Source organism: Carettochelys insculpta, chromosome 3 (genome assembly GCF_033958435.1).
Source record: "Carettochelys insculpta isolate YL-2023 chromosome 3, ASM3395843v1, whole genome shotgun sequence".
NCBI lineage: Eukaryota > Metazoa > Chordata > Testudines > Carettochelyidae > Carettochelys > Carettochelys insculpta.
Window position 1 is genome coordinate 5,975,686 of NC_134139.1, and position 144,179 is coordinate 6,119,864.

The 144,179-nt window shown below is 44.1% G+C and overlaps 1 protein-coding gene across 6 annotated transcripts; it reads right to left on the reverse strand.

Annotated features, from left to right (window-relative positions):
* Positions 1 to 45,699: 45,699 nt before the first annotated feature.
* Positions 45,700 to 107,873, reverse strand: LOC142010170 (bifunctional protein GlmU-like). Of its 6 annotated transcripts, XR_012644707.1 has the most exons (4): positions 82,639 to 82,759; positions 78,390 to 78,593; positions 48,555 to 48,737; positions 45,700 to 46,119 (listed from the first exon to the last, which is right to left on the reverse strand). XR_012644707.1 is itself a non-coding variant. In XM_074988437.1 (3 exons), the coding sequence occupies exons 1-3, from the start codon at positions 59,192 to 59,194 to the stop codon at positions 45,868 to 45,870; spliced, it is 504 nt and encodes a 167-aa protein (XP_074844538.1). In that variant the 5' UTR covers positions 59,195 to 59,201; the 3' UTR covers positions 45,700 to 45,867. The 6 variants fall into 6 exon arrangements, 2 of the variants coding, with proteins under 2 accessions (XP_074844538.1, XP_074844539.1); XR_012644708.1 differs by lacking the exon at positions 78,390 to 78,593 and having other exon boundaries at positions 82,639 to 82,770; XR_012644709.1 differs by lacking the exons at positions 78,390 to 78,593; positions 82,639 to 82,759 and adding an exon at positions 69,810 to 69,918.
* Positions 107,874 to 144,179: the final 36,306 nt, after the last annotated feature.

Genomic DNA, 144,179 nt, shown 5'->3' on the forward strand with positions numbered 1-144,179 from the left:
TCGGTCCCCAGCCTGTAACAGTGCTTAGGATTCTTCCGTCCCAAGTGCAGGACTCTGCACTTGTCCTTGTTGAACCTCATCAAATTTCTCTTGGCCCAATCCTCCAACTTGTCTAGGTCGCTCTGGACCCTACCCCCTACCCTTCAATGTATCTACCTGACCCCCCTACCTTAGTGTCCTCTGCAAATTTGCTGAGGGTGTGATCTATCCCCTCATCCAGGTCATTAAATAAAGATGTTGAACAGTACTGGCCCTAGAATTGATCCCGGGGGCTCTCCACTTGAAACCGACCACCAACCAGACACTGATCCATTGACCACTACCCATTGGACCCCGCTGGCAAGTCAGTTTCCTATCCATCTTACAGTCCATGTATTCAGTCCATACTTCCTTATCTTATGGGCAAGAATATTGTGGGAGATGGTATCAAAAGCTTTACTGAAGTCAAGGTATATCACAGCCACTGACTTCCCCATGTCCACAGAGCCAGTTACCTCATCACAGAAGCTAATTGGATTGATCAGGCATGACTTGCTCTTGCTGAATCCATGTTGACTACTCTTAATCACTTTCCCCTCTTCCAAGTGCTCCAAAATGGATTCCTTGAGGATTCTCTCCATGTTTTTTTCGGGGACTGAGGTGAGGCTGACCACTCTATAGTTCCCTGGATTGTCCTTCTTTCCTTTTTTAAAGATGGGCACTACATTTGCCTTTTTCCTATCATCCAGGGACTCTCCCAATCTTCATGAGTTTTCAAAGATAACAGCCCAAAGGCTCTGCAATGATATCTGCCAATTCCCTCAGTACCCGTGGATGCATTAAATCCAGACCCATGGATTTATGTGCATCTAGCTTTTCTAAATAGCTCTTAATCATTTTTTCCCAGCCGAGGGAAATCCATTGTCTCTAGTTCGCCGTTCTCCCTTCTACCATGCCTTAGAAACGTGAACTCTATGCTTTCATGGTCACTGTCTCCCAAGCTGCCCTCCACTTTCAATTTCTCAGCCAGTTCCTCCCTATTTGTTAAAATCAGATCTAGAATGGGCTCCCCCCAGTAGCTTTTTCAACTTTTAGAAATTAAAAAAAAACTGTCTTCAGTGCAGCCCAAGAACTTTTTTGGACAGTCTGTGCCTTGCTGTGTTAGTTTCCCAACATATGCTTGGATAGCTGAAGTCCCCCATCACCACCAAATCCTGCCCTTCACCTCTCTGTATATGTGAAAACAGTCAACTCATTAGGCGCGTTTACACCTGAATTCCTCTTTTGAAAGAGGCATGCAAATGAGGTAAATTGAAAATGCAAACAAAGTATAAATTTGCACACTTGGCACCTCATTTGCATATTCTAATTTCGAAAGAGTTTCTCTTGAAAGAAGAAAGCCAGTGTAGATGCTGCTCTTTCAAAAGTAAACCCATCTTTGAAAGAATCCTTCTTCCTTTTATTTAATGGGAAGAAGGATTCTTTCGAAGATGGGGTTTACTTTTGAAAGAGCAGTGTCTACTCTAGCTTCCTTCTTTCGAAAGAAATGCTTTCAAAATTCGAATATGCAAATGAGGTGCCAAGTATGCAAATTTATACTTCATTTGCATTTTCAATTTACCTCATTTGCATGCCTCTTTCAAAAGAGGAATGCAAGTGTAGACACACCCAGGCTACATCTACACTAGCACACTACGTCAAAGCAGCATATTTCTAAGTAAGGACATCGAAACAGGCTACTTCGACGCATATTGTCTACACGTCCTCCAGGGCTGGTGCCATCAATGTTTGGCGTCGAAGTAGAGATGGGGAACATCGAAAGGGAGCTGCCCCAGAAGGAAATGCGGAGCGTCCACACACACAAGTGCTCCCCGTCAAAATAAGGGGCCAGCAAAGCCCCAAGATGCTCCCTCAAAGGGCCCCTCCCAGACACGCTAGCCCTGCACAGCACAAGATCCACAGAGCCAACAACCGGTTGCAGATCCCGTGCATGCAGCATGGACCCCCAGCTGCATCAGCAGCAGCAGCCAGAACCCCTGGGCTAAGGGCTGCTGCATGCGGTGACCATAGAGCCCTGCAGGGGCTGGACAGAGCGTCTCTCAACCCCTCAGCTGATGGCCGCCATGGAGGACCCCGCTATTTCGAAGTAGCGGGACACGGATAGTCTACACACGCCCTGCTTCGACATTGAATGTCGAAGTAGGGCGCTATTCCTATCTTCGGATGGGAATAGTGATTTCGACGTCTCACCACCTAACGTTGATTTCAACATCAAAATAGCACACGGCGCATGTAGACACAACACGTACTATTTCGACGTTGTGCCAGCTACTTTGAAGTAACTGGCTAGTGTAGACGCACCCCCATTGTGGTTTAAGATAGAAAAACAGCAAATGCTCTTCAGCTGACTGATTTTTGGCACAATATGATGGAAAAAATGTCTTTTCCAAAGCCAAAGCAGCAAGGACGGTCTGCACCTCCATCGTCTGGCAATGGGTGCACTGGAATTAGGTAGACGGGAGGCAGTTAGAGTGTGGCTGACCAAAGCACACACAAGCCGTGTCTACACGTGCACGCTACTTCGAAGTAGCGGCACTAACTTCGAAATAGCGCCCGTCACGGCTACACGCGCCGGGCGCTATTTCGAAGTTAACTTCGACATTAGGCGGCGAGACGTCGAAGTCGCTAACCCCACGAGGGGATAGGAATAGCTCCCTACTTCGATGTTCAACGTCGAAGTAGGGACCGTGTAGTCGTTGTGCGTCCCGCAACTTCGAAATAGCGGGGTCCGCCATGGCGGCCATCAGCTGAGGGGTTGAGAGATGCTCTCTCTCCAGCCCCTGTGGGGATCTATGGTCACCGTGGGCAGCAGCCCTTAGCCCAGAGCTTCTGGCTGCTGCTGCGGCAGCTGGGGATCCATGCTGCAGGCACAGGGTCTGCAACCAGTTGTCGGCTCTGTGTATCTTGTGTTGTTTAGTGCAACTGTGTCTGGGAGGGGCCCTTTAAGGGAGCGGCTTGCTGTTGAGTCCGCCCTGTGACCCTGTCTGCAGCTGTGCCTGGCACCCTTATTTCGATGTGTGCTACTTTGGCGTGTAGACGTTCCCTCGCAGCGCCTATTTCGATGTGGTGCTGCGCAAAGTCGAAGTTGAACATCGACGTTGCCAGCCCTGGAGGACGTGTAGACGTTATTCATTGAAATAGCCTATTTTGATGTTGCTACATCGAAATAAGCTATTTCGATGTTGGCTTCACGTGTAGACGTAGCCACAGAGGAACTGAGCTGGTAATTCCAGCTCACATGGTAATGCAAATACATGGGAATTCTGCAGCATCGCAATTTACAAAGGGCGTTAAAAAGAGCTGTTCTAGTGTTGCCCACGTTGTAACCGTCAGTGGTTCCCCAGAAGAGCCATTACTGAACTGGAAGCAATTTTGTCAGACTGAAGTGACTACTTAGTTTGGAAACATTAGTGTGGTCAGAGTTGCCTAGGACAGTGACTGTTGGGTGAGAGTGGGGGCGGGAGGAGGCTGGAGGTGCCTGGTTATGGGGAAGGGGCAAGGGGAGATTGGGTTACAGCAGGGGGCTGGGGGGTACCTGGCTGTGGGGGAGGGGATTGGGTTACAGCAGGGGAGGGAGGGAGGGAGGACCTGTGTCTGTGGGTGGGGAATGGTATTGTTCCTCATAAGCATTCTGAAAATCAGGCAACCCTACTTGGGCCCCATGTGGGGGGGCGGGGGGGGCACAGCTCAGGCCCCACGGGGGGGCAGTTAAGCCACCTAGGGGCGGTTTGGGCACCCACATGGGGGAGGGTGGGGCATTGGGGCTGGGGGTGGGGCAGATTGGGGCTTGAATTCCACCACTTTTTTTTCTAGAAAATAAGCACTGACTACTGGAATTGACCAGAGAGCGATTGCTGGTCCATTTAGTGGCGCTTCCCTGGTGGATTGATCACTGCACACATCCTGGTTTAAAAACGCACCTGCTCAGAGAGGAAGTGAAGGCTGACCCCAAAAATAACAAATGGAAGATAGGAGAAGCTGGTAATCATAAGCTAATAAATTATATTGTTGGGTTTTAAAATGCTACAGGGCTGCTTTCTTGTTTTATCAGAAGATAGGAACTGTACAAAAATTGATAAGAGATGCAAAGACATGAGAAGAAATCTATGGCCAGAGGAGTTAAGAACAATACGGAGTTTTTAAACTTATATTAGAAACTAAAAGAAGCTTAACAGTGGCATATCTCCATGTTTCTGCTATCTCTGGATTGTTGAAAAGCAGCTATTAATGTTAGACATTTCAAAATCAGCAGACCCAGATAACCTGCATCCAAGAGTTTTAAAAGAACTGTCTAATGATTTCACTGGCTCATCAATTTTTTTCAAGAAGTCTTGGAGCAATGTGGAAATTTCAGAAGACTGAAATAAATCTAATGTTATATCAGTATTTTAAAAGGGTAAACAGGAGGACATGGATAATTATAGGCCTGTCAGTTTGATATTGATTACCAGCAACATAATAGAGCAGCTGATGAGGGATTCAATTAATAAGCACTTAAAGGAGCATAATATAATTAATGCCAATCAACTCAGGTTTATGGACAATAGGTTCTGTCACACTAACTTGATTTTTTAAAAATGAGATAAGTTTAGTTAATTAAAGTAAGAGTGTTGATACAATATGCTTCAGTAAGACATTCAATTTGGTACCACATGACATTTTTAACTTAAAAACTAGAAAAATATCACAAACAGAGGTTGGTCCAATAAAAGATACTACATCACCCACCTTGTCTCTCTAATAATCTGGGTTCCCCACAGTCACAACACAACTGCGTACATAGAATTAACATGGCACATATTAGACAGCAGTCTAAACAATCAGTTTTTAAATATAATTTTAAACAAGGAATCATTGGTAAATTGCTGAGTTTCTAATGGGGTTCCTCGGATCAGTTCTTGGCCCTACACTATTTACCATAGTTATTAATAATCTGGACAAACTCAAAAAAGCAACACTGACATGACACAAAAATTGGAGGAGTGGTATATAATGAGGACAGGTCACTGACTAAGTGCTTGTCTTCACTACATGTTAGCTTGACACTGCAGCAATCGATCCACCAGTAGTCGATTTATCATGTCTGCTTAGATGCAATAAATCAATCTCCGAGTGCTCTCCTGTCGACCCTGATACACCACCAGGATGGGAAGAGTAGCTGAAGCTGATGAGAGGGTAGCCCCTGTTGACCTTACCCATGGAAAACACCTCAGTGAGCAAGCCAGTGTCAGTTATGCTATTCACATAGCTGAAGTTGTGTATCTTAGATTGATGGGGGGGTCATAGTGTAAAAAAGGCCTCAGAGCAAGTTTGATTGCTTGATAAGCTGGATGCAAGCAAACAGTGCGTATTTAATAGGGCTACCTGTAAATGCATACCTCTAGGAAAAAAGCAGGCCAGCCACACTTACACGACGGGGGGACTCTATCAGAGAAGCAGTGACTCTGAAAGGATTTGGAGGGTGTGGTGGACAATCAGCTGCACACGTGCTCCGGTTGCAACCCTGTAATCAAAGCAGCTAATGGGACCCTTGGTGGCATAAACTGGAGGCTCTGAAGTAGGAAGCAATGGGTTATCTTACCCTATATTCAGCACTGCTGAGACCACTGCAGAAATACTGTGTCCAGTTCTGTTGTCCATAAGTCAGGAAGAGTGTTGATAAATTGGAAAAGGGTCAGAGAAGAGCCGGGAGAATGATTAAAGGATTAGAGAACCTGCCTTCGAGTGATCGACTCAAGTAGCTCAGTCTATTTCTGTTAACAAAGAGGAGGTCAAGGGCTGACTTGATGACAGTCTAGAAGTACCTACGCAGGAAACAAATATATTTAATAATGGGCTCTTCAGTCTAGAGGGGAAAGATGTAGCACAATCCAACAGCTGGAAGTTGAAACTAGACAATTTGAAACTGAAAATAAAGTGTGAATTTTTAACAGGGAGAGTAATTAACCATTGAAACTACATGGCCTTGAAATCTATGAATCTCTCTTACAAATGGGGCAAGAAGAGGGTGATCTTTGGTGAGGTTTTCTTCTGTGAAGTGGAAACCAAAAGCTTTTATTTTGATAGAAAAAAAATAGTGTATTAAAATTCTCCTGGCTCTGGGCTCACTGGAAGCCCCATCATCTCACATCTAGTCTCAGCTGGGCAGCAGAAGCTCTCAAAGCTGCCTTATCAAATGGTTCATACTGCTTGCCCTGTGGTGCAGTAATATTAATGAGAGTTGAGCCTCATCCAAAATACACCAAAGTCAATTAAAAGACTCCAGTTGCCCCCAGCAGCTTACAAATTGGGCTGCTGTCTCTTTAACCCCACAGGCAATCCCTACTGATCTCATCTGGAGTTTCACCAGAGACCGAGGCCAGCACAGGGCCCACTGGGAGAAGGATGGACAGAGCATCACATTCTGCCTTCAGTGAGGCATAGATTTGTCTCTGAAAAAAATCCCCTCACTCCCAAGAAAGTACAGTTCCCAAAATTCACATTTTAGATACAGTTGTGCAAATCTTCCAAAGGAAGGACAGGCTTTGCTCTCACATGAATTCTTTTAACCCGTGCCAAAAGTTATTTGTGTATGACCATCTACAAAATACAGCTCCCGGGTGAAAGTGATGTGGTTTACATTAGCTGGAATAACATTTGCCTATGGGCCTGAATGAATGCAAGGCTAATCGTGGTTTCCATCAGGTTATACCTATCTGTCAGGTAAAGCAGAGAGACAAATGCCAAACAGCATACTCAGTGCATCATGTGGAATTGTCACTTTCCCTGGAGGGCTCAGGGGGCATAAACAAATGAGTGAATTATACTGATCCACATATGTGGGTGTTTTCATCAGTAATGCACATACTGATAATGATCTCCCTTAGAATTCCATAGGGCGGGTGAGAAGAATTACTTAGCGGAGAGGCAACTAGAAGATAATACAGGTATACAAAATGGTCCATCAGACATTCTTTTTCACCCTTTTTTGTAATACAGAGGGATATCCAGTGCTAAAAACAACGTATTTTAAGCAGATGAAAGGACTCTTTTACAAAACGTCTGATTAAACGGTGGAATTCCCTGCTGTTGTATCTCACAACGCTGAAGAACTGCGTGGGATTCAGAAAAAGATTAAACCACAAAAACACAAACATGGGAGTCGTGTGTGTAGACAGACATAGATAAAATACACACGAGCTACCCGTTGATATGCATTTTGCGATTCTCTTAGCCATAAATAGAGACGAGGATAATTACAATGCATGTAAATATTGCATTACTGAGCCACGCATAATGGCTGTGGCTACACTAGTCACAAGTTCTTTCAAAATATTTTTTGAAAGAAGGGGCTCTTTCGAAATATCCAGGGGAGCATCTACACAGAAAGCGTTCTTTCAAAATTAAATCCTTTTGAAAGTGCTCTTCCATTCCCATTTCAGGAACAGCACCTGATGCTCCACAGGCCTTATTTTTGGAAAGAGCAGTCCTCATAGCACCTGATTTTTTGATCGCTGGGCTTTGAAAAGAGCAGGGGCTGTGTGGATGCTTAATTTTGAAAGAGCAGATCACTCTTTTGAGCCACTTTTTTGTGTGTGGACACACTCTTTCGAAAGAAGTTCTTCTGGAAGAGTTCACCTGGAAGGGCTTCTTTCATACGATCACTGTTGTGTAGACGTCGATGTCCTGCTAAGCTATTTAGACTCTACAATTAATGATCGCTCATAGACTGTGCGGTGTTACGATGCTATATTACGCCTGGTAAGGAAATGCTGGCGGCAGCCAATAGGAGGCATATGGTAGACACAAAAATGGGTATGGAGGGATGCATACAAAGCCATATGTATAGGTTAAACACAGGTCAAAGGTCTGATCCAAACCTCAGAGGAGTTAATTTAAAGATAGTTATTGGCTTCCAACTACTTTGGCCCTAAGCATACAGCCCTGTACATTTTCACACAGCACCTACCCCAAATCTACAAGTAAAGATCCATTAAAATTCAAGGGGTAGGGAATTTGTGCGGTTTTTGTAGAACACAGAAATGCACCACCAGTTTCACTGTCTGTCCCCTTCTGCATGCAAAGGGAAGAATATGGGACTCTGCAATATTTCCGGAAGAGCACAACATAAAATGGTTATAGCGGCTTGTTACCTTACTAGTATTAGCATGGATTCTCTCTGTGTTCAAACAGTTGTAGCTTAAATGTCACTGCTGTGTAACTAGACATGTAGCAGGGAGTTACCCTGGTAAACTTCCATGAAGCCTCACCTACTCTACACAAGGGGCCTGATTTTGTTCTGATTTCTAGTAGTTGTTGCGTCATTGACTTCAATATAGTTACGCTTGGGTCAGCAAAAGCAGGATCAGGCTCAATGTTCATCAAAAACATAATAAAAAGTAGCTCTTCTGCAAATGCAAAGCCATGTTTCAAACCTAAATGGCCCTGTCATTTCCAAATGGCACAGACTGTCTGACACGGTGACATCATTTGCACTCACTATGAACACACGTGTTCAAAACAGCCAGCTGGTTTCTTTAAAGGGAGGAGGGGGTGAACAGTTCCCAAGAAAAATATGCAAAGGAGGGGATAACCCAAGAGGTTGATCGACATGCGGGAAATTTACCATGTGACAGGGAAGCAGACAAAGCAGGTGCCTGAAACAGGCAATGGCACTTTCCCCACAGATCATCAGCCTTCTGGATTAACCCCACTGTATTCAATGTAACATTTTTGAGAGAACTTGGGAGCCGTTATTTATTGTCAACAGTATATCTCATGTGCAAAGAACTGAAGCCATTACACATCCCCTTGTTTCTGGAGTGGTAGAGAGAGAGAATAAAATTACTTAGTTCTCATACGTCACGTTTCATCCATAGCTCTCAGAGTGTTTTTCAAAGGAATGCATGAGCATCAGCCACATTTTACTGATGGGAAAATTGAGCTATAGGTAGGGAAAGTGACTTGCCCAAGGTCACCCAGGAAATCAGTGATACAGCCAGGAATTATGCACAGGTCTACATTCCAGGGCTTAACTCAGTAGGCCACAAGAAACAGCTCATTGCAAAAGCTTCATTTATGACTGATGTTTTATGAACATCTTTGGCTATCTTAATAGAGGTGGGTGGATGAGGCTTGGTAAACATAGCAAATAGATGGGAGATGACCAATTTTTTTATTAAACAGTTCCCCATGAAGTGGGATACATGCTAACAGAGCGGGAGGGGGACTATGAACTGACAAAAAAATAGTATTTTTTCAACAAAACAAATTTGTTTGACAAATGTCAGTTTCTACTTTTGGCATTGTGATTTCATTAAACAAATGAAAAAATAAAATCAAATTTTATTTTCTTCTAAAGTCAATTCCCTACCAGCTGTATTATTGCTCTCTGAAATGTACACTCCTTGCTTCCATTCATGTTAAAGTTAAATAGACATGTTTTTAAAAATAGACTGGGTGTGGGAGACCTGCAGTGTGTCCCGGATAATTAACGGCCAGACTTGGGCCCAGCTAGCCTGGTTGAACAAGGAAGTAAAGGGACATAAGCTACCCCTTAGTGATGGTTACCCAGAACATGAGAGGCAGCATTTGTGGCGTACCAGTGGACAAGATGGGGTTCAATGGGGTTTAGAATAGGCAGAGCCAATTGCCAAGGCTGCTGACCAACCTAGCAGGTAGTGTTTCTACCAGGGGAAATCTCACCTTGATGGGTACAAGCATGGAACAGGTTACTCACCCTGCAGAACAAGGAAACTCTATGAGGCAGACTAAACTGAGCAGTGTTCCCCATAAGCTGAGTGCTTAGGCAAGCTATGCAGGTGAGACTAAATGCCCCCCGCCAGTTGCTTAGCAGAGCATCTACAGAACTCACAGCCGGCAGCATGATTTTCTGCTGTTGGTACACATCTGCACATGCCTTGGTGCACACAACAAAATTTATTCCACACATGGGTGGGAAAAAATTAGGACCATTGTTACTGACTGTCAAGATCTTCTTCCAGGCAGCTCCTAGGGCAGCATTAAAAGCTACCTCTTGCTCAGAGCTCCAGCAAAGCCAAAACTGAACCCTGAGCAGGGACAACAATACGCTTTTTAAAACAAAATTAACCACAATATCTCTTCTTCCTTTACTTACCTGCCAAGACCTGAGTTTCAGGTTCCATCTCCCCTGCAAGGATGGGTGGCGTTTAACTCCTAAAGAAATTCAGAGACTAGAGCTCTGTGCATTGACAGCTGCTGGTTGCAGGAGGGATCTAGAAGATACAGCTTAGGTCTTGGCAGCAAAATAAACTTCGAGGTGTTTACCCCTCTTCCTTGCAGGTTCTGTCTATCATCAACAGGTGTTTTCACGTCGATTGTGGCCTCGGACATACATTATGTACAACTTTGTAATTTTAAGCCACACTTTAGGCAGGGGCAGAGGGAATCACCTGAGTTTGTGGAACTGTGTACAAGAGGAAATCACAAGCAAGGTGACTGAGGCAGATCAATACCCTGCCAGAGAAAGCAACAGAGGTGTATTCAAAACTGTTTGGGGAGCCTTCACATTTTTATTCAGAACTAACAAAGTCCCATCCCTGGGCACTGCCAGGCCCAGCACTTCTGGAGAGGGCTTTGAACCTTCATTGCATCCTCCTGTGCGTAGCCATCTCAAACAGTTTTGCAATAAAATTAAATAAAATGTATTTTTGTTTCTTGTCAGCTCACTTTTCATGGAAATGCAATAGATTGTGCATTGGGCACTTGACTCCAAACCCACTGATGTCAGTTGAAAGCTCCTCCCCACCCCCAGTTTGTTCCAAACGGAAGGAATTTAAGTTTCCTTGCTACCAAAGTGTAATTAGCTCAATATACAGCCTCACCTTACAGGCCTGCTCTGAAGGAACTGGGGAAGGGAGTGGCTTTTCCTTCCCTCACCATCTAAAACTATTTGGCGCACACATCTCTGGGACAGGCATAATCCCACTCTGGAATAAACCTGATAGATTAGCAAAGAGAAGGAAATGGCTGTGTGTTTACATGGTCCCCTGCCCCCTTCCAGGCCGCACACTCCCAAAGTCCACCCCCGCCTCCCCCGGGCTGTGAGTAGAGCGTTGCTCTCAGCCAGGGCAGGGACAGTGGCTGGGGTTTATTTGGCCATTTTAAACTGTTGCATTCCACGTGGATACGTGTCACAAACCCCCAGAGGAAATCAGCATGGAGAGACATTAGGCTCTGGCCTGGACCATAGAATAACTAAAACTGGCAGCGACCTCAAAAGGCCATCAAGTCCAGTCATCTGCAGCTCTCATAACAGGACCAAGCATCTAGACCAGCCATTCCTGACCTTTTCAAGACGGCAACCCATTTTGACAAGTCAGTAAGAGTTTGCGACCCCCGTCCCCCGGCTTAAACTCCTCACAGCCCTGAAACACCCCCACCTACCTCACGAGGGCTGCTGCTGCTGCTCCTTCACTGGGCCACTGCCTCATCCATGCGGCTCCCCCCAGCCCTCCTACTCCCTTCCCCACTTGCAGCGCACGCTGAAATGGGACTCAGTTTAATTAGTTTAACAGCTGGATCCCTCCTCTGGCTGTGAACTCCGTTAAACTGAGTTCCATTTCCGCATGGCAGGGCAGGGACTGGGAGCTGGAGAAGTGAGCAGCGGCAGTGCCAGGAGCTGCAAATGGCTCCTTAAAGGGCCACAGGTGGCTCAAAGTCACCCAGCTGGTGAAAATCTAATGGTGATCCATGTTTGGGTCCCGACCCATAGGTTGAGAATCCCTGAGCTAGACCATCCCTGACAGGTGCTTGTCTGACCTGCTCTTAAAAATCTCCAGTGATGGAGATTCAGTACCCTCCCCAACAATTTATTCCCGTGTTTAGCCACTCTGACAGTTAGGAAGCTTTCCCGAGTGTCCAACCGACACCTCCCTTGCTGCAATTTAGGCTCATTGCTCCTTGTCCTATCATGAAACATTGAGGAGAAGATTTTTCTCCCTTCACCTTAAAGCAACCTTTTAGGTACTTGAAAGCTGCTGTCATGTGTCCTCTCAGTCTTCTCTTTTCCTGGTTCCCAGGTTGGGCGATTTGCCACTGCCCCTGCCCTGGGGACTTTGCAGGAGGAATTCTGCCAGCAACCCCCATTCAGACAGGGCCACATGCTGACTAGGGCATGGCAAGGCAGGGCTGGGTGTGGGAGCGGGATGCACACACATTCTCCCTTTGCAGGGAAGGGGGAGGGAAATCCAGTTTAAGACGCAAAAGCTACCACTAGTTTTTCCACTAACATTCAGCAATTTATTCCAAATCCCTGTGCTCCCGAGGGGGTGGGAGATATCCCTGGTAGTGGCTGGGGCTCAGGGCCCATTCTGGAGAGAAGGAGAAGGATTTTGCAAGAGCTGCTTCAAACCTTCTTCCCCCAGACACACGTCTGAAGGGAGCTCATGTCAGTCAGGGCAATTACACAAATATTGGGCAGGAAAGATTGCTAGATTACATCACTACTGACATCTGGCCAGCAAACTGAGGCCTGCTGCAGTATTACATCCAAATGTGCATCTACTCACATCTCACCTTAGGGCGGACGCACTTGCTGGCAGGTGTGAAGTCTTCAGTTAATGCAAGGCCAAACCTTTCTCTTCCCTTGAAATATTTTGGGGGTGAAATGTTCTCCTTTGCCTCCCTAGGTTGCCACTAGCTGTTCAGCACTCAGCAGCTGCCATAAGGCCAGCAGGTTTGTTTGGTTGTTTTATCGTCCCCACCACACAATTTTCTCTGGCAGCATTCAAGGGTCTTCAATAGAGGCCCTTTCCTTGGAGCATTAGAAAGGCGGGTGTATACGGCCACTCCCAGGGCTGTGACTATCCAAGAGGACCACACAGCCACTCAAAACCAACGAGGAGTCCTGTGGCACCTTAAAGCCAAGCAGATTTATTTGGGCCTACGCTCCTGTGGGCAAAACCCCACTTCATCAGATGCACCCGCTGCGCTTTATGGGTCCGATATTGGTCTCTCCAGCAAGTGGTCTGAATAGGGAACCTTTCCCCTTGAGAGACGGGTGTGGGGTGAAAGGAGATGGAATCTCCCCTGTCGGCCATGGAAGGGTGAGAACACTGGCCGCACAACCACTTGTGAGTCGCCCAGAAAATTGGGGCTGTCTTAGAGGGGGCAGGTAAGTGAGGGGCTGGAGCCCAGAGACAAATTTTCCCTTTCGCTAGGGACACTGCCTTTTCCAGTGCTTTTTTTCCCCCAGAAAAAATGGTGTGGAACTAAAGTCTGTTGCTTCCTCATAGGAGTTAGGGAGTTCAGTTTTGATGCCCTGGTCCCCTTGCTGCTGTGGGGTGGCAAAGATTCCTGCCCAGTCCCCACACTGCTGCAGGACTGGCAGGGGCTCCTGCTCCAGTTCCCACACTGCTGCATAAGTGGCAGTGAAAATATTTCTGGTGTTCTATTGGAAAAAAGGTGCCGGAACTCTTTTCTGCCAGAAAAATAGCCCTGGCCTTTTAGCTCCAAGAAGGGGAAGAAGAGTAATCCTGGAGCACAGTAATGGACAGGCTTAGGTTTGTGGCCTCCTGTTTGAGACCAGGAAGCAGGGAAGATGCTAACCCACCTCATGGAGGCAGCCCAATATGAAATAAAACATGCCAGTTGGGAAGGATTCAGGCCACCAGATCTGGACTATGTGGCTCTGTTACTGCCTCATCCACCAGTTGCCAGTGTGAAATCAAGTCAGCCCATTTAACTGCTGGGTGCCTCAGTTTCCCATCTGCAAAGCTGGATGCTGTCTTGGTGAGGGTACCCTCCACTACTCCTTGTGAGAGCCCACGTTTCACACTGCCCCAAGACTTCCAAACTGGCTGGTACCCAAATCTCACCCACACTACACGGAGTGGCAGCATCTCAGTGCGGGGCTATGGCTGTTGTCACTGAAAGAAGGGAGTCAAACCCATATATGTGGTTTCCAGCTGCATGGGGAGCAAGTACTACACCCTTAACTGGCCCGAAGAATGGTGTCCCTAGCACCTGTTTGCCAGAAGCTGGGAATGTGCCACAAAGGGGATGGATCACTGAATGATCACCTGTTCTGTTCAGTCCCTCTGGGACAGCTGGCATTGGCTTCTGTGGGAGGACAAGCCACTGGGCTGGCTGGACCTTTGGTCTGACCCGGTGTGGCCGTTCTTATGTGGGCACTTTCCCAGCAGATTGTGTTATAGTGAGAACAGACAATGCCAGCCCATGGGAAACTTCCCAAGGGCGGAAGCCCTTATGCTGCTGTGTGTAACCCAGCTGAACTGTTAGCCACCAGCACAGCATCAGCCTAAAAGCTAATGGGAACAACCACTTTGTACCTTTCATACTTGCAGCTGGAGGAACAGATCTCTATTGATCAGGAATTGTGGACCTTTATAACAAACACGCTGGTTCTGCCTCAGTGCCCGCTGCCTGCTGTGTATTCGCTTGGGGCTGTTGTAGAGTGACAGGGAAGCAAAAGAAGCAGGTGTGGCAACTAAATAGGTACAGTGAGGGCAGAGGCCGCTCTGCGAGACGTGTGTGTGTGTGTGAGAGAGAGAGAGAGAGAAAGCGAAGTATTTGGGACTCGGTGCATACAAATGCACGTGAAAGACGTGTGACAGGCTTGTCCAGGTGTAGGAGATACCCGTGGGTGACGTGTGCACTGTTGGTGGGTGGCTGTGGATGAACGTGAGTGTGTGTAGCAGGGGAGGAGGACGTGAGATGTGTCTATTGATTCAAGTGTGTGTCTAGACATATGTGTGCAGGGTTGGGGTCTCTGGGTCTATAAAACACCTGCTGGGCAGGCACTTCCTACCCCCAAGGATTAATCAGCCTCCAAGGCTCACTTTGCCAACAACTTGCTGTGCTTATGTGCATCCGTCCCTCCTCCTCCCACCCTGGTCAGGGCTGCAGCCATCCAGCGAGCGCTGCCTTGGGTTGCCGGCCACGCCAGAGCAAAGAGGCACCTTCCCATAATCAGTTCCAAACATGAAAATGGCTCCATTGTCATTACAGCAGAGAGATTGAATTCGCCTCATCAAAGCCGAGGCTGACAGGTGACTCAATAGGCTGGTGCCAAGCGCAGAGGCAAGGAGATTAGCAGGGTGCTGATATCATTATTTCCGCCTATCACAGATTCGGCAGGGAGGCAATTGTAATTTCTGGGCTTATTAGTCTGTCCTGGGCGGGGGAGTGGGGGGGACCCTGCGCGATAAAGCTCCCTGTGACAGCCAGGCATTTGAGCAGTAAGTGCTGTCGCCGTGACACTTACCAAATGCCAATGTGGTGCCTAATCCTCCCTAATAGAGGTTAAAGCCTGGCACCAGGCGCTCTTATCAATGATCGGGCCACTAATAACATTTGCATTTTTAAGTTAAATATAGGAAAAGTAAAGAGCCAGGCTCTCCTGTGCGGCTTTGGGCAATTAACTTTCCCCGGGAAGGAGCAAAGCTGAGGAGAAATTTCAAGACCGCGTCTCTCCCATGCGCGAGGCTCCTCCCCGCAGTGTATGAACGTTCGAGGAGAACAATGGGCCACTGAGGAGGAAGTCACTGCTGCAGTTTACATTTGGGAGCTGAGAGACAAGGGCTTGGAAAACAGCACCGGCGCTGGCGAGCACCTGGCGCTGCTCCAGGCACCACAGAAGAGCTGGGTCCCTGAAATCTAGGCTGGCCGCCAGTCCTGTTTTTACCAGGGCAGCCCCTTATTTAAGCTGTCTCACAGGCCTCCCAATTTTTTTTAAGAAAATGGGCAAATTGTCCCATGTTTTGTGGGGCGCCTGTTCCCCAGCAACCGGTGTCTTGGGACAGCAGCCACCACTGCTGGGGAGCTCCTCTGTAGGGTGGCTGCTGTCTCCCCCAGTTCCCTGAGCCTGGGGACAGCCACTCCTGCTTCAGGGGAGCTCCTCCGTGGGGCAGCTGCTCCATTGCCCAGGACCCCATAGCGGTATCCCCTGCTGCAGGTGAGCTCCACCATGGGGTGGCTGCCTCATTCCCTGGTGCCCCACGCCAAGGGATGGCAGCTCCTGCTGCCAGGGAGCCCCTCCATGGGTGGCTGCCTCATTCCCTTGCATCCTGTGCCTCAGAGGGAGGCAGCTCCTGCTGCAGAAAAGCTCCTCCATGGGACAGCTGCCCTGTTCCTTTCCCTCTCCTACCAGGAAGCTGTGGAGCCCCTCTTCTTGACCCCCTCTGCCAGAAGGTTGCAGCACTCCCACCCCCCCCCGGCCCCCTCATTGGAAGGCTGTGGAGCCTCCATCTCCAGTACTTCACCATGGGGCAGCCGCCCCCATCGCCGAGAAGCCCTGACATGGGACAGCAGCCACCCATCCTCAGAGGCTGGTGTCCCATATTTGCCATAAGGCAGTGCGGTCACCCTATTAAAAATTCTCTGCTAAGAGAGCTAGCAGCGCGTCACATGCTCTGAGGGAGGCTTCCCAACCAGCCCAGTGACCCCCAGGTTTTAGTCGTATCTTACACCGCCCTGCCTGAAATCATAGAAATAATAGAACACTAGCCTGGAAGGGACCTCGAAAGGTCATGGAGTCCAATCCCCTGCTCTCATGACAGGCCCAAGCACTGTCTAGAAATGAAAACAAAGGAGTGGGACAATATTTTGGTACATTCACTATCATCGGGGGAAGCATAACAATGTTTTCCTATTTTATTTTAAGAAATCCTGATTGTACTTTTCCAGTGGTGATCACAAATTCTAACTTGCTGGGATCAATCTGAAGTAACTAACTCTTCAAGGAATTTCTTAAGGGAAAAAATACAGGTGGTAAACTGTTACTTTTTCCACATTTAAATCGGAGACCAATTAAGAAGACTATGTAATTCAATTCTTGAGTGAGTGCCACTGAATTCAATTAGTTTCAGGTCAATGAATATAATGTGAAGTTATTAACAAAAAGGTCAGGGACTGCATATAAAATATACACACATGACACAAGTAGTCGTAATTAGTACACATTTCACATGTCCTGTTGCTCAGACATATGGCGTAGCAAGTCTTAACACGATTAGATGTTAATAAATGTTCATCTCTCTCTCACTCAAACTGATTTTAAAGCTATCCCACTGGTGCCTTCATGACTCACTGAAGGTTCACAAAACACACCCCTTTAGTTAAAGATGTTACCCGATGTCTGAGCCCAACAGGAAAGCAGCATGTTCCACCATCTAGGATGCCACATAATTCAATGCTGTCTCGTTTCCAGTCTGAATAAAATTTCCTAGAAACCAATTAACAGTTTCTGTCAGGTCAGTGGGCGAGAGAAGCTGCCTGGGCAGAGATATCAGGTTTCAGAGCTTTGCAGTTTGCCATTTAGCTTGCTTAATTTCAGAGTAACAAACCAGAGTACAGAGAACCAATAACGTACATATTTATTCTGAATCGGAATGTTTTGAATGCATTTTTTGATGTTTCCTCTTAATAACTATTTTTCATATTAAAGATTAAAAATTGTGAGCAGAAAGTTGGCAGAGGTGGACAGTAACTAAGTAGAACTACTTCAGTACAGTACTCAAGTACGGCTTTCTGGAATTTGACCTTTACTCAAGTAATTTTTTGATACTTTGGCTTTTATGCAAGTCGGTTTATGAGACAATATTGTACTTTTTACTCCACTACCATGTCCAGAACCACGTAGTTACTCGCTGCTTTCATCACCCCCCCTGCCACTTGCACAAGCCAGCAATCTGATTGGCTAAAGCACAGCCACATGTGTGAAGCATTCACTTGTCAGGCAGTGACGATTTCTTTTTTTAAATAACCAGTCTGCCAGCACAATGGCCCTGCCAGCGAAGAAGCCTTTTACAAGCGACATCAACACCTTGTCATTCAAAGCCAGTATCTACGCAGGGGTGGGGAGTCCTGAGCCTAGCTGGCCGGATCCGGCATGTGAGAGAGAAGTGTGGTGCTGCAGTCTGCCGCTAACTCCCTGTCTGGCTGTAGGAACGTGGTGCTGGAAACTGCTCCTGGGAGGGTTTCCCCACTGTTATTATTGGGCAGATTTTGGCCAATAGGAGCAGCGGAGGGCGGTACGTGGGAGTGGCGGGGAGCATGAAGCCAGGTAAGTGCCCCGCCCATAGACAGCCCCTCACACTCCTAGCCCTCTCCTGTGTCTCCCAGCTCTCCCAGCCCTGGTCAGTTGCTGTACCCCACCCCTGCCCAGCCCTCCCACTCCAAGTCCACTGTGGCCCCCTCCTTTGCTCTAGCACCCTCTCCCCAGCCAGACACCCCACCCCAGCTCACGCCTGCACCCTCCCACTCTTCCAGATGCTCCAACTTCAGCCTGTTCCTGCACCTCCCTCCCATCCATACCTCCATTTCCAGCCTGCTCCAGCACCCTACCTCCCACCCAGATTAGGGGTGTAAAATCCCATTTAATTGGTTAACCAGTTAAACGATCAGTGTGTGTGTGGGGGATGCCCCTGTTTGTGGTCTAGCTGGAGTGTCGTTGCCGGTGGCACTGCTGCAGGTGGAGGGCACTCCAGTGCGGGCAGAGCAACCCACATCCACAGCAGCCTGGCCTCCAAGTGCCCCTGGCCTGGCCAGAGCAGACCCCTGGCCACAGCGCCTATGGGCATGCTGCGGGAAGGGGCACTCCAGCGGGGCCAGAGCAGTCCCCATCCTCGGTGGTTCTGGGTGCACTGTGGGTGGAGGAGCTCCAGCCAGGCTGAAGCCACAACAGAACCGACGCACCTCTTGGTAATTTATAATTTCTGCCGTTTGGCTCCTGTATTTAAGCTGTACCAGCAACGAATGGTCCTGTGGCACCTTATAGACTAACAGAAAAGTTTTGAGCGTGAGCTTTCGTGAGCACAGACTCACTTCATCAGATGCTGATCATGGAAATCAGCTGGTATTTAAGCTGGTCACTCTTTAGCTTTATAAATGAAGGCTATGACTATATTTAAATTCCAGATTGAAATATAAAGGTATAGTATGTGTGTGTGTGTGTGTGTGTGTGTGTGTTAGTATATAACACACACACACACACAAATATATACAGAGAAGGAGCCATGCTAGTCCGTACACTATCAAAACAAAAAGCAGTCAAGTAGCACTTTAAAGACTAGCAAAATAATTCAAGTGGGTCTGTCCCACGAAAGCTCACCTAATAAATTATTTTGCTAGTCTTTAAAGTGCTACTTGACTGCTTTTTGTTTTGACAAATATATGCATGGATGCATAACAGGTTGGATCACTGTTCACAGAGAGTAGTTATTAATGGTTCACAGTCATGCTGGAAGGGGTTCCACGGGGGTCAGTTTTGGGGTTAGTTCTGTTTAGTATCTTCCTAAATAATTTCGATGATAGCATAGAGAGTGCACCAGTCAGCTTTGCAGATGATACCAAGCTGGGAGGGGTTGCAAGTGCTTTGGAGGATATGGTCAGAAATCAAAGTGATCTGGACAAGCTGCAGAAATGGTCTGAGGCAAATAGGATGAAGTTCAATAAGGACAAATGCAAAGTACTGCACTTAGGGAGGAAAAATCTGTTTCACACATACTAAATGGGAAGTGACCCCCTAGGATGGAGTACTGCAGAAAGGGATCCAGAAGTCATAGTGGCCCACAAGCTGAGTATATGAGTCAGCAGCGTGACACTGTTGAAAAAAAAGCAAATGTGATTCTGGGATGTATTAACAGGAGTGTTGTGAGCAAGACATGAGGAGTAATTCTTCTGCTCTACCCTGCACTGATTAGGCCTCCGTTGGAGTACTGTGTCCAGTTCTGAGCACCACATTGTAGGAAAGATGTGGAGAAATTGGAGAAGGTCCAGAAAAGAGCAACAAGAATGATTAAAGGTCTAGAAAATATGGACTTTGAGAGAAGATTAAAAAAAATTGGGTTTGTTTAGTTTATAAAAGAGAAGCTGGGAGGGGACATTATAGCAGCTTTCAAGTATCGAAAAGGGTGTTACAAGGAGGAAGGTGAACAATTATTCTCCTTAGCATCTGATGATAGGGCAAGGCACAATGGGCTTAAATTGCAGCAAGGGAGCTTTAGCTTGGATTTTAGGAAGAATTTCCTAGCTGTCAAGGGCCGCGTCTACACATGCATGCTACTTTGAAGTAGCGGTGCCAACTTCGAAATAGCGCCTGTCATGGCTACACATGTTGGGCGCTATTTCGAAGTTGAAATCGACGTTAGGCAGCGAGACATCGAAGTCGCCAACCCCATGAGGGGATGGGAATAACGCCCTACTTCGAAGTTGAACGTTGAAGTAGGGCACGTGTAGCCGATCCACGTCCCGCAACATCGAAATAGCGGGGTCCGCCATGGCGGCCATCAGCTGAGGGGTTGAGAGACACTCTCTCTCCAGCCCCTGAGGGGCTCTATGGTCACCATGTGCAGCAGCCCTTAGCCCAGGGCTTCTGGCTGCTGCTGCTGCAGCTGGGGATCTGTGCTGCATCCACAGGGTCTGCAACCAGTTGTCGGCCCTGTGGATCTTGTGTTGTTTAGTGCAACTGTGTCTGGGAGGGGCCCTTTAAGGGAGCGGCTTGCTGTTGAGTCCGCCCTGTGACCCTGTCTGCAGCTGTTCCTGGCACCCTTATTTCGATGTGTGCTACTTTGGTGTGTAGACGTTCCCTCGCAGCGCCTATTTCGATGTGGTGCTGCCCAACGTCGAAGTTGAACGTCGACGTTGCCAGCCCTGGAGGACGTGGAGACGTTATTCATCGAAATAGACTATTTCGATGTCGCTACATCGAAATAAGCTATTTCGATGTAGCGTGCACGTGTAGACGTAGCCAAGGTGATTTAAGTACTAGAATAAATTGCTTAGGGTGGTTGTGGCATGTCTATCACTGAAGATATTTAAGAACAGGTTGGATACATATTTAATAGGGATGATAGAGATGGCACTTGGTCCTGCTATAAGGGCAAGGGATTGGACTTGATGACCTCTTGAGGTCCGTTCCTGTTTCAGTAATCTATGACACACCCACCCACCCTATATATGTATATGCACATTTTATATATGTATGTGAAAAAGTGTTTCCCTATGATAATGTGGGTGGTTATCCATAGTAGGATGGCTACTTTTTACTTCTGGATACTTGAGTACAATTAAGATGGAATACCATTGTACTTTCACTCAAGTGGTTTTCCAGAAGAATAGTTTGACTTTTACTTAATTACACTTTTCCAAAATAGCAGTACTTTTATTCAAGTAACTTTTTTGGGTACTTTTTCCACCTCTGAAGGTTGGGCACGTGCTAAGGGCATAGAACTGGGGGACTCAGAAAAGCTGGGTTTAATTTTATGCTCTGGCACAGGTTCAGGGCTTAATTTGTAATGAAAGAGGAGCCAGGGCTCACACAACTGTTTTACATTCATAACTGGTGCAGCCAGTTGGTAGGTGCCAAAGCTATGTATTGCTGGGCCGAAAGGAGACAGAGCTCAGATGTGGCAAAGCTTGGCACAAATAAAGCACTGCACAGGCTCCTGCAATAGCTTTGGGCAAATCAATCTCCTCTGAGCCTCTACCATGCACCTGCAAAAACAGGATTCATAAGGCTCCTTTTGTCTGTCTTAGCTATTTAGACTGTAAAATCTTTGGAGCAAGACTACATGCGCCTACAGAATCTAGCACAGTGGTCAGATTTCCATCGGCACGCAAGGTGGGAACTCAGCCCGATCCATCCTCCCCATGCAGCCATGAGCTTGTTCAAAGCCAGGCGTCCTGTGGATTAAAAAAGACCAGCTAATGCTACCAACCTTCACCTAAACAGTAAAGCTCCACATATTAATTTATTTACTAATGAAGCTGTTGTAAGTGGGACTATTAGTGACTTGAAAAAGTATCACTGACTCTGGGACCGTACATAGAGGTCAAAAGGTCAAATTTCAGCTCTCCGCCTCAGAAAGGTTGCTGACCAATGATCTAGCATAATGGATCCCACTCTCTGCTGAGGTCTTTAGATGCTGCTGTGCTCAAAATAGAGAATAATACAACCATACCCCTGTGTTTGTGTTTCTCTAGCTTGGGACAGACACACTGCAGTTGCAGAGAAGAGTGGAGACAGGACTACCCTGGTGCATGCTACACAGGGAAGATCAGAAGACCCATTCCCCAATGCTTTTCATCACTTATGTCCAGTGATCGTCTCACCAAATGGATGATTCTTCAGCTCCAGGTCATTATGGTATGTGTAGGACTTGAGCTGTGTGGCTGTAAAATGACAGTGCAGACATTCAGAGACCTACACAGATCCAATCAACAGAAATGGTCTCTGGATATAAAGCTGATATCTGTGGATTTGCAGGGCTGTAGACATTCAGCCACAGGCTGGAGTCTTGGCTCTGTGACTGTTTCCAGGATCTTTTATAGCTTTTTCCACATGGAGGGAATCCCATTGTTCTTATTGTGGAAAATCACAGGTGAGAAGATGGGGCTTGGGGGGTCACATGGGCAAACCTCATGCTCATGCATGATATGCTTAGCTATAAGCATGCGGGGAGGCATAGCTCAGTGGTTTGAGCATTGGCCTGATAAACCAGAGATTGCTGAGCTCAATCCTTGAGGAGGGCTGGGGGCAAATAGAGATGTATAGCTGAAGCCCATACACACCCTCAAGTTCAAACATTTATAGGAAAGTTCATTAGGCATATATGGGTGTCTTCCATGGTCCATTGTGAGCTCAAGTGTTCCTTGAAGGGCATTCAGCTTGAATAGTCCCTTCACAGTATGCTGTCTAAGTACTTCATGAGCCTTACTACACAGATCAATCATTTGAAACCCAGTTAGATAGCTAATATTTATGTCTTCAGATACAAAAACGATCCATGCACACAAATCACATACTGTAATTATATTCAGCAAATCCTAGCCTTTCCACAGACACTTTACACAACAACCTTTGTGCAAGATTTGTTGCAAATACACAACAGTGGTTGCAAATACATAACAGTGGTTGCAACAATGATTTATTCTATACAGTCATTTTTTAGTCTGATAATGTCATATTCCCAAAACACACCATCTGCTTGTCCCTCCCACCCAAGTTTTTCTCCTCATGACACACTATACATGGCTTGGGATTTTCTGCTGTGCTCATATGGACATTCACGTGCATTTTTTACAAGATTTTCTTTTTTCAGTTAAGGGTCTAAGAAATATGACCTATGAGGCAAGATTGAAAGAACTGGGATTGTTTAGTGAGAAGAAGAGAGGACTGAGAGGAGGCATGACTGTTTTCAAGTACATGAAAGGTTGTTACAAGAAGGAGAGAGAAAAATTGTTCTTCTTAACTTCTAAGCATAGGACAAACAATGGGTTTTAATTTTAGAAAAGGTGATTTAAGTTGGGCATTCGGAAAAATTTCCTAACCGTCAGGGTGGTTAAACACTGGAGCAAATTGTCTAGGGAGGCTGTGAAATCTTCATCACCGGAGATTTTTGAAGAGCGGGCTAGACACACACTTGCCAGGGATGGCCTGATTCAGAACCAGAACCTCAGCTGGTAAAAAAAAACACACCTCCAGTCAGTGGATGTGTTTAAACACACTGCAGATTTTGGCCTTTTATCTTCCCTGTCATTTTAACCAGTCCCCTTAAACCCGTTCTCCCATTATTTCCAATCTCTGTTTTTGCTTCATGTTTCTAAATGGTTCAACATCTTACTCAACACGCCAGCATGTGGTGTTTTTGGACGACATTCAAATATTTCCTTTGGAATCTTAATCGAACTATCATTTGTTTCTTAAATTCACTCTGATTGTTTAATTAACGTCTTCAATGACTCCATCCTTGACCTTAGTCAGAATGACAATGCTTGCCTGAAGAGCAGTGAAGGTCCACAATGATTAATAAGTTATTGTTCTTGTTTATTACGTTGAAAATGGACCGACGTTTCTAATATTCTCTGTTTACAAGAGCATTTAGTGCTTGTGAAAGGAAAGGAGAAAGAACGTATCAGCTTTATACAAAACTGATATGAGGATGCACTTTTTCAACTTCCCAGAACATCTCATCCCTGCCCATAGCCTTTCGTAGAGCCTGAAAAATATTGTGTGGAGATGGGGATTTGGCTGGGATTAATCTTTTATCTTTAAAGTTCATGAAATTCTGAACACTAGTCATTGACAAGTATTGCCAGATTTATTCTAATGGAAGAGATGTGGTTGAAAATAATCCCAATTACTGTAATGAGAAATTTAAAAAAAAATCTAACTGTCCCACAATTTTTAGTTGTTTGTTCTTTGTTGAAAAAACAGAGACTAAGATTTTATACGTTTATTTTACTAGGGGGGAAAAAACCCTCAACATTTTATGTGGCTTAGTTTCTACTTTTCCATTGAAAAATTGGAACATTTCTACCAAATGAAAATTTCACAAAAACGTTTTGTTTAAAAAAACATTTCTCACATATAAAAAATTGTTTCAATGGAAACACTGTGACCAGCTAAACAATACAGCTTATGGGGGGGTTTTCAAAAGTACTCAATGAGTGAATGTTTTTGAAAAACACATGCTTAGGAGCTGTTTACTATTTGGTCCTTGGGAACTGCTCAGTATATCTTGAAAATCAGGCGGAAATCTATAAAACTACATTTTAAAGTAATTTTTATAGGAGAAAAGAGCAAATCACAGCACACATTTCATACTCAGAGACACAAGTGGTAAAATTTGTTTAATTGGTGTAAGAAAGAGAAGTGCTCAGAGTATTCATGAAAATCAGTGGCATTTTTGGCTCCTAAGTCTCTTAGGTTCTTTTGAAAATGTTACCCCTTGTGATTAAAGAAAGATTCTAAAGCCTTATAAAGTTTAGTTTCCACTAGTCTGTTGGGGTCAACTTTCCATGACACGGCAACATCTTACATTTCCCTTTCCACTGCATTCTCATTAACTGGAAATTGAGGATGGGTTAGCAGATCTATACATGTCTTGTTTTCCCTCAGCCTAATTTTTAATAGGATGTTGGATGACTAATCTTTTCTCCATTGGATAGAGTTAAAAACTAGGATCCATCATACAAACATAGGATACCCTGACCTTGCTGAACCTGTCTGAAATTAGTTCCCCAATCTTAGCTTTCAAAACCAGAGACTGAAAAGACCTATTCGATCAGCCTATCCATCCCATTACTAGCAAATAGAGACCCCAGCTAAGGGCTTGCCTACATACATACCAGAGTTTTTCTGAATGAAGTTGACTGTGAATTTAAAGCACATTAGCTATTCCAGATTATCCCCCCATGCAGACACTCTCATTACAAAATATGAGCATCCTGGCAGGAATGATTCTATTGTGGAATATCTTATTCCAGTCAATTTTAGCAAATGGACAAGCCATAAGATCAGTACTCTCCTTGTGATACAGCCTGTATTTGTTCATGGTAAGAAACACTCCTTGTCCTGAAAAGCTTACAGTCCAAGTGGACTATACAGAAGGGGCTGTGCCCATTTTACAGATGGGGAATTAAGACACAGGGGAATTAACTGACTTGCCCAACTTTAATAAAGGGAGTGTGTGATAGAGCCAGCCTTTGATCCCAACCCCTCTGAATTGCAGCTGAGTGCCATAATTACAAAACTGTACTTCCTCCCAAAGGATCACTATCCTCTCATCTTCTTGCTGATGCAAGATTGCTCCATACCAGACATCTTCTTTGGCTTTTAAACCTCTAATTAATGGGATTTCCAAAACTTCCTTTGGGATCCTGTAAACAATTGAAAACAGCTTTCTTCTGCTTAAATTTCCCCCTTCCTACATTCATCCCAATTTCCTATAGTCACCAGGAAATAATTCTGCTCCTTTTTATGTTTTCATTCTTTGTGGCTGTGGCCACACTAGCCCCCTCCTTTTGGAAGGGGTATGTTAATGAGGGATTTTGGAAGATGCTAATGAGGCGCTGGCATGAATATGCAGTGCCTCATTAGCATAATGGTGTCCACGCACGATTTGAAAGTGCTGCTTTTGGAATGCATGCTGCCCATGTAGCCAGAGGCCTTTTGAAAGGACCCCCCCTGACTTCGAAAACCCCTGCCTCCTATTAGTTTTAGGAAGAAGGGGCTTTCAAAATCAGGAGGTCCTTTTGAAAGGCCCCCGCTATACAGGCGGCATGCATTTCAAAAGTAGCACTTTCGAATCGCGCATGGCTGCCATTATGCTAACGAGGCACTGCATATTCATATCAGCACCTCATTAGCATCTTCTGAAATCCTTCATTAGCATGCCCCTTCTGAAAGGAGCGGCTAGTGTGGCCAGTGCCTGTATGTTTTTTCTAGACTATCAGGTAATGGACAATAGTTGCTGCTTAGATAACCTATTCACATTTGCCAGTTTAGTTTTACTTAATAATTCAATCCCTCTGGTTATTTTGCTGACAATTTCTTCAGCTTCTTCTGATTTGCCAGTATCTTGCTAGCACCAGGAACTTAATTCAATATGCCCTTTAGACCAGGGTCATAGACTCATAGAATCATAGAACACTAAAACTGGATGGGACCTCAAGAGGCCAGCAAGTCCCAGTCTCCTGACTTCATGGCAGGACTAAGCACCCTCTAGAGCATCCCAATTCTTAAATATCTCCAATGATGGAGATTCCGCAACCACCCTCAGTAATTTATTCCAGGGTTCATATAGGGCTTGATCCACAGCTCAGTGAAGTCAATGAAAAATCTCTTCCTGCCTACAGTGAACTTTGGAAGGGAACTCTTTCCTCCTTACTCTAATGCTCCTAGATCTCACTCAGCATTTTGCTATGTTATGCCCATACTTCTAATACATCTTATTCTGTGTACTTTTTCTCTGTCCCCACCTATTGTTTATAAAAGTTCTAGTGTTCCAACACCATCATCTAGAATTCTGTTCCTTAGTAAGGCTGCTAGTGTTCGGCTAACCTCAAATGCTAGCACAGTTAACCTCTGAAATAATGTTTCTAAGGGGACTTGTGGAATCTCTATCATTGGAGGTTTTAAGAACAGGATGGACAGCAGCTTTCATGAACAGTCAAGGTTTTTTTTTGATCCTGCCTCAACACAGAGGCTGGGTCTACACTACAGACTTTTGTTGACAGAAGTTACTGTTGGGATATGTTTCCCAATAGAACCTCTGTTGCTAGAATATGTCCACAGCTAGACTCTCCCCGTTGATGCCCCCTGTCAACAGAGAGCAACCAGACTGCCCAGCCCTCTGTCGACAGAGCAGCCAACTGGAAGCTCTTCAAACAGGGCTGCCCACTGAACTGGAAACCTTCTCTATATTTTGTTGACAGAATCTGTCGACAGTCGCATTATAACTCATATGGGAGTGACTTAGTTGTCCTGAGATAACTGCTGCAGTTTCTCGACAGAACGCATTTGTACTGTGGACGCTCCATGAGTTTTGTCAACAAAACTCCAGTTTTAATAAGAAATGTAGAAAATTGATAAGAGAAGCAAAAGGCATCAGGGAAAAGTCCATGACTGACATGGCTGGCAGTTTTTAAGGAGATAAAGTAGTTTAGGAACAAAAGAAATCCTAGCACTGGTATAGGCCCACAATTACATTGAGATAGTAAATTCATTAACAATGGTGCTCAAAAGGTAGGTGTGCTCAATTAATATTTGTTCTGTATTTAAAAAGAAGCAAGAGCAATATACTCATAAGAACATAATGTCCATTACTGAGTCAGACCAAAGGTCCATGTAGCCCAGCATCCTGTCTCCTGATAGTGGCCTGTGCCAGGTGCCCTAGAGGGGTTGGACCAAAGACAATGATCAAGCGACTTGTCTCCTGCCATCCATCTCCAGCCCCTGACAAACAGAGGCCAGGGACACCATTCCTACCCCCTGCCTAATACCCTTTCATGGACCTAACCTCCATGAATTTATCTAGCTCTTCTTTGAACTCTCTTAAGCCGTGTCTACACGTGCACGCTACTTCGAAGTAGCAGCACTAACTTCGAAATAGCGCCCGTCACGGCTACACGTGTTGGTCGCTGTTTCGATGTTAACATCGACGTTAAGCGGCGAGACGTCGAAGCCGCTAACCCCATGAGGGGATAGGAATAGCGCCCTACTTCGACGTTCAACGTCGAAGTAGGGACCGTGTAGTCGTTGCGCGTCCCGCAACATCGAAATTGTGGGGTCCTCCATGGCGGCCATCAGCTGAGGGGTTGAGAGACGCTCTCTCTCCAGCTCTGGCGGGGCTCTATGTTCACCGTGTGCAGCAGCCCTTAGCCCAGGGCTTCTGGCTGCTGCTGCTGCAGCTGGGGATCCATGCTGCATGCACAGGGTCTGCAACCAGTTGTTGGCTCTGTGGATCTTGTGTTGTCTAGTGCAACTGTGTCTGGGAGGGGCCCTTTAAGGGAGCGGCTTGCTGTTGAGTCCGCCCTGTGACCCTGTCTGCAGCTGTGCCTGGCACCCTTATTTCGATGTGTGCTACTGTGGCGTGTAGACGTTCCCTCGCAGCGCCTATTTTGATGTGGTGCTGCGCAACGTCGATGTTCAACATTGACGTTGCCAGCCCTGGAGGACGTGTAGATGTTATTCATCGAAATAGCCTATTTCGATGTCACTACATCGAAATAAGCTACTTCGATGTAGCGTTCACGTGTAGACGTAGCCTTACAGTTCTAGCCTTCACAGCCTCCTCTGGCAAGGAGTTCCACAGGTTGACTGTGTGTTGTGCTTTGATCACAAAAGGGTAATGAAGTATGCTCTAGTCCTAGCAACTAAGGAGGATGTTAAATGAGAAGAGCTATGATTTTAACTCTGTATTCGCTGGCACCAGCACTGGAGTACTGCAACCCATTCTCATGTTCCCATTTTAAAGAGAATGTTGAAAAACTGGAAAGGGGACAGCAAGAGCCCCCAAAATTAGTTCCAGGGTGGAAATAACACCTTACAGTGAGAAATTTACAGAGCCCTGTCTGATTAGTTTATCAAAAAGAAGAGTAAGTGAAGTGACATATATGTACCTTCACAGCAGAAAATATCACGTATGAAAGTACTCCTTAATATACCAAAGAAAAGCAGAAGAAGAACTGAAGCCAGACAAATTCAAATGAGAAAGAAGGTGCACATTTTTAACATTGCAGGTTATTAACTACTGGAACAAATCATAGAATCATAAAATCCTAGGAGTGGAAGGTACCTCAAGCCGTCACCCAGTCCAGTCCCCTTCCCTCACACCACCACCAAGCATTGTCTATTCCATCCCCAATAGACATCAATCTAACTTGCTCTTAAATATCTCCAGTGATGATTACAGAGATTACACAACCTCCCTAGACAATTTATTTCAGTGTTTAACCACTCCAACGTTAGGAAGTTTTTCCTAATGTACAACCTAAACCTCCCTTGCTGCAGTTTAAACTCCTTGCTCCTTGCCCTGTCTTCAAGGGCCAAGGAAAACAACTTTTCTCCCTCCTCCTTGTAATCCCTTTTACGTACTTGAAAATGGCAATAATATTCCCTCTAAGTCTTCTCTTTTCTAAACTAAGCAAGCCCAGTTCTTTCAGTCTTCCCTCACAGCTCATGTTCTCGAGACCTTTATTCATTCTTGTTGCTCTTCTCTGGACCTTCTCTAATTTCTCCATATCTTTCTTAAAATGTGGTGCCCAGAACTGGACACAATACTCCTGTTGAGGCCTAACTGAGTAGAATGGAATAATGACTTCTCATGTCTTGATCTCAACATTCCTGTTACTGCATCCCAGAAGCATGTTTGCTTTTTTTGCAACAGCATCACACTGTTCACATATTTAGCTTGCAGTCCACTATGACCCCTAAATCCCTTTCCGCAGTACTTCTTCCTAGACAGTCACTTCCCATTCTGTATATATAAAGCTAATTGTTCCTTCTTAAGTGGAGTACTTTGCATTTGTCTTTATTAAACTTCATCCTGTTTGCCTCAATGAGATCTGAAGAATGGGGTCTGTCCCACGAAAGTTTGTCACTGAATAAATTATTTTGTTGGTCTTTAAAGGGCTACATGACTGTTGTTTTGTTCTCTTTACCTCAGACTGTTTGTCCAGATGTAGTCTGAGCATTGGCCTGCTAAACCCAGGTTTGTGAGTTCAATCCTTGTGGGGGCTATTTAGGGATCTGGGCCAAACATATTAAAAAAAAAAGTGATGGTGCTTGGTTCTGCCTAGAGGGGAGGGGACTGGACTCAATGGACCTCCCGAGGTCCCTTCCAGTTCTGTGAAATGTGTGTATGACCCTATCCTCCAAAGCAGTTGCAACTCCTCCCAGATTGGTATAACCTGCAAACTTAATAAGCGTACTCTCTATGTCAATATCTAACTTGTTGATGAAGATGTAAAATCGAACCAATCACAAAACAGCAACTACTCTCTGATAATGGTTATCCATCCAGTTATGCACCCACCTTATAATAGCCCCCTGTACATTTATATTTGCCTAGTTTATTGATATGAAGATCATGTGAGACTGTACCAAATGCCTTACTAAAATCTAGGTATACCACATCCACCGCTTCTCCCTTATCCACAAGGCTTGTTATCCTGTCAAGGAAAGCTATCAGATTCATCTGGCATTATTTGCTCTTTACAAATCCATGCTGGCTGTTAGCTATCACCTTATTTTCTTCCAGATATTTGCAGATGAATTCCTTAATTACTTGCTCCATTATCTTTCCTGGCGCAGAAGTTAAACTGACTGGTCTGTAGTTTCCTGGGTTGTTCTTTTTTTCCCTTTATACAGATGGGCACTATATTTGTACCATATAAGTACCAAGGGAAGTGGTGGAGTCTCCATCTCTTGATGTTTTCAAATCAAGATTGGACACCTTTCTTGGGAATACGCTTTAGCCAAATGCAAGTAATTGGGCTCAGTACAGGGGTAACTGGGTGAAATGTAATAGCCAGGAATATAAAACTGGGCAAGTTAGATCAGGAGTGGGCAATAAGCAGCCTACAGGCCAGATGCGGTTCACCAGAGTCATCCCCCAGAGGGATCTGAGAGTGGCCATACTTGTGGATGCACAGGTAAACAAAGTGGCAGCAGCCTGCCAGGGACTGACCTTAAGTGAACCACATCACATCTGTAGGCTGCTTATGGCCCACCCCTGGGTCACATCATCTAATTGTCTCTTCTGGCTTTAAACTCTAAGCATTGATGAATTCCAGCTGCCATTGTGTTGTCTATTCACCTACCTTTATTAGGTCCTCTGAAAGTTCCTTGGAGTCTTCTTTGGTCTTGAATCTCTGAAATAAATTGTCATCTGCAAACCTATACCACCTCACTGGTCAGGCTTTTTCCGGTGAATCAATTAAATACCTCAAACATCCCAATTCCTGCTCTACAATCTTGCTGCAAACTCCTGTGAATCTTTTGCCATGTTGAAGACTAATCACTTAACTCTTTGCTGTCTGGCTTTTAGCTAGTTGCTAATCCACGGCAGCATTTTACTTCTCACCCCAGGTGTGTTTTACTTTCCTTTATCCTTAATTGTTATTATTTACCTGCATTGAAGCCATGCCGAGAGCAGCTGAATCATGGACCAGGCTCCCACTGTGCTGGGCCTTGTACTAACAGAACAAAGGAGGGGAGATGTGCAAATGGCTAAAGTTGGGCCTCCAGGTGCTGAGCTATTTAGTGGGGGGTGATGCGGCAGTGGAATTAAGGGACAGCCCCGGAGGCATTGCCTTGAAAACAGAAACGAAAAGTTCCACTCTCAGATTTAATTTATATTCATTTTGAAAAGTTGCAGCCAGAGGATGTATTTATCTCTTCATCCCAGGATGTATTTCGTTTCATCTGCCACCCGCCATTGCTTTTCTACTCTGCTATTTCACTGCATGTATTTGCTTTAGCAGAGAATACTGGGCTAAAATCTTTTCTCATTTACACCAGTGCAACCTGGACTAATTTCACCATAGGTACTCCAGATTTATATGGGTGTAACTGTAATCACAAGCCGCCCTGCTAACTTTATATTGGATGACAAATTATAGTCAGCTTTGAATAATAATGTGCCTTCCTGTGTCATGCATCTAACACCATGCATACATCTGTAAATGACGGTAACAAGATTACTTTATTTCTCCACTTCGATTGAAAACTGCACCTGATCACCACAAACGCATCTGAAAATTTTTCTTTGGTTTAACTTTAGACTCAGAGAAAGGTCACTTTACACAGTAATCTTCCGCTGTGTAGATAGGTCGCCTACTTCTAAAAATAACGCCGCAAACATAAAATATGTTGAGGCAAGCCACTAGTGATATTAATTTCTGCTGCCATAATAACCGATATAAATGTCTTTACGAGTCTTAGACCCAAAATAAAAAAAAGGAAACGAGGATCAGAAGGAATAGTAAAACTGTATCAATCACTCAGAAGTACTTAAAAACGAGTTTCTCAGTATCAGATTCTACTGGGGTATGCCTATGTCCTGAACCTGTACTAAGTGTATTCATAAATGACTTGTAAATTATATATTTATGTATGTTTCAGGTTTTGTTTTTTTTTAAATCTATCTAGTACTAGAGTTTGGTCTACAAATCCACATCTTTTTTCCCATTAAAATGCCTCCATTGTGCAGCTGTAGTTACTGCCCTTCTTAAATATCACCGCATTGTGAGTTGCTGCCACTATATCCATACAATAGGAAGAATCAAGAGCACATAGATAAACCAATCCTGTAAACTTTATACACTCAACAAGTCCTCTTTGCAGACAATTAGGGCCAAAAGATAAATATTGACACATTAGACTATTTTCTCAATTTGTTTTTGTTGATTGTCTGAGCAATCTGATGAGGCAAAATTCCACTTTTCTGATATCTTAGCTTCTTGGCTAATAGAAACAAATAAAGTAAAGGCTTCTGTCCACAATGGGTTAGGAACATCTATTGTTGGGAAGCACTAATCGGATTAAATTGGCCCCCAGTTCTATTGTAGGCGGGGTGGGCAGGGGGAGCTAACTCATTCCAAAATTTTTCACATCTCAAGGGGATGTGTCATTGTTGCTTTTGCACTATTTAAATCTGATGGGTAGACAGAAATAAGGAAAGTCTTGCGTTTTGAGCAATGCCAGCTACAACATGAACAAAGAACGAGGATCATTACAACTGCACAAATATAGAACACTGCTGTGAAGCTCACTTCTGGGACAGAAGGTGGTTTTGGACAGTGCAGCTGAATCCCATTTGCATGGCTGGAATTTGGTAGTCACAACTGGGCATTAAAGAAAAAAACTCGGCAAATATGTAAATAATATTGAAGCTCCTTTTTAAAAAGCAACATAGAAACTGCTGTTTAGCATGAATTATGATACGCTTCCCTCTGGGTCTATTTGTAGCAATCTCAGTTAAACATTGCTAATGAAGAAGAAAAGGTAAAATGCTGTTTTCTATTTCAGGTTGTTTTCTATTAGCATTTTTATATGTATCCATTGCATTAGCTCCTTAAAAGAAACAAACACATTCACGCAAGTGACAATTTTAGTTAGCCTAAATAGACAGCTTTAAATAATGTCACTCAACACTGCATTTGGACTGGAGCCTATGAGTCATGGGGTACATTTTTGCCTACAGTCTGATAATTTTCAAAGCTATTGGCAACCTGGGAATTTTCCTTCCTTATCACTAGGGCTCAGCTAACTTCACTAACACTAATCAGAGCTGGAATCATTCATTCAAGGATTGCATGATCATGTTTTTCTTTAGCAGTGACAGCTGCCTGAGCCACATTAGCAATGCAGATGAGTCAGCCTAATAGGTTAATGCAGAACACGCGAAAATTAGGTTTAATCCCCAGTGAAATAATCTAACATTTTCACATTTCTTGATGTTGGGATAGAGACATTGGTAGCGACTCAATTAGATGTAATGTAGATCAAAGCAAATTTACCTTCTGGCGGAACCTTCCCAATAGTTTAGATAGACGAATATAAGGGTTCTTTACTAATTGGTGAATGGCTATGGGGAAAATTATTTTAAAAGCATGTATAATGCAAGAATTGCTTTCCAGCTATAGACCAAATAATTGCTGTGTTTTCCAGACTCCAGTGTACACAATTTAGCTGGATATCCATGTTTTTGAACAGCACACCTACAAATTTATCTCTCTTTTCAGTGAAATGCTTTTGTGTGAAAACACTTGGAATTTTAAAATATGTTCATTTTTAATGTCTTCCGTCTTTACCCCCGGCCCCAAAATATCACCACTGGGGTTTGAAAGAGCTAGAATTTTAAGGGACGCATAAAGGAAAAAAGCCAGTGTGTTTCTAGCTAATGTTTTCATTCTTGGGGAATAACATATCAAACAGCAATCTCTTTCAGCCATAAAGGAAAGGAAACAAAAAATTACATGCCCTCAGTTGCCAAATTATTTTTTGCCTTGACATCTTAATTCTTAATCCTTGTGTGTGGTCAAATCAGTCTACTATAGACAACCAATCAAGCAATTATTCCTAAATTATATTTGCCCAACTCACATTGATTGGTTATTCTTTTCTTATTGGGTAAGCTCATTAATTCTGAGCAGCTTGCTTATTATGCTTCCCACATCATTTTCTTTCTGAGCCTATCTACTCACACCAGCCTGCTGATGTTTCAAGATGCCATACAGAAAAAAGGCCGAGTGATCTATTGCATTGTCTCTTCCAGCAATTACAATTCACATTGCTGATTAACTTTGATGTGAAAACTAATGAGATAAGGCAAGTTATCAAGGCGGACCTGATCGTCATCTCATTTATACAGCATTTGCCACCGGTGAATGACAAAAACTAATGAAGATGTATCTGACAGCAGGCTGAGCTGAGACAGAATTTCGTTTCTCATCAGCAAGTGCTTTGCTTCTAATTCATCAGTCTATCTGAAACATGTTGAAATTAGCTTAATAATGAAAACACTTCATCTAAATAGACAAATGTTTACATTAAAATAACTACATGATAAATAGAAGTTAAAGATTCTATGCCATCTTGAGTCTAAACAATGGAATAAAAATATGTTCTAATATTCATTAAATCATTCCTATGAAAATTCAGTATATGCTATTATACTTATAACTGAATGTTCCCCTATTTATGGTTTAACAAATGGTGTCTGATTGTTGTTGTTTCTAAATTTATGGTTAGGAGAGCCACGATTTACTTCCATGAGATGGTAGTACAGAGAGAAACAGAGATGTGTGCTGGTTGAAGTTTACGAAAATTGTTCAGATGGTTTTTCTCAATAAACTATCAAAAACAGAAAGAAAAAATACCTTAGAACCATAACATTTCCAGATGTACATTTTTGCCACCAGAGCAAATTAAAAAAGTCTATGCTAATGTACACATTGCCCTGAGAACAAATTTAAAAAATGTATAAAAAGTAGCTATATTTCTCCAGACACTAAAACACAAAGAATACACTGCAATTCCCATAAATTCAACAACATTTCTTCACCAACGTACTGTGTCCAAAAAGTTTGATATTACGACAAAGTCTTGTTTAGAATTATTCCTGATAAAACAGAGACAGAAGTAGTCCATTTTTTTCAATATTATGCTTTCAGTATTTATGAGAGAATATTTAGGATTTGTGGTGAACTTTTCCAAACGTTTATACTATGCCTAAGTATGATTCCAATATGCTTTTGTATCTGGCACGAAATTATCCTAATCTAAGGGGTTTTCAACCTTTTTTCATTTGTGGACCACTAAAAAATTTCACATGAAGGTGAAACCTGGAAATCAAAGACAGTCTGCAGACCCCCAGAGGCCCCTGGACCACAGATTGAAACCCACTGCTCTAGTTATGAGTTTGAGAGTACTTTTTATTATAATAGAAAAACAAATCTTTCTTTAAAGCACAATTTGCCAGAACTGTGAAAGTTATCTTTTTACCAAGTTTTTTAAAATAGATCATTGATGCCTGAATAACAAATACAGCTGTTAAAAGATCCTTCTCCATTACTGTGATTTGTTTTCTTCCTCGGTAAGACACACACTGGTAATCTGTACTGCTGTCTCCTCAAGCAAAGTAAAATTTTAATACCAGAGTAACATCAATTTCAGAAGGCGAGAGAAAGAAGCAATTCTAAAATGATTAACTGTTAACATACACTGGAATCAAAAATCACAGCAATTTCCCAGAAAAGATTTAAAAAAATAAAAATGAAAAAATGAGGCTAAAACCAGATCAGTCAATTACTTTTAGTTCAGTACTTTCTGAAGTTGACACAAAGTTAAGAATGCCGACTTTTTGTAATAAATATTGCTCCAAAACCTGGAGGATTCTTAGTGGTTTAGAAGTATCACTTGTAGCCAATTTTTGCTTTATCCATCTGATCAAGACATACTTTACCAGCTTTCACTCCTCGTATTTTAAAGACATCTGCAATCCAAAACTGAAACACAAGGAAGACGTGTTGACATAGTTTTCAGAGATTAGCTCAGCTAAAGTGCCCACATCCTAAGAAAGTTTAGATTAAAAAAAAAATCTTGTTTTAAAGCTGTGGCAACAAATACCTATTCCAGTGGTGGATTACACGTAAAAGCTCTTCACTGAATTGAAGATGAATCCTATATATTACAAGCAGAACCAGAAAAGTACTTGTTCAGGAGCTAAAGACACAAGTGGAAAGTTGTCTCCGAAGATTTTTTTAATAGTCTATTAAGTTTATAAACTCTGCCAAGATGTAGAGAGAAGATTGCTTTACTTTATTGCCACTATCGAAGCACAGTGCGAACACAAGGACTATTTAGGTTAAGTAACAGAATTAAACAAGTCTGCAACAATGAATACCATCCATTAAATGAAATGACTGCAACTACTTTTCCTCCCCCCCCGCAGAAAACAAAGAAGTGTGTTTTCCATTTCACCATCTTCTCACATTTTTGTCCCACCTTGATTTCGCTCTTATTTCCTATTTTAACTCTTTGTGCAAATATTCAAACACATTCATCCCACCTTGATCACAAGTCTTTTCATAGAAGTATCCAAATGCTAAATACAATGGTTAGGATGTTAGCATTTTTTCTTAAATCTATATCTAACAGACCTTGTGTTCGGATGGTCCTAATCTTTTCTGTCTGGGGAGGGACAGACAGACAAACGGATAAGATAATTCCCCTGCTGGTTCTTTATCCCTACAGTCTATTTTAGTAAATAACTATAGGCAGCTGAAAGATGTGTTTATTCCAAAAAGCCCCTGCTCCCTGCCACACAGTACAATTTCACAGAGGTTTGGCTCAAGGTTACACTATGATAATAAGTGACTTGGGATCCCTACCTTACAATGTCATTCTATGCTAGTTTTAAAATTAAAAAAAAAAAAAAGTACATTATACCTGAAAGCACTACAAGGTTACATTTTCCCCTCCAAGCATCCTTAATGTCAGTGGAAAGGCAGCTATGACATACTAAAGACAGTATATTTTCTGAAATACAAATTTTATTTTCCTACGTGATTATGATGTTCAGTTCATTTACGATTAGCCCTACTCTTCAGCTATCACAATTATTTTTTCCTGTGGTTTTTCCTAATTAACTTCTCATGTGCCTGGTAGTTCTTTTTTTTTCTTTAATACCAAGCACTTTATCATCTGACTTTAAGAACAGACAATCAGTCCTTAATGACCAATGCTATGTTGCTTCCAAAAATGCATTAAAACAAATGCACATCAAGGGTACCTTATTCACTGTCCAAAAGCCTGATCCTTAGGATCTACCAAGCCAGTATTTTTAGACTTGTGACTGAACTTGGATTTCCTGTTACATGCTGAAAACTATTACGGGTTGTGCTATTGTCTAGAATAAAAAAAAATCAGTATAGATTAATAAACAGCACGCTGGTTTCATTGAAGAACTGAACCTTATCATTATATTTAGACCTTTCTAAAAACTATGGAAGATTAATCTTTAAAGACCTATTCAAAATGGCACTTAACTGAGACATGAAACTGTAGCTGTATCTTAATTTTAACATATGTCCTCTATTTTTGAGGGGCTCACAGCAAATTACATTATTAAATGCCTGTTTGAGACTAACTGCTAAACTTCTATTCCAGTGTTATCCTTGAATTTGTTAATAGCGGCTGTTTCAAATAAATTATTAACCGATAATGCGGAAAAAAGTCTGCTTTGAATTTATATATATTTCAGCAGAGAATAATGTTTTATTTAAAATAGTTACTGTGAGCCTTTTGATTTGGAGTTTAAAGTAAATAATATTTGTACATCTAAAACATACTCAAGACAAATGAAAAGCCTCTAGATGCTTTTGTATGAGATGCTGAAGAGCTCTACAAACTTAAAAGCACAACCTCAATTAAGCCCATCTTCATCTGGAAAAAAAATTAGCAACTGAAAGCTGAATATATTAGATAATGCACACTTGCAGAAGAGCATTCTCTTAGCAAAAAATTCTTGATAACCAACCTAAAGCTGGCCTGAGAGTTACTCAATGCTAATTTTGTTTGAAACTGTTTAACTAACTATGAATAGATATCCATATTCAACAAAGACATAATTAATGGCAACCTTTTCTTCTGCTTAGAAGACATCATAACAAGCAGAAAAGTACAAAAAGATTTCTATAGTAACTAATTTAAGGACAAAGGGTTGACCTCTAGCATTTCATTAAATAAACTGAGTGAATAAAAGAAGACTGACAGTATTCATCCTTGTTCAATTCAAGCAGCCAATTTCAAAATGCAAATCATAATCTGCAGATGTTGGAGCCTGATATATTTTTAAAAAATATAATTTGTTCAATTTAAGGACATCAGACGTTTGAATTTTAAAGAAAAATCCAAGCCTATTTCAGACTTCAGTTTTAGGCAGAAAGCAAATTTATTCATGGTACAGAAAAAGGTTTCCCTCTCACCCTTCAAGTATTTAAAATCATTCTTGTAAACCATTAATTTTATATATTGTTTCCAAAGCCTTTTCATGGAGAAGTTATATTAAGAATCAGTTTATTCCTGATTATCTCACCGAGTAAGTGTCATTGTACTTATATGCTGGTGTTTGCCTGATGATAAAAGCAACAATTGAATCCAGAGACATCTACTTTAGAGATGCCATAATAAACTTTGCATTATGTTCACAGCGCTACTTTCTACACACCTAAAATTAAAGCCAAGGCTACACCGTCAGTAAGAAACACCCGTTAGCCAAGCCGAAGAGAATCCCACATGTCCCCTATCTAAAATTAGATAGATTATTTTAAATATACTCTTGCCGGATAAAGTGGAGGCACAGAGTACTTGATCTCAAGGGGAGGTAAAAGCCGGCTGTGTCGCTCACTGTTAGGCTGCGCGCAGAGCAGAAGGGTGGGGAAAAGCTACTCTCCATGGCTCTGCACTCTAAGTACCACTGGAGAAGATGTGGGGGAGGGGAGACTGTGAAAGAAAATATAAGTGTCATCCAACCAGGATGCAAGACGGCAAGTTTTCAGGGTGTCGGGGGGGTACTGCTTTTATTCAGGGGCAGATCCCTCTGTAGACCGCCACAGCTACTCATGGCGGAAGGGGGCTCTTCCCAGGAGGGAAGGGAGCAGAATCTGACCCTTGATTAACAACTCCATAGTGTTCTGAATGCTGGGGTGTCTGCTTAGTTTCATCACACAACCCAGGGAGGCAAGGAAGGCTGTTGGCGTCAGCCTGAAGATTGCTTTGCAGACATCCACAGGAGCAATGAGGGGATTGCTGGTGTCTTCTTCCAGGCATTGAGGGTCTGGGCCTTAGTTCCTCCCAGGAAGGACCCAATGCCCACCCAACTCAAGGGGAGTTGAAGTTGCTTAATACCAGTGTGGGCCCCAGGCCTACAGAGGGGACCAACCTGATGGGTGAATGTGTCTCTTCCGTCTCTTCCAGGAGGATGGCAATAAGGCATCACCAAGAAAAGGAGGTTTAACAATGAACTCAGAATTCAAAACCACCCAGGCCCTGAGCCTGAGATTAGTGGGGCTTTGTGCAGGTTGCAGGGATCTCTCCACATACATCAGTTCACAGGATCAAGGCCCAGGACAGCAGAAGCAAAGAATTTGAGTTCCAGGGGGCTCCATCCATCACAAAGCACCTTTTAGGCATGTAGGCCCCGCTCCTGAAATGTATTGTGGCTCCTAAATTACATGGATATCAGTGAAATGTTGGCACCTATGTACCTTGAAGAATGTGGTCCCTAAACACCTGGGTGAGCTCACAAGCAGGACAGAATAGGATGTGGATGCACAAAAAACATCTGTACTGTTGATCCCAAAGTACAAGGTCACGCTCTAGACAATGACACCTAAGCTCCAAAGCAAGTTATTGTCTCTTTGGAGAATTTACAAATCTAGTGACATGGTCAACAGTGCATCCTGGAAAGAGACAAAAATGCCAGACCAAAAATAATGCATACTATTTTCCTGGGATCGCGGGCACAGGGAATGGCATGAGGAGGACATTTTTGGTGGATTTTGAATGGTTTGCAATCTTCTTACCAGGGATGACTAAGGTCCAAATTCATCAAAACACTTCAGCGTATGTTTAGTTTTAACACTGAGTGCAATTTAAGCATCTACTGCAATGCATTGCTACATAGGGATGAGTGTATGTATGTACTTAAAGTAAAGCACATGCTGAAATATTTTGCTGAATATGGTCCTAGTTTAAAAGAAGGCAAGTCCAGCATATGTAAGATGTCTTCTGACATTTATACTTTTTTAATAAGAGCAAGTTAAAGTTATGGGGTAGGTGCTTTCTGCAGATATTAGGTGGGAGGAAGGCTTTTATTTTGTCCAGATGTCTTAGGACAAAATAAATGACTTCTGGATGTTAAGAAAAATAAAACAAATAGAAAAAAATCCTCTGTTAAATATAATAAGCTAGAAATTGTTATGAGATGAAATACTAACATTATAAAAAGTGTGTGCATACCAAACCATAAGGAATACAATGTACAATAATGCACACATTATAAGGAAAGTAAAATCCTTTTAAAAACTGATTTTCTGCTTATGAGTATCTTCATTATTAATATTTAGACACTCTGATGGTAAACCTGGGCTCCAGGAAAATCAGTGGAAGCTTTGCCCTTTTCTATTACAGGCCAGAATTTTGTCCTCAGCAGCTGGTAATTTCAGTCTGTCTTAAATAAAGAGATGTCCTTTCATTAATGCTAAACCATGACAGAAAACATCACAGGACGCTGACAAGAACGTTCAATTAATTGTGATTGCCATTTACGAAAACTTCTTGGGGATTTATGATATTAAATGGACAATTAGAATAGTAGAAAATATTATTGGGAGAATAAGGACCAAAATAATTTATGGATGTCTGTAAATACTAGAGCAAGTGAATTGCAAATTTCCCTGAGCTATGTCAGCTCTGTTTTGCATAAATTAAACATTTTAAATATTTCTTAAATTCATTTAAGCTTCCTAATTGATCAGCATATACTTGTTATACCACTATTTTAAGCCCAGGCTACCACAATAGTAGGCTTAACCAAGAACAATTACAGCCCATGGTTTCTCCATCCTTGCCAAGTACCCTGCAACCGTCATACATAAACAGAGCCTGCAGATGTCTCAGGGCAAAATAAATGACTTCCGGATGTTAAGAAAAATAAATGAATTCATTCATTCATTCAAAAGTGAGGGGCGCTTTGTTTTCAGCCTTAAAGAAAAAAAACACACAACACCCTATGTATCTTAAAGTATCAATGAACAACTGATTAATTCTATTATGACACAAGAAACCTAAAACAGACTAGACTGCAAAGCAAATTCATTTTCTTTTCTCCATACTCAGATAAATGTTCTAATTTCTTATTAACTCCCCTGACAATGCAGTTTTTGAATTTGTCTTTACAGTCAAGTAAAATCCAAACCATCCACAAACAATTTTTGCTGGTGCTTTAGCAGTTTACTCGAACTTCTCAGAGTAAGATGGTTTCCTTAGCTTTAGCCTCTTCTCTAACAATGTGTCTACAATGTGTCTTTAGAATGTATTTTAAGTCAGACAGCAGACAGGCATAATCTTTGTAGTCTTGCCTTAGAACAGAAAATGTGATGCTCTTTGTAAAGGGAGCAGGAATAACTAATTAAACAAAATCCAAGCCTGTCATTTCCACTTTTCCATATTTAAAAAAAAATCAGACAAGAATATAAGCTTGGAAAGGCTGAAAACTGGACCATGGAATCTACAATTCAAAATCAGACAACAAACAAGGATTAATGGAATCTAGGGTCTGGCTCACTCCCCTTCTTGTTTTAAAACTCACCCAATGAACCGAAGGGGGAAGACATTGCTACATGATTTCTTCACATTGGTCTGTTTAGTGAAAGGGTTTGCCCTTCTGTAGAAGAGCCCCAGGGACCAACTCCCCCAAACCTGCATATTGCTTGAGATCCATGGTGACCCCCAAGGAATCAATAACGATGCATAGCCATTGCCTCAGGTGTACATAAGAACATAAGAATGGCCATACTGGGTCAGACCAAAGGTCCATCTAGCCCAGTATCCTGTCTGCCAACAGTAGCCAGTGCCAGGTGCTCCAGAGGAGGTGAACCAAAGACAATGGTCAAGCGATTTGTCTCCTGCCATCCATCTCCTGCCTTCGACAAAAGGCTAGTCACCAAACCTTACCCCTTGCTAATAGCCATCTATGGATCTAACCTCCAAATATTTATCGAGCTCTTTTTTAAACTCTGTTAGAGTCCTGGTGTATATCTAAGGTGCTCCCAATTTGCTCCAAAGTCCCTGGCAAAGGGACTCATGCTACCTAGGGTTATTCCTGATGCTGCCTAGAGTATCCCTAATGCCTATAATGCAGGAACCTTGTAAGGCATAGGGTTATGGTGGAGGGAAATGTGTGCTCCCCTCAGCCCTGGGAGAGCAGCCAATTGACTTCAATGGGGACTCATTGTGCACACAGGCAAGCAGGATTTGTGCTCCACTTCCACAAACCATCCTTGTTTACCAAAGCACTGACACACTTACTTCAAAGGGAACATTTGGCTGAATTGGTTCCTGGGTCCTGAGAGCTTGGTTCTGAGATGTGCTGAGGACCTGCAACTCTCACTGGAGTCAGGCCTGTCATTTTTACACCCCCAGAAATGGACACGTGGACAGACAAAAGTCAAGTTACTCCTGTGTGCAATTCTGTCACCCTTGCTCACATTCCTGTCTCCAAGAGGAACTCTACTGAAAACCAAGCAGGCCCGTATGTGGGGTGTATGTATGAAGGGTGCAAAGGCACTTCCATCTGTCCAATTGTTCTCCCTTCCTCCCTCCTGCACTGTGCAGGGGAAGCCTGCAGGGCATGATGGGGGAACCCAAGGCACCCTGGGAGCTGTAGTTCCTTGGCCAGCTCCCTGCATAGACAGCTGACCTTGGAGCAGGAAAGGGACTATATTTCCCAGCACGTCCCTGGCCACTAGCAACAGGGAAGAGAGAGAGACAAGGAGGACCCCTGCACAGTACTTGCTGTGCATGGAGAGGGATGCTGCAAGGGGGTGTCACTGTGAGTGGAGAAAATGGATGTACAGAGAGTAGGCAGCTTTGGCTCAGATCTCACCCTCAGAAGCTTTCCCCAGACTGGACTGGGGAAGCTAGTGGCCTTGATTTGCTGTCCCCTAAGATCCCAGAAGGTAAAAACCTTAATTACTGTTTACATTTTTAATATGCTATAACAAAATCATTTTACCAATCACTGTTACCACTCAAATTTTTCATTAACTTCCCTTATGCACACTCACTGCATGACTATTTTGAATTCCTTTGGCCTCCACCCCCAGTTCTTGCATATGGGCCTTCGAGGGAGCTGTTTTCAGAGGCAAGGCACCACTCACCCTGGGTGTCAAAACTGGGCCTAGCATCAACAGATTCCGCTACTGTCCAGTTTTATACCGGTCAATTCTTTGAAAGAATTAATAAAACAAGAATTCAAAACTCAATTCAACAGCTTTGTCACCAAGCACTTACTTTATCATGTAGTCCACCAGAAGGCCCAATTGTACAAACACTTGTGGTCAGATTCTCATTCACACAAAGTGCCTTCACGCTGCATTAGCAATGTAAATAGCCCTTAAAGGGGATGATTTTACACCATGCAGCATAGTCTAGCCCCAGCCCAAACTGGGGACTTTGGACACAATCTTACTGTAGGTTGAACCTGTCTAGTCCAACACTCCCAGGACCTGATCGATGTCAAACAAGAGAATTCGCCGAACCATGAGAGGTCAATATTGTCTAGCAGCATTGCCAACTCTTCCACTGCTTACTGGGCTCTTAGAAGACACTTGGGGTAAATTAGAGCTAAATAACAGGGCAGAACACGGAAACAAAGCAAGCAGTCCTGTAGCACCTTGAAGAGGACACTGGTGTCTGCCAAAAATGTTTATGTGCCCATGGGAAACTTGGCCACACTCATGATAAGTGGTCATCCAGCTAACTAGAATCATGCTGGCTCACGGATGTTGCTGAACCAGAGAGAGCCGGACCAGACAGGTTCAACCTGTATCATGATTGATAGTAATTATATATTAATTGCCAGAGATGGGGCCTACATGTAAATCAAAATCTGGCCCTTCCTTCAGTCCCACTGGACTACACTCAGCAGGGCTGTCAGATTTAAAGCCAAATATAACGTCTTCATTATATATTCCTCTTTCAAAAAGTAATTTTTCCCTCACACAGCCTACAACATCACACACCATCAAACTCATTGTCATTCCCTCAATGGGCAACCTATTGTGAATCAAAAATGTGGCAGGTAAATAAAAGTGTGTTAATATTTTCAAAGCATATTTACCCCGGTTACGGATTTCAGTAAAATTTCCCTCCCCACAAATACCAGCAAAACATTGATGCTGAAGCTAAATTTATAGGCGAAAGACACAATCCGTTTATATCAGAATAATTCAAATGGTTTTAATCTGGGAATGTGACAGTGAATAAAAAAGTATTTACCTGGAAGGACAGTGCTTTAAAGCAAAAATAACATGGACCCATTAGCTATGTTTGGAGGGGGTTGTCATTCCAGCTGACCAGAGTCAAAAATTAACATTTCTGCATTCGGCTAAGGGAAACAGACAACAAACAATCCACAGCTACCGCCAGGCAGTTGTGAAACAATGTGCAAAGTGTGTCCTGTATTAATATGAGACTCCCACTAACACCAAGTATTCCAAAATCAAAGGGACTCTTCAAGAAAACAAACCCAAACTATGTGCCACAAATTAATTCAGATCACATCTTTAAATCCATCTCGAGCCAAGCCAGAAGCCCACCCCTTCCGTCAGCTGTTGACTTTCTAAGTGTCCCAGACAGCTGCATGTCTGTCTATAGCTCCCTGAAATGACTTGGCTTGCCCAGATTTCTTAAGACTGCAGACTTCTAATAGCACTCCCTGACAAAGGCTCCACTCTAAGGAGGCGATGTGCTAGGCCTCCAGCCAGCATTCTAGGAGTTCAGGGGCCAGGACCAGGCAGCGCAGTCATCCCTGACTGCCTCTTTAAAACCATGTCACGCTCATGTGACAACTGCTCCTCTGTGCTTGTTTGAACTGTCCCTCCCAATTAGTGGTAATAAGTGACTCTGTAAAGATGAGCAAACATAGTGCATTCATTAGCCCTCGCCAGCCCCCACCGTCCCCCTCCTTCCTGGCCAATCAGTCTTAGAAAATCCCCAGGGCACAACTCAGTTAATACTTGGAGGAAGCTAAACACATCTTGTTTGGAGTGAACAAGTGCTGGCAAAAGGCAAATTAATGACAAGTCATTTGAAGAGTTTGCTTGAAATTATTTTATTCTGTCCATCCTCTGAAGAATTGATTGTTCTCTGCGTGAAAATATGTCGGAATCAATAAGCTAATAGCTAAGAGCAAGGAAAGCATGCTCCAACCCCATTTATTTAATCCACTTTTTTGGAGGCATGGCAGATAATTTACAGGGTAGAAATTATCAGGCCTTTTCAGAGCAAGAACTAATGACAAGTTCTGGGAAACCTGTGCGATCATCCATCTCCCGGGTGAACTGCAGGCCTGTGCATTCGCCGATCACTATCTCGGCTGTAGTGAAGACCTGCAAGTCACTGATGACATGCCCTCCGACAGTCTTCCCACCCTTATCAGACAGGCAGATGTGGAGATGAGGCGCTTTGTTCAGGGTTCCAACCAGGGAGACGATTTCAAACCTCTCGTTTAGATGAATAATCTAAAGCAATTAAAACAGGAGAACGAGATGTCAGTTGCAAGTGTGACAAGCACGGCTTTATTCACACTCTGGTATCAAGGACATCACAATAGGCTGGCACACATTCATTCTCGAATCTTAAGGAATAAAGGATTCATTTTTTTGCAAATGCGCTTAAATGACATGGGCCCCTAACTCCTATTTGCCATAATGATTTAGGTACTTAGGGCCAGATTTTTTAAGATATTTAGACACCTAAAATGCAAATAAGTACCTAGTGGGATTTCTGAACACGCGTAGGCACCAAACTCCCATTGAAATCAAAAGGAAATCAAGGAGACTAGGGTGCCTCGAGTCCAGATTCTCAAAAGAGTTAAGTGCCTGAATACTTTTGAGGCTCTGGACCCTCGGGGTGCGTCTACACTTGCATTCTTCTTTCGAAAGAGGTATGCAAATGAGGTAAATCGAGAATGCAAATGAGGTATAAATTTGCATACGTGGTGCCTCATTTGCATATTCTAATTTCAAAAGAGCTTCCTTCAAAAGAAGAAAGCCAGTGTAGACGCTGCTGTTTCGAAAGTAAACCCCATCTTTGACAGAATCCTTCTTCCCTTTATTTAATGGGACGAAGGATTCTTTCAAAGATGGGTTTACTTTCGAAAGAGCAGTGTCTACACTGGCTTTCTTCTTTCGAAAGAAGCTCTTTTGAAATTAGAATATGCAAATGAAGCACAGAATATGCAAATTTATACATTATTTGCATTTTTTATTTACCTCATTTGCATACCTCTTTTGAACGAGGAATGCAAGTGTAGACGCACCCTAGATGTCTTCTGAAACTTTCAATAAGTGCCTCTTTGCATCTTTATCCATCTAAATCCCTTAAAAAGTCTGGCCTCTGTGATCTCAAGTCTCACAGAATCATAGAATTCTAGAACTGAACGGGATCTCAGGACATCATCAAGTCCAGTCCCCTACCCTTATGGCAGGTCCAAGCACCCCACTGACTTTCAATCACCAATGTCACTTAGGCTATATATACACTAGCCCAGAAGATCGACCAACTTAGAGTTGATCTTCTGGAGTTCAATTTTGTGTGTCTGGTAGGCATGCACGAAATTGACCTCTCAGAGGTCGCATTTGACCCCAGTGCTCCTCGCGAGACACGAGGAGTAAGAGACGTCATCGAGAGAAATGCTCCCATTGACTTTCTTCAGTGAGGATGGCTAAGTAAACCGAGTGCAGATATATCGATTCTAGCTACAAAATTGCCGCAGCTAGAATTGCATATCTGCAGTTGACTTACTTTGACTAGTATAGACAGAGCCTTAGTCATTTCCGAAAATTTTACTAAAACGGCCTACATTTTCAAAACTGATATGGGGCACCCCAGATTGTGTATGCTTCACTTGAGACTCTTTAAAGGAGCCTGCTTTCCAGAAAAGGCTGAGCATCCAATCTCTAAAACAAAGCCTCTTTATGGGACCCCCAAGCAGGCATTCAAAAACAGGAGAACTTCAGTTTACTAGTCACTTTTGAAAAACTGGGCCTGCACACCCGTCAGAGGCTCTACTGGTATGTATTCAAACCATGTGAAACAATGGCACCTGAAAAAGTACTAAGCATTACTTTGGGCCAGATTATCATATCAGGTATACAAAAGGAGATGCAAATGGATAGGTTTATAGGCTTGGGTGCAACTACAGATACATAAGCAATTTAGCAAGCACAGCTGTCGGCTTTGCTTAGAAAATACAGGTCTTCATATTTCAGTTGCGCTACAACAGTCAGGTAAGCCACCAGCAGGAAGGTGAACATATAGCTATGATAGGTTTCAAAAAACAAGGGGAAAACCTCATGGGTGGTAGGTCCATCAATGGATATCAGCCACGATAGGCAGGGATGGTTGGTGTCCCTATTCTCTGTTTGGCAGAGGCTGGGAATGGATGACAGGGGATGCATCACTTGATGATTACCTGTTCTGTTCATTCCCCATTTGACACATGGCATTGGCCACCATTGGAAGACAAGATACTGGGCTGGATGCATCTTTGGTCTGACCCAATATGACCATTTTTATGTTTTTATAGTCTTAACCCTAGACCTGGCAATATTCCATATACACATTGCAATTTGCAATCACCAGAATGCCTTTGATACAAAGAAATCACCTACCGTAAAGATTATAAAAAACTTACTGAGAAAATATGGTTTCTGCCCTATGCTTAGACATAGAATGGAACAGATTTAGAGTTCTGCTTGGCTTTTTGCACCGAAGGCCAGACCGTCAGCAGCATTGACTGGAGCAGAGCTCCACCAGTTGACACCTGCTGAACAGCTGACCCTTAAACTTTGCAGAGGAATAACCAGAAACTGACCACATCTCCAGGTCTTCTCTGTGAACACACCATTTTATGCATACGCATTGCTAAGACATCACAACGTGTGTCCAATACCTTATTCGCATTTGATGTGGTGTCATTGGCCAGTCTCAGTGTTGCTTTGGTGATGCTGCCCACACAAGTCATGACAAATGGAGCTTTTAGCTTCTTGTCTTCTACAATGTTTAACAAAGAGGTGACAATGTCCTCTCCTGGACCCAAACGGATGGCATAAACAGAAAGGGCACTCGGTCCAGCCTGTGCGGAAGAGAAGTTTACCATGGTAATAGCTCACACTCGTCTTCCTTAATAAATCCTTCCTTTATAGCAGAGCTTCAGTGGGTCAACAGAGTACACGAGAACATGGTGGAAAATCCATTTTTATTGTACGGCCTTAGAACATCCCTCTTCCTGTGATAGTCTCTCATTTTGAAGCAAGTGTTAATTGGGTCTCCGAGAGGCTCATTGTGCTAGGCACTGTCCAGACACAGTGCATAAGAATTTACACTCTAAAGAAACAAGCTAGACAAAGGGTGGGAGAAGAAATACTGACATCCACACTTCGCAAATGGGAAACCGGTACAGAGGAAGGAAGTGATTTGCTTGAGCAACAGAGAGACTTTATGGGAAAAAACAGAACTTGAACCAGATCTCCTGAGTGCCAGCCTAGTGCCTCAACCCCACAACCAAGCATTTCAGAGAGCCATATGGTCATGCCCTGTGCTTCTGGAGCTGCTAGGTGCTGCCCAGAGCTCCTCAGGCTAGGCAGTGACATCACACTGGTCTCAGGGGATGCTGGTAAATGTGAGGTGTCTCCCAATGTTGTCCCGGCACCTCAGCAAAGTCTGACCCGGCATGACTTCTCTCTCCTCTTCCCCAGCCGACTCGCCTCTCTCAGTCTAGAAACAAGGTGGGTGATTTTTGTGGCTGCATGTTGGACAGATGGAAAAGGGCTGTGGAGAAAGTCCAGCAGGCTAGAGAGAGGAAGCTGCCGTAGGAGATGATAATCAGAGCACAGTAGAAATGGAATCGACTGCCTACATAAAACACAGCTTGACAGGCAAATAGGTACAGGGCCTGAGGAGGTGGCCTCACAGTCAGCTTGTGTCTTGCTGGAGGAACAGGCTGCGTTTTCCAACGCTGGCCTATGGGACTGAGCCACCAACCTGTCACTGAAACAAATGAGCACTGCATCCCTAAATCTGCCAGTGGGCTTTGAAAGTCTTAATAATGGCCCTAAATGCTGGTTATTTAGCCCAGTGTCCTTTTGTCTTAGGCTGAGACTGTGACGTTCCAGATGCCTGCACAAAGCGGTGATTCTCCCTATATAATACCCCCCCGCCCCACCAGGAGCTACCTGAATCTGGCAAGCAGATCACACAGGAACAAAGGAGATTGTGTGACTGCCTTACTTCCACCCCGGTGCAGATGGTCAGGGAGAAAGAGAGCCTTGGCTCCACCCCCTAAACTAGCTGGCCAGCACAGGTGAGGAGGCCCATCGACAGGGACGGGGGGACAGGGGCCGTCAACCCTGGGCCTGGCATTTTGCTGGCAGCCAGAGCTCTGGGCCCTTTGCACTGGGAGCATGCAGTTGTGAGGGGGTGACCCAGCAGCATGGTCTTGGCCAGGGATTCCCAACCTATGGGTCCGGAGACAAACACAGGTCACAATTAGATTTGTTAAGGGTCGCCAGCAGCTCCTTAACACTGCCACATCCAGCAGCTATTGCCATCAATAGAGAAGCCATTACACATTACAAAATCCACTTCTCCACCTTTGTTATTCGTAGCCATCCCAGGCAGGCCACTTAACAGACTCCTGCAGTAAATAATTTTCACCTCCCCTCCACCCTTGGGCCACCAAGTCTTCCTGAATTGTCAATATGCGTCCTCACCTGGAAAAGGTTGGGAACCACTAGTCTGGGCAGCGTTGAGAGCTGACTGCTCTTGGCCCTGCCCCTTTCACTATTGGCCCTGCCTCTTTTGGGCACAAGCCAGGCCACCCTCCCACCTTGCCCTGTGTCCCATGGCCGTAGAGTATAAGTTGTTGCAGGTACAGATATACTGCAAACTGTTTCTCTCCCAGAGCAAGGAGGAGCCGGGGAGAGAACTGCACCTCAGAAGGGCGTCACTAGCACAGCTGACCATTTTCATCTGAAACAGGTTTTTTTACTGCAAAAAATGTGATTTTTTTTTGCCAAAATGGAAGATTCCAGGAGAACTTTCCTTTTTTTTTTTAAAGTAAATTGAGGGGTTTGGGTTTTTTTTTTTCAAAAATCATCCAAACCCGTAATATGTGTCACATTTTGGCCACTGAAGCACTGACATCCAAAAGAATTTTCAGGATCTGGCGTGTGTTTGTTGTTTTTTATGAAAAAAAAATGATAGAAACAAAACTGTTTTTCATTTCGTTGAAGCTTTTCACAAGAACAAAACACGTTTGCCAACCCCCTCTGGTGCCAACTCACTGCACCGCCCCCAGCTGCTTCTGAGATAGGGCAGTGTGTGTACTGGGATGTATCAAACAGCACAATCTAGTCTTCTCCTCTGTTGTATTTTGCATAGTATAAATGAACAAGGGGCACTGGGGCCAGAGCCATAAAGAAAAGAACGGTGGGACTAAGGCACAGATTTCATTATTTATCTCCCTTCCAGAGCAACAGGCACACATCTCCATAGGAGGCAATGATATAAGCTAGTTTTACTACTCAGTAACATATTTGAAACAAAATAAATGCTTTTAGCCTACATGTAGCTCATCAAATAATAATGCACCCGCTTAAAAAGAAAACCAACCAACATTCATATTCTCTCCCTGAGTTTTATTTTCAGTCCCAGAGGATACTAAAACAGGCATTTCAATTCTGCATTTGAATACAGTAACTGGAGTTCTCTGAGAGGTTGAACAAATACCAGCAAAACAAACCCCAAATCAAATTTATTAGCTGGTGGAGATCTCTAACAATTTTACACAGTGACTTGATGAAGCCATGGGAGGATTCCTTTCAACATTAAGTAATCTAGAGCTCCTACAGAAACTTCATTGTCTGTTATGAGATATGAAGAGTTTCTCAATATCAAGTTCTATTAAAACTGCAGCAATTTGGTTGTTTATTATTTGCAGTGTATATGTTTTGCTTTAATCTGGAAAGCTTATTGGGTCCCCCTGTTATCTAGAGTCCTGCAGAGAAGTATAAAGGGACAATGTGCAAATTAACTGAGACTTGCAGCCTGTATTTTTAAAGAAACATCTAACGTTTGTTCAGTTGTGAGCTTGAAACAATCATTTGTACTCTGTGCACATTTGCAGAAACGGAAGCCTATCTGCCTGCCCATTCTCATGCGTTTTTAAATGCCAAAAATCAGCAGGGCTGACAGCCACCGGGGCCCCAGGGAAGGTGGGAGGAGGGGCCCCAAATTCATGCCCAGAAGAGGCGGGGCCCTGGGCGGAAGGGGTGGGATCAAGTGCTGTCCCTCTCTGGTGCTGCTGGGACCACAGCACTAGCCTCCCTGACTCCCCAGAGCCACACAGAGCAGCACTGCCATGGCATTTCTAACAGTACCGGAGCTCTGTCTCCACCATTGTCAAAGGAGCAGCTCCTGAATTCCAGACCCTTTCAAAATGCTGGGCTCCAGGGCAACTGCCCTCTTTGCTCCCCTCTCCAGCCAGCCACACACTTAGAGCACAAAAGCACAAAACTAAGGAGAGTCCCTACCCTTTCCATGGATGTAGGTCAATGCCCCATAAGTCCATAGGAGTCCTTCTGTTGCCCTTTGTCAGGTGTTGGATCAAACCCTATTTGGGTCACCATGGTTCATGTCACCCGTAACTGAAAAACCCAATGTTAATTTACACTCAGTGCATTTTTATCTCCACGTATTCAAGAACAAAGTGATGTGGGATTTTTTCCTAAACTTGTCTCCTTTATTAGACGGAGCAGTTAAAGGATTAACATTTGAAATCTCACCCACTTGAGAAGACGGATGTTCCTGGGGGTAAAATGCAACCAGGGCCCCATCTCCTTCTCTGTCACTGATGTCCTATATGACCTTTGATGTGGTCTCTTCCTACCTCAACGCTCCATCTGCAAAAAGGGAGGCATACAACACCTCTCATGCACAGGGGTGTCATATGGCTACAAAGGTTAAAGACCATGAAATGATCAGACGCTGTGCTGATGGGGGCCTGAAAACATTATTACTGAAATTCTCTAATCCCTGACCATTTGTTTGTCCTAGGACTGCAGAAGTGTTAACGGGCCACTTCCAGGGGACCTCGAATGGCCACTTAGAATGTGTTATCTCCTTAGGCTAAACCAGGGGTAGCCAACCTTTTTCCATCAGGGGCCACACAGCAATTTTTCTACATGTTCTCGGGGGCCAAACACGAAATAGCATAGTCTTTCAAACAGAAAAATGCTGCACAAATTGATATTTTATTAGCCTAAAGCAGCGGGTCTGCAACCAAAATAGTGAGAAGAACCATTTTTTCAAATTCAGTTAAAAATTCAGTACCTCAAAAGCCACAAAACATGTGAATACGCGAGAGTCCTTAAAAATTAACGTCCAACCATGCTTTTTGTCACCCCTATTTTAAGAACAGTGCACACGCAATGACTTGTACCAGTTAGAAAGTTAAGTTAACCCCATCTTCAGGCTTTACCTGCCTCAGCCACCAAATCCACCCCTGTATCCTCAAACTTTGCCCCCCATCCCACAAACCTGCCCCCACCCCTAGGTTTGACCCCCTCTTAGCCCCAATCCCCCCCATCTCTATGCTTTACCCACCTCAGCTCTCAGACCCCAAATCTGCTTCCCCACCCCCAGGATTAACCTACCTCAGACAACAAGCTCCTCCAGCTATATACACCACCTCCCTCCCTCTGCTCCTCCCCCACTGTCTCCTCAGTGGGGCTGCATGGCTTTAACAGGGGCAGACTCAGTTGCCCCTACCCCCAGCTCTCCTGCTCGCTTCCCCCACCTGCAGCATGGGCAGCTCCCTGCCCTGCCACATTGAAACAATGAAACTAAATTTAATTGGTTGAATGGCTGGATCCCTCCCACCACCCTGCCAGTCATTCAACCAATTAAATTTACTTCCATTATTTCAGTGGCAGCAGGGCAGGCAGCTGCAAGTGGAGTCAGTGGTGGCAACACCCAAAGCCACCAGTGACTCCTTAAAGAGCCACATGGGGATCTGGAGCCACAGGTTGCCAACCCCTGGCCCAGCTTGACTACACGCCATGCCCTACACTCACTTTGGCCAGCTTGGCCAACGGCAAAAAGCTGCTGCAGTGAGGTGACCTTACGGGCTGGATAAAAATGCTTGGTAGGCCGGATTCCAGCCTGCAGACCATGTGTTGGCCACTCCTGGGCTAAACAATCTGTCCTACCCTGTACTTAGCTCTGACACTCTGAGTACCTTTCCCAGAGAAGGATTCTCTGCAGCATAAAATTGTGTTCCTTTCACCAAAAGACATTGGTCCCATAAAAGATACTATCTCACATACCTTGTCTAAGAACATAAACATGAGCCAACTGGTTCATACCAATGGTTGAGCTAGCCCTTTATCTTGTCTCCAACAGTGGCCAACCCCAGAGCGTTATCGGGGAGATACAGAACAAGGCAATTGGAGACACCTACCCGCTTTTTTCCTCCCAACTTTTAGCTGTCAGAGGTTTATGTTGCCCGAAGCTTATAGCTGCATCACCAATCATCTTGGCTTATAGCCATTTATGGATTTACCCCCCATGAACTTAAAGAGTTCTCTCTTTAAAATCCTCATGCTATTTTGGCCATCACTACAGCCTATATGAAAAAGTACTTCCTCTTGTTTGTATTCAAGCTGCTACTTATTAATTTCATCAAGTGGCTCCTGGTTTTCATTTTGTGGGAAATGCTACCTGAGACATTTAGGGATTTTCTAAATATGTGCTAAGAACATGGCAAATAATCTATGATCCCTATACTGATATCTACTATGTGTTCATATTCCTTTGACTTTAGAAATGAGGAATAGCAAATATTTAAAATGGCAACCAGCACAGGGCAGTAATGTCCCCTCTATTTTTATCCATCCATGTGAGGAATAAATTTTGCTACATGCACCAAGGTGTGGATGTGCACCACCAGTAGAAATACAGGCAGCCGGCTGTGGGCATTCTGTTAATCGACTGAGCAGTACCAGAATCTCTCCAAGATGGCCACCCAAGAGCGCATCTTACAGATAACACTGTAGGGAGCTGGCCATTTTCCTATTCAAACTCTGATCCAAGTTTTCATGGTATTTATGTTTAGCAATGAACAATTCTCCTGAACCTTCTGAGCATAGTGCCCTGGGACACTGAAATTTGAATGATACTGCAAACCCCTCTCCTGTTCCTGACCAGCTACTTCTCCAGCCAATGCAACTTAGAACAGCCGTGGCACAGCTTTGGGGCATGCATTTGGACTGAAGATTAAAGGAGGAATAAAGGTGGCATAGGGCCAAGTTTGCCTCCTTTTTCCTGAGCTGCAACAAAGCACGAACTTAATACACAGCTCCCAGCTGAGCCTGGGTTTTCAGGATGACCAGGGTCAGAAACATCAAGTTTAAATTCCATTCCCATATTGTAGCTTTCCTAGTTTCTACTTTACATGGGCTCAAAGGAGTTGTAAGTATAAGTGAAACACTGGAACAGAAGAGATGAACTTCATTTTCTTTCTGTTTGCCAGATTTGTGTCGCACACTTTTAAAGTTATGTTATTTGCATTTGATTCAATAAAATATCTTTTTTTAAAAATCAGCTGTTGTGTTTTCCTAAGCTCCAAAGGATAGCATGTCTTTTGTGTGTTCTCTTTCATATCTACAACATTTCACAAACTGGCATGATAGCATTCTTCATTTCAATTTCTGCATATAGATGATTATTAGCTAACCAATAATGCAAGTTTGCTATCACAACTATTTCCTAATTAAATTCAAAATGGAGATTGCTAATCCAGATGGTCAGTAATGCCACAGATTTGTTTAAATTTGCTATCACAGTAACAAACTACTAATTAGGGTTTGTAAATACATTAATTCCCCCATGCACACAACCAGTTTATTAAACCATCAATTGTGGTTAGCTTATGTGGGACTAAAACATAATCCATTGATCGCACCCTGGTACCAACCCATTGTGAAGGGATTCTGAACAAAATCAAAAAATGATACCATCAGTTTAACTCATGCACATTGTTAATACCTGGTTGATGTCATATTTCTGCCTGTTTTATGCTGCTATCCAGCAATTGGAGACATTATTCTACAGGGAATATTTAAGCAAATTTATGTAGGCAAAATCTGACAATGCACTGACTGATCTAGTCATGGTAAAGTTCAAATAAACAGATGAGGAGGCAGTAGGTTTCAGTGGTTAGGGTGGTGGACAAGGAATCAGGAGACCGCCATTCTGTTGCTAGCACTGCCATGTGTTGTTCTATGAGTTAAGCAAAATCACATCTTTTCATGCTACTTAGATTGTCAGCTCTAGGGAGAGAAGGGTCTTTACTTTATGTCTGTACGGCACCTGGCACAATAGGACCCAGATCTCAGTTGGGGATTATGAGTGCTACCATAATACATGGGTAACACACAGGAGCCTAAGAAGACAGAACTTGAACCCACTCCCTAATGGACTGTGATAGCCTACAGAGCGGCTACCTGGGAGATTTGAGTAGTGGGTCCACTGGCTGAGCCCTTGCACAATTCTGCACCTGGTCCCACGAAGGTTTTTGATGTGGCTACTGCCGTTGATTCTTTGGTGGTGCTGTAGCAAACAGGAGAGTTTGCACCCTGCCTTAAGGCACGCCCATAATGCAACTGGAGATGTAATTTCCATCTTGGGTAGATATGCACGTTAGCTCTGCCTGACCTAGGACATTAAAAATAGGCGCAGCGGTGCAGGTGATGGCACGGGCTAACCACTCACGTACAATCCCATGCACAGCCTTGGCTAAGTGCATCTACTGCCTGGCTTGTAATGAGCATGCTTACATGGACTGAGCATGCTCAGTAACACTGATGAAACCAGCTGCCCTCTCCTCCCCTGCCTGAGCCAATCCAGCAAGTACCAAGACAAAAAAAACCCACTGCCAATCCCTGTTTGTGAGTGCTCCTGTGAAGAGGCAACAAGGAGTCCTGTGGCATCTTACAGACTAACAGATTTATCTAGGCTTAAGCGTCCATGGGTGAAAACCACTTCAGCAGCTTCATGGAGTTGCAATCCCACCGTGATTTCCATGCTGTGCATTCAGCAAAGGGCTTTTTATCCACCACTCAGATAAGGGCTTGTCTCTACTTCCTGCTGGGTCAGTGTGCTGGTGGTTGCTCTTCTGGGGTTCGATTTAGCCTGCCTAGTAGGGTTGAGCTAAATCAGGTGGTCAGTGTCACCATCGATCATGGTTCTCTCCACAATCAGCAGGAGTAAGGAAAGTTTATGGGAGAGTTTCTCTCGCTGACCTGCTGCCGTGGGGACAGTGCAGAAAATCAATGACAGGTACGTTGACTCCAGCTATGCAATTCATGTAGTTAGAGTTGCGTATCTTGTGTCGATTTTGTCCCCCAGTGTAGATCTGGCCTAAATCTGTCAGTCTTTAAGATGCCACAGGATTCCTGGTTGTTTTCTGCAAGTACAGACTAACATGCCTACACCTCCTTGAGAGTTGTCCCTATGAAATAGGAAAACCCTTTCCTCTCTTGTCAAAACAGCGTACACAAGAAGCAGCAGCTCCAGTAGGATTTGAACCCATAACATGCACACAATATGGATCGTGGTGCATCTTTATAAAGCTGTTACACTATTGTTGCCCGGTGCTCTCAGACGCTTTAAACCTGTAAATCAGTACAGCTCCATCACCAACAATGGAGATATGCCAATTGACATCAGCTGAGGAGCTGACCCTTCCAGTTTTTAAAACCAAGGAAAAAGAAGAGAACTTTACTTCCTTGCAGAATCCAGGTTGGTTACGTATGCCTTCCCAAATGCTCCTCATATCATAATCTGGCTTGGGACTCACATACTATAGACAGCAGCTCCCATTCGCTGAGCTGTATGTGTATTTCCAAAGGCTCACCAAATTTGATTTCATTGAAACACTCATTATAAGAATGCGACAATATTAATCTGCAGTATGCTACTGTTAAAATGGTCCAGGCTGAAGGAACCTTAACTGTAACAGCTCTATTGAGTGCCTATAAAGTAGAGAATAAATGATAGATAACTGTGAATTGCAAGGTTATGTAAACACTGAGGGGTTTTAGAAAAATCCTATTAAACCATAAGAGAAAAGCACGGATGATTTGTCACATCACCAGGACCCAAGAACGCATTAATAAATAGAATAACAGATAATGAACCATGAAGTACAAGGCTACACTGCCATTCTGTGATGGGGAGCTGGCGACAGCATAAACAATGAGGGGAAAAGCTTTGTTGGGTTGTCACCAGAACCTTGTACTGCATCTTTGTATAACTATTTTTAATAACAACTTTGTCACCTCCCAGAGTTTGTCTTCTCCCAGATTCCCTTCATTGTTGGCCTTCTTCATCTGAGAAGCCCAAGCTGGTGCTTCTCTTCTTCCTATATTAAACTTGGGACTTCGAGAGCTTTTCCCTGGGGCATGTGCTGAAGTCAACGTTTCCTTTCATACTTCCAAAATGTCTCTGGGATGTTGGTTGGGGGCAGGGGAGAAGTGGGGGTAGAGTTTTTGGTATGACAGAAGCACCTATAGGTCCTGCTGCACCTCTTGCTCTTAAAACAACAGCAACAGGAAGAAACCACCCACAAGCTGGGTCCCAAATAACCAGAATTTGCGAAGCCTACTTGCACCAGCACCGACCTTGATCCTTCTGGCTGAGTGCACTCCCAACCCCCACCCCTGCTCCAGCCCTTTCTCTAAGGCCTCATGCTCACCTTACCGCATTCCGCTCCTCCACCTATCACCTCCTGCCTGCTGCTGGACAGCTGATTGTTGGATGCTGAGCACCCACTATTTTTTTTCTGGTACTCCCACTCCAGAGCACATACAAAGTTGGTGTCTATCTATATTTATATACCTAGACTGGTGCTCTGAATGGCTTCTGGAGGCTTCAAAAATACAAACCAGGTGGAGGGCTCTCAAAAATGCAAGTGAGCCAAGCAGATAGTCATGCTAACCACCCAGTGGGAATGCAGAGTGCAGCGTTAATCTCTAAACTGAGGTAAAAGTTGTCCAGGCCTTGCCTTAGCTTTGTTCATTCAGGTGGCTAGCTTGGATACTACATTTAGCAGAGAAAATAGCCAGGGATCAGGCCTTCGTTGCACTGTGTGAAGACACAGTGCGAGGTGGCCGGCTGCACCGAACATCCAATCTGACTATGCCACACCAACAAAGAAAGCATTATTAGCTCAGTTTTACAGATGGGGAACTGAGGCACAGAGCTATCAAAGCTCAGCTCTTCAAAGGTAGTCAAGCTGCTAACACCCATTGATTTCAATGCTGCTTAGGAGCCTAAATACCCCTGAGGACCTTGACCTAAGTGACTTGCCCAGGCTAAGACAGGAAGTCCATAGCAGAGGCCGGAATCCCAATTTCCTGAGTCCCAGAGAACCACACTGACTGCAAGACCATCCTGCCTTACCAGAAGTTTGATGATTGCGATCCCTGTTCTTATGAAAGTGATGAGTTGTAAGTCATCTTGGAAAACCATGAATGGCTGTTCCTTTATTCTTACCTAAGCCAGGAAGGAAAGTCAATAAAGAAACATTGCTGAAGCAGTACTCTGTACATTGTAATGCTTTCTCCTCTGCCCAGCCTAGGCCAGGAGAGCCAACCACCTGGATTCAGGTGCAAAACCTTCTAGCACACATCTCCCCAGTGTTCTGCCCGCTGTTCCTGGCCTCTAGCAGCATTAACAGCCAAATAGGCCCCTCTGGTGGGTCTCTCTCTGAGGCTTTAAACATTGCAAAATTTAACACAGATGATGTCACTGTTAGTTAACTCTTGCACCTACCCTATTGCTGTATGTCAGGGATAAGTATCCAAGGAGGGCCTGGGTAATTCCCTTCTCTGATTTTTCAGGCTAGCTAGCCATAGCTTTACTTTAAATAGCAGATCAGAGTTTCACACAGCCCCTGTGTCTACAAGCTGATGACCAGTCATTATGTTGGCAAAGGACAACACTCCTCTGTCCCAGCTGTCACCGGAGAGTTGTGCTGAACAGCCCCTGAGGGGAAGTGGAAATCAGTGAACCTGGGGACTCTTTGTCCTCCTTTCCACATCTCACTTTGATTGAAATCCTTGGATACTCAAGTGGTTGTTGACTTACAGGAGTAATGAGATATGCCCTTCAGTGAGGCTATTTCAGGCTCCATTCATCTTCTCCTAGAGCAGGAGATACAAGGGGAAGGTATTTCTCTTCCATTTCTTGTTGGGTGTAATGGCTCAGCAGAACACAGGGTTGGGTCAGATCGGTACCCCTCAGGGCACATAACATGTAGTATTATCTCCACTCAGAACTAATTACAAAATGGTCCAAGGTAAACCTCATCATCGTCATCATCATCAACAACCATGGGCTCAGTGCCTGTTGGTGTCTGACGCCTCTCTCACTATTTCCTTCCATCTTTCCCTGTCCAGAGCAGAGCTGCTTAGTTTCTATAGACTAAGGGTAAACCTATAGTAGACTAATAAAAATTCTGTTCTGTTCAGGTTCTCTTACTCCACTCATCACCACACTATCTAAGCTCAAAAAGGCCTTGTCCTTTCTTGCTATGGGAGTCAGCCAGTGGTCTGACGTATCCAGCAAGTCATTTTTTTTTCTTGGTTGGTAAATGTCTTGGTGTCACACAGCAAGGAGCTAGAAGAATTGTTCTGGGATGCTCCTGCGAGGGCAGTGGCACACGGTGATCACCCTGGATGCAGAGAACACGTCACGTCACCACTCTTCACTTTGCATCTTCTACCTTCTGGGGAAAGAAGCTCAATGAGATTGCCAGGCAACTAAATATCTCAGAAGAATGTACTTCACCGTGAGCCACAACAGTTCTTCCCCCCAGTATTACTATCCATATGAAAAGGCCCTTTGACGGAATGTATTTCCTCAGAATCCAAATAGGTAACTCCCAATCCCTCTGGATAAAGAAGACTTTAAGAGGGAATATTGCACAGGGCTTACTGTGGGGTTCTTGTACTCAGGACACCTGAGTCCTGTTCTCCAGACAACTTTGTCACTGACTATGTATGACCTGAGGCAATTAACCAAGCAGCAATTTGGCTCAGATTACCTCTCAATGAAATGGGTATAGAAATAACACTACTTACTGATTTCATAGGAGCATGGAGAGGTTTTACTTAATGCAAGCATGTGTGTCAGTGGATGCCACACAAGTATAGAAGAGTGAGTGCAGAGGCAGCGTGTGCTTGGGGGTGTATCACAGCCCAAAGAGGGCAGAGGGAAGTGATGCCATAGGTCTGTTCCCCACACACCACACCAGCTGGCAGATTGCACTGGCCACAATGGTGTAAAGCATAGAGCAGCATGTGCATACTAGTCATACAGTGGGATGCTCAGAGAGAGACTGCACCTCTGGCAGACACAATCTTTCCCTGAGCTCCCCTTGGAGTGATGTGGCTCCGCGCTGCCCCCTGCTGGGGATGTTTTGACACCCAACTTTTTTTTTCTTTCTCACCCTGAATTCTCTCACTTTATGCACATAGCTGCCAAAAGGCAGCAGCAGATATAAAGGCATAGGTGAGGATTCCTCCGGGAAGGAATTTAATGAAACCGCTTTATCAGGAGGAAAGATATGTCATTGCCTTAGGCAGATATGCTCTGTTTTTCTGGTTCTCTATGAAGAGCTGACTTGATGTTTAAATCACGTTTTTCTCTTGCTTCTAGAGTCAGCTCCGCTGTTTTTTAACATGGCAGAAAAGCCATTTTTTTCTTTTTTTTTTTTTTTTTGAAAATGTTGTCTCTGAGGTTAGGAAACCCAGAAAAGTGGTGCCAAAAGGAGACAACACACTCTGGAGTCTGACCCACATGTTCAATCAGAAATTTATTAATAGGAATAAATACCACAGGAAAGTATACACCTGCCCTGAAAACTGACTTGTAAAAATAGCCTCCTGGGATTCCATGCTTATTGTCTCTCATGTGCTTCCACAACTGATTAGGTCAACTGACAAAAATATTTTTCTAATTGCCGGGGCTGCAAATTCAACCTGGGACCTGAGAGTCAAGCTTGATCATCAGCAATAATATTCTCCAGGTCAGTTTCTATCCTCAGCCATATTTGTTTAGACCCACTGTGTTGAGATACTACCCTTATATTAGTCTTGGCGCTTCTTTCCTTATATAACTCTTGTCCCTTCTTTCCATACACCTTCCTTTATCTGTTTCATTCTGAGGCTTTTCTTACCTAATTTAGGTTGTAAGCTCTGCAGTAGAAATGAGCCAAACATGGAATGACAAATGCATGGTCCACTATAAAGATATAAGTCAAATCCTTCTCCTCCTCTTACCTCTCCTCCTCTACCCTTACTGGGGGGTAGAGACACATACCGACTGCAGAATTAATAACCAGCCCCATAGTGCCAGGTGTTGCCAAACCACTCACATGACTATGTAGGTAAGTCCCTGGGCACAGGGACCACGGTTTTTCTGTACTGTGTCCACAATGCAGCCCTTGTTCATGACTGGGTCTCCTATGGGCTACAGTCTGGCAAACAGTAATAGTGATCAGGGTTTCCCCTATCATCTTCCTCCACCAGTCTCTGTGACCAGACACCGTTTGCAGAGGGTAACGCTGATCCAGCAAAGAACCAAAGCATACATCTGCCTTTAGATACATGTTTATGTCACACTGATGTCAAGATAATAATATGTAACTCCTGTATAGCACATTTCATCTATTGATCTCAAAATGCTTCAGAAAGGAAATGAGCCTCTATAGCTGTAGGCACCAAGGTACAGAGAAGTCAAATGACTTTTGCAAAGTCACCTGACAGGCTAAATGGACAAGCCAAGATCAGAATCCCCCTCCCTTCTTTCTCCATCTAGGGCACTAGCCACTGGGCCATATGAGCAATTTAGTTGGGGCCTATTCATCTCTGAGGCTGGACAGTTTCTTCTCATATGCAGAGCTCAGGCGCCCAAGTTCTGTAAACAGAGAAACTCGGCCTCAAGGCAGGCGAAGCATTGTTCAGTTGGGTGTCTTCTGCCATACGAAGTTTCATCTGCAACACGACCCCACAGACACAGCCTGCAGAAGCCAGTCCAGCGTACAGATGTGGCAGCTCTGGACCAGAGAGCAACCTGTTGAGCCTGGGCACAGCTGGGAGAGGGCTTGTGTGGGTGTGTCTTCACCTACTAAACACAGTTGTTGTCCATCTTCTCCATCAGCAGCTTCTACAGAAGCAGCAAAGGGCTGTAGGTACTGCAGCTGTTCTCCCTTAGCCTTTTTCTCAGCATTACCAGCAGGACATTGAGCCTTGTCCAGTGGTACAGGGGGTTCTTCTATTTTCTAAATCTGAGAGACAAAATCCAGCCATGGATAAGTCCTCCAAAAGCCTAGAAGCCCCATTAATACATCACTTCTAAAGTCAGGCCCATGACAATGACACAAGGTGTCAAACTTCTGTGAATTGACACCTCGCAGCTCAGCTAATTATATTTTAAATTCCACTTGTTATGCACAGTAGGTCAATAAATTCCAAGCCACACAGATGCTCTAATTTTTAAAACCATTAAGTGCCATGTATGGCACATGGGGTGGGGGTGGAGGTTGTCTAGGGTGCACATAAGGCAGTCCTTGAGATATGAAACATTTCCTCTTGTACATCTGGGTCATCCTCACACAGCCCCTCTCAGAAGGGATATTTTATGAAGCTGATAAACAAGAATTTATATAAATACACATGCAGAACACAACCACACACCACACATATGGAGAGAATAAATAATAAGTAACTGTGAATTAACTATGTTGAAGGATTTTGTTAGCATTGTAATAAACCATCAGAGCAACTCTGGAGTGGCCTGGGATGTTGTCTGAACCACGAAAGGTATTTACATCTTTTTATTAAATAGCTGTGTGTTGTGGAGCACCAGTGGGCTCAAGGCATGCTTAATTAGAAACTGGAGGCTTGCAGCTCTAGCTCTGAACCCAGTCCAAGCTGGATGATTGTTACTGCTTCACCTGGCTGCAAATTGGTGTATGTATAATGAACTGGTGAGGAGTCTCAGAGACAGGTAAAAGCCTCAAAGCTCCTATACTCAACTCAGTCCAAGGAGCATATATGAAAAAGTTTGTTTGACTTCTGTGAAAATACAGGTTGTGAAGAGGTTGTTACTATCACCCTATCCAAACTAAAAATGCAATGTTTTCAGTTGGAAGATTGGTTAGAGATGCTATTCAAGTTACAACCCCCATCCTAGGCCAGATCTTTATCTAAGGGTAGTTTCTGACCTAGAAGTCAAACCACTTTTTACTGTAGAATAGTAACAGAGAGATAGCCATGTTAATGTATACTCTATCAAAACAAAAAGGCAGTCGTGTAGCATTTTAAAGACTAACAAAATAATTTATCAGATGGTGAGCTTTCGTGGGACAGACCCACTTTTGTTTTTACTGAAGAGTCTCAAAAGGAATCATAGGCATGTGCTGAAAAGTGTTACAATCAAAGCTTTCTTGCAGCTTTGCAGTATCTTGCACCCGCTACACAAGCCTTAAAAGGGCACAGTTGTAAAATGTGTTTGAATCAAACAGACATACTCAGTGACCTCACTGTTCCAGTAAGAGTCCTGAGACACAGCCAACTGTGCCTTTCAGATCATTTTTAAATGACCTTCCTCCCTACCCTTAGCTATCAGTCCCAAAATTCCTCCTTTTATAGCATGTTGATACAACTTTCCTATCACATAGATTTAAAAAAAAAAAATCTAAAGAGCAATGTTATACAAGGTCTCATGGTGACATTACATCAAGTGCGGGTTGAACCTCTCTAATCTGGAACTCTCTCATCTGGCAAACTCTTTAATCTGGCATGATTTTAGTTAGCCAGACAACCACTTATCCTGGGTGGGGTCAAGTTTCTTAAGGTCCCGTAAAGTTTGTTTACAGTCACCAGTCCTGGCTTTCAGCGTTCTGTTTTGTATTTAGCTGTAATTTACCATTAAATGTCTTCTCAGAGCCCAGTCAGCAGTGGAAGTCTTGGTAATGTGCAAGAAAATACTGACCTTCCGCCTGGCATTTTCCTTCATCCAGCACCAGTCAGGTCCCAAGGGTGCTGGATGAAAGAAAGAGTCAACCTGTATCCCAAAACTGGCTGCTTTTCCTAAAGCCCCAACTCCTGCAATCATGTAAATATGTAAATTCTCAGTTTTATATTTCTTAACGTAAAATTCAGGCCTTTGTGGTTACAGAGAGAAAGCTTGAAAGCATGAGCCATAAAGGCTCAAAACAAAAACAAACATCAATAATAAAAAATAAAGAACCCCCGAAATTTTATTTGTTAACCTCTCATGACTTTTATCACACTCTGGTGATTTGAAGGAGGTGGATTGGCTCATGATTTTCAAATGCTTGGGGTTGGCGACAGTGAATCGTGCAGAACTGTTTTGAAAATCAGTTGGTTCCTTCTGCCCAGGAGATACACCTGTTGATAAAAGGCACATCCAAAAGAAAAAATACAAAGAATGGGTTATCAACTGCACTAAATACCCTTGAAATAGTCTAAAACTAACGAATGTTAGGCTGATTTGATGTAAAACAGCTTAATTTTGCTTAACTGATGAAGAGCAGCCTTTGGGCACCATTAGTTTCACCACATTACTTTATTACATTTAAATTAGTCAACAGGAAGCACATTACACTATGTTATGTATTTAAATATCCAAGTTTATAGAATATTTCAATATGTGTGTCTAGTGAATTCCTGTAACAAGGATTACAGGCCATTCCATGAGGAACAAAGAAAATCAATCATTAAAGAAAAGCAAATTCTTCCCCAAGTGCACAAGTTACATTACAGTCCTGGAGTCAGCTTCATCCCTTGTGTAACACTGACTCCAATTTTAAGAATCTGGTCCCTAGAGTCTTAAACTTATATTTGCCCTTTCAGGAAGGTATCAACACTGTTATAGGAACTCATGGAATCTCTATACTCCCTGCAAGGCAGGTGGAATTTTAAATGTTCACAACTGTGCGTCAACAGGCACTGTGAACATTCTGGAGTTCTTGACACTAACCATCAATGTGGCAGTGAGAGTTTACATCAGCAGTCAGTCTCAGGAAACCCTCACTCCCCAGCCCACTCTATAGAGTTAATGAGATTCACTGTAATTAGCTCAGTGAGGGATCTGAAACACTAATAAATGAAACTGATGGCTGAATCCATAAATAATTATTTTTGAGCTGCCCCCCTTTTGTTTTTGATACTTCTGGAGTAGGCACCAATTTTACACTTGAAATGGAATTGCATCTACCTTGCTAAAATGTGAAGCGATGGAGAGGTAGCCTGAAAGCATCTGCATAAAGTGGACGAGAATTAGAGGGAGTAACATTTGCAGTCTAGTTACATGGCACTGTAGAATTTGTAATTGATGACTGAATGGCCCAACCTTAGAAAAGACTTAAGCTTGTAGGTTCAAAGCTCCTTATAATGTTTTTGCACTCAGCTGGTAACACTGCTGACTGAAGGTGTTGAGGAACTAATCCTTCTTATACGTTACAAATACAATAATTATGAGGTTGGTGAACCAACTAATCAGGCATGTGAAACAGTCAGTCCATACAGCACCTTAGTAAAAGGGAGTTGAAAGAAGCTCAGAGAGACAGTTAGTACTCACTATTTATGTCGTAAGCCTCCAGGAAATTATTTCTTATTAAACTTGAAAAAAAAAGCCCTGGTACATGGGAGGTTACAAAAACAACAGCAATGAGCAGAGAGGGCTTTTGACAAAGCAGATAAATCAGATTATACATACAGGCAGGATTCTGCTCTTTGACAAAGCTCTCTGCCTGTACAGGGGAGAGAGATTTTGAATATTTATCACAACTCCTGTAAACAGAATAAGCTTGCCAATGACTGTGCAGTTCAACAATCACTGCTCCAAGTAAATACATCAGATGTCATTACTGTAATCAGATTAGCTCTTGTCCCTCCACCTCATTTATCAGTCAGGATTTTCTTACTAGACTTGCCATGTTCACGGATTCATTTTTAAAGGCATCTTTAGGAATATCAACAAATACTTTACAAAACCAGAGATTTTTGGAGAAAGATATACAATGTCATGTGCATAATCAGGTTAACAGAGATTTAAGATTTGCCTACACAGGCGGTTTTTCTGGGCTAGCTATTATTATATAATTATAATTAATCTTGTGGATTAATGTGGATTAAGATAATTCAGAATAAAGCATCCTTACTCCAGAATGAAGGCATCCGCACAGAGAATTAATGCAGGTCTACACTAGGGGAGAAAGTCAACCTAAGGTACACAACTCCAGCTACAAGAATAGCATGGCTGGAATCAATGTACTTTAGGTCAACTTCCTCTGCTGTCCCCACAACGGAGGTCGACAAAAGAAACTCTCCTTACGCCTCACACCTACAAGAAGTACCATGGTTGACAGGGACACCTTCAGCATTTGATTTAGTGCATCTTCACTAGACGCGCTAAATTGAATGCCAGAAGATCAATCTCCACAGCACTGACATTGTACTAAGTGTAGACATAACCTTCATCGGGAGTAGGGATTCTGCTTTAAATTCATGCCTGACCTTAATTTGAATTAAACTTCTCAGTAAAGACAAGAAGATCTTCTGTTGGTAGAGACCATGTCCACATCAGCTGGGAATGTCAGCACAGCTATGTTGACAGACTCCGTAGCAGAGGCATCCTCTGAGAGTCTAATACAATCATGTGATTCCAGGAGCTGGGGATTGAAAAAAATCCCAAATATTGTGAGACCCACAATAAGTTCTCAAAAACTGGTAACTCTGAATCTTTACATTCAATAGTGATTTAGCTTTTAGAGGTTTTACTGTGACAGCAATGCACAGCTTGTAATGTGAAATTATTAATTTATACTGGGAACAATAATGATTACTGAAGTTTCACCATATAAGTAAGTCAGGGTCCAAGGTTATCTGAGTTAATCATTCTTAAATGTCTCCTCCTAGAGGGTGAACAGAGGAGTGGGGGAGTGAGGCTGGATTTAGATATCTGGAGACTACAAAATACATTTTGCCTTAAGTACCAAATGATTGACTGAGAAAATATCTGCCTATAAACTGAAAGTTTTAAGCAATAAATAAACAAATGAATAAATAAAGAAATAAATAAAGCTTCATTAAATAGGTTCAGGGAACTTTTTCCTAAGTTCTAAAAGAAATATCCAGTAAACAATTGTCAAGGATAGTTGAAATCCATCTGTGCATTCAGTATATAATATTTATGCAGCAATATGTTCTATAGTTGATTATGGCAAATGAAATTTTAGATCAAAAGGGACAATAGTCTGTAATCAAGGAAATCTACATAATGGTTTTCCTGAAGGATGTTTGTGCAGGTGACGGAAGAGTACAGTATTGTTTCATCAAATGGTAATTTCCCTGTATCTCACCAAACAATGAATTCTGTGTGCTAGTCAGGGGCATAATTCAATTAAAGAGAAGACTTCTATGAGAGAGAAAGAAATCTGTTTGACTGAGATCCTGCAAATCATGCAGATGAGGAAAATGACATTTGGCCCTGACATTATGATTTATTTCCTATACAGTATATTATAGTTCCTGCAAGATAAGCTTGTGCTAGAAATTATCACATGTGCATGGGAATTAGCCATCTGATCCTCCTTATTTTCCCTTTTTATCTGTTGGCCTATGTGTTTCAACCTTAACTTCTAAAGAGAATCTGTAAAATAAGAGGTAATATTTGCACAGATGAGAATGCAATATTGCATACACCAGGCCAGAACCTCAGATGGAGAAAACTGACTCCATTGATTTGGATGAAATTACTCATGCACTTCAAGTTAACTAGGTGTGTAAGTGTTTTCTGAGTCTTCATGAAGAAAAAACAGGCCTAACCTGCTTCAACTGTGACAAAGTGGGGTATGTGAGGATTTTATTACCCTGGCTAGGTTGCATGTATTTCCTACACTGTCCTGTAGTAACCCAAGGTGGTTGCCTCAGTTTCCCTAGGCACAGTATCAGTGCATAGTGATGATGGGAGTTTCAGTGTGATGACTTCTCACTCTTAGACAGTGGCCCTCCAGGCTCTTTGTAACCTAGGCAACCAGGTGACACCTTTCTTCCTGGGGGAAACAGGACAAAGGAAGGAGGAGGGGTCTGTCTGGTTTGAATTGGAGCTGGGCTGTTGATTGGGGCAGTCTCGTCAGGCTGAAGAGGAAGGAAGGAGGGCCAGGCCTCCAGCTCAAGGGTCCCCTCTGGGCCCCTTTCCCCAAGACAGATTGTACTGACTGCTTCTGGTTTCTGTGCCAACAAGTGTCTTCTATGCGGTGTCCCTATCAATTAAAAAAGCTGTACTACCTGCTGAATGACAGTCACACCTAACTACGGATAGGGGGCAGGGCCTGGTAACCCCCATCCCCACTTCCTAACACTTGGTAGCAGCGGTGGTCCATGTGAGACTGGCTGCTAAGTGAAACCCAAGGGATGGGGTGAATTTCCCCACAGTATGCTCTGCTTCTCTATGTTCAGCAAACTGCCTTGTAGAATGAGCTCTGATGCTTAGAGCACAGGTCTTACCCAAGTGTATTTATGTCTCTTTGCCAAGAAAAATCCCCTTCACCCCACACACCATGAAAATACATTTGGCCCAGATTCCAAAAGCCCGACTAGTGTTTAATGGTCCCTTACTCTGTGGGACTGAATACTGTGTCAGATTCTGGCTGTTTGATACTCAGCTATCTTTTCTGGCCCCAGTGTTATTCAACCTCTTTTTCACGTGCATCTTCAGCCACGCAGTTAGGGACCTGGACTATTGAGTCTACATAAAACACAGACTTGATGGGTCACTTTGCAACCTTCGTCATCTGAATGCTAAAACCAAGATGCTTGAGAGGCTCATCCTTAAAGCCCTTTTGGCGGACAACAGTGCACTTATGGCACACAAGGAGTCTGATCTCCAACTCATCATCAACAAGTTTGCTGATGCCACTTGCCTCTTTGGTTTGACCACCAGCCTAGGAAAGACTGAGATACTGTTTCAACCTGCTCCAGGATCTGCTGTTCTCCCCGCTTCAATCTTTATTGAAGGAACAGCGCTAAAAACAGTAGAGGAGTTTAAGTACCTTGGTAGTGTGATAGCCAATGATGGCTCCCTTGACAAAGAAATCAATGCCAGAATCTTCCAGGCCAGCCAGGCACTAGGATGCCTGAGAGTACGAGTGTTGAATCAGCACAGTATCCGACAGTCCATTAACTGAAAGTGTACCAGGCTGTAGTCCTGACCAGTCTCCTGTATGGCTGTGAAACCTGGACCTTGTACAGAAAACATATAAAACTGCTGGAGCGCTTCCCCACACACAGCCTGAGGTCAATACTGCACATTCGATGGCAGGACAGAGTTATGAACCTGGAAGTCCTGGACAGAGCAGGAACCACGAGCATCGAAGCCATGATTCTCAAAGCCCAGCTTTGCTGGACAGGGCACGTCATACAGATGGAGGAGTCAAGGATCCCTAAGCAACTCCTCTACGGTGAACTCTCCCAGGGCAAAAGGAATCAAGGTAGGCCTCACAAGAGGTATAAAGACTGCGTGAAGGCCAACATTTCTCATGCTGATTTAAAACCAGATCAGCTAGAGCAGCGTGCAAAAGACCGAACAGGCTGGTGTGCTCTCGTATGACACACATATGACAACTTTGAAGAGCAGCGACACGTATGCCTCATTGATGCTCGTGAGAGGAAGAAACCAACAGCAGCAGCTGCACCAACAGAGCCAGAACAATTCCCTTGCCCCCACTGTGAATGCCCATGCCATTCAAAGCTTGGATTCCTCAGCCACATGTGAGTCCACAACCGATGAGCCTGTGCAAGCTCAAGACGCCATTGTCAGACACGACAGACTACCTACATCTTTTCTGCAGCCCCCATACGAACCATGAAAGTTCTTCCTTGCTTAATGATGATGACCAATTAAACTGCAAAGTAATGTGGGATAGATTCTACTCTAGAAGGGATTAAATAGTTAATTCAAATTGATAAGCCTCTTCTTCTGTCTGTAAATTATCCCAGAACAGTTCATGACTCACAGGGACATGCAGGTGCATGAAAAGAGACACAGAGAAGGATTTGAGTGGCAGGCCATCATTTTATCAATTATCTACCCACCTCCCACCCCTTGCATCAGAAAAGTAACTGGATCCAGTCCAGGTCCCAGGGTTATAGTTTCCCATCACATAACCCTTAAATCAGGGTAGATTCTCTTTGGCTTACTCATCCCACTTCTGAATCCTCTTCTCCTCCTACTCATGAAAGCCATAGACGGTACCAGCTAGGCACCCCTATCTGCAAAGACTTTAAGAGTCCCTTCTCCAAGAAGCACAGAGTTCACCAGTGAAATCCTGGATCTCATTTATCTCTGGGAGTTGGCCATTTTGGCCCTTCTCTGTACTTGACACTGGCCACAGGTTGTGACAAATTAAACATTCCCATAAATTTGTAATATTAAATATCCAGCTCCCAGTCCCTTTAACCCAACCGAGCCTTCATGATGCTGCAAGAAAGGCAAAAACACCCCACCAGGCCTCTGCCAGTTGGTCCAACAGGAAATATTCCTTCCTGATCCTAAAGGCAGTAACTGATCAGCACCACAGTATTGTACAATTGTCGCTCCTATCATACAGCTAGAGGTAGAGTGGGGTAGCTAAAGAGAACAAGATACTCCTACAGCCCAGGAGGAGGTTTAAATTAATGGGGTGGAAGGAGGAAATGCTCAATCCACTTACTCCCCAGGCAACTGACCAGTGGGAGACAGCCCAGTGAGAAGGAATGCATTCCTGCATTCTTAGGCATGCTTTCCTCCTCTCTTCTGGCTAGTCTAGCTCCCTGTTGTTCTCATCTAGGTAGTCTCCTGGGACAGAGGAGCAGGGGGAGGGGAGTTCTCAGATTCATTAATGTTTGAAAGTATTTAACAAGCATGAAATTTCCAGAGGGCCAGGCTAAGGCCGACGTGTCACTCTTATCGCCTTAAATAGGGTGGAAGCGGGTTTTAAGTGCAAGACTCTTGGTACAAGGGCAGATTTCACCCCAAATAGTTTCTCTAAATAATTCTTGGTCTGTAGGGTCATGAACAGTTTTCTGTGAAAATCTGAGATTCAAAATGGAAGCTGAGTGGCTCATTTTTACTGGTCACACAAGTCACGTGGTGTTATTTCCATATCCAAAATAACCATAACAACTTTTTGTGGCAGGCTTCCAGTGTGAATCCTATTCACTATCTCAGAATTCAGTCTGACAATATTCACTTTAAAGTCACCATCTATGTCTACACTAGCCCCAAACTTCGAAATGGCCGCGCAAATGGCCATTTCGAAGTTTACTAATGAAGTGCTGAAATGCATATTCAGTACTTCATTAGCATGCGGGCGGCCGCAGCACTTCGAAATTGACGTGCCTCGCCACCGCGCGGCTCGTCCAGACGGGGCTCCTTTTCAGAAGGACCATGCCTACTTTGAAGTCCCCTTATTCCCATGAAATCATGGGAATAAGGGGACTTCGAAGTAGGCGGGGTCCTTTAGAAAAGGAGCCTCGTCTGAATGAGCCATGCGGCGGCGAGGCGCGTCAATTTCAAAGTGCAGCGGCCGCCCGCATGCTAATGAGGCACGGAATATGCAATTCAGCGCTTCATTAGTAAACTTTGAAATGGCCATTTGCGTGGCCATTTCAAAGTTTGAGGCTAGTGTAGACACAGCCCATTTCTGCAAATGTTCCTTGTGAGTCAAGTCAGACCAGTGAAAAGCAAATACAGAAAGAGGGATGAATGCAGCCAGCTTGAATTCAGTCTTTTTTCATTCAAGTGAATACTTGCAAGACATGTTTTTGCACTGTTTTAAGAGTTCCATTTTAATCAGAGTATCTAGTCACAAAGCAAATCAAATTTCCTCACAGGTACTGAGCAGCCATTCCTCTTTTAGCACTTTTTTACCTGTCCAGTCAAAAGTACCACCAAAGTAGCCAGAAACCTTTCAGAACAAGAAACCCACGCTGATGATGTGATGTTCAGCATTCAGACTTTTCTTCAAATTTTCCAAAATGAAATTCACCTTTGAGCTGAGACCAGCCCAAAGAATTTTCAACCCAGAATGAACTGACAAAATTACAGAGGTTCAACAAGATCAGCATGTCAAACCAGCTGTCCACAAACAGTGCACACCTGGAGTTTGGGGACCTGGCCTTGGGAGATGGGTACAACAACTGGGATTAGCAGGAGACGGGTGGAAACAGAGAGAACAGGTCAGTGTGAAATCAACCTTCTACCCTGCACCAAGCCTCCATACACACATTATGGCCATGTCTACATAGGCACAAAACTTCGAAATGGCCATTAGCATGGCCATTTTGAAGATTACTAATGAGCCGCTGAATATGCATTTCAGCTCCTCATTAATAATCTTCGAAATGGCCATTAGCATGGCCATTAGCATGGCCATTTTGAAGTTTTGTGCTAGTGCAAACATAGCCTATACATATTGCAGTAGTACCTAGCAGCACCACTCCTACAGCAGGAATCCATTGTGCTAGGCAAACATATGTCAACATTCAGTGTGGTCTACACAAAATGCACAGGCCAGATGGATAGGGTGGAAAAAAAAAAAAAGAAAACCTTCCAAGTTCTTTTATTCCTCACAGTCTGCCACTGCCTGGAAGAAGCTCATAAGGATGTCTATCAAACCCTCAGGAGCTTGGAAATCTCAAAGTAAAGCTGTCAGTCATCCTTACTGGATAAAACGTGAGCCAAAAACTACTGTAACAATGACGTGCTGTTGTGTATCAGTCTGACAACAATACATGAGCCGGCCTGCCAGGTTCATCACCAGCAGCCTTCGTAGGCTGTTTGTCTTCCCTCCCCCACCTCACTGCCAGTCTTTCCAGGCAACCAACCTCACCTCGTCTCCTTGACCACAAGCAAGAATCCATGCGAGGGGGCGGAGAGGCCTTTCTGAGGCCTTCCCTTCCTTACTAAGGGTTCCTCTTTCTAACAGGTCATTTCTCTGGCTGTTTACTTCACAACTACCTTTAATACAGCACCGGGGCGGGGGGGGGGTGGAATCTACACCCACAGCATTACCCCTCAGTTTTTGTTATACAAGGGCAGTTTTGAGTTATTTATTGAAAAAAAAACAAACGAACTGCTTTGGGGACCTTAAAATTTGTCCCTTTTCCCATCTAACTTTTCACTCTTTACTTCCTCACATTCAGCTCTCAGAACACCAAAAAGAAAGGGGAAAGAGAAATTTATGCTGACTGATTGGAAAACAAATCAACTGAGCTGAATGACGGTACTGTAATTCTTTAAAGCTGACTCAGAAAACTATGATTTCTTGACCAAAAAAACCCCTCACCTTTGTGCATATGAGATTTTGTTTAGGAGATTCTTATTTCATACAGTTTTGCTTATTCTTCTCCTCCCCATGATATGATGTGGTCTAAATACCATAAAACTATCACTACTTCAAAAAATTCTAGTTTCTTATTGCTTCTCTGCAAATCATGCACCCATGCAAACTGGCTGATTTTGAAGGCCCTCTTATAGAAACCTATTTTCTCATAAGCACACTAGTGAATTTATTAAAAGTAAAATTTGTCCAACTCTTTGTTATGTAAGCCCAAGAGGTTGGGGGATGCCGCTTATGGCAGATTAATACACCAACATGCGCCAACATAAATCTGTGAAAAGTAGCATAGATATTTTAAATCATTTTTCTACTTCATATTTCATTCTCAGCATTTTTATCTATTTGTTTCTCAGTCCACATTGTTTCCTTTTAAATGTTCCTAGCAGAAGCACTTTTACAAGGTCAACAGCAAAGAACGGCAAACTTTCATTTTGTGTGGCATACCAGGAGATGGAAGTATATGGAGTTACTTAAAGTTTTCCTCCTGATCTGAAAGTTAATCTAAATTCAAGAACAAAAGTATTCATATTTGTCCTTGTATGTCAAGGATTACTACTATTGAAAGTGCTTTCTATTATCAGCTTGTCACTTTCTCAGCTTCTTAATCTCTTTCTTTCTGTTGCTCAATGGCTTCCTCTTACTTTCTTTCCCACTGCAAAAGTAGTCTTTTTTTTCTGTTCTCTTTTCTAATATTCACAAAGTTAAAAGGGGCAGCTCAGCCTGACCACCTGGACATAGCATTGGAGTTTTCTCCCAGGCCTGGCTCCCTGCCAGTTGCCAGCTGTGACATTGTATATGCATCCATCTTAGTTAATTCTGTGCAGTTGGATTGTACTGGTTCTGTTTACAACAACCTTCTGCCCCTCCTGTGTCCAATTTCAATTGTCCTCAACTTTCCTTGTTTAATACTGTTTTGCAAATTATTAAGCACTGGAAGTCCATTAATCACAGTTCATGTCCTGTGTAAGCCCACACAACGAAGGGAAAGAAGGGTGAAGGCCAGGCACGCTCATATCCCTGAAAGAGCTTGGACGGTGGTCCATTCAGATCCCTAACGAGATCATTACTGCTAACTAAATACAAACCTGACCTCATAACCCTCTGGGAAATTATGTGGGCCCTGTGCAAGGCATTAATATGTATCCCACCCCTCATCGGCCACCCCCACTCCCTTGATAGGCTGAAAACTAAACCTGCGATCAAAAGAACTCTAATCACTGCTCTGATTGTAGTAAACCGAGCCTGACACAGATTTCCCTCGGGGCTCAATAGCTACATCAGTGCCACCCCCAGAGCCTGCACCCTTTGCCAGGCTCGCTAGCAGCCAGCAAATTGCAAAGAGTCCCAGCTTTTCAGTTTACTTGACACACTGTGTCTATTTTCTGGACCACCTGGTAGGCTAATTTTAACATGGCACCTGTTCTGCACTCCCACTTCGGCCTCGATCCTCCCACCCGGCCTAAATACCAACTGGAATTCCTCTTAATCCACTGGCCCCCCAAAACATCCCGCATTAACACTGTAAGATGGGGGCTAGTTAATAAAGGATTACACGATTTTACTCTTCTCTGGTGGCACCTGTGATGAAAAACATGGCCAAAAATAATTATCCCTTTTGGCACCATTTGAGCACCTTTTCATGTTTGCTTGTCCATTCACCATAATCAACTAATCCATCCCTGGTCCAAGCATGACGGTTTTACTCAAAGCAGCGTGACAAATCAGACTTTTCTGGCCCACTTAAGGAGAGAGAAACAGTCTGAGGAATCTGTTTGTCTCTTGTCACTTTCAGGCTTTGAAGTCTTTCCATTTCAGAAGAAATTAAATTAAAAAAAAACCTAACGAAACCTTAAAACAGCAACAAGCTGATATTCAACTCAAATGATACAAATAATGTGAGAATAATTATTAATTTTCTGGTTATTTCTATACCAGAAAGTGGGGAAGGTTGATCTGATGTAGAACATTAGAGATTTCACAGCAGGAAGAAACTGAAATGTTTCAGTGTCAGAAATAATTAGCACACCAATTCACAGCAGTTGACAAATGGCAGCATTTTCATGGCCTGGGAACAACCCTAATCTGCAGTGCAATTATTTTGTTTACCCCACCTCGCCACTGAGGAGGGAAGTGTTACGCTTATGACTGGGCAGGGGTACAACAAGAGTAAGTACAAATGAACATTTAAATGCCTAATAAAACATTTCAACAATTTTGGAAGAGAAAATAACATACAACAACAGATCAAACAGATTTGTGTGCATACATACAGAGTTCCAATTATCTTCTGACTAAAACATCTCTTCATAATTATTTTTTCTTCCTGTTGCAATTAGAATTTATACAACTCACATGTTGTATAGCTGGAACAAGGCGGTTTCAAGCAATAATTTTTCTTTGTTCTGTCTGTAGGGGTCAATGTCATGAACAGCAATAGTAAGAAATGAACCGGTCTTTTGTTGCATTACTTAACTGTGAAACACAAAACAGGCACTATCTGCTCAGCAGTCCTGGAACACCATTACTGGCATATATGCCTGGGGACCGAATTGGAAAATATTTAGCACGTAACATGCAGCCTAAAAATTAAGCATCATTGTTTTGGAGAGAAACTAAATATTCCATCTGAAAACCTTCAGCTGTGATATTCCAAGGTCTCTTGGTTTCATAGATGACATACCAAATCCTAATGCAACTGTTATCTGACAGTTACCTGATTCTGTAGTTTGCAAAATTAATGGTATTTAGCCTGTTAGTTTCCTTAGTAACCAGTACAACTATCCATGCATTCCTCAGTTAGTGTGACAAGGTCTCTTAAGCATTTCATATAGTACTTATCTATTTTCTTCCTCTCACCTCTCTCTCACCTTTACTTTAAGCACAGAATGCTACACAATCCACTACAACTAAAGACTAGGCTGAGAGTCAGATTAAAATTATCCCTGTTTGCCCTGACCTCTTTTCTCTGCAGGTGAGAGCGTCCCCATTCACAAGCTAAATGAAGCAGAAATGATGGAGTGTTTGTTTTCCCCGACTTTTCCTCAGCCTGCCAGTAAATTTACAGCCACGAATATGAAGTGTTAATTTAATGTTCCCACTGAGCATCTCATTGTCAACAAAGCCTTCAAACCATAAGAGAGGAAAAGGTTAGCTCATGCAGAAAATGACCCTTATGGTTTGATTGTCTTCTGGTCCAGACTAGCAGCAAGCAAAAAGCTAAGGGCTTTGACTTCCAGCTTAATGCATTTGATGGCAATAAATGGAACCTCTCTACCTTAGCACAGAGAAAGAATCACCTGTAATGCTCACTTATTTATCTTTGCAGGCAATCTACACAAAACCAAAAGAGAAATGGGCCTCTCCTTTCATTCTGATGACTAATTTGACAGCACTGAAAACTTAAACCCTTTATTATGCCAAACTTAAACAAAAGGGGCTTGCTCACTAAAGATTATAACACAGCATTAATGATGGCATGAACCATGAAATTGCTTTCTTCACTAGGTGCTTCAAAACTTCAAGACCTCTACTGATGTGACGTACGGAAAATTGTACCGGCAAGGAGTCTCATGAGCAAAAGATACATTTTTAACATTAAGATTTAAATAAACAAAAGTTTTCCTGAACTTTGTATGACAGAAAAAGGTAGCTGAAATGGAGGGCCTATTCTCATTTACACTTACTCCCTTTTACAGTGCATGCTGATAATGTAAAATACTCTTCAAGTGGGAATCAATTGTATTTACAGGCTAGTAATTAACAAAAAAAGCAGAGCAAAGTAAGGGACCTTTAATGTAAACAAGAATAAGACCCTGTATATATATTTTAAGACACCAGCTTCTGTTTATTCTTAACCTGACAATGGAAGAGAAAAATGTAAGCCTAAAGCAGATATAGAAGAGTAACATTTTCCTTAGAAAAAAAATTCAAGTTTTTATTATTTAAAAAGCAGAATTTAAGAACTATTCAATTAAAGTGTTTAGCTTGGAAGCAACAGTTTTTATTTGTCTTTATGCATTTATTTTTATAGTGTGGCTATTTAATAGGATGGAGAAAACCAGGGCAGCAATCTGATTTGGGTTGGTACCTTTTTCATAGCCACTAATGAGGGTTTGTTTTTTTTCAATTGTCCATTTCCAAGTTGTTTGCATACACAGTGGAGCTGGCCACTTAGGTACTTAACAATAAATAAATAAAAAGTAATCCTAGTATGAACATTAAATAACTTGTTGCTACATGTGAACTACCCACCTAATGTGTATTATGAATCCATACAGCTGCGCGAACATCAAAAGGCACTGCGCAGCTTGCTGATTGGGATCTGTTGTGTTCTAACTACACAGCTTTCCTTGCATTTCAAAAATCCATTCTGAAGTATTTCAAGGGTGTTCGGTGTCCCAGGCCCTTTGCGTATTTATCATGTCTAAGAGTACCACAGCACTGAAATAGCAAAGCCTGGAAGCAAAGCAGAATGTACAGTAACAGAACAACTGACTTCTTGTTCTCCATTTTAAAACACAGCACTTTCATTCATTCTACAGCTAACACCCTTCCCTATGCACATGACATCTGCAGCCTGCACCAAGACACCAGCAGACTTGTGATGGCACTAATGTTCTAAACAAAATTCCGCATTGAACTGCTGTTTGGCGCCTACATTTATAATAGGTCAGATCAAATAACGAGACCCAGAACTTTGTGGATTTTGGAAAACCAGATTCAGATTTTAATATACCTTTTGCTCATTTCTGTTTCAGGCCTTAGTTCTGAAACTGATCCACACTGGCCGACTTTAGCACTTCATTGATGTCAGTGGCACCTGGCACACGTTCAGGGATCTGGCCGGAACAAATTGTGGGATCAATTGCAAACAACATTAAAGCAATAATCAACAATGTGCAAAATGTATTGAGGTATTGCCACTTAAATGGATGGGAAAAAATTTCAATTTCATTCCAGCCTTTATTTTACAGACCCCCAAATTTAAAACAAAACACTTGAATCATCATCTGAAATTTCAGAAACGACGGGCTTTCAGTCAAAAAGCAGTGCAAGCCAAGAGCTTCTGCACAACTGCATAACAGTCACAAGTTTGCAAAAGTCTTCCATATGGAGGGTTTCAAATTGTATTGCAAATATTTGCAATGTTTGCACAGCTCCAGCTCTCTTTCCCATTGCAGGAGTGGGGATGGGGGTCTGAAAATTCCAAAGTAGTGTTGCCTGATTAGCCCACTGGATTTTTTATATTTTATCTAATCTGATTGATTCCAAAGAAATAACATCACCCTTAGATTACTCCGACACTGGAGAGCAGGAGCCTGTCAGCCATCAGCACCAAAGCAATCACTCCAGACAGTAGCTAAGCCCCTTGTCTGTTTTAATTTCTGACTGCCTTATACTCAGGGCCTACAGAGTTTTTAGATGCACCCGCCAGTCACTAAAATCCTTATGCACATAAGGACTTCAGCTCATTAAAAAGATGACAAGGATAATAAATACTGATGTGTTTCAATGTCAATAAACTAAGTCTTGGGATACTAACAGAGAGATAGCCATGTTTGTCTGTACTGGAAATGCTATTGATGTGAAGAAGTGGGTCTGTCCCACCTAATAAATTATTTTGCTTGTCTTTGAAGTGCTACATGACTGCTGATTTGTTTTGTTAACTCTCGGGAGGTATGTTTCCCCCTGAGTAATACTTTACCTTTGTTACCCTACCAGACATTTGTTCTTTTCTACCAGCCAGTGCGTGGCAAGCTTGACTTTAACTTTTATGATGTGAGTTGGCTGAAGTCAGGTTTTTTATAGTAAATTAAGAAGTGATATTGGAAATAAACAGGGTTACAAGAAACACAACAGCTGTGTTGTACGGTTAACAGAAACATTCACCTAGGAACTTCCTGAGTTCTCCTGACATTTACTGTCTCCAGGTCTATTCCGTGGGAATGCAAAAGAACAAAGATTGTCACTTAAACCACTTATCTTCTTTCCTGCAGCCTCTTCCCTGCTGGTCTCCCTGATTCCTACATCAACCCCAAAGCTACCAGTCCATCCAATCCACAGCTGTTAAAATCACCTGTGTTAACAGGGCGCAAACCCATGTCTCGTCTCTGTCTGAATCTCTCCACTGGTTATGCTTTGTGCATCACGTCGAGTTTAAACTCCGTGAGTAAAATGCTGGCCTTGTTGAAGTCAACAGGCGATTTGCAATTGAGACCAGTGGGGCTGAGATTTCACCCCCTTCTTTGCTTCCAAACCCCTGAAAACCCATCTACATCTCACATCTTGTATCCCCTGTCCCTGTTTGTTCCAAAGGTGTCAGCTTTACCGCTACTTCTTTTTCCTCTTCCTGTTCTTGCCTCCGTGACTTTGCCCACACTACCTCATAGGCCTGGGACAACCACTGCCCTCCAAGTACACGACGCCTCCACTATCGCTTTCATTTAAATCCCACACAGTATTATATATATGCAAATAGATATGTGTGTCTATGTCACTGGGCTTTTCTGCTGGCATCTACTAAGCTCTACGAAGCAAGGACTGTCTTTCTTTTGCATCTCGTATGGACTCACGCTGTCAGGGCTCAAATAGTAATAGAAATAATTCATGAAATCCTGTCAGAGCAACTGATTTAGAAACACATGAAACTTGCTGGTCTTGTCACAATGTCCCAGCTGAGAGGAATGAAAAAGGTAAACAGAGCAAGGGATTCAATTTTAAAAAATGATTCTGGTTTTCAGAATCTGAGGTACTGTTAGACAGAGAAAGATTTTGAGTAGGGCACGTTGATTGTTCCCTTTTTTTTTTCCCAAAGTGTACATATAATATCTATATCTGCGTTTAAAGAGATACAGCACTTCTCAGTAAAATATGTATTATTCAGCATGTGCTGGGCTATGCTTAACAATACCATGCTAGAGTTGACTAACATTAAACACAAAAACATCCTGTCTTCGATAATCATTTGCCAGTCATACTGTCAGTTAACAGTAGTCATTTTGAAAGCAGTAATTCATTCTCTACAGTGCTTTCTTAACACAATTTTCAGCCTGCAATTTAGATGATAGGAAAATTACAACCTTGGTGCACTATATTATGTGATATAAATGTTATTGCAATTAAACCAACATGAACCCCCACACACAGACACACAAAACACAAAGATGTTTAGTGCATTTTTTCTTATTTCCTAAAAACCTCAGGGGGTCATCAAATGGGGGGAAAAAGGAAAGATGAATTTACATTAGTACATAGTGACTGCAAATAACAAGAACCCAGAATCAATACAACAACGTAGTTGACATGTTAGCTATTTGGGAGTTTTAGACCAAAGCAAACAAGTTATTTGCTGAGGGCATGCATGGATGGGGACAGACATGATCTGAATTTTAAATACAGCAGAAAAGGCAACTTAGAGCCATGCAGCCTGGCAGCTGATGAAAGAAAGAAGGCCACTTTAGTTCCTGTACTCTCATTGCCTCTGCAAAACTCTGACCCTGATACATCTCCATGCTGGTCTGTTATTGCATCCCACCCCTTCTTCCATGCTATACCAATCAAGCCTCAGGGTCCCTACTGGGTTTCTCCACAGGGTGCATTAGTTTGCACCCGAGGGGTGTGAATTTTAGTGCTCACCAGCTGGCCTGTGTGCACTTTGCTAGTGCATTCTAAATGTTCCCTTTGCATACCCTGGTGCAGTCCACTTTCAAACAGCACTCTATTAACGTGCAGTAGGGAACTTTTAGTGCCCACTAGCAGAGACTATAAGGGCCAGTTAGAGTGTGACACACGAGTGTGCACTGGAATCTTCAGATCAGCTGCAGACTAATGCCTCACATAGCTCAGCCCTTTGTGCGTCCCCTCCCAGTCCTGTCTTCCATGTTGTCCCTACTCATGGATCAACCTCCCACTCTCAATGCAGCGAGAAGATGTTAACAACCTCCTGAAATCAATGAGAGTCTTCATTGGCACTGCCTTCGAATTTAGATCTTGACTCTTTCCTTATAATCAAATCCTTCCTAAAGGCATTGTTTTAATGGCATAAGCGCAAACCCCATTAATCAAATGTCTTCTTTTAGGATTAGGGATTGACATCTGTCACCATAGCATATGAGTACTGTAATCTGTCCTCGATGCAAGACAAGGTGGGGAAAGGGAGAGGAACTAAATTATGTCACCTTGTCAGTTAACAGTAGTCATTTTGAAAGTAGCAATTCATTCTCTACAATCCTTTCTTAACACAGTTTTAAAACAAGCTTGGTTTATGAACAAAAGCATAACAGCCTGAACATAAAAAAGCATAACAGCCTGAACATTTTCTGTTAAAAAGTACTGCAGAAATTTGCTACATTTTTGGCTATTTTCAACATACATTTTCAAGTCACTTTACTGGACAGCCAGAATTTCAATGACATTTGTCCACCAAAAAGTCCAATATTTTTCATGAACATTTCTCCCCATTTTTGATTAGCCATAACATTAAATAAACATATCAACTTACATTTTAAAACTATGCAGCAATGCATCAAGTCAGGTAGGTAACAAACCTAAATATTGGCAGAACCATATTATTGTTATCTTTGTTTCCTTTTTCACTGCTGTTTGTTGCTCTTGTTCACTGAGGCATGTCCATAAATCAGATTTCTGTGGGGCAGGGACCATATCACAAACAAAATACATGCTGTAAATCTAGACGATTCGCCATGACTAGCCAGACTCCAATCTTAGACACACAGAATATTACAGCTGAAGCGTTCTAATTGGCCTTCCCAAAAAGGAATCTGGCCCATTTTCTCACTTGCCTTGATACATACCGCTTTCCTGTGTTCTGGAAATGAAGAAACTTTCCTCACTTAGGAAGGAATCTTTCAGTTTTGGAATTTAAGCACAATAATCAAATGTGTTTCCACTTGCTGTGCAATCATGTTTTTTTGTTTATATGGCGGCACCTCAAGGCCTGAATCAGAATTAAGGTGGTGTACAAATGCAGTGAAAAACAGGCACTATCACATTATTTTATTTTAACTTCTTGTTTCTTTTCCTCTTCCACTGTTTGCAAGAATGTGTTACTAATGTGCCTATAAATAAAAAGGGTTTCTGTACTTACACCAAAGGATATTTGATCTAAAGGAATGCAACCGGCAGGAGGTTTGCACAAAACCTCATTAGCCTCCTGATTATTTTCAACACCTTTCTGAGACAAATCTTTATTACCATGGAAATGTAGCCCCTCCTCAGACTGCAGAGGGAAAAACAGTGGCATTATTTGAGAAATAATATGTGACTGTGTAATAAAAGAATGTGTTCAAGCAAGTTTGTATCTACAACTTAAACTTTTCCATTCCTTGGCTTTCGAATGCTAATAATGTTCTTTTATGGTAGCTTTTTGTATAGAATTTTATAGGATTTTTGTGTGTGTGTGTGTGTGTGTGTGTACACATGCCTACAGCGTGACAGAGAGAGACTACGTTCCTGTAACCAGGGACTATTTCACTAAACTCCTAGAACCCTGTTTGGTTTTAGGAATAAGGGGCTTTCGAAAACTGGAGGGTCCTTTCAAAAGGCCCCTGTCTACATGGGAGGCACTTTTGAATCTCTGTGGACAGCGTTATGCTAATGAGGTGCTGCATATTCATGGCAGCGCCTCATTAGCATCTGCCGAAGTATCTCATCAGCATCCCCCTTTTGAAAGGTGGTGGATAGTGCAGACATAACCATTATGTGATGCGCATACGTACAATGCAACCAAGCTAGTTACATGTACCCAGACTGTATAACCTGCCTCCCTTCTTAGAATCAAAGACTCTTAGAACACTACAACTGGAAGGGACCTCAAGAGGTTATCAAGTCCAGTCTCCTGACCCTCATGGTAGGATCATGCACCATCTAGATCATTGTTAACAGATGCTTATACAACCTGCTCTTAAATATTTCCAATGATGGACATTTTACAACCTCCCTAGGCAATTTATTCCAGTGCTTAACTACCCCAACAGCAAGATTTTCCTAGTGTCCAAACCAATGCCTTAACCTCCCTTGCTGTAATTTAAGCCCATTGCTTCTTGTCCTATCCTCAGAGGTTAAGGAGAATAATTTTTCTCCCTCCTCCTTGTAACAACCTTTTAGGTATCTGAAAGCTGTTATCATGTCCACTCTCAGTCATCCCTTCTCCAGACTAGACAACCCAGTTCTTTGACTTTTCCCTCACCAGTCAGGTTTGCTAGATCTTTAATCATTTTGCAGCTCTTCTCTGGACCTTCTCCAATTTGTCCACATCTTCCTGGTACCCACAACCGGACACAATACTCCAGCTGAGGCTTCATCAGGGCAGAGTCATAGCATTGAGGACCTTCAGCACTAAAAGCCTATGAGCTGTCACAGCTTGAGCTCAAGACCCCAGGTTCCATATCTGGGGCTGTATGGACTGGTACTGGAAGACCTGCAACGCACACACCTCAGTGGGTTATACTCACATTAGATCAGCAGCCACATTTACTGTGTAACAGGCATGAAATTGCTAAAGATTTTTGCAGCACATTACACAGCCCCAACTAGGAAGACTTGCATACCCAATTCACTGTGTTGCTTCAATGAAAAAAGTAAGTCTTTTTATTGACTTGCAAGTCTTAATGCTCCTAAAAAATGCCTTCTTCCTTTCATTTACTAGTTGATATTCAAATGCCAACTAGTATGCCAGAGTCCTGACTGCCATCGGATAACAAGCTAAACAGGAGAAATATAGTGCTGCATTATAAGTTCTCCCATAGAAAATATACAGATAGGCTGGGTCTACATGAGCCCCTTCCTTTCAGAAGGGGCATGTTAATGAGCGGGTTCGAAAGATGCTAATGAGGTGCTGCCATGAATATACAGTGCCTCATTAGCATAATGGCAGCCACGGCAATTCGGAAGTGCAGTTTTCAAATCGTGCACCGCCCATGGAGACGGGGACCTTCCGAAAGGACCCCATCTCCAAGGGGCTTTCGAAAACTGGGGGGGGGTCCTTTCGGAAGGTCCCCATCTCCATGGGCAGCACGTGATTCTAAAGCCACACTTTCAAATCACCACAGTGGCCGTTATGCTAATGAGGCGCTGCATATTTATGGCAGCGCCTCATTAGCATCTTTCGAACCCACTCATTAACTTGCCTTTCTGAAAGGAAGGGGCTCGTGTAGACACAGGGATAGTGAAATGTTTTACGTCTTTCAGAAAATGGCAGAAAACAATGTGTGATAAAGAATTAGCAGCCACATTATTGTCCAAGACACATGAAAAAGGTTTTTCATGACCACATAAATTTACAGTTAGGTTTTCCTTGCAAATAGCTCACAGCTATGTTTTAACGGGGCTTTGTTTAGCCAGACAGCTGTGTCAAACTTGATAACTTTCAGCTGGAAAGGTGTCAGCCATATTGAACACTTGTCCTTGGCAATTTCTAAACTCCCTAGCAGATGCACAAAAAGAAGTAGGCCTGCCCATCAATCAGTTATTCCAAGATGATGTTATAAGATGGAATGTGACTTCTATATGATGAAGTGTCAACAAGAATAAATTATCTTTGAGTGTGTGCCACAGGACCCAAATGCAACATTGCTGACTCCTTCATAGCATTGCTAAGGCTGTAATCAGTATACCTAAACCATTTGAAGAATTAACCAAAGAGATTAGCACAAACCAAACCTGCAGCTCTCTTCCTCTGCCAGTTCTGTATACTTTGAACATGAACAGAAGCACAAGTTCCTAACAAAGGCATAAACCAAAGTAGAAATGGTGAACTCTATTTCTTTATACTTTTGGCGCATTGAATTGGAACAGGGAAACGCATAGGTGCTTGTGTCCTTTGTGACACCAAAGCAACCACTCTAAGCCTCTCTAGGCAAATCCAACAAAAGAAGGATGCTAATAGATAGGATGGTGATGTAAAACCTGAAAATAAAAGAAGCCTTATTGGACTATTGTTCCATGTACTGTGCAAAGAGAGTGCAAGTCTGTGGAGGAGGAGTTGCGGAGAAGAAACAGCTAAGAAGTCACAGCTCCCATTTTCTTGTATTGCTGTAATTACAGAATTACAAAAATAGTCTTCCTAGTTCATCATTTTGAGCACGTGACCCTTCTCCTTTCATCCTTCCACTGGCTCCTCGTTTTCCATTGCATCAAACATCAATTTCTCATCTTTGTTTTCCAGGCCCTTCCTGAACTTATGCCCAAGCTACCTCTCCTCTCTCAGACTCTATCAAAGTGTTGACTTCCGCCTCCACTACATCAATGATACCCGATTCATCACCCGCATCTTAAATTGCCAAAGAAGTGCTTTTGTGCTTCCTTTCATGCTACCCGCATGCTTGCAAGGTGCCCCCTGGAGCCTTCCGTAAGGCCGCCTCATTGTCCTCCTTCTAATCCCTCCTTAAAACTCTCCTTCACCATGAACGCACACAAAAAACATGATAACGGCTGGACAGTTGGTGTGCTGAGAGCACTGCCTGCCATGCTAACCAGTATCAGTTGGCTGCTTCCTTACGCTCACCCAGTCTGCACCCAACCAGTTCCTTAGAGTTAGATGGTTCATGGCAAGGGTCACCAACGCTCCTGCTTTGGCTGGGAGTCTCCCAGAACCAGGCTCAGTCTCCTGAAGGCTCCTGAAGCCAAACTGGGAGAACGGTCACTAAAAGTGCCCCAGTGCAGCACACTCACTACCAGCCCTGGCCCCACGCAGCTTCTGGAAGAGGTTGGCATATCCCTCCACGAGACCCCCGGTGAGGGAAGGGGGCCTCTATGCACTTCCTCCACCGCAAGTGCCAACTCTGCAGCTCCCATTCGCTATTGGAGATAAGCACTGCCCAGTTAGAACCTCATCCTCACCCCTCCTACATCCCAACCTCCTGCCCAAGCCCTGACCCCCCTCCCAAACTCCCCTTCCTCCCAGAGCTCACACCCCATCCTCCACCCCAACATCCTGTCCCAGCCCTCAGCCCCCCATGCCCTAACACCTTCCCAGAACCTGCACCCCTCACCGTCTTCCGTACCCCCACTCCATGCCCCAGCCTTGAATCCCCTCCCACGCCCGTTCTCTCTCTGAGCCTGCACCTTCCCCTGCACCCCAACTCCTTACCACAGCCCTGGGTTCTCTCCTGCACCCAAACTCCCTCCAAGAACCCAGACCCCTCACCCCTGTGGTCCATGATTGCATGTTGTCTGTCTCTGAGATAACCATGATGAGTGAACCTCCAATAGTGGAAGTTACCCAACTACCAAAGCTTTCTTCTATGGGAAGGCCATTTCTTGGGACTTCACCATGCAGCGTTCCCATCAAGAAGCTATTCACAGCTTCTGTGCACCCACTGATTGTTTTCAGTGTCATTATAGCACAGGTTGAACCTCTCTAATCTGGAACTCTCTTGCCTGGCAAACTCTGCAATCGGCATGATTTCAGTTATCCAGACCACCACTTATCACGGGTGTGACCACATTTCCTATGGCCCCGTAAAGTTTGTGTACAGCCATCAGCCCTGGCTCTCAGTATTCTGTGCTGCTATTTAGCTGTAAATTCTCCCTAAATGTCTTCTAAGAGCCCAGTAAGCCGTGGAAATGTTGGTAATGTGCTAGACAATATTGTCCTCCTGTTGTCCAGCAAATTCTCTCCTCTGGCAGCGGTCAGGTCCTGAGGGTGTTGGACGAGAGAGGTTCAACATGTAGAAAGAAAGAGCCTGAAACATGAGGTCTGGTATAAGGCCTGAGGCCTGAACTAAAGTGGTAGTCAGGCTCAGCTAACGCAAGGCAAAGCTAGCAAAAGTAAGGTTGTAAGCAAAAGTCAGGCTCTGCCTGCATGCAGTCTCAAAACCCAGGCATGAGCAGGACTAGTGTTGCAAAAACACATATGTTCCTAGGCACCAGACCCGGATGGTAGCACATTCCATAAGGATGGAACTGGAACACCCTAATACCAAGTGTGGTACAAGAACACGCCCCAAAGATTACAGGAACATATTGGCCTCTCTTAGAGATAAGGTCAGGGTGATAGGGAGATGAACAGAGAAATTCTGATCAAACCAACATGTGTCCAAGGTAAAGACTGGTAACTATTAGAGGGGCGTGGTTGCAGCAATGCATAAAAAGGGTCTGAAAAGGAGTGTTTGGCCAGCTGAAGAGGAAATGCAAAGTACTAGTAGCATATATATTGGCATTAATACCATACTTTGCCAGCAGTAGACTTGGCCAGGCACCTTTGCTACCAAAATAGATTTGTGGTCTTCCTGGGTGGATAGCCAGAGTCTGATGTGTCAGCCGTTAGCTAGTGGGATACAGATGGTTACAATAAGCCATCTACACTTGCCATCTACATCTACACATCTACAATAAGTCATCTACACTTGCTCCCAGCTTTGAAGGGGACATGGTAATCAGGGCTACAGGAGATTAGTAATGAAGTGCTGTGGCGAATACGCAGCACTTCATTAGGCTAATTTTCCCCCCACGGCAACTTCGAAGCGTCAAACTTTGCAGTGCATACCAAGCAGGGAAGCTAGCATCTCTTGGCCAGTCTAGATTTCATTTCTCCATGCAGCATAGCACTCTCTGAGCCACTCACTTGCAAATAGTTCCAATTAACCAGATTATTTAATGATGGGTGTTCATTAGTTCTACTTCCATTGCAGTGTTCATGTATAAGCCAACAACAAGAGATGCATGAATCTGTCTGGGGTCGGCAGTCAACCCTTGTACTCCTCAATATCGCGAGGAATAAGGGAGGTTGATGGAAGAAACTGAGAAACTCTCCTGGCAATCTCCTTCTGTGACGACAGCCAGGTAAGTTGATTGCAGATAAGAATGTAAGAACATAAGAACAGCCATACTGGGTCAGACCATAGGTCCATCAAGCCCAGTTTCCTGTCTTCCAACAGTGGCCAATGCCAGGTGCCCCAGAGGGAATGAACTGAACAGGTAATCATCAAGTGATCAATTCCCTGTTGCCCATTTCCAGCCTCTGGCAAACAGAGGCTAGGAACACCCTCCATGCCCATCCTGGTTAATAGCTACTGATGGACCTATCCTCCATGAATTTATCTAATTACTTTTTAAACTCTGCTATAGTCTTGGCCTTCACAACATCCTCTGGCAAGGAGTTCCATAGGTTAACTGTGCGTTGTGTGAAAAAATATTTCCTATTGTTTGTTTTAACCTGCTGCCTAATAATTTCATTTGGTGATACCTAGTTCTTGTGTTGTGAGAAGGAATAAATAACATTTCCTTATTTATGTTCTCCACACAAGTCATGATTTTATATACCACTATCATATCCCCCCTTCATCATCTTTTTCCAAGCTAAAAAGTCCCAGTCTTATTAATCTCTCCACATATGGCAGACACTTCATACCCTTAATAATTTTTGTTGCCCTTTTCTGAACCTTTTCCAATTCCAGTATTTTTTTTCGAGGTGGGGCAACCACATCTGCACACAGTATTCCAGATGTGGACATACCATGGATTTATATAGAGGTAATATGACATTTTCTGTCTTATCATCTATTCCTTTCCTAACGATTCCCAACATTTTGTTAACTGTTCAGACTGCTGCTGCACATTGAGTGGATGTTTTCAGAGAACTACCTATAATGACTCCAAGATCTCTTTCTTGAGTGGTAACAGCTAAGTCAGACCCCCCTTATTCTATATGTCTAGCTGGGATTATATTTTCCAATGTGCACTGCTTTGCATTTATCAGCATTGAATTTCATCTGCCATTTTTGCCCAATCACCCAATTTATTAAGATCCTTTTGTAGTAGATAAGTCGATTCTAGCTATGCAGTTGCTGTAGATAGAATTGCATATCTACAAGTGACTTACCTGCTTCATGTAGGATGGCCCTAATTTCTTCTACCTCCACTCAATGTCTCTGCTAAGGTCAGTAAGCGAAATTCTGCTCCCCATGGCACACACAGAGCTCACACTGGTATCAGTGGAAGTTGCACCAGTGCATTTGAAAGCCACTATCTTCTCAGTGCCATGTGACACTGCTGATGGTTGCCTCTTTCACATCTGATTCTTCCAAGAAAGAACTTCAATTTCACTTCTAAAAAGCATGAGTTTGCTGCAGATTTCTATATTCACTTGCAATTATTTCCTAAACAAGAAACCAAGGTGAGCCAGCCCACACACACACTGCTGCAGAATTAAAAATTATTATGACGTAAAATTGACAGCCTTCAGCTGAAGCTCCTGCATGTGTAAGTTAAAGACCTTCTTCACTCCACCATAAAAGGTTGCTCAGTGGTGTTTTCAGAGAGAACCAAGTTCCTCACTTTAGCTTTGAAACCCAGCCAGCATCTGAAGAAAAATATTATTTCCTCGGCAATTTAGCAAGCTCAACAATCTCAAGAAATATAATCTTGAGCAACTTGACATTCTAGAAGACTTAAAACTAAATTTTTTCTCTCTCTCTCTCACACTCACACTTTTTTTCTGTTTGGCTTACTAGACTTGGGTATTTGGGAAGTCCAGACAGTTTTGAATGTAACTTTTAGGTTCTTTGAGCATCCCTGATCTCAGAGGAAAGCACAGACAACAGTTATGGAAACCATTTGTACCCTGGATGGTTTTCAAAGGGTTTCAGAGACACTTGCCGCCTGGTGGCTTTTACTGTACATCTTTGGGAAAATACAGCCATTTGGGAGGAGAAAAAATATCTTAAAAGCAGCTGAAAAGAGAAGACCGTGTACTTATCTCTGAGGGGAACTTTCTATAAATATATGGCATTCAAAAGTACAGTGCACCATTCAGGTCCTCATGCTTAGATGCTCTTGAGTCCTTCAAAAGCACTTTTTCTTTTACCATGTGACTAGTCAGCAGAAGAAAATCAGCCTGTTTACATAACAGCTGTTAGTGCTAGCTTTGACATATTACTCCTGAGCCATACATCTATAATGGGCTTTTCAAATGTGTTGCCATGTTCAGTTGATTAGTTGTGGGTGATATGAAATGTCAAACTATTAGCCTTGACAACTACTGCCAAGGTTACTATCTTCTGGAAATATCTTTTTAACCATATATGTAAGTGGAAAAGGTGATGCTCAAAATACGAAGTGATAATAAGTATGAATTACTGAACCCAAACCAGTGAAAGCTTTGTTTCCAGTTTTCTTTGTTATGCATGTCCTCGTTAGTCTCTGCAGTGAACATGCCCTTGCAGGGTTATGTGCAATGACAACTGAAATTGCAAAACTGTAGAGGGGAAAAAAGGGAAGCTCCTTACCAGCAGTGCTCTAATATCGCTTTTAACCAACAAGACACTACGAGACCAATCCTATTAGAGAGGCTTCTGCGTGTCACCCTTATTATAGGCACAAGACCCATTCAAGGACACAGGATGACTGCATACGAACCACACTGCACAACCCACACTGAAAGAAAATCTTATAATGGTGGGGCTTGGGAAACTTTGACTCAGCTCAGTTACCAGATCAGTCACAGACTGCATGTGTGACTTCAGACAAGTCTTCATCTGCCTTAGGTCCTTCTCTCCAGTAATACTTTTATAGCATTCCTTGTCTATTTTATAGTCATAATTCCTTCTCGGCAGGAACTGTTTTTTACTATGTGTTTCTGCAGCACCTACCAGCACCGTAATGGGGCCCTGACTAAGGTAGCCCTTGAGACAATGATAGAACACTACAACACTAAAACTGGAAGAGACCTTGAGAGGTCACAGGCTACATCTACACTAGAAGCATCTGTCTACAGAAGTTACCGTTGGAAGAGATGTTCCATCAAAACTTCTGTCAACAGAGAACGTCTACACATAAAAGTGGATCAATCTTTTGATCCGCTCTGTCAACAAAAGGCCCCCCACTGGAGTGTCTACATGGCTTTTTTGTCAACAGTTTCTGTCGACAAAATGCATTTTGTGTGTAGATGTTCCGTGAGTTTTGTCAACAAAATCCCAGTTTTGTCAACAAAACTCTCTACTATAGACATAGCCACCAAGTCCAGTCCCCTGCCCTCATGGCAGTACCAAACACCGTCTAGACCATCCCTGATAGGTGTCTATCTAACCTGCTCTTAAATATTTCCAGTGATGGAGATTCCACAACCTATCTAGGCAGGTAACTCTGAATGAGACAATACTGTACTGTATACAAGGTTAGCATTATCAAGTCCTTAATTATTTAATATTCCACTAACATGCAAACACCACTCATGAGTTGCTGTAGGTAACCGATAGCTGTCTGCAAATGGTAATGCCCAGGGAACTTTGCTGATGAGAAATCTACACCCACTTTAAATGCTGTTTCCCTTGTACTGCTGCTGAGAATTGCTGCTTTCTCAGACTCTGCAGGTGGCTATGGCCAGTCCTGACATCAGTATTTACCCAGATATTACACACTACCGATTTCTAAGAGTAGGTAGCAAAAATACCCAGCCTGTCCAAATACTGATTTTATACAAGTGTTTTCTTCTGAAGCCCTGTTACTTTGTAAGCTAGGAATGGTTCCTTTCACCCTCTGAATTCTACAAGACACAACATATTTGCCAGTTTCCCCACCAAAATTGTTACATTTAGGAACTGCTTTCTTGACATTCCTTATGATTTCTTGTGAGAATCTTAATTTATCTGAAAAGCATCTTTTTCTAGAGCATGCCGGTTCCACAGCAGGGAATAATCACCACCTTCCAGTCGCAGAGCATGACTCACAGATGTAGAAAAAATTAACAATGATAAGAGCAAGAAACTGTTAATGATCAAATATGTGCGACTGCAGGTTCAACACCAAAGTCTGAAGGAGATAAGTCTGTATGTATACCAACGCTGGACAAAAAAGTGATTATTCAGCTATTCATGGGAACAGAGCTATTGATTCAAATAACAAAGAACATTATAAACTGCAGTGTTTTTCTTCCCTCTTCCCCTCCACCCCCACCAATCTGGAAAATTGATTTTCTTAAATTTTCCCTTGAACCCGCAGCAGGGTTTAATCTGAATCCAATGCAGCCTTTAAAAAAAACCTGAACCATACATTAAAAATATATCTTCTTATTTTGCACATTTTTGTTCCCTGCTGTTAACGTGGAAAAGCATAGAGGAATTTGTTTGGGAAAAAAGTGGGGAAATGTGATAATTGCATTTTTCTTACTGTACAGTATATGTTTGTTTAATATTTTATACATAGCCTTTAAACACAAAACAAAAAAGCAAAACACACAGTGTTTGGTAAGTCCTCTTCTCAAAGGATGGTTACTTTTTAATTGATGTGCCAGACACATTGAAATATTTTAATACAGTATTAGAAAAGATACAAGATATGAGGTACGGTAGATGATAAAATGTCTGCAAATAAATGAGGCACAATTATAAGCGAACACAATAAGAAAGATTGCCAGAAAAAACATCTTTACAACTTTCACCTCACCAAATGGGATGGAAAACTGGAAAAAGCGCTGTGAAGAATGGCCAATGCTAAACTTTGTTCTTTGTTTTGGAATATGAACTGTAAATTAATAAATTACAAATTGCAACCTCCAGTTTTTAATGGCATCTTTGTTAGCAGATCAGTGGCCCAACAAGGGTATTAAAACATGGTTCAAAACAAGAAAAATAAGAAGTTTGGTGTTCTGCAAACACATGTAAGTTGCCGCTTTGAAAATGAGCCTTTAAATACAAGATACGGGCAAATAAAGAGAGCCAACACCTGGGATGGAAACAAGTCTTTTTGTTTTTTTAAAAATGCATTTTAAATTGCATCAAATTCTGTGCAAATGGAGTCCATTCTGGCTGCCAACTAGATCATGAATTTTATGTGAGAATTTGTTCAGCAAATAATCTGATTTAAATTTTTTTGAAAACCAATAAAATGTGTAGAGCTAATATAGGTCCCAAGTCAGCAAAACATATAAGCACCAGTTCAAGTGCTCTGTTAAACCGGAATAGAATTAAGAACACATGTAAGAGCATTGCTGAATTGGGGCCCTACACAGTTCAGCATGCTCTTATATTTACACGTGTGCTTAAGTCTCATGCTTAAGCATGGTCTGAAGTGCTTTGCTGAACTGTACTCTCTACTTTTGAGTTCCAGGTGGATCATGTAAGGGCCAAGGGAAAATTTCCAAAGTGACAGATAGGAGTTAGATACATAATTCCCACTCTCTTTTAATGGGATTTAGGCACTAAACTGCTATTTGTGTCCCTGAGAACCTCTTCCTTGGTTTTCATTGTCTGAATCTTCCTCACTTTTTGCAGAAACACTAAAAAGTAGGAATACGATCAGACTTTAATTTTCATAGGTTGTTGCTACAGAATACAGTACTGCAAATTCACATGCTCTTAATCATTCATTGGATCTCCATTGTCTTGTTTGGATTTTTATTTATTAGTGTCACTGTGCATATGTTGCGTCCATAAACTGGATCCCCTGCTATTGCTTTGGCTAACAGGAACATTTCCCCTTGTTTGGCTCTTTACTTGGACTCTCAGTAATGGATTGTCAGTTCTCTCACCATGGTGAGAGAATTAAGCTTGAATGGATCTAATGCCAAGCATCTGTTACTGGCCATGGGATATTTAGATGGACTTCAAGTCTGAACTAGACTGCAAGACCTATGATCCTATAAATTACAGCAGGATCTTTGTTAGCACAGCCAGCTAAGGAGTTCAGCAACACAATCTTTCATTTACTTTTCCTTGGGTGGGTCAAACCATCTTTATGGTTTTGGCTAAACTCTGCCAGGTGCTGCACGCTCTGTCCCATTCCAGCAAATCCCCATGTACAGTGCCTATAAAGTTCCTAGTCCTCCACAATTACCAAAGCAGACCAGGATGTGTTAATGAACATGGGAACTCCTTGTTTTCCAGGTGCTGCTTAAAGCCTGGTTCTTTTGTTAATGTCCCCACAACACATGGGGCCAGCAGTGAGCTAGTCCCCCTGTGTAATTTAGTAGTAAAGGAAAGAAAAGAGAATCCCAGACTGCCAGGGTGGTGAGCAAGTGGGGAAAGTGGAAAATCAAGAAGAAGACCTGTGAAAGGTGCAGCAAGAAGGAGTCAGAGCCCAGTCTCAAGGCGGCAAAGGAGACCATAGCACAAATGGCACCGTTAGGCCAGGTCTGCACTAGACGTTAAAGTGGACTGTATATATAGGCACAGCAGTCGCATAGCTAGAATGAAATTATCTACAATCAACTTACCTGGCCACCCTCACAGAGGAAGATCAACAGGAGAAACTCGCTTCTTGACCTCCCTTACTCCTTGCTATATTGAGGAGTACAGGGGTCAACGGTCAACCCCAGATAGTCTGATTTCATGCATCTCTATTAGGCCTGGAAATCAAACCCTGGAAAATCAATGCTGACCGGGTTGATCTTCCACATAGTGAAGACACACCCTTAGAAAATTTGATTTTGACAACTGAAGCAGTGGGCCTTGGTAAGAATATAAGAATAGCCATACTGGGTCAGACCAATGGGCCATCTAGCCCAATATCCTGTCTTCCACCTGTAGCCAATGCCAGATGCTTCAGAGGGAATGAACAAAACAGGTGATCGCCCACTCCCAGCTTTTGGCAAACAGGCTGAGGACATCATCGCTGCTCATCCTGGCTAATAGCCTTTGATGAACCGATCCCCCATGAATGTATCCCATCCTTTACTGAACCCTGCTGACGTCTTGGCCTTCACAACATTCTCTGGCAAAATCTTCCACAGGTTGACTACAAGTTGTGTGAAGACAGAAATACTTCCTTTTGTTTGTTTTTAAACCTGCTGCCTATGAAATGGATGGATACAGAGAACTGAGTAATTTCATATACCTTCTGTTTCTTAAAGTAGAACCTCAGAGGTACGAACATCTCAAGAATGGAGGTTGTTTTGTTCTGTGTAGCAAACATCACAGCTGTTCTTTGAAAAGTTTACCACTGAACATTGACTTCATACAGCTGTGAAACTTTACTGTGCAGAAGCAAAACACTGCTTTTCACCATCCAAATTTAATTGAAACAAGCACGCTCTCCGATCTTTTTTTAAAACTTTTCTTTTGTTTTTAGTAGTTTACTTTTAACACAGTACTGTTCTGGATTTGTTTTTTTGGTTGGTTGGTTGGGTTTTGGTTTTTGGTTTTTGTCTTTGCTGTTGCCTGATTGCATCCTTTCAATTCCAAATGAAGTGTAGTGGACTGGTCAATTTGTAACTCTGAAAGTCGGCTGTATTTGTTTTGAATTTTAATACAGAAAAAAACCAATAGCCCTTATTGAAATTATTGGGTCCAAACCCACTGGATGACTTTCAACCTCAGAGTCAAAGATTTCAACCAGGGCTGATACAATTTCCTTTCAATGTTGGTGATAGAGCAAGATGTCAAAGCCTACATTGACCTTAGCATGGCAACAGTCCCAGCATCTGCCAGACAATTTCAGCAAATTTGGGAGAAAGGACTAAAGGATAAACGTGCCAGAAACTAACTTAACTTTGCCAAAGAGGGTGTGGTTAAAGAAGGCAAGAACCATGCTGGCAGAACCGAAATGACCTTCTGGGGGCTGAAGGTACATTCTTATCATTATGGTGCTTCATAAAGAGATGCTCTTCAAATCCAGGGTGTACACCAAAGAGAGAGGAAACAAAAAACAAAACCAGAGGATGAGCACCACAATCTCTATGGTGGTCTGGTCCGAACAGAAAAATTCGGACCTTTGCTGAGGGCCATAAGGTATGCAACCATGGGAAAAAACAGTTACCAGAACCACTGCTCTCTAGAAAACAAACTGAGAAACCTTGGCAGCTGGTAACCACAGATAAGCTATTCTGGAAGGGACATACATTATTGCAATTGACTACTTCTTGAGATAGATTGAGTTAGCTATTCTCTGAATTCACAGGTCATTCAGAAACAAGTCAATATTTGCCACTCGTGCTGTTCCTTTTGTCCTCATATCACATAATGGACCCGGATTTACCTCTGTAACATTCCTAGCATTTGCACAGGACTTTGATTTTGAATATCGTACAAGTAGTCCACATTTTCCCAAGCAACGGAGAGCTGGAGAAAGCAGGGCAGACTTTTGAAAGGCTCCTGTGGAAATCAGAGGACCCAGGTAAAGCACACGGGGTATATCAGTCAACACTGCTAGTTTCTGAATTATCTCCAGCAGAACTTCTTATAGGAGGATGACTAAGGATGACTTCATCTTTGGCACCATTTTAGCTTAAATTTAAGTGGGTTCTGCTAGGCAGTGTTTATTGCTGACACATTGCTTTCCCTTGCCCATCTTTGGTTTCCTTCTCTCCTTGAGACGCTGCTACTTGGGAGATCTATGAAGGAACAAATCAGTATGCCTGTTGTCTCTTTTGTCTGATAACTTTCCTGACCAGGGTTAGACTCACAAGGTGCTGAGCACTTCCTGACAGTGTGCCAGATTTCACATCTGTGTGCCTTGCAAAAAGGCATTCAGCACTAACCAGGATCAAGACCTAAAGCTGTCGTGAGCTGGCTGTCATATTTACTGTAATTGCTGTATTTACAGTTCACGCACACCTTTTTTGCAGACCTGCTGCCGAGTATCAGTTTGCTTGTTTATATAGATTTAGGGCCACCCTGTTTAGAGTTGCATTAATTTGTTGTTCTAACAGAATAGTACGTGACCTCCCCACAGTAAATAACAGCTCATTACAAACCCTATAGCCAGGAGATCTATAAAACTATAGCCACAGTATTACCTAAGGAGGAAACTGGCTGCCCATTACATAGACAAAGCCAATATTTTGTGCTCTTGGGAGCTTCCTACTGATTTTTAACAAATACAGTTCGCAATGAGAACATAGTTGTGTTGATGTCAATGAGACATGTATATCCACCGGTACCTTGTTTCATAACTGACTGAGGCAAGCAAATGAAAACCCCCCACATACGGGAAGATTTTTAAAGGTATAAAGGACTGTTAGGCCCCACTTTTGCACAAGCCCGTAAAAATCTCCCACTTAAGTTCAAGAACGAAGGGTCCTGTGGCACCTTATAGACTAACAGAAAACTTCTGAGCATGAGCTTTCGTGAGCAAAGACTCACTTCATCAGATGCTCTTTTGAGCATCTGATGAAGTGAGTCTTTGCTCACGAAAGCTCACGCTCAAAACTTTTCTGTTACTCTGTAAGGTGCCCCAGGACCCTTCGTTGCTGTTAGAGATCCGGACTAACACTGCTACCCCTCTGATACTTAAGTTCAAGAGAAAACAGTTGTACTCTAAACCTTGAAGGGTGTGTCTACACTGCAGCATGGAAACAGCATGCTTGCAAGCATGGTTAGAAAACTCACACCAGCTCTGCTCACACCGACACTCGTGTGGCTACTGTGGCTCTGATGATGGCTCGAACAAACCACCCAAGCCCCTGGGTCCAGGCTCAGGTTGCTAACCCATGACACCACCTATATGTTGCAAAGTCAATGCTGCTATTTTTTAGCATGCTGGCTGGAGCAGAGCTAGCCCAAGTCTGTCTCCCCAGGCTAGGAATCACACCTCGAAACAGCAATGTGGACATACCCTCCTGACCCTAAAAAAGGCAACTCTGAACAAGGGACTTTTCAGTGTGTCTTCAAGTGGCGTTTTGAATGTCGAAGAGACAAGCAATAGTCACTACTTTGACAAAGCAGAAGAAATGTATGCCAGCAAACACTAACCCATGTGAAATGGTTTCTGCCCCCCGCATTATAACTGAAGAAACAGGTGAAGATCAGGAAAACAAACCCAACAAACTCTGTGGCCCTGATCCTGCAAACTTTTAAGCACACACATGGGTTTACACACATGGGTAGCGCTCCCAAACTAATTTTTGTTATTTGCGATTGGTGCTACAGTAAGGCCTAGAAGCCCCACTTGAGATCAGAGCTTCAGTTCAGGGCCTCTCCACTGGATGACACTTGTGACTGGTGAAAGCTGGGGTGGATCGCAGACTAAAAAAATACAGCCTTGAGATTATGCTTCTCCTACTGGTCTCAAGCAGTCATGTGAGCAAGGCACAAGTCTGACATTTAAATCGCACCGAGCTCTGTAATAAGGATTAATATCTCACGAGTCAGATTCTAACTTTTTAGTCCTTGCTTTGGGACCACCTCATATAAGTCCTCTCCCCATCCTCTCCACCCACCTCTTCACACGGCAGACTCTCCAATGAGCTCTGCGATGTGACACCTGTACTGTTGTTCCAGCAAGTCATATCATTCCATAGAAACTACTGATTCCCGCTGCCTCGCAGGGATCACTGATTCCTATAGCTACAATGTAAACAGGACGAACAGCACCCAGCTGCTAAATTCCTAGTCCTAGTGTAGTGTCTGTGGAAATACATTGCCTTAAGACCCTGCACTAAATCATTAATTGCTGCAAACTCTACTTGCCCCATCCAAAAGTCACTATTTTGAGAATCTGTATGTTTTGCATCTATGAAAGATTTCTTTTTAGACCCTAATTATGGTCCTGATTTTTGTTTCTCAAGGTTCACATCCAAAGCCCCATTGAAGTCAATGGGAAGAGTCTATGGGTGATTAATAGGTTCTGTAGTAACACAGTCTCAAAGCAATTCATGCCAGTTTTGACTACGTTGCTCTCCTTTAGTGACCATACACAGCACTAAAGTTCCTTGCCTTGATTATATTCAACCTAGGGGCCCTGGTGCTATTTCAAAACAAGTTGTCCCTTTGGTAAGAGTTTTAGCAATTTTGTCAAGCTATATACTTAAATCTGCACATTGACATTGACAAGACAGTGACATGCCTTTGTAAAAAGTTAATGGGAAGAGAATATCAGGGCTCTCTCATGCTCCACTAATTAATGACTATCCATACACCATCCTAAATTACCAGAACAGATCCCCACCTAGTGTAAATGAGCAAAGCTCTGTTGAAGTCACAGAGAGATAGCTATCAAAACAAAAAGCAGTCAAGTAGCACTTCAAAGACTTACAAAATAATTTATTAGGTGATGAGCTTTCGTGGGCAGACCCACTTCTTCAAAGTCAATGGAGCTATGCAGCTTTGCACAAGTTGAGCATGTGGCTCAATGAAGTGCGATATAAATGTTAAATTATATGTATTAATGATGAAGACAAAGATGTTAAAAAGGAAGAAGTTGCCTTTGGTCCCAAACCAGCCACCTGTACAGTTTATACATTAACATGGTCCCTAGACCATTTTACGTCTTTTAAGAGAAAGATGTTTTCTCCCCATATGCTATTTGCTCAAGATTGGAGATTTTAATATAACAAAGAGCTAAAGAGAGAAAAACAAAAGGAGGACAGTACAGCAGCTCACACACTAAGAGCTCTGTTCTTCAGAAAAGAGTCACTGATTTCCACAACCAGCTCTGCAACTCATTTTAAAATCAGCGGGACTGTGGCAGGCTGGTATCCAACCCTGCAGCTGAATCGGCTCAGGGAAGGATGGACAGAATATGAGTGAGTATCAGCCTTATCATCTGTCTCTCTGTTGGACTGGACCATTATATATCCACAGCAAAAAACCAAAAACAAATTAAAAAACCCACCCAATTGTTCAAAATCAAAGGGGTAAAATTCTGAGCTGGAGGTGCTAACACTGAAGCCCTCCGCCTCTTGCAGTGCTGCCAACTAGTTGTCTTAATTCCTTTATGTCATTAGTAGAGTTAGATGGGAAACGCTGAACATTTTTCAGAGACCATTTCAGAATTTCGTTTCATGCACATTTTCTGTCAAAGTTACGTTTTTAAAACATTTTAACCGCGCAGTACTTGAGTCAGTAAAGAGAAAAAATATCAACATTTTGAAGACCCAAACATTTCCCACCAGCTACCAGGATTAAGTTCATAAAAGGCATCATGAGAGAAAAATAGGGAGTTTGAACTCCGGTTTGGCCTGGACTGGGATGACCTGAGTTTGAGTCCCTGCTTTGTCACAACCCACCTGTGTAACCTCGGGCAAATCACTTGGCCTGTGTCTTAACTGCAGAAAGAGGGTGACTGGCACCCAGATAACAGTCGAGCCAGGGTGTGAGCAGCCACACTTACCATCAGGTCTTGTGTCCTCCCCTCAAGGGTGCTGCTAAAATTCTGCAGCCAGATCCCATGTTTCTTTGTGCCGCACTATGCTGAGCAATCCACTCCCACTGAATTATGGGAGAACTTGTCTGTCCTCCTGAAGGTGAGGGGAATTGTGGGAAGGCACTGGAGGACTATCAACACTTGAGTGAGTAAGTGCTTACTTAACTGTTTTCCCAAATCAGCCCCCGCATCACTGGTGCCAGAAATATGCCTGTACCACAAAAGATATGTAACAGAGCTGGCAGTTATAATTTCCAACATGAAGGGAGCCACTCGTGCTACACCTGAGTAAGATAAAACAAGAAGCATGGCTAAAGCCGGGCACACCAGACATTAGGGACTGATTTAGGCAGCAAGTTATGATACTTGGCAGCTGTGCATTTCTTTTACACCTACAGTGCTCTCAATAAGCTAAGAAAGAGTCACAAGTCCAGAATGGTCTTTTTCATAGTAACAGTGGAAGGCACCAGTGGTGAAACACTCTCTCCTGCTTCTGTCACATTACGCTGGGAAAAGGGCACCTGACAGCCCACATCCAGCTGCTACCTTCTACGGATACCATGAGTCTGGGCCCAGGGAATATGCTCATGGCAGGGGTGAAGGAGGGAAGAGAGATTATGGCCAGGGCTCCAATACACAGCCCTGAAGCCATTATGGCAGCCTTATGGAGGCTGCCATCACTCCACAGCCCCCCACATGGCACTATTCGCTCCAATTTTTCCATCCATGGGCAGAATAAATTTTGTTCTGTGCATGTGCGGATGTGCACCACCAACAGACACACATGCTGTCCACTGTGGGTGTCCAAGGGCGCTCTGCTAAGCTTCACACCTCCTACCTATTTTGCCAAAATGATCCAGCGGACCATTTATGCACCCAACACCAAAAAGTGAAAGTTGGTGAAAGGAAAGCGATAATGGATTCTATCTGTACTGCAAGGCATCTGGCTGATTATCAGTCACAAAGCCAGCCCTGTACACTAGGAGTAGGCGATCAATAGGGCATATTTCACTAGTGAGGGCTTGCGATGCTTTGAAAAAGAGAAAAACAGAGAAAATAATGCTGGACGCAAGAGCTGTCCCACGAGGGAAGCAGAATTTAGGTGGTGCTCAGCAGAATTCCCTGCAAGATGAGCATGTGGGCAGCCACCCACGAGAGTCAAATGCCACCCAGCTAGTTACTAGAGCAACCACAGCAGGCAGCATGGGTTTCTACAGGTGGTGCATGTCTGCATATACTTTGATGCCCAAAACAAAATTTATTCTGCATATGGATGGAAAAAATTAGAGGGAACCCTGGTACACAGCCCCCAGACTTGCAAAGTGACTAGCGATTTTAGCTTCCATGATTTCTGGGTAGTTGTAATGAGACACCTTATACAGACCTCCTTATGGGGGGGCACTTTCTGAGAATCAGGCCCATTTAAGGCCTCTCAAGGAGGGCACCTGAAAATCTCTAGTCCTTTTGGAAAAGCTTTATCCAGATTTTGCTGATGGTGCCACCCCTCCTTCACCATCCCCAGCACCAAAGATTTATGGTTAGCCCTTTAACACAGTTTAGCTACATCTACACGTGAATGCTACATCGAAATAGCTTATTTCGATGTAGCGACATCGAAATAAGCTATTTCGATGAATAACGTCTACACGTCCTCCAGGGCTGGTGCCATCAACGTTCAACGTCAATATTGGGCAGCACTACATCGAAGTAGGCGCTGCAGGGGAGCGTCTACACACCAAAGCGGCCCACATCGAAATAAGGGTGCCAGGAACAGCTGCAGACAGGGTCACAGGGAGGACTCAACAGCAAGCCGCTCCCTTAAAGGGCCCCTCCCAGACACACTTGAACTAAACAGCACAAGATCCACAGAGCTGACAACTGGTTGCAGACCCTGTGCATGCAGCATGGATCCCCAGCTGCAGCAGCAGCAGCCAGAAGCCCTGGGCTAAGGGCTGCTGCACACAGTGACCATAGAGCCCCGCAGGGGCTGGAAAGAGCGTCTCTCAACCCCTCAGCTGATGGCCGCCATGGCGGACCCTGCTATTTCGATGTTGCAGGACGTGGATCGGCTACACGTGCCCTACTTCGACGTTCAACGTCGAAGTAGGGCGCTATTCCCATCTCCTCGTCAGGATAGCGACTTCGACGTCTCGCTACCTTACGTCGATGTCAACTTCAAAATAGCGCCCCCCACGTGTAGACGTGGCGGGTGCTATTTCGAAGTTGGCGCGGCTACTTCAAAGTAGCCAGCACATGTAGACGCGGCTTTTGTCTGTATAGAGCTGTAGGTGATTTCAGCATTGGTCCTGCAGTTAGTTCCATGAAAGACGATTCCTGTCCCTTTGCAGAAACCCACTAACCTCAGTGAGGCTGTACACCAGCATGCAGCCTTTTGCACAGGGTGTCAGTTGCAGGAGCAGGCCCTTAGCTCACAAACTAATTTTTGCAAAAGTATTGCAGTGAGAGAAATGAGATTTGGGTTTATTTTTAGATGACCCTCTCCCCCATTTTTAAATGAACTTCTTAGCTCTGTAACTTGATGGGCGGAAACCGATATTACCATTTGGAAGCATGCCCAGAAAAACTCAGCAAAGCTCTGAAGCGCTTCTCCATAGAAGGTTCAGCAGCTCTGTGGCCTAAAATAACGACACCTGGTGGTTGAAATGAGCAAAAGCACAGCTGACTTTTCCAATCTTGTCCAAGAAGGTAGCTGGATACAGGATTTAAAGAAAATTCAGGGTGAAAAAAACAATTGCAACCTAATGTATTTTGTCAGCAAAGAGAGTGTGCCAGACCACTCCTCTTAACCATAGGAATAATTGCTTTCCAAAATCATTTTTCATGCCTTTTTATTGTCTTGAAGAAATTGTCTTTTGCTTAGAGAAACATATGAGAAAACCCCTGGACTTGTCTATGACCTTTGAGACCTGAATCCACAAGACTTATGCTGGAAGTTAAGCATAAGAGTTGTTAAGCAGCTGGGTAAATCTTTGATTATCTGGACTTTGCCATTCAAAGCTTTTTATTTATTTATTTATTTTAAATGACTCAGTTGAAGCACTCCATAAAAGTTCATGTGGTTTTGGGGCCTTAAAAAAAAAAAAGCAATCAGACACCTCTCAATAGCTGTGTCTACACGTGCACGCTACTTCGAAGTAGCGGCACTAACTTCGAAATAGCGCCCGTCGCGGCTACACGCGTCGGGCGCTATTTCGAAGTTAACTTCGACGATAGGCGGCGAGACGTCGAAGTCGCTAACCTCATGAGGGGATCGGAATAGCGCCCTACTTCGACGTTCAACGTCGAAGTAGGGACCGTGTAGACGATCCTCGTCCCGCAACGTCGAAATTGCTGGGTCCTCCATGGCGGCCATCAGCTGGGGGGTTGAGAGATGCTCTCTCTCCAGCCCCTGCGGGGCTCTATAGTCACCGTGGGCAGCAGCCCTTAGCCCAGGGCTTCTGGCTGCTGCTGCGGCAGCTGGGGATCCATGCTGCAGGCACAGGGTCTGCAACCAGTTGTCAGCTCTGTGGATCTTGTGTTGTTTAGTGCAACTGTGTCTGGGAGGGGCCCTTTAAGGGAGCGGCTTGCTGTTGAGTCCTCCCTGTGACCCTGTCTGCAGCTGTGCCTGGCACCCTTATTTCGATGTGTGCTACTTTGGCGTGTAGACGTTCCCTCGCAGCGCCTATTTCGATGTGGTGCCGCGCAACGTCGAAGTTGAACATCGACGTTGCCAGCCCTGGAGGACGTGTAGACGTTATTCATCGAAATAGCCTATTTCGATGTTGCTACATCGAAATAAGCTATTTCGATGTTGGCTTCACGTGTAGACGTAGCCAATGTGTAATTGCTACATTCAACTGTGCATTGTTTGGTCTTAACCGTCATTCTGCATACCACAGAATGTGTCACAGCAACCACTTTGATACTAAAAATATGCTTAAGTTTTAGAGAACATTCTTCTGTGAGAGCTCTCTCTGTATGCATCATTATTTTAAAAATGACCCCTTTTTAAATAACATTGGAAAAGCATATTTGTGCTATATTTTAGTGAATGTCTATGGCCTGGCTACTTGCAAAAAAAATTTTTTTAGGGGTGAGAGTGTGATTATTTGCTATTTTGTGTGGAAATGCAGTGATTTGACTGGAGAAGAGACGCTCTCTAGTCCCAGTAGATGTGGTCACTATGAAAGATGGTGATCTTCATTTTGCAATTATTTGGAAGGCCCTGGTCCTGAAAAATGGTCACCATGAATGATCCTTTATAAATGCAGTGATCCTTTATAAATGCAGAATCCCATTGAAGTCAGTGGTGCTAGAGGTCCTTCTAAGATAAGAATAGGATGGAAGTTACGGACCTTTGCAAATAGACTACGGCACCGAGGCACCAAAGGAATCCACATAATATTATCACAGCTAAACACAATGGGCTGATGTTGCTCTGGGAAATGTTGGGGACTGCAGCATAATATTTTTTCCTCTGCAAAATGCTATCAACTGACTAGATACATGGCCTCAGTGCATAATTATCTTCATGTAACAGTCAACTCTGCTTCAATCCAGGTTCTTTCTGCGCTACAGAGGCTTTTGTGAAATTCTAGTCATGGTGGATGCACAAAGCAGAGAATGAAATAAAAGAAAAATATGGACTTAGAAAAAGACCAAAGCCTGTAGGAAGAAGCTGAATGTTAAATAACACATGCATAATGAGGGCACTCTACCTGTGCTGACAACACTCAGACCAAATCGTATATATAGATCAGCGGTAGGCAACTTACATCTTGAGGGCCGCAGGTGGCCCATTGGGGATCAACATGTGACCCGTGAGACATTTTGTTTGCTGTTGCCCATCAACAGGGTTGCCAGATTCTGCTGATTTCCATCTGGGTAAGGGTTTGTTTTTTTTTTCCTATCAGTATTACTAAAGTGACAAGCACTTAAAGCAAGAGCAGGTGAAGCGAGCCACATGCTGATCACCCACCACATTGACTGTGAAAGCCATGGTCTCCCTTTGCATCCAAAGTGCTGCTATGGTTCAAACGGTGCAACCCACAAATTCCAGGTAGGTAAACACAATTAGCAAAACTAACCTACACCAGGAGACCCTCTTGGTTACAACAACCTTGCAGCCCACTGAGCTGAAGGAGGGCCATTCACACGGCCAGCTCACCAGCCTAGGTTGCCCATCGCTGATATAGATAGTGAGCAGTATTACCAAATGCTGTTCCTTACAAGGAGTTAGGGGGCTTTAAGGGTTAAATCTTGGACATTTTTGTAAATAACTTTGGTGGAACCAGATTTTTGCCTCATCCCATATGCTCCAGTTGTAGGTTTGCATACACAACAGCAGTCCTGCGTCTAGATGCCATGTAGTGATGTACATCACTGTATTCCCACAACAGACTCCAAAATGCCCTACCCCATCTCAACCAGACAGTGTTTTAATGCTAGCAATATTATACGTTACCGATGTCCGAATTATATTGAAAGGGGCTATAAAGAAAGTGATCTGAATGATCTCCAGGCAGAGAGGATATAAATAAGGTTAGCTGCTAGAGAAGAAGAAAACTGACTCCTTGGCCAAAATTGCCAATCTCTCACTCAGATACTAAAGGTGGGGTCCCTTTTGCACCCAGGAAGCCGACATAAAAGGCAGGAGCTGAGCCCATGTTTTGGATAGAGAAGTTTACAGAACATGCAATATATTAGTCCAGGTTATCATTTGGTTATGACCCTTTTACACTGTTCTGGCCATGTGCAGCAGACATAAAGCCCAAATAAATTACATTTACCCGAACATTGTAAAGGATCCTGAGTGCAACAGAAAACGAGAACCATCACCTCCCCAGTTCCAAACCCTAAATACATTATGATGAGTTGAATTTCATTTCACGAAGAGATGCAGGAGGACGTGAGGAAAAGGATGCCCCAAGGGGAAGAATTTCAAATTCTCCTATTACTAGGGCAGTCACCTGTTCCTTATTTCAAGGCGCATTCTTTACTGAGTATCCAGTATCCCACATCCCGCAGTGAGTCAATACAGGGCAAATATCCTCCTGTTCCTCTGTGGTAATCGGATACTGTGACGCACCCATTTAATCTGACTTCTAATTTTAAATCTAAAGAAGCACGGATGTGTGAGGGAGCTCTCCCTTGAAAATAGTCTTGGCCCTGAATTTTTTCCACACTGCTCGCGCCCGTCTCTCTCCAAGGGGCAGGTTTGACTGTGTGACTGGCAGGCACAGTGGGGTACCACCCATTATGAAGTCTGTGCGTTGCTTTGGGATCACGATGTACATTCCAGGTGAATTGCCCTCCTGTGGCAATGCATCGTTGCCCAGTGCGTTGCTGCTGAAATTAAAGCCTGAAGATATTTAACCACCTCCACTCACGCGGACGGACATTACGACCTTGGAGGGTTGTTTCCCCAACAGACACAGCCAGAGACACTGAGAGTTGAAGGAGCCAGTAAGAGGAAAGCAGGGCTGAGGTAGAGGGGGAGGGAGGGAATCTCACAGGACCTATCCCTCTCCTGAAATCAGGGATGGTTAATATTGTAGCAGAGAAGTTGGGGCTGAGGAAACAAAGTTGCAGAGGAAGCTGAGGAGTTTAACTCACCATAATAAATTTGCTAGAGCCCTTCACGCCGGCTATCCTGTTCCCTGAACTCCCTCCTGTGGCCAGGCCTCTGGGCTGCAGGGCTGGGTTTGCTCTGTTCAAAAGTCACAGGGGAAGCACGTGGCTTGGCCCTGGCAAGAGGTCTGGGAAAGGGAGGTGCCCATGAGCAAGCAGCTTCTACAGCTGTAAGGCACAGCTACACGACAGTCCTGCCTGGATCCTGCCAGTTTTTGTACACAAACTGTATTGTCAAAATAGAGAGCAAGTCTAACTGCCCCAACTTCCTCCACAAGATCCAGAGTCTAACATATCCCAGTGCAAGAGCACGCACGAACCTGGATCTGAGAACTGGATCTTGCTGGATCCAGCCAATTGTTGACCCCAGACCCCAAATTTTAATGCCTAAATACAGAACAAATGGAGATGCTCCTACAGCACCAATACAATCCTGACCTTGACACATCCTGGCATGACAGTGCCATGGAAGCCTGTGCCAGTCATTTTTTGGCCTTTCTTCTACAAATGCTAACGTGGAATAAACTTACCCATTCCTGCTTCAGCAAAAAATGCTGGACGCAAATACATCCCAATATATCAGTCACCACAAAAACCTGGATCTGGCTGGACTGAACCAGTTTTTGGTCTGGAAACTTATATGCCACTGCTGAAATCAAGAGACATCTTGAGTCACTCCTGTTGCATCTTTAAAGTCTACATGTGGTATGTCCCAGTACACCATTGATGCAAACACGCAGATCCCATATCTGCAGCCTGCCAAACAGCAGCCACAAATAGCATCATCAAAACTGAGAAGTGGTGTTACTTCTACTGTTGCACTCACAGAATGTAGATGTCAGCACAGCCTGGCACAGGAATCCTGCATAATTCTTATTTGGGGCAAGAAGAAGAGCCAAGCATACAGAGCCCTGCATACAGAGAAGAGTAATTTGCTGCTAACATTGATCTACTCCCTGTTTATGCCCAAGCTCAGAGTACTAATTCCCTGGGTCATCATAATCAACTGCACTGTCACAGGCAGAGAGGATTGTTAGCTCAGGTGAGAAATAAGGAGCAGGAGCCCATGAACTCTTTAAGCGTCTTTATGCAAAAATCTACAATTAACAAGAGACACAGAGCAGGCAACAAAAACACATATCGCAGTGATTGTCTGTGCTCTATACTGGCTCCCCATCCATCACCAGACCCGCTTCAAGGTTCTGATCCTAATCTTTAAAGTCCTCAGTGGCCTTGGACTTATCCATCTGCCTTACATGCCACCTCTTCAGTCAGCAAAAACGCTGCAGCTGGCAGCGCCAAGCATGCAACTCCTAGGGCAGGGGTCTTAGCCCTGGAGGCTCTTTAAGGACTTCTTTGTGGCCCCCCATGCTATAATTGCAAAGTGAAACTAAAACCCTCCTGCTTATTTTTGATATTTTGGTGAACATCTAGAAGCCCAAAAAAGAACAACTCACATCTAAATAGCAAATGATATGTAGCTCAAAAATGGTGTGTAGTACCCAGAGGCACTGAGACCTCATACTAGGGTGAGTGAAGTCTGTGCTTGACAGTGGGCTGGGCTTTAGCCTCTATATTTGCTGGTTCTATTCCTGGTGCTAGTGATCTGGGTCTGTCAGTGCCACAGGTGGATAACTCCTCCTTTATTATGTGCAGTGCATTGTGGGATATGTGTTTGCTGTTTGTAAAAGAGGGGTTACAAAAAGTACTTTTTGATGTTATTTATTAAGGACCGTCTCATATTCACATGCACTGCGGCTCTTGAATTATTGAGTTTTTTAGTGAATTCGAAAAAATGGCTCTTCTTGCTCTTTTGGTTGCCAACCTGTGTCTTAGGGGCTGGGGGCAGGACATTGCCAGTGGAAGATGCATGGTTATGGAATTCTTAAGATCCTGTCACCTCCTGAGCTTTCGTTCTAGGCTGACCTAAATTTTTGCAAACCCAACCCAGCAATCTTCCTCATGAAAATACACAATTCTCTGCGAAACATCTAAAAAATAAGGACAGAGTAGAGAAAATGGTACTTCATGGACTGAAACAATGCTATTCCTAACTTTGTATCTGGTTCCTAGGTGCCACAGTGACTGTTGCATTCGGAATGCACAGATGGATTATGTTAGTTTAGATCTGCGAATGAGAAACATAGCAAGTGCACAGATCTGTTTCTAACTGCGATGTTTCCCAAAGGGTGTCACGAGACATGTTTGAGTCGTTAATCACTAATGCAAAATATCAGTTTTACTAAGACACCCTGCAGGTAGCTAGAAACAGGTTAGGGGAGGGGTTTTAAATGACTGCTGCGGCTATGAAGAAGTAAAACAAAAAACAAATATTCAGTTTCAATCTTGAAGCTAAATCGTATTATATGAGACAGCTGTGAATACAATTTAATTTTAAAGGCCAACAACTTAGGAGGTCAATGTGTGTAAAGAGCTCTATACCTCCCCAGCAAAATAATTTTAAAGAGATTTTTATTTCCTTGTACACACTGCCACCTTGTGGTTGTGGGATCACTAATTTTCTTAAATTTATTTTTAAAAAATAAAGTATGGGAATTCACTAATCTATCCAAAACAAATATGACTTATTTGGAAATCTTTCCATTTGCTCGATTTAAAACTTATCTACATAGAAACAAATATTCATGATACATGTTATTTGTCTGATGAATGTGCAACATACCTATAAAGTACAGTAACAACCATCATAGTTCTAGCTATTATACAATAGAACCTTTTTCTGGTAAAGGCTAATCTGTTAACTACTGAGAAATTACATTATAGTTTATAGAATAGGTCTCTGCACTGCTTAAGTTGCTTTTACCTGTTTGATAATTAAGTTCCCAGGTACATTTTGCTGCATAATTCTTTGTTTTCAGATAGGGTTAATATTGCGGTTTACAGGGTACAGATAACTACGTCATTCCTCCATAGCTATATGGTAATTATTGTACTATTATAAAGCAATTAAGCAACCATTAAAACAAGGATGCTCTAAATAATTGTCAACAAATCTAAGGTAGAAAACCATCTTGCAATTGAAATTATAGAGTATTATAGCAGCAGCAACTAAAACAGGTGGTTAAGAGACTATCAGCTTTTGCGTTATAAACTAAGTCATGAAGGCTGCACATCTGGGTAATGCTCTGGGTGCTGCTTGGCAAAAGACAGAACAGTATTTTACAAGTTCTCAAAAGAGATTAATAATTTTTGCTATATCTTCCCATCCGGTCCTTCCTATTCCGAACCATGGAAATAACCAAGTTATTTATGCATCAGAAGCTGCCTCCTAAGCGATTCATTATACTATGTAGTGTGGGCTAAATTTTTGAAAGTGGCTAGTAATTTTGAATGCCCAGTTTTGGGGTACCTAATCTAAGCAACCTTAGAGAGGCTGGATTTGCAAGCGCTTGACCTCTTAAAGCCAGGCCCTTTGACTCTGTCTTAAGTTAGACAATCCACCATTCAGGCACCTCGAATCACTAGTCACTTCTGAAACTCTTGATTTGTGCTTCGCACCACAGATCTCAGGTACTGTAGTGTATTGAGACAATAATAAATTTTCTATTGAAATTTTCACCATAAAATCTAGGTTTTCCCGTGCCCTGTGTATTCATGGGCCTTTGTACACAAACCTAAAAAATAATACAAGTTCCCTTCACCACTCAGCCCCCCTGTTATCAAAGGATATCAGGTGAGGCCAGGTCTACCCTAGACCTTAAAGTCGATCACAGATATGCAATTCCAGCTACTGCAATTGTGTAGCTGTGCTCCCTGAGGGAGGTCAACAGGAGAAACTCTTCCATCCACCTCCCTTACTCCTCATGAGAATGAAGATCACAGGGGTTGACTGTCGACCCCTGATAGTTCCATTTCACACATCCCCACACGGCATACAAAATCGAATCTCGGAAGATCAACCCTGACCTTGTTGATCTCCCAGGTAGAGTAGATGTACCCTCAGAGGGGAGATAGTCAGGACAGTAGTCATAAATGGATAGCACTTCTGCTGTCTTAGACATGACAGGGGGTGTATGGAGTGTCCAGCCAGGCTCAGGTATGCATTAGAAGTAGGCGTTTCAACCTGAAAGTCTTATACGCACATTGGTAAAGAAGTTGAGGAGAGTTAAAAAATACATACTAAAAGCATGTTTGTTGCAGGAGGGCAGGGGAAAAGGAGGGACTAAGCCCCTGCATTGAGGGGCGGTCTGGCTTGTGATTTTTGATGTCTTGAATTTAGGCCAACACAGTAGTTTTGCAAAATCCCACCTACAGATTACATGGAGTTCCCAGGTTCTCCCAAAATACCCCTGCCGCAGAGAGTTCTGAAGTACGGAGCTCCCCAAAAGGAGGAGAGCTTGTGCCAATGAGTTCCTGTCTTCCATGCTCAAATGCATCCTATGTTTGCTATGTCCATCTCGTAATCTGAAGAGTGGAACTGGAGAAATAGGGTCAGGTTTTAGGAGGAGACCCATCATAGTGCGAAAACCAGAGATGTTCAAGAACGCAGTCTGGGTCATGCAGTTAGCACCCAAACACAGATGGATTATAAGACGGGGAGAAAGCTGGCTTGATGGTCAGGCCCAACCAGTAGTGGTCAATGGCTCAATATCTGGATGGTAGTTGGTTTCAAGCAGAGTGCCGCAAGACTCAGCTGTGCAGCCGGTGTTGTTCAACATCTTTTTAATGACCTGGAGGAGGGACTGGATTGCAACCTCAGCAAGTTTGCGGATGACACAAAGCTAGGGGAAGAGGTAGATATGTTGGAGGGTAGAGATAGGATCTAGAGTGACCTGGATAAATTGGAGGATTGGGCCAAAGGAAATCTGATGCAGTTCAACAAGGAGAAGTGTAGATTCCTGCACTTGGGACAGAAGAATCCCAAGTATTGTTATGGGGGGAGCCAACTGGCTAAGCAGCAGTACAGCGGAAAAGGACCTCGACATTATGGTGGATGAAAGTCTGGATATGAGTAAACAGTGTGCCCTTGTAGCCACTGTTCCCCTTTATTTGGCACTGGTGTGACCACATCTGGAATATTGTCTCCAGTTTTGGGGCCCCCAATATAGAAAGGATGTGGATGTGCTGAAGCAGGTTCAGCAGAGGGCAGCAAAAATGATTAAGGGGCTGGAGTGCATGACTCATGAGGAGAGGCTGAGGGATTTGGGCTTATTTAGTTTACAGAAGAGAAGACTTAGGGGTGATTTAATAGCAGCCTTCAATTTCCTGAAGGGGAGCTCTAAAGAGGATGGAGAGAAACTGTTCTCAGTGGTGTCAGATGGCAGAACAAGGAACAATGGTCTGAAGTTACAGAGGGAGAGGTGTAGGTTGGATATTAGGAAAAACTACTTCACCAGGAGGATGGTGAAGCACTGGAATGCGTTGTCTAGAGAGGTGGTGGATTAGGTCCTGGCTGGGATGACTTAGTGGGGATTGATCCTTCTTGAAGCAGGGGGCTGGATTAGATGACCTCCTGAGGTCCCTTCCAGCTCTGTGATTCTATAATTCTATGAACACAGGCCTCTTGGCCTCTAGCGCTGACCAATGTTCCCTGTAAGCTGAGTGCTTGGGTGGCTACCCAGGAGAGAGTCAGGTGCTGCTCAGCTGATTAGCAGAGCACCCGTAGCCACCCGTAGATGGCAGAATGTGTTTCTATTAGTGGTGCACATCCACACATGCCTTGGTGCACATAACAAAATTTATTCTGCCCATGGATGGAAAAATTAGCAAATTCTGGCACTGAGCCTTGTGCATGGTCCCTAAAGACCTCTTCCAGTAACACTGCTGCTTGTGTAGCCCTTAATATTAGTGGAATACATTTTTCCTGACAAGCCATGTAAATCACATGAATAAGTCTGCAGCACAAGTCAACAGGCAGACTACTTTTCACTCAGCCTATGGCTGGACTGCATGGGATGGGCATTTCTCTTTCCACAAATCAAAACACAAGCAGAAATCTTTTGCATTAGAGTGAGTGCAAGCGCCAAAACACTGCAGGAGGCTCCCTCCTTTCTTGGACCTTTGTAGTGTTGTTCAGAGATGGATTCTTCAGCCACGCCCCCACCGTAATCACACTGGAGTTAATAGGCCTCCTGGTCACAATGACACTGCTCATGGAGAGGGGAAAGAATAATTGCCCAGGCACACCACCCTTTTTCTCTCAGCAGACTGCCGGAGTGAGCCCAACACTCTAGAGCTGCCTATGGCTCCTATGCTTCATCACAGCCCCTTGATGCCTCTGCATGAGGTAATTTGGTGTAGCTCCACTGAAGCTGTCCTAATTTGCATAAGCAGAGATCCGGCCCACATAATTTCATAGCTGAATGGGAGGAGATGGTTGCCTCTGGGAAAGGGAAGCAACCTTTCAGCTGGGGAGTCCAGGAGCTGCCTTAGCAACAGTGAGCTAAGAATCATACGAGCTTTTTCAGCTGGACCTCAGCGTAAAAGGTATACACAATAACAGTCCGTGAGACATGCAGCTGCCTATTCCAGGCCCTAGGAACAATGGGTAATTTCTAGGCCCTAAATTATTAATTCTCAGTCAAGAGATGAGCAGTGATAGGCCAGATCTGCACTAGACCTGAAAGTCGATCCTAGCTTTGCAATTTTCTAATTATGACAATTGTGTAGCTGGAATCGATGTATCTAGGATGGACAACTGGCCGTTCTCTCAGAGGGAGGCTGATGGGAGAAACTCTCCAATCATCCTCCCTTACTCTTTGAGATAATGAGGAGCACAGGGGTCAATTGTCGAGCCCTAATAGTTCGATATTTCATGTCTCCACTAAGCACCCACAGAGAAGGCCTACTATGAGGCCATGTCTATGCTATCTCATATGTTGGCAATACTTCTGCTACTTGGGGCTGTAAAAAAAAACAAACCTCTGGGTGATATAACTTATGTCAACATAAATGGTAGTGTACACAGCACTATGCTGGTAAGAGAGTTGCTCCCAGGCCCAGCCTTAGGGCAAGGCGAGCAAAGCAGTTGCCTTGGGTCCCAGGCTTTCAGGACCCATGCTCCAATTGAAAATAGCATCCAGAATCCATCTGCTGGGCCGTGCTGCTAGCATGCTGCCTCAGGTCCTGCCCACCAGCTGAGCTCTGGCTTCCCCACTGACATCATAACTGCTGCTGGTTTAAAGATGTCAGCAGGAGAGCTGTCACCCATTGGCACAGAGCGGTTACATGACAGATCTCACAGCTGCATTGATACAGCTGTGTTCCTGCACACTCTCTAGTATAGGCACAGCCTAAAATGAATCTGAGGTGAGATAACTTGTGCTCAGACTGGTTTACTGGTACTAGGGACCACTGTGGTAAGCAAGTATTCACTTTAAATGGGAACACTTCGCTATGAAGGAGTGAATGGTTTGTTTTGAAATGGGGAATGCTTTGATGGAAACCAAGATCGGCCCTGCCCCAGTCAAGCAGGTTTGGATTGTGTATGCTTGTGAGGCTCCTTCCAAGGGTGCGCTTCTGCATTTAAAGGACTTTGTTTGGGCTTTCCGGTGAAATAACTGAATTTCTACAGCCCCAAAAGGCTGCAGTTTTCTACCTTCCGCTGTGAAACGGCATTTGAATGAACTGAGAGCTAAAAGGGGAACACTGCAATGACAAAGTAAAAGAAAGAGAGGTCTCTGAGGAAACTTCAACACCACTCCAGTGGGGTGGGACAAATAAAGACTGCCCAGAATTGTCCTCTTATATGATCTGAGTACTTATATGGTCCCACGATCGCAGTGTGAGAGCAACTCACAATATTTTAGTGTAGGTAGTCCGTCGTGTCCGACAATGACGTCTTGAGCTTGCACAGGTTCATCGGCTGTGGACTCGCATATGGCTGAGGAGTCCAAGCTTTGGACGGCATGGGCGTTCACGGGGGAGGCAAGGGAATTGTCTTGGCTCTTTTGGTGCGGCTGCTGCTGTTGTTTTCTTCCTCTCACGAGCATCAATGAGGCGTACGCGTCGCTGCTCTTCAAAGTTGTCATGCGTGTGTCATACAAGAACACAACCAACCTGTTCGGTCTTTTGCATGCTGCTCTAGCTGATCTGGTTTTAAACCAGCCTGAGCAATGCTGGCCTTCACGCAGTCTTTATAACTCTTGTGAGGCCTACCTTGATTCCTTTTGCCCTGGGAGAGTTCACTGTAGAGGAGTTGCTTAGGGATTCTTGACTGTTCCATTCGTATGATGTGCCCTGTCCAGTGAAACTGGGCTTTCAGAATCATGGCTTCGATGCTCGTGATTCCTGCTCTGTCCGGGACTTCCAGGTTCGTAACTCTGTCCTGCCATCGAATGTGCAGTATTGACTTCAGGCTGCATGTGTGGAAGTGCTCCAGCAGTTTTATATGTTTTCTGTACAAGGTCCAGGTTTCACAGCCATACAGGAGACTGGTCAGGACTACAGCCTGGTACACTTTCAGTTTAGTGGACTGTTGGATACTGTGCTGATTCAACACTCTCACTCTCAGACGTCCTAGTGCCCGGCTTGCCTGGCAGATTCTGTCATTGATTTCTTTGTCAAGGGAGCCATCTTTGGCTATCACATTGCCAAGGTACTTGAACTCCTCTACTGTTTTTAACTCTGATCCTTCAATAAAGATTGAAGCAGGGAGAACAGCAGATCCTGGAGCAAGTTGAAACAGTACCTCGGTCTTTCCTAGGCTGATGGTCAAACCAAAGAGGCGAGTGGCATCAGCAAACTTGTTGACAATGAGATGGAGATCAGATTCCTTGTGTGCCATAAGTGCACAGTCATCAGCAAAAAGGGCTTCAAGGACGAGCCTCTCAAGCGTCTTGGTTTTAGCATTCAGACGACAAAGGTCGAAAAGTGACCCATCAAGTCTGTATTTTATGTAGACTCCATGGTTCAGGTCCCTAACTGTGTGGCTGAGGATGCATGTGAAAAAGAGTTTGAATAACACTGGGACCAGCATGCACTCTTGCTTCACACCATTGGATATCTCAAATGGATCTGAGGACTCGCCATTTGAAAGAACAAAGCCAGTCACGTCATCGTGGAACAGGCGTATGAAGTTAATGAATCTTCTCGGGCAGCCAAGTTTTGACAGAATAATCCACAGGGCTTCTCTGTTGACAGTGTCAAATGCCTTGGTCAGGTCTATAAAGACAGTGTACAGATCCAAGTTCTGCTCTATGCACTTCTCCTGGCCCTGACAAACAGCAAAGATCATGTCAATGGTGCTGCAGCCTGGGCGAAAACCACACAGTGCCTCTGGTAGGTTCTCCTCTGAGATGCTGGTGATCAGACGGTTGAGGATGACTCAAGACAAGATCTTCCCAGAAGTACAGAGAAAGGAGATGCCCCAGTAATTTCCACAGTCAGCTTGGTTGCCCTTGTTCTTGAAGAGTGAGATGATTGTGGCATCCATAAAGTCTTTGGGCATGTCATCTTCTTCCCAGATGCTGATCAAGATGTTGTGAAAGGCTTCAGGTGACACTGGTCCTGCCGCTTTGAAAATTTCAGCAGGGATACCGTCCATCCCAGGGGCTTTGCCAGAGCTGGTCTGGCTGATTGCCTTTTTGACCTCATCCATCGTAGGGGGCAGGTCAAGACTGTCTATTGTGGGTTTCTGAGGGATCTGGTCTAGGGCCACAGGGTCGCCAATGGAGGGTCTGTTGAGAAGGTTGCTGAAGTGCTCTCTCCACCTATTGTTGATGCTGTTCTTCTACCTCAGGAGGCTCGTGCCATCTGCAGACAGGAAAGGTGTAGTCTGTGGCTTTGAAGGTCCATATATAGCTTTGATAGCACAGAAGAACATCTTGGAGTTCTTGGTGTCAGCGTAGTATTGGACTTCATCAGCTTTACTCTCCCACCGCACATCCTGCATTTTGTGAAGTGCCGTTTGCGCCTGGCTCCGAAGGTGTTTGAAACAATCACGTTTGGAGATTGAGGACGGATCGTTTTGCCATAGCAGAAATGCGTTCTGTCTTTCCTCTAAGATCTTCATGATGGCCTCATCATTTTCATCAAACCAGTCTTGGTGAACTCTCTTTAGTGAATCTTTGGCTCTGTTTGGTGAATCTTTTAATATATTGATCGTAACAACACCTCTGTGAGGAAGGGAAGCAGTACTATGGCCGTTTTAGACATCAGGGCTCAGTGGTTTCAGCATTGGTCTTGTAAACCCAGGGCTGTGAGCTCAATCCTGGAGAAGGCCATTTAGGGTTCTGGGGCAAATAGATTAAAAAAAAATCTGTCAGGGTTTGGTGCTTGGTCCTGCCAAGAGGGCATGGGACTGGACTTCATGACCTCTCGAGGTCCCTTCCAGCTCTCTGAGATAGGTATGAATAAGTGTGGCACAGAGATTAAGGCCCAGAGCCTCACCGGCGTTACTCGGAGATACCTGCATACCTTAGAGGATGTGGGCTTAAGTGATTTGCCCAAGGTCATACAGGAAGTCTCTAGAAGTGAAAGGCATTAAACCTAGGATCCTAGGCTACTAGCTTAACCACTGACTTGTCCTATGGAAAATATGGCAGCCATGCCATTTGCAGGTGTTGGTGTATGGGACATGCAAAGTCAGCTTAGCAACATCATGCACATGTGACTGAATGGATTCCTCATGGAAAAACTGAGTTAAAGGACTCTAGTTCAGCGTCTTCCCTCTGCTGGGCAGTGCAGAGGGTGTGAAAAGGGGTGGTATTACTTGCAAAAAGTCACCAAATGATGGAGCTGTAGCTTTTTCCTCTATTCCCAGAAAACCTGCAGCTGCCCATCTCAGGGTGGGTTGAGGCTGCCAGCTCTTCTGACTGGAAGGACTGGATGCCATTAGCAGCAATGGCATCTGATCCTTCTGGCAGGGTTCCCTTTAATTTTTTCCACTTATGGATGAAATAAATTTTGTTATGGGCACTGAGGCATGTATGGATGTGCACCACTGGCACAAACACATGCTGTCAGCTGTGGGCACTTTGGTAGTTAGCTGGGCACCATCTGCCTGATTCTCTCCTGGGCAGCCAACCAGGTGCTCAGCTGACAGGTAACACTGCCACCCAGTCCAGGAGAGCTGACAATCCTAGATCAGGTGAAGCTAGGGAGCAGTGAACATAGGGATCCTGAATAGGACCTGACTTTCAAAGCACAGACAACAAGCACCTAACTCCTGCCCCATTGTCTTTCCCTGGGATTCAGAGGCAAAGCTCTCTTGGGCTCTTTTGAAAATCCCAGGCTAAATTCCTAGAAATTTAATATCTGAACTAACCCATTCACGATTCTGTCTCAATGAACACTAAGAAAAGAGTACGGCTGAGGTTTCAGGCACTGCATTTCCTTATGTAGCCCCCACCCTAAAAGAGGAGACCAGTGTTCACATTTGAAATTTATACTTAACTAATACCAAGGTGCACAAAGTGAGGGGTGGGTCCCTTTGGGGGTCCCTGAACTATTGTAAGTGGGTGGAGGTGCACAGCATGGCTAGCTGCTGGGTCTCAGGCTCATCCATCACTTTAAAAATGTTGAACTCCGTTACTGTGTTGGTGTCTGTGTTTTCACGTTTATATACCAATTAATAAAGTTTTTACATTCTACATACTTATTTTCTTACACATGCCAAAAGGGTTTTTTTCATATGCGCATAACTGAAATTTCTGTTGGTTTGGATTATATTAGACAGGTTGCAGGGGACATGCTAATTTCAAGGGTGAAAAGTGGGGTCCAATGTAAAAAGTTTGCTCACCTCTGATCCAATACACTTCTGAGCCTAAAATGCTATGTATCTCACAGTAAGTAACGTCCAGCAGAGGGCACTGTAGAAAAACTTAAAACTGCTCTCTTTCATTCGCCTAAGGATACACATTAAATTACCCCGTTTCATAAAATTAAATACTCCATTAAAGTGCTAGCTGACAGATTTGTGTATTGCCATTACCTACAGCCCCCAACTCAAACCACTATAACGCATCATTAAAGACCTACAATCTATCCTAAATCAGGATGCCACACTCCAGAAGGCCCTAGGTGACAGGCCAGTTCTTTCTGACAACCTCCCAACCTAATGAGGATTCTCACTAGCAACCACAGGCTATACCACAATAATTACAATCCTGGAACTTTTCCTTGCAACAGGCCCCATTGACAATTTTGTCCACATATCTATCCTGGAGATACTATCACTGCACCTAACCACATTAATTACAGAATCACAGGCACATTCTCCTGTTCCTCAATTAACATTATATATGCGATCGTGTGCCAACAATGCCCACATACCATGTATATAGGGCAAACTGCAAACACTCTTCGACAGAGAAAGAATTGACATAGAGCAGACATCAAAATCTCCGAATACACAAACTTGTCAGCCAGCACTTTAATATAGTGGGCCATTCTGTTAAAGACCTGAGAGTTTGTGTCCTAGAGAAAAGAGACTTTAAAAACTGTCTCCAGAGAGGATGTTTGGAACTAACATTCATATTCATATTTGCCACATTAATACACAGTTTGAACAGGGACAGCAATCACCTGATCCATTATAAGGACTCCGTTACATACTTTGATGTTTGACCTCTTAACTCCCTCTCTCCCCCACAGATCTTCTGATTCGCCAACCTTGATAACAATTTTTCTGAATTGTCAACCTTGATAACAATTTTTGGACCTCTGTGCTTTATATATCGACTCTGTTCTGGTATGGGTATGATCAGAAGAAGTAGGTCTGTCCCATGAAAGCTCATCACCTAATAAATTATTTTGTTATTCTTTAAAGTCCTACTGGACTGCTCTTTTGTTTTGATACAATACAGACTAACATAGCAATCTCTCTGTCACTCTTGGCCTAACACATCATGTGTTAGCTAGGATCCACTGTAGCCCAAGAAAGGCTCAGTTACACCTTAAGCCCCTCACAAGCAGAAACTGCAGCAGGCCTGTATTTGAGATCTAGTTGAGCTACCACCATTCTCAGCACTCGGCAAAGCAGTTCACGCTACGTGTATATTGGCTTACCTCTCTGTGCCTCCGCTTTTCAATACAAAGTAATGTAAAAGCTTTGCTACTGTTCTTCAGAGCTTGACATCCAGACAGTAACATAGCAGAACTACACTGAGTGGGATTACTCGGCAGTACGGCAAGTTTATTCTTCACCTTGTTCTGTTTCTTTAACATGTTCACTTTCAAATTAAGTTCTGAGAGATGAAGGTATTTTTGTAGATTTTTCCTTTATGATACTGAAAATATGTTTAACAGATCTCTTCTATTAATAAATGAATTTTCCATTGCATTTTACTTGAGCTACCTGACAATCTTCTATCAAAACCTTTAATAGAAAATGGGCTTTTAAGACTAAAGGGAAATTCACATAAAAACATATGCTTAGATTTCTTATTGGAAAAAAAATAAATGATAGCATTTTCAGATGGCTGCTAAAAATGATTTGGCTTTTGGCAATTTATCTTCAGTTGTTAAAAAGGCCAAAATATTCCCTTCGCCCACCCCTCCTTTAAATAAAAAGTCATTTTTCAAATTTAAACTCCTGCAACTAGCTCTATATTTTACCTTACTGAAAATGTTTTACATACTCATAGACTCCAAGGCCAGAAGGTTCAGCGCATTGTGACCATCTAGTGTGCTCTCCTGTGTAACATAGGCCACAGGGTGTCAATGTTCAATAGGTTTTCACTCCTGGGCTGCATCTACGCTACAAGATAAAATCAATTTTAAGTCAGTTAATCCCTGTTTTTTCTGGTACCTGTCCTCTCTGTAAATTCAGTTTGCTTGATTTATGGACCGCTAAAATCAACATGATATCCAAATGCTAAAATCATAGTAAACTGATGGGTGTAGCATTCAATTACAATTTAAAAATCCAAATGAAGGGTAGTGAGGATGTGGTATGTCTTTAAATAGAATTCATTAGCCTCCACAGATGTCCCGTATGTGCTCCACAATGCACCACTGTTCTCCACTCTGGCCTCTTACATCTCCACCACTCTCATGTGCATAGGAATTAGGCAACAGGACCGTTACAATTCAGCACCTGCAAGCCCCTGGCTGTAGGGTGATGAGAGGCTGAAAAATCTTTCTTTTTCTTCACTAGGAGCACAGCTGTGGGGCCTGTGCTTCTGTGTATACCCCTGCTAGCTGCCTTTTTTACTGTGCTGCCTGACGCCAGCTGCTGACCCCCCCATACCACGTGTCAGCTAGGCTGTGGGTGTGGGTTGTGCTTGTGTGGTAGTATGAGGAACTTCTCAGCCATTTACATGTTGTCCTGACCTCCACTTCAGTCCCATCCCTCCCCCTGGAGGTGCCACACAGTCCGGAACATTCCCACACCCAGCCGCATCACGTGCCAGGCAGTTTGCATGCCGTGAGGGTCAAAATTTTCGGGGGCTGGCTATAGCAAGCGGTCTTTTAGCTACCCAGGGGACGTCTCCCAGAGTGGCTACAATTTTCAGGGGCTGGCTGTAGCGGGGGCTCTTTTAGTGGCACGGGGGACGTCTCCCTTGGTGATCATGATTTGCAGAGGCTGGCTGTAGCCAGGGCTCTTTTAGCTGTCCAGGGGACATCTCCCTCAGCAGTCAGGATTTTCAGGGGCTGGCTGTAGCCTGGGGTCTTATAAGCTGTGTCTACACGTGCACGCTACTTCGAAGTAGTGGCACTAACTTCGAAATAGCGCCCGTCGCGGCTACACGCGTCAGGCGCTATTTCGAAGTTAACTTTGATGTTAGGCGGCAAGACGTCGAAGTCGCTAACCTCATGAGGGGATCGGAATAGCGCCCTACTTCGACGTTCAACGTCGAATTAGGGACCGTGTAGACGATCCGCATCCCGCAACGTCGAAATTGCCGGGTCCTCCATGGCGGCCATCAGCTGGGGGGTTGAGAGATGCTCTCTCTCCAGCCCCTGCGGGGCTCTATGGTCACCATGGGCAGCAGCCCTTAGCCCAGGGCTTCTGGCTGCTGCTGCGGCAGCTGGGGATCCATGCTGCAGGCACAGGGTCTGCAACCAGTTGTCGGCTCTGTGGATCTTGTGTTGTTTAGTGCAACTGTGTCTGGGAGGGGCCCTTTAAGGGAGCGGCTTGCTGTTGAGTCCGCCCTGTGACCTTGTCTGCAGCTGTGCCTGGCACCCTTATTTCGATGTGTGCTACGTTGGCGTGTAGACGTACCCTCGCAGCACCTATTTCGATGTGGTGCCGCGCAACGTCGAAGTTGAACATCGACGTTGCCAGCCCTGGAGGACGTGTAGACGTTATTCATCGAAATAGCCTATTTCGATGTTGGCTTCACGTGTAGACGTAGCCATAGACACCCAGGGCACATCTACCTTGGCGGTCACAATTTTCAGGGGCTGTAGCCAGGTCTCTTAGCTGCTCTGGGGACATCTCCTTTGGCGGTCACGATTTTCAGGGTCTGGCTGTAGCTGGGGGTCTTGTAGCCGGCCCAAGTCATGCGTGTCTCAATGAAAGCAATGCATGAGCTATAAAATTATCAAAGTATGGCTTGCAGTGGGGAATATTCAGGTCCTTAGGGTCTTCTTTTCCATGTGCAAACCTGGCTGTAGTCTGGGGTTAAACATTAAAAAGGTCGTAGAGCAGTTTTTAAACTAAGAGGTGGGGGAAAGCCGATTGGTGCGGGGGAGCACCTGGATCGGACGGAGACTTCTCTTACACGAGGCTCCATAGATAGGGATTCCCTAGAAGTTAGTCAGATAGGGAACGTGGGAAATAATATATGGGCAAGATCAGACGTGAAACAATCGTGCATAAAAAAATCCAACGCGTCTGTGAAAGGCGGACATATAAATAGTGGTAGTTTTCTAACATGCTTTTACACTAATGCTAGGGGTCTGTCTAATAAGATGGGTGAACTGGAGTACCTCATATCAAAGGAGGAAGTTGACATAATAGGCATCTCAGAAACATGGTGGAATGAGGAAAATCAGTGGGACACTATCATACCGGGATATAAATTATATCGAAAAGACAGAACAGGTCGTGCGGGTGGCAGAGTGGTACTATATGTGAAGGATAATATAGAATCAAATGAAGTAAAAATCCTAAAGGAATCAAAATGTTCCATAGAATCATTATGGATAACAATTCATTCCTCTAATATGAATATGGCATTAGGAATATATTACCGACCACCTAACCAGGACAGTGATAGTGATGCTGAAATGATAAGGGAGATTAGAGAGGCTATCAAAATAAAAAACACAGTAATAATAGAAGATTTCAATTATCCCCATATTGATTGGGTGCATGTCACCTCAGGACGGGATTCAGAGATTAAATTTCTTGATGCCTTAAATGACTGCTTCTTGGAGCAGCTAGTACAGGAACCCACAAGGGGAGAGTCGATTCTCGATCTAGTCTTGACTGGAACGCAGGATCTGGTCCAAGAGGTAACTGTTACTGGACCGCTTGGAAATAGTGACCACAATATAATAACTTTTAATATTCCTGTGTTGGGAAGAACACCGCAGCGGTCAAACACTCTGGCATTTAATTTCAAAAAGGGGAATTACACTAAAATGAGGAAGCTAGTTAAACAGAAACTAAAAGGTAGAGTAATTAAACTAAAATCCCTGGAAGCTGCATGGAAACTGTTTAAAGACACCATACTAGAGGCCCAACTTAAATGTATACCCCAAATAAAAAAACACAGTAAGAGACCTAACAAAGAACCACCATGGCTAAACAGCCATGTTAAAAAGGCAGTGAGAGAGAAAAGGGCAGCTTTTAAAAAGTGGAAGTCAAATCCTAGTGAGGAAAATAGAAAGGAATATAAACACTCCCAAATTAAGTGTCATAATGTAGTAAGAAAAGCCAAAAAAGAGTTTGAGGAACAGCTAGCCAAAAATTCAAAAAACAATAGTAAAATGTTTTTTAAATACATTAGAAGCAGGAAGCCTGCTAAAAAAGCAGTGGGGCCCTTGGATTGTAAAGATATAAAAGGAGCGATCAAGGAAGACAGTGCCATTGCGGAGCGATTAAATGATTTCTTTGCTTCAGTCTTCACGGCTGAAGATGTTACAGAGGTTCCTAAATCTGAGCCAGCCTTTTTAGGTGACAAATCTGAGGAACTCACTCAGATTGAAGTGACATTAGAGGAGGTTTTGGAATTAATTGATAAGCTGAATAGTAACAAGTCTCCAGGACCAGACAGCATTCACCCAAGGGTTCTGAAAGAACTCAAATGTGAAATTGCGGAGTTATTAACAGTGGTTTGTAACCTATCCTTTAAATCCACTTTGGTACCAAATGACTGGAAGACGGCCAATATAACACCAATATTTAAAAAAGGCTCTAGAGGAGATCCTGGCAATTATAGACCGATAAGTTTAACATCAGTACCAGGCAAATTAGTAGAAACACTAGTAAAGAGTAAAATTGCAAGGCACATAGAAGAGCACGAATTGTTGGGCAAAAGTCAGCATGGTTTCTGCAGAGGGAAGTCGTGTCTAACTAATCTATCAGAATTCTTTGAAGGGGTTAATAAACATGCGGACAAGGGGCACCCAGTGGACATAATATACCTAGATTTCCAGAAAGCCTTTGACACGGTCCCACACCAAAGGCTTTTATGTAAATTAGGTGGTCATGGGATAGGAGGAAAGGTCCTTTCATGGATCGGGAATTGGTTAAAAGACAGAAAACAAAGGGTGGGAATAAATCGTAAATTTTCACAATGGAGGAGGGTAACTAGTGGTGTTCCCCAGGGGTCAGTCCTGGGACCGATCCTCTTCAACTTGTTCATCAATGATCTAGAAAATGAGGTAAGCAGTGAGGTGGCAAAGTTTGCAGATGACACCAAGTTGTTCAGGACAGTCAAAAGCAAAAGGGATTGTGAAGAACTACAAAAAGATCTCAGCAAACTGAGTGATTGGGCAGCAAAATGGCAAATGAAATTTAATGTGGGTAAGTGTAAGGTAATGCATGTTGGAAAAAATAACCCAAATTACACGTACTACATGATGGGGTCAAATTTAGCTACGACAGATCAGGAAAGGGATCTTGGAGTTATAGTGGATAGTTCTCTGAAGACATCCACGCAGTGTGCAGCGGCAGTTAGTAAGGCAAATAGGATGTTAGGAATTATTAAAAAAGGGATCGATAATAAGACAAAAGATATCATACTTCCCCTATATAAAACTATGGTACGCCCACATCTCGAGTACTGCGTGCAGATGTGGTCTCCTCACCTCAAAAAAGATATATTGGCATTAGAAAAGGTTCAGAAAAGGGCGACTAAGATGATTAGGGGCTTGGAAAGGGTCCCATATGGGGAGAGGCTAGAGAGACTGGGACTTTTCAGTTTGGAAAAAAGGCGATTGAGGGGCGATATGATAGAGGTATATAAAATCATGAATGGTGTGGAGAAAGTGAATATAGAAAAATTATTTACCTTTTCCCATAATACAAGAACTAGGGGACACCAAATGAAATTGATGGGTAGTAGGTTCAAAACTAATAAAAGGAAATTTTTCTTCACACAGCGCACAGTCAACCTGTGGAACTCCTTGCCCGAGGAGGCTGTGAAGGCCAGGACTCTATTAGGGTTTAAAAAAGAGCTTGATAAATTTTTGCAGGTTAGGTCCATAAATGGCTATTAGCCAGGGATAAAGTATGGTGCCCTAGCCTTCAGAACAAGGGCAGGAGATGGATGGCAGGAGATAAATCACTTGATCATTGTCTTCTGTTCTCCTTCTCTGGGGCACCTGGCATTGGCCACCGTCGGCAGATGGGATGCTGGGCTCGATGGACCTTTGGTCTGACTCAGTATGGCCATTCTTATGTTCTTATGTTCTTATGGGTCTTTTAGCCTGATGAATCATTCGAGTTTCAGTGTAACAGCCGTGTCTACTTGGACATAAGGGTTTGGTTTTTTTTTTGATACGTAATCCAGACTCATGTCATGAAAGGGCCTCCATGGGCAGTCACAATTTTCGTGGCTGTCAACTGTGTACCATCTTTTAGCTGCCCTGGCCCAGTACTGATGATTCATTCAAGGGTCAGTGTAACAACCGTGTGTACTTAAACCTACTTCACTTGGCAGGGGAAGGAGGGGAATGAAATGTGGGAAGATGGTATCATATGCCCACATCTACTTGTGGGGCCACAATGCAATGGGGGTCAGGGAACTGTGGGATAGGTTCTCATAATACACTGCAGCAGCACTTGATTTAAGCTATTTGTATGTGGCAGCAGTAAGTCGATTTTGTGGGGAGCATGTGGGAAGGTGAAGATGCTCAAAATTGAATGGATAAAACCCAGAGTTAAGAAATCAACTTTAATAAAATGGATTTTATCTCATAGTGTAGATGCAGACTTGTATAGAAAACACCTGGCTTTATTCATGCATGCAGTCCCTTTGATATTGAATGAGTAAGGTGGCAGGCTCTGGGGAAGGTTTTTTGTTATTTGGTTTTTTTTTTGTAAAGTGGCTCCATTTGCTAACATACTTGTGTACCGATGTTATATGCTACTGCAATTAAGTGAAAGCTTAAATGTTTTATGAACACTTAAGGCCCATAGACAGGAAAACCCTTAAGCACAAGGCCATTTCTTGGCAGAACAGCACTTAAAGTCCCACTGAAGAGAAGTACATGCTAAACACATACTTAAGTGCTGTCCTGATTAATGCTATTTCCTGAACCAAGGCCTTAAAGTTATAAGTGACATTACCATGATATTTTGCACAGGGCTGTCCCAACCCTATAGGCAAGCTAGGCAGTTGCCTAGTATGTCAAGCTTTAAGGAGTGCCAAATTAGACAGACATTAATTATATGTCTCTATATAAATATGTTAAATATTAAAATATATTAATATGTTATTTCTTATAAACAAAAGTATCAGATACTGTACTTGCAAAAAAAGGCATTATTGCCACACCAGAAGATGAGTTATATTATTTATTTCACATTGTGGAGCACAGCTGTATATGTAACTACCGTTACACTGTGTCATGGCAGAGTGTCAAAACAGTACCACCTGGGTTTGCTGCCTGGTGTCTGGCTGTTCAGTCATTCTCAGTAGCCCAATGTTGGCTACTCACACATTCGAGTCAGACTGCTCCCCGTTTTGCAAAGGTTGGTCAGCAACACACGATAGCTGTTCTGTCATGTTACAAGCCGCGAGCCCGAAGAGGCTGTGCCCACAAGAATTTGTGTTGTGTTGGAATTGAAATATTTGGCAAGAGATCCAAACAACATTGTAAAAGGAGAATCATGAGTACTTGACAGATTAAAATTGTGTATTTATTGTAGACTATTACTATTAAAATAATAGGAAAGCCCTAATTTTCAAACACCTCACTGTTAATGTTAACATATATCACTTAACAATACATTCCTTTCCATTCTAAGTGGAATCATGTTCAATAATAATAGAAATTCTGCCCTTCCCTTTAATTTTGAATAGTTTTAAGTGAATGTTGAAATGATAAAATAAACTTAAATGTATTTATGTTACTGTGATGTTACTATGTTACTATGATGCCATTGCATGCTCCATAATTCACCAGGAACATCTGCTGTCCCATGGTATCACCAATTCACAATTTTTCTCTTTCCATGCATTATTTATTCTACATTTAATCATTCTTACTAATCAGTTTGACTCATTTAACGTTTAGTTTAACGTAAATAGTGTTCTACTTTACGATCATCGTCCTCCATGTTGACAACTAAGATGAAAGAGTTGCTTAAAAATTTTCAAAAAAAAACCATCATTGCAAAAAAAAAAGAAATCATCTGGAGCTCAGTAGCATAAAAGGAAAGCTGAGAAGATAAAAGAACAAGCAAAGCAAAAAGGTACCTTCTTCAAATATCTTCCATTTGACAAACACAAACATGGAAGCAGTTCACAATATCCAGATGGTGGCCACTCACCTCAAGATGGAGGCAGTTCACAGTTTTGGTTACTTTATTTAGAGTTCTCTGTGTGCAAAGCCTGGCATTCCACAGGACAAATAAAAAATTATACAGTGCAAATAAAGGAAACTTCTTAAAATTGGTCTCAAACAACATATTGCCTGATTTGTGAAAGCAAAATCACAAAAAGCAAAGTTCTAAATAGTTACACAAATTAATGGCCTACTGTTACAACTCAAAACCAGACTTCATTCAGCACCAAGGAATACAGTTTTTCACAGCTTCCCCAAAATGAGTTCCTTTGGAAGGAAGATGGTTGCAACTAGAAATGCTACTGTTTGTAATTCTGACGAGAAACACTGTACAACTCGGAATGATAGAAACTTTAAAATGTCAGCTACCGGGTGGTTTACCCTATACAGTACAATTGTGTTAGGGCTAATGAAAAGTAGAAAAAAATCAATACAAATATTTATTTTTATTTTTACATTGTCTACTTCAAATGCCAAGTAAATAACGGTAAAATTTCAATCTAGACTTCTCATTTTTCTCTGTATTGAATGTGGGGGACTGACAAAGTCATAGTTTGCCAAGGACGCCAAAAACCCTTGGGCTGGCTCTGATTAGGCCTTTAGTGAGTCTTTGTTTGTAATAAACCTCTTGAAGCTAGATATAGTAACCTGCATCCTTAAGTCTTTTCCCCCCTTCTGCCTCTTCCATGCACTCAGATACGTTACGATACTCAGGTAAAGGAAAAATGGTAAAGGTGAAATAGTGTGCAGTCTAGAGCTTCAGTAGACCTAGATTTTATTTTCTGCTCCATCAGACTTCCTGTGAGACAGTCGCTGTACCTCAGTTCTGTTGCCTGTAAAATGGGGACATCAGGACTTCCTAACCTAACAAGATTATGAGGTGCTCAGGTATTACAGTGATAGAGGCCCTGGAAGTACTCAATGTAAAACAGAATGGCATAGGTGGCTTGGAGAGAAAGGAAAAACAAATCTATAAAACTTATAGAACAACAAGAAGTCCTGTGGCACCTTATAGACTAGCAGATATTTTGGAGCATAAGCTTTCATGGGCAAAGACCCGCTTCATCAGATGCATGAGCTAATGTGATTATAAGTTGTAATTTTTGCTTGATTTCTGTTTCCCTGCATAATATACAGGACGTGCACTTATACTATCCACCACAAGTGCAATATTAGCACTCTCCTGACACTTTTGTTTTTTCCCTTTGACACTGTACTGCTTTTAAAACAACTATATGGCTATGTCTCACTTGCCCGAAGGGGGCATGGTAATCAGGCTGATGGGAGATTACTGATGAAGTGCTGTGATGCATATGCAGCTCTTCATTAGGTGAGGGTGACCATATCACCCCTGCCCAAATATGGGACAAGGGGAATGATGCTGTCCTGGCCAAAACGGGACAGATGGACACTTTATCTGGCAGTCAGGAGATAGCTGCCCTGTGGGAGCTGTCACCCTCCTAGTGAAGGTCCCAGCTTCCACCAGCTGCGGGGGGTGGGGGGGAGAGGAACTATGCTGCCACTCCAGCTCCAGGTCCCCCAGCTGAGGGAAGCTGGGGGCAGCCACACTGCTGTGCTTGTCCAGCTCTGGCTTCCCCACCTGACAGAATCTGGGGGGCAGCCATGGTGCGGGTCCAGCTCCCCTAGTGGGGGGGAGTTGTGGGGCAGCCACATTGCTGCACGAGTCTGGCTCCTGGCTCCCCCAGCTGGGGAAGCTGGGGGTGGGATAGCCACAGCTGGGTCCAGCTCCCCCAGTCAGGGGAAGCTGGGGGGCAGCCATGTTGCCGTGCAGGAGCCGGGGGAAGCGGGCAGCAGCCTCAGGAAAACACAGGGCAATTAGCCCCTTTGACAAAATTAGTTGGGACGTCATCCTGGCATCCCAAATACGGGACTGTCCCACTGAGGCTGGGATGGATGGTCACCCTACATTAGGCTAATTCTCCCCCGCAGCAATTTCAGAGGGTCAAACTTCGAAGTACCCATGGCTACACGGCATGCCGGCACTTCAAAGGTTGACACTCAGAAGTTGCCGCAGGGGAGAATTAGCCTAATGAAGTGCTGCATATGCATTGCAGCACTTCATTAGTGCTCTCCCGTCAGCCTGATTAACATGCCCCCTTTGAAGAAGGGGCAAGTGTAGTAGACATAGCCTGTGTGTGTGGGGAGGGGGATAATCAGAGATGGACAGTTTCACAAAATGCAAGCTCTAGACTTGAGATACACAGCTAAACATTATGTGCCCCATTGCACCTGTTTTATTCCTTGTTTTGGAGGAATAGTTTTGAATGGTTATGTGAGGCTCATGCAGATACTTTTATTTCTATTTCAGGGCTCATACCAAAGGGTATTTAGAGTCACTCATGAAGTCTCAGGCTCTATTCATTTCTATTTTCTCAGCGGTATTGCCACTAATTTCAATGGTGCCATAGGTCTTTAGACAAGTGGTAATGCAAGAATGCCTTGTCTGAAGAAGAGTCACTGTAAAATCCTGCAGCCCTAACCTATGTAGTAATAAAACCCCAAACAAGCCTCCAACTCCTTCAAACCACAAATATTTTAAAACAAGCTATTGTGAGATCTATCTAGATTGTCAGTGTCCCTCTCAGAATGAGCTCCAAGATACACAGCACGCTTTCCTGTTGTACTTTTGGGATTACAGCTTCCAGCAAAGCAACGGCATCCTATAACTAAATAATCCCCACTAACAGCGGGATGTTAATTACAGCATGGAAGCACATGTTATGAGCTGCTCTGCACATCTGCCAGCTTATTGAGGAGCTCTGTGACATGCGCCAGGTACAGTGAAGTGTCCCTCATTTATTCTGTTCCTCAGCCAAGAATTTACCCTCCAAAGGATACTAAGTCATCCTTCTGCAACTGCAATACTTACTGGCATTAAAACCCCAGTTATCAAGGCTGCCTTAATGCTAAGGTAAGACTTAAGGTTTAACCATTGCAAGATTCCAAAATTGCATTGATATCTTCAACCAGTAGGATGTGCATTCATTTGTCAATCCTTTTCTGCAGCTCCTTTTACCATCCCTGGGGCAAAATTTTAACTAGCTGTTCCAAGTCTGAAGTTATGCTTGGTCCAGTATGGCAGAAGTGCTGCTGAGCAATAGAGCTGAACCTATTAGTTTCCATATGTGCATTTACTTATGTTCATAAGCCAGAGCTCTTTTTTTTCGGGGCAAGACCTGTTTTTGACAACCTAAGATGTGTCACTTGTTTACCATCCCAAGCTGTCTGCGATACTTCTCCCAGGAAGAAAGATCCTGAAAGCAAAAGCATCAGGCTGCAGGGGTGTTGCTTCCAATTATTTTTATTGCCTGTGGATGATTTGCAAATGCTCCTTCTTGGTCTGTCCTCATGAAAAAGGCAGTTTTCCAGCTTTATGTTGCACTGCTCAGCATAGCTTTATGCTTCTTCTCTCTCCCCCCCCGCCACCCCAACCCCTTCTCCTCCTATTTCCAAAACACACCCAGCTTACATCAAGTGCCATAACCCTAACTAAAGCTCAAGAGAGAGCAACACAACTTCCTTGTACAGACCCTCAAAAATGCTTAGCCCAGCCTGGCTGCTCAGTGGATCAATTAATGGTCCCATGGAAGGAAGCCAGGTTTGCATAAGCACAGAGGCTGATGGGAACAGTGGTCAGTTGGGCAACAGCCAGTCTGTAAACTGTGCATAAGCCTGATGGGGATGGGAAGGTTACCTAAATATAGCACTGAATGATAAAAGCTTCTGCAAAAGAAAGTCGGTTTATTACAGCATCTGTTTGGTTCACAGCTTATACTGGAAGTGTAGGATTTCTCAAACAGACATTCCACAATGGCCTAGCTTTGCTCCCCTTTGAAGCCAGTGAGAGATTTACCATTGGTTTTAACAGGAGCGGAGGGAGCCCACGACTGCATGCTTTCAAAAATGATTGTCTGACAATCCATCCTGGGTGGCTCAGGCTTTCAAAATGAACAAAGGGGACTTTGGAGCCCAATTTTCAATGACGTCCAATGGAGCTGGGAACCTGTGAGGATGCTCAGGGTACCCAGAACTGAGAGATGCCCTGTTTTCCTCCTTCTTTCGGCGAAGGAGAATTGCTCATGCCAAACTGAGGTGTCAGACGCCATCAGCCTATCAGCCCCACCCTCGTCTAGGCTAGCCCAGCTTTTCCTTTGCCTTGCAGTTTAAGAATTGGTGCACCCTAGTCCAAGCCCCTTTTATGTGTTATCCACTGATTGGGGGCGCAAAGCAGGCAGCTGAACAGGGGCCCAGTGTTTCAAAGGGGCCCGGAACTCCAGCCAATGCAGCTGCTACTTTGACTGTGGGGTGGAGAGGATAGTGCTACAGCCTCGGCAGTACTAAGGGCTGAATGCCACAGGCCCCGCCCCTTCCACCCTTGGCCTCACCTCTTCCGGTGGTGCAGAGGCAGCCCCGCCCCCTCGGCTCAGGGACTATGGTGGCTGTTGGCGCTGCTGTCCCCGGGGAGCAGTGTGTGCACCAGATTGTGTGACTGACCTGCGGGTCAGTCAGCTCCTTGCAGACTACCACAGCACTGAGCTATAGTCACAGTGAAAACAAGTTTGTTGTCAAGGGATAGCAAGAAAGGGGAATGGGAGCAAAAGGGCTGCATATAAAACAAAACCATAAGCAATTTCTAGAGACTAAAGTTGCTGACTAACCTGTCTCAAGAAGTTTGTCTCACCCAGATATCCTTCACAATGTTTCTAACCAGAGCAGGTTCTGATTACATACATGAAAATGAGGCTTGATTACTTTCGTGCTGCAGGTTAAAGGGGCATCTCTTTTAATTTCTTATATTCACCAAAGCACGTTATCTTTCTCTCCGTCAGGATAGCCTCCAATATCCTACTCTTTGATAGGCCTCCTGCTGATTTCACATCCCTGCTCCTTTCCCGTGGGGGTGGTGTTGTACGTAAATGCCCCTCCCCTGTGCTAACTTACATGCCAGAGAGGTAGGTAAATAAGTGTTGTTTGTCTGACAAAAAACCTGTTGTCAGCACACAGGTACACAATGCCTTACATAGCATCTGTACATACAGTTCACAATATTAATGACCAAAGTGATCCCGGCTTTCATTTAAATCCTCATAGGACAATTGATGAGCCAGGATGTGCACATTAGAATCAGGGCATTCCTGTAACCCCCTTGTATTTAGCACTGTGGGGCTGTCTGGGTCACAGAGCCTAAAGCTACGCTAAGCACGCTCTGCAGGTCTATTTATGTCTGTCTACCATCCTGGGAAAGAGCTGCTGGTGCAGACCCAGCTTATGCCAGCAAAACTGCACTTTAACCAATACAGCTAATGCTGGCGCCTCTGAGCAAAACAAGCAATACTGGTAAAAGCAGTTTTGCTGAGACAGCTCTGCCACGCCAGGGGCTTTGGCCAGTTGAGTGACGTCAGCGGGGGAAGAGGAGAGGAACCCCTACCAATACAAGACACTCTACTGCACACACTTTGGGGAGAGGATGGGAGTACCAGCATGTGACAGGGTACAGTCACATTGTCTAACGTGCAACTGGAAGGCACCCGTATGGCAGTGGCAGGCAAGGTAAAAAAGCCTATACAAAATAGTCTCATGCCCTTCCCCAGCAAAGCTAGACTGGCAGGTGTCAGTCGTGTAGGCCAAGCCTGAATCCTTCTTGTGCCAGTGAAAGTCACCCCACAGCTTCCATGTTTTGCACAAAGCTGGCACTGAGCTTATTTTTCCTGTGTTCAACTCTCAGTTTGGTACTGCTTACTGGAACTGCAGAAGCAAAGTGAACTACAGACCCTGGCAGCAGCTGTGAGGGCCAAGCTGCAAAACTAGAACTGCAGGCTCCTGACTATCTGTGGAGAACAAAACTGGTCATCCGAAACCCATGGCAATGACCATGCACATATGGTGCCCAATAACCAGGGACAGGCTGTACATGCTGAACAAAAATGAGACTGCAGATGTTTTCATTGACTCCTCATTGTGTGCCAAAACAATGACAGCAGCAACAACAGATTTCAGGGATTTATATACTGTGGTGATGGATGGCAATACCTGAGCTCCTTTCTCATAATACCAATAACAACAAAAGCCCCTTATGGACTTTATACAGTCCCTGACTACAACTGGCCTAACTAATACCACATCATCCTCGGTTCTGTGCATTTTTCAGTCTGCACAGTTAGGGTAGAGGTCTCCCAAGACCTTCTTACACAGAGACTGAGTTGCTACCGAGAAGTTTGAGGCCATTCTTCAATGACTGATGACTATCCCTTATGAATATTTACTTTTCAACGCAAAAATATATGTATTGTTGGTCATACAAATTTCCCAACAGTATCATGGTACTCTTGGCAGTGCAGAACATGGCCTGTCAGTTCTATGGTCCGGTTGCTGGTATATCGCATACATGAAAAAAGCATCTAGTCAGGTTTTCATTGTGCCTTTGGCTTACTGATGCCTGACAAAGGCTTTTTTGGACTATCTGTAAACAAGTTGAGAAGTACGTTGAAGCCACAGAAATGTGGTTTTTAAGAAGGATGTTGTGCATCTCATGGATCACCAAAAGGATGAATGAGTCTGTCTTACATGAAGCCAACAGCAAGAGAACACTGTTAAATAGGATAAGAACAAGGCAGGCAAAATTTATAGGCCATATAATTAGAATGTCTGTACTTGTAAATTTAGTGACAACAGGAAAGTATAATGGAAAGCGAGGACAAGGTAGACAACATGAGAAAATATTGGATAGTATCACTTCATGGTTGCATTGCCACAGTACTGTGGAGATGCTCCAGAGTACTCTTAATAGACAGGGGTGGAGAGCCAGGATCGCCTACGCTAATCAGCATGGCACAAATGAATGAATGCCAGGTACTTCCTGAGTAGCCATCAAATCCATCCATGTTCAGAAGAATCATACTGATCTTTGAGGATTTCTAGTCGGAGGCAGATTGACTTGGAAAATTAAGAAGCACATGGGCACACCCACCTCTGAGACTGCAGAGGCATAAACCACACCTCTTAAATCCATCTAAGAGGTATCTGCCATAATACTCCCAACACCAAAAGTAAGGAAGAAGGGGCTTAGCTATGTTGTGGGGCAGAAAAATCAAAGTTAAAGCTGCATCTGTAGTTACTGAACAACTCACAAACCACAGAAAGCCCAGGTAAAGATTACTGGACACTGCAGGCCCTCTCAGATGTCCAGAGAGACATGGACTTCCAACTTTTGAGGCTACTAGCCATAATAAAAATAAAAGGTGACTGCACATGACAACAAAATAAGGCACCAAAAAAAGATATAATATAATTTTTGTAATTTAACAAATGCTTGTCTAGTCTTTTTCTGTGCAAATGCACCAATTATTGAGGGCTTCACGTATAAACAAGTTGTGATCAAATGTCAAAATATTAGCAAGTGTCTAAATTTGAGGTCCCTTTTGAGCTTGAGGCCAAGGCCAAATGGGCCTCCTGCCCTCAAACAAACCACTCACTGGCCCCTGCTGGGCAGGTGCCTTCATCTTCAGTTAACTGTGAGAAAGAAGAATGGGACCATACAGACTCTTTTGTAACATCAGCTCTGAACATCTAGATGTATGATAGGGTTCCATGATTTTTCGGAAGGTTCCAAGGCTCAGTGGCAGCAGGCCCTCTCTTTCTGTCCCACTCAGAGCTGTAGAAAGGCAGAGATAGTCCCTTTTAAGATAAGGACTGTCGAGTAACAGGCAGGGTTTAGCACAACACCTCACAAGGGATGCTTTCAGATTCCCAAAACAAGATGATGACAGCTGTCTCAACAGGGCAGCAGGTGGATTTAGAAGTGTCTTCAGCATTTTGTTTTCCACTGACTTAGTAGGGATACTTTGTACCCTTGAAAAAGAAAGTAAATCCTGAAGTGAACTGAAGTTACCTATACTATAATTTCTGTGAATACCTCAATTTATTCCATAATATTGCATATTGGAATCATTAACATTATTGCTCCATTTATCCCAGGTTCTGAAAACTTCCTGTTTGGATTAGGCTACGAGTCCAGGATATTCTTTGTGTAACCTTGTTTATACAAAAGGGCACACCAAATCTGCTTTGCTGTGCATGGCAGAAGCAGACAGTAGGCAGTTATGTGGTCAGAAATGCTCACGTCTGCCATTCCAGCAACCTCTGTGAGTAAGATGTCTTGCCTCTTTGCTTCCTTCCAGGATCATACTCCCAATTGCTTCTTCAGGCTTGCTCCTACACCCCAAAAGAAATAACCCAACATCTGTGTTTTCAACCACAGGAACCCCTCGATTCTTCCCTAGTCATGTAGCCTAGGATATGGGACAGTTGCTCACCCAAATAATCCTCTGTTGTTTTTACTTCATGAAGGGGTTTGGTTGCTCTTTATGTTGATTGTGAAAAAAAGAACTTGGTACATCCACTGGCTTTAACCAAGTCCGTGATTCTCTTCTGATCCAAGTTCCCCAAAGGCAGCTATTAGCATTACCATGCAGTGTAGCAATATGAGAACAAGACTCTGTACGAGCTTTGCGTAATCTCTGTCTAGCTTGATACAGGACACAGCTATACCTGTGTCATGTGACTGGATTTTTATGTGGAAGCCATTTTATGTGTCCAGTGTATCTATTGGCTCCAAATATTGTGCTGGGGAGCAGGGGGAATGTGAGGTGTCTAATGAAAGCTGAGGATGTCCCGAATTTATGTATGCTACTTATATGTCTATATTATGTTAGTAGGTAAAGTTATAGATTTTAGCTACATAGCTGTGTTAGAAAATATTTCAGTGCTAAGCTTCACGATAGGAAGTGTGAACTCAGCCCCAGCCAGGATATTGGGCTAAATAATGGGATGGAAAGCAGATGGTCAACAGCCAAATCCACATCTTAGAAATGTGGGACTTGTCAGTGGAATGCAGCCTAAGGTTCAGGTAGCCTGGACTGAGCAAAGGAATTGAAATCAGACATCCATTCCATGTAAATGACTGGGGTGAGCTGGCAAAACTAGCAACCAGTGGCATTTTGCCACAGTGGCTCACCTGGGTCAGGTGGCTTTGACCCTCAAGTGTCTGATGGGAAGGAGAAAGGGCTTTGGTCCCCGGACACAAGAGAGAACCATGAGGTGGACCTAGCAGCGTCCATCTTGGACTCTTGATCTCGCTTCTGTGTTCTGATTCCTGTTCAAAAGATCCACATGCCAGCATGCTGACTTCAGCTCACTAGATCTCCAATTCTCCCGTAACTAAAGATATGTGACCTGAAATTGTCTCCCTTACGGGAAGGACTTTCAGAGACTTTCAAGAATCAGCATACAACATCACTGGCTGCATCAATAGCTGTAATTGAGGTATGTAAAGTACTGCTTTAACAATTTTTCTCTCTAAGCCTGTTCTTCCTTTTCTGTTAATAAACCTTTAGATATTTAGATCTGAAGGACTGGTAAGTGTGGTGATTTATATAAGATCCAAGTGTATATTGACCAGGGACTGTGGCTGGACCCTTTGGGGCCTGGAAGAATCTACGTGGTGATGGTGAAACAGTTTAAGAACCACTCACCTTTGTTTGAGGACATTGGTCTGGGTTGGTATAGCAGCTGGGAAGTCTGTGGGTTTGCATGTGTGGCTTCTGGCTGACCCGGGGGCCGGGAGAGGTACCTTTGTGGCTGATTGGATTTTGCCTTAGTAAGAAGGAGATCCCAGCCTGGGGCTATAAGTGGCCCAGATTTTAAGCAAAGATACCCTGGATTGATTTCTCTAGCTGTGCCCAGAAACCTTGTCCTATTACAGCCTGTTCTCAGTACAAGGTCCCTGAACAATAAGATAGTCTCTGGCAGAGTCTTTGCTAGTATGTACACTTCAGAATGCTGCAATATAGTGACCCACTAGTGGTACTAAGCGGGGGGTCACATTCATTGGTAAGCTACATCCTTCCCCAAAATATCTTTAAAAGCATATACATCATACTGGCCTATGAAAGCTTTAGACAAAAGTTTATGGTTTGCTGTGAAAGACACTAAGGTCAAAGTTATTAAATGTGTTTGTCTCAAGCTGGACACCTAAGTAAATGACGTAAATTTTCAGTCAGGGCTAGTCTCCCTTTTTGCCAGTGTGTACACATCAGAAGTTTAACTCTCCAGTAACCTGAATGTCTGCTTGTCATACTCAGTCATGATGTCACAGCAGCCTGTGTTCTTTCTGCTGTATACTCATATCTGCAAGGAACATCTCTTAAAAAGTTAGAATCATAGTATGCTAGAACTGGAAAGGACCTCGAGAGGTCATCAAGTCTAGGACTAGACACCATCTAGATTATCCCTGAGCGATGTTTATCTAATCTGCTTTTAAATATCGCAGCTGATGGAGATTCTGGCACCCTTAGGCAATTCATTCCAGTGTTTCACCATGCTGACAGTTGGGAAGTTTTTCCTAATATCTAACCTAAACCTTTCTTGTTGCAAAACAACTTAATTCCATTGCTTCTTGTCTTATGCCAGAGGCCAATGAGAACATTTTTTTCTCCCTCCTCCTTGTAATACCCTGTAGGTACTTGAAAAGTGCTATCATGTCCCCTCTCAGTGTTCCCTTTTCCAGACTAAACACATACAATTCATTCGGTCTTCCCTCAGAGGTTATGTTTTCTACACTTTTAGGCTACGTCTACACGTGCAGCCAACATCGAAATAGCTTATTTCGATGTTGCGACATTGAAATAGTCTATTTCGATGAATAACGTCTACACGTCCTCCAGGGCCGGCAACGTCGATGTTCAACTTCGACGTTGCTCAGCCCGACATCGAAATAGGTGCAGCGAGGGAACGTCTACACGTCAAAGTAGCACACATCGAAATAGGGATGCCAGGCACAGCTGCAGACAAGGTCACAGGGCGGACTCAACAGCCAGCCGCTCCCTTAAAGGGCCCCTCCCAGACACAGTTGCACTAAACAACACAAGATCCACAGAGCTGACAACTGGTTGCAGACCCTGTGCCTGCAGCATAGATCCCCAGCTGCCGCAGAAGCAGCCAGAAGCCCTGGGCTAAGGGCTGCTGCCCACGGTGACCATAGAGCCCCGCAGGGGCTGGAGAGAGAGCATCTCTCAACCCCCCAGCTGATGGCCGCCATGGAGGACCCAGCAATTTCGACGTTGCGGGACGCGGATCGTCTACACGGTCCCTACTTCGACGTTGAACGTTGAAGTAGGGCGCTATTCCTATCTCCTCATGAGGTTAGCGACTTCGACGTCTCGCCGCCTAACATCGAAGTTAACTTCGAAATAGCGCCCGATGCGTGTAGACGCGACGGGCGCTATTTCGAAGTTGGTGCCGCTACTTCGAAGTAGCGTGCACGTGTAGACGCAGCTTTAATCATTTTTATTGCTCTGCTTTGGACCCTCCCCAATTTCTCCACATCTTTCTTGAAATGTGGTTAAAAAGTTATAGGTTCCCACTGAAAAGTGGTAAGTTCCTGCTGAAAACTGTTCATGACACTTGGACCATCCCACTCCTCCCCTCAGTTTCTTGCATCTTCTTTCTCAAGGTGTTCACACAGTTTTTGACATTTGCCCTCCATTGCATCAAAGTGATTGATATTTATGCTGCATGAGTGGAGATTCTCCCTAAGGGTGTACAAGAAGTGTTTGCGTTGACGGCCTTTGTATTTGCTTTGCCCTCTCAGGGTATGTCTATACACCAAAGTTATTCTGGAACATCTTATTTTGGAATTGTTATTCCAAAATAAGATATTCCAGAATAATGTGTCCACACTACAGGGAAGCCCCAAAATAAGCTAAACTTGTTCCAAAATAGCATGTCTATACACAATAGAGCCAATTTTGGATTAGAGAACCTGGAAGCAGTGCAAGCCCCTGGAAGCAAATCAACTTTGATCCCTAGCATAGACCAGGCCAAGTAGACTGAATCTATCTTTCCAAAGACCATCCTGGCTTTGTCTCTTAGGAACTTACAAAGTATCATCAAAATCATTAAAACCTCTATACTTCTGGGAAGTACCTTTCTCTCCAGCCTTCCTTTAAAAAGGACCTGCTATTTTTAGCTGTGTCTACACGTGCACGCTACTTCGAAGTAGCAGCACTAACTTCGAAATAGCGCCCGTCGCGGCTACACGCGTCGGGCGCTATTTCGAAATTAACTTCGACGTTAGGCGGTGAGACGTCGAAGTCGCTAACCCCATGAGGGGATAGGAATAGCGCCCTACTTCGACGTTCAACGTCGAAGTAGGGGCCGTGTAGACGATCTGCGTCCCGCAACGTCGAAATTGCAGGGTCCTCCATGGCGGCCATCAGCTGGGGGGTTGAGAGACGCTCTCTCCAGCCCCTCAGCTCACTGGTGGCCGCGTGGAGCGGCCCCTTAAAGGTCCCCTCCCCCTCCCTGCCTCTGCAGGAAGCTGAGGGAACGTGCAGGCTGCAGCCTGCACACGCGGCTAGCCTGCACCACCCTCAGCAACCCAGCCAGCTGCGATGGCTGCCCGGCAGCCCCCCCAGCGCCCCCAGGGGACCCCCCCAAGGGGAGCCAGGGCAGCCAGCCCAGCCAGGCAGGCAGCCAGGCTGGCAAGCGGCAGCGGGGCCCCTCCTGGACGGAGGCCGAGCTGCGGGACCTGCTGGGGCTCTGGAGCGAGGAGGAGGTGCTCCAGGTAATGGGGAGCAAGAGGCGGAACGCGGATGCGTTCGCTCGGCTGGCCGACGGCCTGGCTGCCCGGGGTCACCCTGCCCGCACTCCTGACCACATCAGGAGTAAGGTCAAGGAGCTGCGGCAGGGTTACTCCCAGGCCCGGGATGTGGCCAGCCGATATGGGGCCGCCCCCATCACTTTCCCCTTTTACAGGGAGCTCAGGGACATCCTGGGCTCCCGGCACACCTCCTCCCCTCCGGCCACCCTTGATACCTCAGCCGACGAGCCCCAGCAGGCCCTGCAGACGGAGTCCGCCCCGGAGGCAAGCCCCGCACCCCGGGGGCCCCCCCCGGAGGCCACCCCCAGGACATCGCAGCAGGAGGAGGAGGAGGAGGAGGAGGGGGGCTCCTCCTCCGCAGAATCCAGCCTGCAGATCCTCCTCCTGCCATACCGGAGCAGCAGCAGGGCCTCCAACCCCCGGGGATCTCCGGACCATGGGAGCGGACCGACAGGTAGGTACCCCTCTCTGGTGGACACCCCTGGGCTTGAGGGGCAGGGGTAAGAGATATGTGTCCAGGGCCCCCCACATGCTCACATGGCCATGGCCCCAAGGACACCAGGGCCATGGCCCTCACAGCACTGCAGCCATCAGCCCCTGCCCCCCCCACCCCGCATGACAGTGCCATGCCCCATCCCCGGGCCAGGGGGGAGCGGAACCTCGAGGGGCCCCCGGGAGGAGGGGGTGGGACACCCCGCAGCAGCAGCATGTGATGGAGTGGGGGGAGTGCCAAAGGGAGACTCAGGCTACATATGAGCCACAAGAGCCGAATAGCTCCCAGGGGCAAAGGAGGATCCTGGCGCTACAGCTGGCAGGTGACACCTCTGCCCTGAACAAACAGGAGGGAGGAGCCGAGCTGGCTTGGAATTGGGGGGCGAGGGCGGGGGCCACAGGTAGAGGCTAGGGGAAGGGAGAGCTGGTAGGCAGCCAGCCTGAGGAGGGGGAAAGCTGCATCCCAGAGGGGCCCCCCTTGGGGTCTTCTCCCCACTACGGGTTGGAAGGACTGTCTCTTCCGACAGCTGGTGCTGTCACTCCTGGCAGAAACTGGGCATCTGTGCCCTAAGAAACCTCTCCTGTTCTCAGACCCTGCGGGGTGAAGTGAGAGTCGCTCCCACCAGGGGACGGGCTGCAGGGCAGGGGGACCCCTGAACCCCATCCATCAGAGCAGCATCTCCCGGGGACGGGGATGGGGAACCTGCAGCACAGGGCTGGGGGGACAAAGGCCACGGCTCGGGGCCCACACTAACGCCTGTCTCCATTCTTCTCCCCCCCTCCTCTCCTGTGTCCTGCACCTGCACCATCAGAAGGACCGGAAGAGAGCGCCGGCGAGGCGTCAGTCGTCCCGGAGAGCCCTCCGGGACCATCGCTCCAGGGCAGCCCCTCGGCCGAGGACCGACCGGCCCCACGGCGGGCTAGACGGCGGACCCCGCACCACCAACCGCCGACGGCGACGGACCCCCAGCTGCTGGCCATCCACCGTCGGCAGCTGGAGGTCACGGAGCAGCACCTCCAGCTGCAGGAGCGGGTGCTGGCCTGGTGCCAGGAGGCATGGGGGGCCTACATGCAGACATTTAACCGCCTGATGGACTACCTGGCCCCCCATGCAGCGCCGGCCGAACCATCGCCCGCCCTGCCTGCTCCTGCAGCCCCACCACCAGCTGCTCCTCCCGTCGCCGGCCCGTCCGCCGTCGCCCTGCCACCCACCCGCGAGGGCCAGAGCGCCAAGGTACCCCTGGAGCCACCTGACACTTGCCGGCCCCCATACCTTCCGGTCCAGCCCGCTCCCACCCAGCCACGGACCAGGCTGCAAGTGCGGCGGGGCTCCCGGCCGGCCACGCCCAGTGCCGGGCTATAGGGGCGAGGGGCCCGGGACGTGGCCCCCCCTTGTATATAGTTGGACCCTGTTTTTTTGGTCCCCCCGTTTGCCCCGTCCCCCCCATGTAAATAGTTCTCCCCTTTATCCTCCCTGGTTTTCTTTTTATTATTTATGGCAGACAGTTGTTTCTTTGGATTGTTTTATTTTTGTACATATTGCTTTTCTTGAACATTTGTACCTCGTTGTTTTCTGTTTGTGGTTCACATATATTTATTTACATCAAAAACAAAAAATTTCTGAAAGAAAAAAATAAGTTTCGGCAAGGAAAAAAAAAATTTACGTTCAGCCACAAGTGCGTGCTGTCATTTGTCCAGGACAAGTGGGAGGGGGGGCGGTGGGGTGCTCCATGGTGTGGGCGTTGGGGCAGGAGTGTGGGGGAGGAAGGGGCGGGCAGTAGGGGGCCTGGGCAGAGTTCACCCCGCGGCCTGTTTGTCAAAGTGGGCCCGCAGGGCCTCCCAGACCCGGGTCCCCTTGGGGTCCACCTGCCGACTGGGGGCAGCAGGTGGCTGGACGTCTGCCCTGCCGGCCTCCGCAGCCCAGCCCTGGAGAAAGGTCTCCCCCTTGCTCTCGACCAAATTGTGCAGGGCGCAGCAGGCACCCACAATCTGGGGGATGTTGTTGGGGCCCGCAGCCAGGCAGGTCAGGAGACATCTCCAGCGTCCCTTCAGGCGGCCAAATGAGCGCTCCACCACCTGGCGCGCACGGTTCAGGTGCTCATTGAAGCGCTCCTGGCTAGCGGAGAGATGGCCCGTGTAGGGGTGCATGAGCCACGGCCGGAGGGCGTAGGCCGCATCTGCGATGACGCAGAAGGGCATGGTGGTGTCCCCCAGAGGGATCTCCCACTGGGGGATGTAGGTCCCCACCTCCAGCCGGCGGCACAGGCCCGAGTTCCGGAAAACCCGGGCGTCGTGGGTGCTGCCAGGCCAGCCCACGTAAATGTCCTGGAAACGTC

Coding starts and splice junctions, on each gene's coding strand:
- LOC142010170 (XM_074988437.1), bottom strand. CDS start 59,194: ATGGTTTTCCAAGATGACTTACAACTCATCACTTTCATAAGAACAGGG. Junction 48,738..59,125: donor TCGCAATCATCAAACTTCTG/GTAAGGCAGGAT, acceptor TCTTCCGCACAG/GCTGGACCGAGTGCCCTTTC. Junction 46,120..48,554: donor CCACATCAAATGCGAATAAG/GTATTGGACACA, acceptor TAATTGCTTTAG/ATTATTCATCTAAACGAGAG.